General features: G+C 46.9%; 5 protein-coding genes and 1 non-coding gene across 12 annotated transcripts; 5 read left to right on the top strand and 1 right to left on the bottom strand.

Annotated features, from left to right (window-relative positions):
* Window positions 1-52,852: 52,852 nt before the first annotated feature.
* LOC135873718 (1,5-anhydro-D-fructose reductase-like) lies at window positions 52,853-64,205 on the top strand. Its single transcript, XM_065398355.1, has 9 exons — window positions 52,853-53,044; window positions 54,970-55,086; window positions 56,365-56,442; window positions 57,871-57,987; window positions 59,061-59,176; window positions 61,063-61,150; window positions 61,351-61,434; window positions 62,169-62,257; window positions 64,166-64,205. Exons 1-9 carry the CDS (start codon window positions 52,853-52,855, stop codon window positions 64,203-64,205), a joined length of 921 nt encoding a protein of 306 aa, XP_065254427.1.
* A 12,248-nt stretch (window positions 64,206-76,453) lies between these two features.
* Window positions 76,454-81,272, top strand: FAM136A (family with sequence similarity 136 member A). Its single transcript, XM_065398654.1, has 3 exons — window positions 76,454-76,602; window positions 77,177-77,317; window positions 79,065-81,272. Exons 1-3 carry the CDS (start codon window positions 76,516-76,518, stop codon window positions 79,251-79,253), a joined length of 417 nt encoding a protein of 138 aa, XP_065254726.1. The 5' UTR covers window positions 76,454-76,515; the 3' UTR covers window positions 79,254-81,272.
* A 1,275-nt stretch (window positions 81,273-82,547) lies between these two features.
* SNRPG (small nuclear ribonucleoprotein polypeptide G) lies at window positions 82,548-84,647 on the top strand. The gene is made up of 4 exons (XM_065399258.1): window positions 82,548-82,681; window positions 83,273-83,295; window positions 83,944-84,068; window positions 84,452-84,647. Exons 1-4 carry the CDS (start codon window positions 82,650-82,652, stop codon window positions 84,500-84,502), a joined length of 231 nt encoding a protein of 76 aa, XP_065255330.1. The 5' UTR covers window positions 82,548-82,649; the 3' UTR covers window positions 84,503-84,647.
* A 4,883-nt stretch (window positions 84,648-89,530) lies between these two features.
* PCYOX1 (prenylcysteine oxidase 1) lies at window positions 89,531-100,090 on the bottom strand. The gene is made up of 6 exons (XM_065399505.1): window positions 99,967-100,090; window positions 94,553-94,759; window positions 92,364-92,538; window positions 91,179-91,390; window positions 90,593-90,745; window positions 89,531-90,189 (listed from the first exon to the last, which is right to left on the bottom strand). The coding sequence occupies exons 1-6, from the start codon at window positions 100,088-100,090 to the stop codon at window positions 89,531-89,533; spliced, it is 1,530 nt and encodes a 509-aa protein (XP_065255577.1).
* A 3,132-nt stretch (window positions 100,091-103,222) lies between these two features.
* TRNAG-CCC (transfer RNA glycine (anticodon CCC)) lies at window positions 103,223-103,293 on the top strand. The gene has a single exon. It is a non-coding gene; the product is annotated as a tRNA-Gly (tRNA).
* A 513-nt stretch (window positions 103,294-103,806) lies between these two features.
* On the top strand, window positions 103,807-126,722 carry TIA1 (TIA1 cytotoxic granule associated RNA binding protein). Of its 7 annotated transcripts, none has more exons than XM_065397977.1 (13): window positions 103,807-103,832; window positions 113,272-113,368; window positions 113,826-113,924; window positions 114,441-114,495; window positions 114,668-114,700; window positions 115,977-116,064; window positions 120,016-120,091; window positions 121,201-121,309; window positions 122,180-122,275; window positions 122,373-122,457; window positions 123,125-123,248; window positions 123,821-123,963; window positions 125,217-126,722. In XM_065397977.1, the coding sequence occupies exons 1-13, from the start codon at window positions 103,807-103,809 to the stop codon at window positions 125,338-125,340; spliced, it is 1,155 nt and encodes a 384-aa protein (XP_065254049.1). In that variant the 3' UTR covers window positions 125,341-126,722. The 7 variants fall into 7 exon arrangements, with proteins under 7 accessions (XP_065254049.1, XP_065254050.1, XP_065254053.1 ...); XM_065397978.1 differs by having other exon boundaries at window positions 123,125-123,256; window positions 123,817-123,963; XM_065397981.1 differs by lacking the exon at window positions 114,668-114,700 and adding an exon at window positions 113,633-113,649 and having other exon boundaries at window positions 113,272-113,406; window positions 113,830-113,924; window positions 123,842-123,963.
* Window positions 126,723-142,219: the final 15,497 nt, after the last annotated feature.

Genomic DNA, 142,219 nt, shown 5'->3' with positions numbered 1-142,219 from the left:
TTCCAAGACTGCTCAAAGGCCCACTTTGTGTATCATTTCCCCCACTTGTAGAAATGGGAATACTGATTTTGTTATTGTTTTGCCCATCTTGGGGAAAGTGCTTTGAGATCGTCAGGTGAAAAGGACTCTCGGTGGAAGTTTGGCTCTTGCTACAATGGCACTTAATACGTTGCCGACACATTACAAGGGCTTGGGCCTTGCACTGTGATGCACCGTGAGTGGAATTTCAGTATATCTGATCCCACTGTATTCCTCTCCCCATAAAACCTCTACTCCATCATTTACCGCTGCCAGTCACACAAAGTCTTTGTCTAGACGTGTCCTAGGTATGAATAACGGCAATAGCCTTTCCTTGACCTCTTTATTAGTATAAGTGACTATTAACTGTATTAGATTAAAAACACAGGCTACATGAATAAAAAATCCCTTCCATGGAGAGTTTACTTCCAATAACAGTCATGGCACTGGGACTTCCTGGGAACTAACAGAGTAAGCCAGTGGCTCGTTAATCCCCAGGAGGTTATTGCTAATATAATCTGAACATGGAAAAAAAATCATATGGATTTCTTAGTGGGTGAAGCAGCTTGCTAGGTGTATTCAGGGCCTTTCTAAAGAGTTAATGCTCTTTACAGTTCATTGTCCTGTCTGATCAATTGAATCATCTCCCAGTAATCAGTTAAATTAACAATTTCCAGTAGCAGTTATCTTTGGGGGTATTTATTGTTTCCTGTGGAACTCAATAAAAAGGATGCGAACTTTCTGTTAATTAGGTCACTGATTAATTTCATCCTCTGTTTTATTGGATTAAAAGCCTCAGGTACCAAACCATTTCTATTAAAAACGATATGATTTCTACCCTTTATACAGGTTGGTTTTGATAGGTCTAGGCAGTTAGCAGTGGGTAATGCTAAATATAGAAAGTTGCTGTTAGGGGTTTGGAACAGGTCCCATATTAGGAGAGATTAAAGAGGCTAGGACTTTTCAGCTTGGAAAAGAGGAGACTAAGGGGGGCTATGATAGAGGTATATAAAATCATGAGTGGTGTGGAGAAAGTGAATAAGGAAAAGTTATTTACTTGTTCCCATAATATAAGAACTAGGGGCCACCAAATGAAATTAATGGGCAGCAGGTTTAAAACACATAAAAGGAAGTTCTTCTTCACACAGCGCACAGTCAACCTGTGGAACTCCTTGCCTGAGGAGGTTGTGAAGGCTGGGACTATAACAGCGTTTAAAAGAGAACTGGATACATTCATGGAGGTTAAGTCCATTAATGGCTATTAGCCAGGATGGGTAAGGAATGGTGTCCCTAGCCTCTGTTTGTCAGAGGGTGGAGATGGATGGCAGGAGAGAGTTCACTTGAGTGTTACCTGTTAGGTTCACTCCCTCTGGGGCACCTGGCATTGGCCACAGTCGGTAGACAGGATACTGGGCTAGATGGACCTTTGGTCTGATCCAGTATGGCCATTCTTATGTTCTGTTTACCCTAATAACAAGGAAGGCCAGAGCGGTGAGTTAAAAAAAGTTTCTGTGATAACGAAAGTTGCCTACATTGTGTTATTCAAACATTGCTATCAAGATTATAAGCGCTACCATGTGCTAGAGGTGTTCAGATGGATAAGATCAGCTGTTTATTTTAAAGTGATAGGTAAGCATTTGATTTAAATTAGATGGCTCTACACTAATAATAGTACTTAATAACTAATAATGAAGTCTGGGATTTTCAAAGGAGACCAGCAGAGTTAGGCACACATTGAAAGTCAATAGGAATTGGGTACCTAAAGCCGTTAGGCCCCGGGGGGAGCCCTAATCCTTTTAATTTCTAGCAGCACTTGTCAGATCTCAATGCTTTGGTTTTCCAACAGCTTTGTTCTTGTCATTTAACTGCCTGTTGGTAAAGTCTGCAAACATGCGGTCAGTCAGTCGGGTTTTCCCCCATATCTGCTCTGGAAAGTTGTAGAGTTGAAAACCCTTAAAGAGAACATCATGTGTATTCAAATCCCGGACAAATAAAGGAGGGGGGAAATTGCACAAAGGCCCCCTGCAAGCCAGCTCTTCCCAAGAAGGTAATTCGTATGAGAGCCGAAAAACAAAGCTTTGCGGATGTTATAAAACACACAGGCCCAGATGCACAAGAGTAGTTCGGCTCCTGACGTCCAGTGACTTTTTAGGAATACAGCAGAGCCCGCTTATAACTTGATCATAGTGAAATGCTACTTTATAGTGATGTCCCATGGTGCTTCAGGGCATGTCAATGGACTTTGGCCCAGATCCTCAAAGGTACTTTGATGCCTAATTCCCAATGGGGAGTTTGACTTTGAGGCTCTGGTTCTTTCATTCTGCTGTGTTCTCATTTCACTCATATTCCACTCTACTAATTCCCTTCCAATAAAGTCATTGGGCAGATCCTCAGGTAAAGTCAATGGAGCACTGCTGATGTATATCAGCTGATGATCTGGCCCATCATCAGCTAGCTTAGCAGTGAAATGCTACATTTGGAGCGATCTCTCTTCCTGTGAGCTGGCCAGAAGGACCCCTAAGCTCCAGGTTTGTCTATAGTTGCTCCTAGACGTGGTCTATGCTGGGGTCCTGATTCTTTGCTGTTCTCCAGCTTGTGCAGTCACTGACACCAGTGCAAAGCGTTACCAGATCAGACTGGTAATGTTTTCAATCTGCATTGCACAGGGGTGAATGGCTGCACCGGGTATTGGGTGGGGGAGAAGCTGCCTCAGAGAAGTTTAGGGAATTCCTCCCCCACCACTGTAGTGCAGGTGTGGCTCCACTACCTGAACCCAGTCTGCTCATGCTCCCAACTGTGGCTTGCGTTAGTAGAAGATTTCTGTAAAATTCTCAGTGTAGATGCAGCCCTGGGGAGAGGACCAGGTTTTGTTACAGCTGTTCTCCACTGGGAGTGAAAACATGGCTCCCCAGAGATGTCTCTACAGCTGCCTGCACCCCTTGAGATCTCAAGGAGCGATGAAAAGTCCTGCTACTACTCCCAGTATTATGAGGTGGGGCTGCTTTTGTCAGGTAAGGTCTTTCTTGTTACTGTACTATAATCTCTAAGGGTCTCTTTGGGAGCATGGATAAATGCCAGCTCACCATGCAGATGCCTGTGGCTCTCCTTCTGCAAACCCTTAAGCATGTACATAACTTTGCTCTCCAGTAGAGTGTATGAGGGTTATTTACATGATTAAAGTTACCTGTAGGCTTAAGGGTTTGTAGGTTCAAAGTCTAGGGGCCAGATTCTCAAGAGTATTTAGGTGCCTAACCCCCATTGATTCCAATGGGAGTTAGGTGCCTAAATACCTTTGAGGATCTGACCCTAAAGCTTCTAATGTTAGAAGAGCATGTGCTACCTGGAATGGGTACAGTGGGAATGGAGGAAAATAACTGAATTGGCTGGTGATTTATTTTATGGCTGGGATATAAAATTCTAATTATTACTGGCCTGCACTTAAAACAATCATGGGTTAAACCCCTTTCTGCATATCAACAAAACTGTGAGCACTAAACTGGATTTGATTAAATGTTTTAGTGGGGGGCAATCTAGGAACATAGTTGGAGACTTTGGAAGAAGTGGGGGAAATGCCCTCAGCTAACATGCTGCTGGGTGCTGTGCAGTAGCCGCGGTGTAATGACTTGGCAGGCTGATCAACACTGGCAGCTGCGATGATTAACCTGATTAGGCTCAGCTGCATTTTGCTCAGGCCAGGGCTGTCTGCAGGAATCATGTAGTCAAGGAGCTGAGCTTAACTCCTGGGGAAAAGAAGGCTCCAGCTTGGCTGGCGAGTGAGCTGTAACGCGACTAGTCTGCGTTTATAGAAATTAGGCTAGAAAGCCCATATGCAAAGAAGAGCAGTCATCTAATGCAGAGGAGCCTACCAAACGGCTGGTGAAATACAGGTATGCTCATTTATTAGTCTCTTGCTAGAAGGGTGAGATCAGGGATGTTCTGCTTCTGTCTCTCCTCTCCTCAGCCTCCACCCCTCCTACCACTTGCCTGTGAAATATTAGCTAGTGTGACTGTTGCATCAGAAGTAGTACAATCCTGCTGCACACCAGGGGTGGGCATGACTGATGTGGCTCCCATAGACAGACATAGCATTGACACCCCCATCTACCCAAAGCTGACCCTCCCATGTGCTCCATGCAGGTGGACCTATGCTTGGCAGAACCCCACTGAAGTCAACGGGGCTGTGCGTGGCTGCAGGGGGCTGTATGTATGTGCCAGAGCAGGGCTTCAGCTGTGTTCAAGGGGATATTTCCAGGGGCAGGTTCCTTCCAATGCATGCAGCTGGCTCTGGGGTGGAATAGAGTGACTATTCAGTGATGCACAGCAAAATGCTACGCAACAGCTGAGGACAGGAAGTTAAGAATACAAACCATCACCAGTGTAAACTGCATGGGGAAGTCCTAGATTCCAAGGCAGAAGGGACCACTGTGATCAGCTAGTGGGATGTGCTGTATAACACAGGCCAGAGACCTTCCCCCAAACCATTTCTAGAGCAGATCTCTTAGAACAACATCCCATCTTGATTTAAATATTATCAGTGATGGAGAATCCACCATGACCCTTGGTAACTTGTTCAGATGGTTAGTTACCCTCCCTGTTAAAAATTTACGCCTTAGTTCCAGCCTGAATTTGTCTAGCTTCAACTTCCAGCCCTTGGACTGTGTTAGACCTTCCTCTGCTGGACTGAAGAGCCCATTATGAAATATTTGTTCCCAATGCAGGTGCTTATAGACTGTGATCAAGTCACCCCTTAACCTTCTCTTTGTTAAGCTAAATAGATGGAGCTCTTTGAGTCTCTCCTAATGGATGTTTTCCAGGGCCACCCAGAGGATTCCGGGGACCTGGGTCTTTGGCGGCGGGGGTCCCCCACCGCCAAAGACCCAGCATTTCGGCAGCGGGTCCCGGGGCGGAAGGAACCCCCCCGGTGGGTCTTCGGGACACTTCGGCGGCAGGTCCCGGAGCGGAGGGACCCCCCGCCGCCGAATTGCCGCTGAAGACCCGGAGCAGAAGAAGCTCCGGGGGCCTGGGCCCCGTGAGAGTTTTCCGGGGCCCCCGGAGTGAGTGAAGGACCCCGCTCCAGGGGCCCCGAAAAACTCTCGTGGGGGCCCCTGCGGGGCTCGGGGCAAATTGCCCCACTTGCACACACACCCCCCCCCCACTCTGGGCGGCCCTGATGTTTTCTAATCCTTGTTGTGGCTCTTCTCTGAACCCTCTGTAATATATCAAGATCCTTCCTTCTTGAATTGTGGGCACCAGAACTGGACACAGTATTCCAGCAGCGGCCGCACCAGTGTCAAATACAGAGGTGAAATAACGTCTCTGCTCCTACATGAGATTCCCCTGTTTATGCATCCCAGGATCTCATTGGCTCTTGTGGCTGCAATGTCCTGCTGGGAGCTCAAGTTCAGAGTCACCACTTCCCAGGATAGAGTTCCCTGTCCTGTAAGCACGCCTATGTTCTTTGTTCCTAGCTGTATGCGTTTACATTTAGCCATATTCAAACACCCATTGTTTGCTGTGTGCCCAATTTACCAAGCGATCCAGATCTCTCTGAATCAGTGACCTGTCCTCAATTCTAGGTGGGCAGGATGAAAGAGGGATTTGGTGAGGGCAAGAGGGGTTAAGAGCTTGATGCTTTTTATAAAGGGGGCTATGGGATCTTGACCAAACGAGTGGGTCTGGGGTCCTTTGTTGTTGGTCTCTTTCGGTAATGATGCTGAGGATTTACATAACGCTTTTTATCAGTTGATCCAAAAATGCTTTACCAAGGATTTATGTTCTACTGCTGGGGAAACTGAGGCATGGAGCAGTGAAGTTACTTGGCCAAGTGGCAAAGCTGGGAATGGCACCTGGGTCTCCTGAGTCCTAGTTCAGTGCTCTATCCACTAGGTCACACTGCTTCCCTGCTGCTCAGAAGAATGCAATTTCAGTAGCAAACCAAACCACAATGCCATGCTGGAGTACTCATTCACTGTTGACTCACTGGCTAGACAGTTCCTTACTGAGGCTGGGACTTTTGATGAAGCCTGTATCCCATGGGATTTCAGCATGGAATTCCCTTAGGCTCTCTCGCAATTCCCAGCCTGCGACCACAACCCCGCTTCCTGAAACAAACTTCAAATTAAAATGTAAAAGAGAATGTGTGAATGGAGCCAATGTGACTCGGCAAGATTTGTGGATATAAACGGCCACCTAATCTGGTAGGCTCAAGAGTTTAACATGTGGGTGAAATTGTTGGAAAATAAACTAACGGTAGGGTGGGATCCAGTCCCGAAAATGAGATCTTAAAAGGTTTGTAATTATCAGATGTGAAACAATACTAGCTCTTTGCTTTTGTCTCTAGCTAAGGTTTATTAATGTTAGGAAGAGAAATCCTGTCTGTAGATCAGACAGATCTGATGCTTGTATTAATGATTACCAGGATGTTAAATACATTGTGAAATTAACCTTGCAAAGTGGTTGTAAGGAAGTGTAGTAGAAGGCTTAACTGCTACATTAAATCTCTCTATGCAGAAGCAGGATGCTAGGAAATCATTAGCAATGTCCATAAAACAGGATCCTGTCCCTATTCTATTCTAGTGCTACTTTATTGTCCTTTGAGTCACATCTGGGTGATGCTAAACCAAAGTGAAGGTTCCTGACTCATGAAATAAAACAACTGATTTTTGCTGGGTCGCAAGATTTCTAGATTCTATGGGCTCATTTTCTGACTCCTGGGAATGAGAGGTGGGATAGGTTAGTGTCTTTTTTTCCACATAGTCCTGTAGCACCTAGTCTAGCTACCATAACTTGACTTCAGGTTAAGGAAACCAAAATACAAAGAAGAAATATAAAGCTTCCATGAGAGTGTGTGCGCGTGCGCGCACACACACACACAGTGATTTCAGTTTGCAACATTCTGCATCTGAACTGCTTCACAAAATGGCAGGGAAATTCCTCCTGTGTTTAAAGAGGCAGTAGCCAGAAAACACCCAGGCATCCTTTTTCAGTTACATACCTGCCTGCAGCTCACAGTCCCTCTAATCCATCCATGAGGCTGTTGGACAGCTGTTCTCTACAATGTTTTCTCCAGAGCTTTGTCCAATACAGCTGTAACAGTCCCTAACAATAATGCTTCCTCCACTTCCATTAGCAAAGCTGTTTCATAATCAAACATTCTCTGGCTATTTTGTTTCAAGTATTGAGCCTAAAACCTCCTTTTTTCTTCAAGTTCTCCTTGTCATTTCTAATTCAATCCCTTTAACTCCTTAGGGTATGGCTAAACTGCATTCTAACCCCAGGCTCTGACTCAGGTTTCAGCCAAACCTGCCTTCCATCCACACACACATCAGCTTGATTTGGGTCAGCAAGCACTCGGGACCTAGGTGCCTACAAGGGGGTAGGTCAGAACCCAAGTCCTGCTCTGACTCTGGTCCACGCCCTGTTATTTTTGCAGTGTGGATGCAGCTGAAGCTGAACATCCTAGTCAAGTCTGCCTAGTGCAGTATGGATGCATTAGCACGGCTGTGAGACCCGGGTCCAGCAATTGTAAACCCAGGTTTACAATGCAGTGTGGACACTCAAGCGCAGGCTTGGAAACACCAAGTCCACAAGCCCAGGTGCCACAGACTGGGTTTACATAGCAGTGTAGACCTACCCTTAAAATCAATACCTTTCTGATACTTCTATGTGTATTTAGTACGCTGCAAAAATAATAATCAAAAAGCACTTTCTCTTGAATTGCTTTGAAGAAAAGAAGCTGTTTGCAGTTTTGGAAAATTGACATCTGTTTAATGAGAGGCTCATAGAGCCTTAAGGCCTGAAGGGACATTTGTCTGACCATCTTGTCTGACCTCCTGTGTAACACACAGGCCAACAAATCCCACCTTGTCATTCCTACAGTGGAGAAAATTATTCCTCTCTGCTAACTGCAGTTGTTTCACCCACCGCCTTTCAAAAATGTGTTGAGGATCAGGTTGTTTTGCAGATAAGAGAGGACTTTGATATTTATCTCATTTATGATTTAAAAAAAAATAAAATACAAAAACTGATTCCTTCTGAGCAAGATCGGGGGTGGGGGAGTGTCGGGGGGGGGGGGAAGAGTGGGGGAGGGAGAAATATCACTGAAAGGTAGAAACCATTACAGAGGTGATAAAATAGGGGCATGCAGATAATTACACCATAAATCACCAGATCACCGCAACAGTGAATGGAGATACTGTTCCAGTGTTAAGCAAATGTTCCTTAGGGTTTGAAGCCATAGAAATAGGCTGAATGGGATTATGTTGGTCAGAAGATTGGAAAGTAGGTGACAAGGCAGGATGGTCTTGGGGTTAAGGCATGGGAGTGGGACTTGGAAAATCTAGGTTCACTTCTTGTGTGATCTTGGGCGAGTCATTTAATCTCCGTGCCTCAGTTTCCCCACTTAATGGAAATATTATGCTCATTTCTCCCCATCTGTCTGTCTTGTCTATTTAGACTGTCTTCTTTTTGGGGAAGAAGCAGTCTCTTATTTATGTGATTATACAGCACCTCACACAGTGGGCCCCTGATCACAGTTGGATCCTCCAGATGCTACTGCCATAGAAATAAGTAGATTTGTAGAATATCTGCCTGCAGACTTTAGATTTGTTCAGGTGGGTCCAATCCTTCCAGTGCAACTCCCACAGCAGTCAATGGGAGGCCTGCGTGTGGAGTGCTTGCAACACAAAATGGGAAGAATTAGGCGTGTGTAACCCCTTGATGAATGTGTGCGTTACAGTTCGGCAGAGAGGGGTAACTGAGGGTATGAGTTGTTACAGCCCCAGCTTTGTTCTGTAGCAGCTCTTGCTTTTAGCTCCGGAAGTCCCTAGTTCCGTACCCGGTGTATTGGCCAAGAAGGCAGATGTCACACATGGAATGTGGAATAGAGTCCTTCCCTTGGTATGGTCCGTTGCACCAACTCACCATGAATCCTCAAGTCATCCATTCATGGCCCTTGTATTTCTGCCTTTGTGAGAAACATCTGGCCCAACGGATGTATGTTAACTAAGGGGGTTTTGTGTATACTACCCACGTTACCTTAGTGCAGCCGGATTGGAAAGGGAATTGTGTTGTCTAAAGCTTACTAACTGCTCTAGTATCAATATGGCAAACACATTTACCCGTCAGAATTAATGGCAGATTGCTTGAAGTAAACGCTCGCGCGCTCTCTCGCTCTCTCTCTCTCTCATATTTATAATAATCTAGACTATCAAAAACTTGAAAATAATCCACTGCAAAAAGAAGTGTAAATATTTTTCTGCACAGCGCAAAGATCCTGGTTGCGATACATGAAACAAGTCCTGCCGCAAGCTGCAGATTATTTGCTGCTAATGCAGGGAATTCAGTTTTATAAGCAGCCACCAGTGAGATCATCATCTAGCACTGCAGAAAACAAACAAACAAACAAAAGTGTTAGCAGCAGAATTAGATCACAAATTCAGTTTTGAAGCCCAGCAAATGGTTCCTCTGAGTCTGTGTTAATGGCTAGGAAGAGCAGGCTAACGAGGTTAGTTGAGTATATTCTGTTCCCCGTTTTTAGCTTCCTGCTTTCCATTCTCTGCCATTTCTCAAGTTACACTCAAACAGTGATTAGTTCAGGAAGAGATACCAGAGAGCGAGCTGTTTAATGATTTATGATGCATGCAGCATAGTGGCTGCAAGGAGTGTTTGGACATGAAACCGGGCAGACTTTCTTTCCCTTCCTGTAGTCCAAGGCTTGATGCTTCACTGTGGTACTTCAAATTTCACGCTGGTGGGTCTCCACTGAAATGATTTCCTGCCTCCCGCGGGGGTTGTGAGGGTAAATTCTTTCCTGTACAGCACTGGAGGATCTGTACTATATTCCACAGCTATTTGGATTTGTTTGTAATGTTTCAGCGTTACGGGATCTAGGCTGCATGCTTTAGAAGCAGATACAAACCTATCCAAATGCAGCCTTAGGAAACACATCCGGGCAGACGACGACGGAGCTGAGGAAACCAAATGCCAGGCAGTCTAGAGTTATTCGGCAATTCTGTAGCACTTTCTGAGGTTCTTGGGTGAAAGTGCTCTGCAAATATTAAATCCTCACCATCCGGAGGAGGTAAGTTATTAACCTCCTTCTCTATGGACAGGCGATGGTAGTGCAAGGAGTAGGATTCAGGAATCCTATCTCCTAGTACTGTGTTCTAACCACTAGATTGTACTAAGGGCCTGACTCAGTGCAAGTCTTTCCATTGACTTCAAATGGGGCTGGATTGGACCCTAAATGACTAAACACAGGTCTACTGTCTCTTATCACAAACCTCAGTCTAGTGCAGGGGAGGGCAAACTTTTTGGCCTGAGGGCCGCATCGGGTTTCATAAATTGTATGGAGGGCAAGTTAGGGGAGGGGGTAGTGGCCCGCCCCCCACCTCCTATCTGCCCCACCCCCCTGGGACTCCTGCCCCATCCAACCCCCCCGTTCCCTGATGGCCCCTCTGGGACCCCTGCCCCATCCACACACACCCGCTCCCTGTCCCCTGACTGCCCCCGGACCCCCACCACCCCATCCAACCCCTCCTCTCATTCCTGACAGCCCCCCTGTGACCCCTGCCCCATCCAACCACCCCTTCTCCCTGTCCCCTGACTGCCCCCGGGACCCCTGGCCCTGACTGCCCCCTGCCGCCCCATCCAAGCCCCCCTCCTTTCTGACTGCCCCCCCGGGTCCCCTGCCCCCATTCAACCCTGTTTTCCCCCCCCGACCCCTATCCACACCCCCACCCCCTTGTTGCCCGCCCAAAAGGGCTCGAGAGGACAACAGTGGTTCGTTGCCCGGTGTGCTTGGCACCAATAAAGACACCGAGGGGAGAAAGCAAGCCAAGTTTATTTCAGAGCTCTGAAATGGCACTAGGAGACCAGCATGTCTCAAATCCAGTGCAACAAATACAAACAAATTTTACCTTTTATACTCCAAACTGTTTGCATACATCTCTTTGTCTGGCTGTTCCCCCTTACCCCTCCCTTCCAGACAACTGTTACAATAAGCTCTACATAAGCTTGTGAGAAAACTTTTCCCAGTCTCTGCAACCTTGGGTTAGACGCCTGCAAACTACCTAGCCCTCCCTTCCCTCGCTCCTTATCTCTATTATTTCTGTTAGTGTGAGTAAAACTGCAGCCATCTGCTAAAAAGCTGACCTTACATTTCTGCTTCAGCCTGCTTCAGAGCATGTAAGCAGTTAGCACAGAAGTAGGTGAGAGTTCACAAGATGGAGTTTGGGGGTTCAGGTAGGCCCAGAGCAAAAGAGTTTCATCGGCACTTTTGGCCTTCCACTCTCCCGAGTTACCTGGTAGCTATGCCTAGTGGACCCCAACAATCCCTCCTTTGAGAACACTCAACAAACCTTTGTCAGAGTTTTCTCATACTCTAAAGACAAAATGCGATTAAGCTCCATGCAATCAGGATTATCAATGAGAGGGTATAAGGGAACTTCTGGGGTATGGGAGGTACAAATCTTACATATGAGCACTTTACAGCAAGCGAGCAAAAGAAAAAGAACAAAACATATCACCACACCTGTGAGCAAGATGCAAACAATGCTTCCCCCTATATCCCCTAGTTCCCCTAAACCAGGTATCCAACCCCAAAGGGAATCCAAAATAGTGGGTTCTCTTTCCTGGGCCTTCCACTGGTTAAAGGCCCGTTCAGCTGACAAGATGTGCTGTGAGAGACCCTAAACCTGAACCCATATTGTAATTACCACAACCTAAATGCCCAGAAGATAATAAGAATTGTTGACACTAAACAAGTCAAAAAAATAACAAGACCAAATACATAGGCCAGGTCGGCCTTCTGTGAGAAAATAAAACCAATGCTCAGGGCTCTCGCGGGGAGTATGCTGTGGCTGTTCAGAGAGATCACAAAGCATTCCCAGTGACCCTTACTGTCTTTTGAATAACAGCTTAAGTCCCAAATCGTCGCTAGCAGTCTTCTCCGCAGGCTGGACAGTCCACTGTTTAGGAGTGGGCACTGCTTTCAGTCGAGAGTGATGAATCCAGTTCTTGTGTCCTTCAACCTTTGCCACTGTGTGGGTGACAAGCAGGACGGTGTGGGGTCCCTTCCACTTCTCTTGGAGAGGCTCGTCCTTCCAGGTCCGCACGAGAACGGAGTCACCCGGCTGCAAGGAGTGGACCGGAGTATCCAGCAGAAAAGGCTGTGAATCTTTGGTGTACCTGTGAAGAGAAGAAAGAGCAGCAGACAGAGGGCACATGTACTGAGACAAGAAACCACACCCCACTTCCCACTCCCCTGCCAGAACTGGGGTACCATTCATAGGCCATGCTCTTCCAAACATAATCTCGAAGGGACTAAGCCCTAACCTACCCTTAGGGAGAGCACGAATGCGGAGTAACACAAGGGGCAAAGCATCAGGCCACCTAAGAGAGGCCTCCTGACAGACCTTTGAGAGGTGTCGCTTGAGTGTCTGATTTGTGCGCTCCACTACTCCACTGGCTTGGGGTCGCCAGGGTGTGTGGAGTTTCCAGGGGATTTGCAGAGCACTTGATATCTTTTGAACAATTTGAGATGTGAAGTGTGTTCCATTGTCAGATTCCATCCACTGGGGAAGGCCGAAGCGAGGAATGATTTCCTTGACAAACTTAAGAGCCACTGTTTTGGCAGTGTTGTTGCGACATGGGAAGGCTTCAGGCCATCCGCTGAATCGATCCACTAAGATGAGAAGGTACCTGTACCCTTGGATCCTGGGAAACTCAGTAAAGTCTATTTGCCACACCAATCCTGGGCCTGGGGTAGGTTCCAGGGTGGCTGGTGGCACTGCTACTCCTGGTCGAGGGTTATTCTTTTGGCAGATTAAACATTCAGCTTGTACCTGTGATGCTAGGGGTTTAAGTCCAGAGGTTAGAAAATATTTATTCATAAGCTGGGTAAGAGCCTCTCTGCCTGCATGTGTGGTTTGATGCAGTTTTTGCAACACAGGTCGAATCAGGCCCTTGGGAAGGAAGATTTTTCCCTCTGTGGAATAAAGCCATCCCTCCTTTTCCTGGAGACTGAGACTGTCAGCCAGGTTTCTGTCCTCTTGGGAGTAATGAGGGGCTGCAAGCTCACCTACTGATGGGATAAGGGCATGCATTTGGGCATTCTCCTCAGTTGGTGATTTCAGGGTAGCAGCTCACTTGGCTTCCCTGTCTGCTCTGGCATTGCCCTTGGTTACATCTTGATCTTCCCTTTTGATGAGCTTTGCAATGTACCACTGCTACTGCTGAGGGGAGTTGTACTGCTTCTAACAGCCGGAGAATTTGAGACCCATACTTGACCGGAGAGCCTTGGGCTGTTAGCATTCCCCTTTGCTTCCACAAACCAGCGTGAGCATGCAATACCCCAAAAGCATACTTTGAATCAGTAAAGATATTAACCCGTTTGTCTTTTGCCAGCTCGAGTGCACGAGTCACGGCCACTAGTTCAGCAAGCTGGGCAGATGTTCCCGCCGGTAAACTCTCAGCTTCCATGGTATCATGAAGAGACACAACCGCATAACCAGCCCTCCTTTGCCCATCCACAACAGTATTACTTCCATCTGCATACCATTCCAAGTCAGCATTTGGGAGCGGCTGATCTTTTAGATCTGGGCGGCTAGAATACTGAACATCTATGATTTCTAAACAGTCATGTTCCTGCTTTTCTGTCTCTGGTAGCAGGGTAGCTGGATTAAGGGAGGGACAGATCTGCAGGGTGACTTCAGGATTCTCTAACAGCTTCGCCTGGTACCGAGCAACCCGAACCTGTGTGAGCCAAAGACCACCCTTAGTGTCCAGCAAGGCTCGGACCATATCGGGAACATACACTTGCACACTTCCTCCCAGTGTCAGTTTTTCAGCTTCCCCAAGCACTAGAGCAGTAGCTGCGACCGCCCTCAAACAGGCTGGCCATCCCTTTGAAACTTGATCCAGTTGTTTAGAGAAATATGCCACGGGACATTTCCAGGCACCTAATAACTGAAATGCCCTGTCCGCTTCTGGGGACCCGTGAAAGGGGTCATGATCCGCTCCCTTAACACATTCATACAGAGGTTTAGCCCACAGTCCAAACTCTGGAATCCATATTCTGCAAAAACCTGCCATGCCCCGGAATGCCCTAAGCCGTTTACGGTTGCTGGGGATGGGAACTTGGCAGATAGCCTCCTTTCTTTCGTTTGAGAGCTGTCTCTCTCCCTGCCTGATGTGAAATCCCAGATATTGAACCTCTGAAAGAGCAATTTGGGCTTTGCTTTGAGATACCCTGTATCCTCGCAGTCCAATAAAGTTTAGGAGACTCACAGTAGCTCTGAGACAAGGGATTAGACCCCCAACAGCAATCAACAAATCATCTACATATTGCAGAAGGAGGGCTTTGTCTGAATTATCCCACTCCTCCAAGTCTCTGGCCAAAGCCTGTCCGAACAGAGTGGGGGAATTTTTAAATCCTTGAGCCAATACTGTCCAGCAAAGCTGCTTTTTAACCCTTCTGTTGTCCTCATTATGCCTGGCAGTATTTTGCTGATCTCACAGTTGCTTGGGCACATTCAGGCCCCCCTTTCTCTTGGTTGTCAGCCAAGTCTTGGCTGTGAACAATGTCCTTGGATGAGCCAGCTAGCTGTATTTTCCTGTTAACTCATTCCGTGCTTTTTCCTCTTCCCCTTTCTCAGCTTCTTCTAACTTACAAAGGAACCTTCCACTCTTCACTAATACACCTTTTCTCTAATCATTAACACATACACATTGCCATCATACATCTTTCCAGTAACATAACTTCTGTACAAAGCTTTGAAGCAACAAACCAGGACGAGCACACTCACTTCTGAGGATTCCCCTCTGTACAACCTCTGGTGTCCAATAGCTTTCCTTTTTAAACCTTAAATGCCTTCTCTGTGCCTTCTCCTTAGCCTTAGCTGTAACCTGATTCCGCTCCACTTCAGACAACAGGGTTCTCATAAGTATATTCCAGTCATCCCAGTCAGGCTTATGGCTAGCCAGACACCCTTCAAAGATAGAAATGAACTTGCTTGGATTCATTGAGAATTCTCCTGCCTCTGCCTTAAAAGCAGCTAGATGGACTGGATTAAAAGGTACATGCGAATATACAGACACTATCTGGGCTGGCCGTTCTTGTGTTCCTGGACGGGCTACCACACTCTCAGTAATCAACGGATACAATCCCACGGGGGGGGGGGGGGGTACTCTCTGAAGCCTGTGGGGGTGGAGGAGCCGAAGGGGACACCGATTCTGGCATTATAACAGTGGGAGGGTTCTGGGGTTTAGCAGCAAATACTACCGAGTCTGTCTGAGTCAAATAGCACTTGAGCAAACTATCAGTCCTATTTCTTAACACCATAAACGTATACGCATAGAGATGTTCATTCCATTTACCTGTTCTCTGACAAAACAAAAACAACTGAAGGATCGTGTTGTAATTAAGTGATCCTTCCGGTGGCCACCTTTCTTGGCACTCCAGCTGGTACTGAGGCCAATCAACTGTACAGAACCTTTTCAATTTACTTTTATCCAACTGGTCTGATCCAAACACTTTCCAGTTCACCAGAATGCATTCTAAGGGTGTACACTGTACCCTGCCGGCTGTACTCTGTCCCTGCCCCATACTCTAGGGAGACTCTGGGCGTCCCCAGGTCACAACAGGCAGACTCTGGGCGTCCCCAGGTCAAGACAGATAAAGTCCCCACTGGACTGTTCCTACCTTATCCAAGGGTCCGGTTCTGCACCGTCGCCCTATCCACGGGACCGGTTCCCCACCGTCGCCCGCAACTGCTTCTCCACTGTCTGTGTGCGTTGCACCGTTGTGCCCTCCGGGGTCGAGCAAATCACGTCTCTGCCGAGGCCCCCGATGAAGTCACCGGTGAGCTCTGGGCATCGTCGTAATCCGTCGGCCACCAGGAGGGATCCGGGCAAGGCTAAATTTCAGCCTCGAGCCCACCCAGGGACGCCAAAACTGTTGCCCGCCCAAAAGGGCTCGAGGGGACAACAGTGGTTCGTCGCCCGGTGTGCTTGGCACCAATAAAGACACCGAGGGGAGAAAGCAAGCCAAGTTTATTTCAGAGCTCTGAAATGGCACTAGGAGACCAGCATGTCTCAAATCCAGTGCAACAAATACAAACAAATTTTACCTTTTATACTCCAAACTGTTTGCATACATCTCTTTGTCTGGCTGTTCCCCCTTACCCCTCCCTTCCAGACAACTGTTACAATAAGCTCTACATAAGCTTGTGAGAAAACTTTTCCCAGTCTCTGCGACCTTGGGTTAGACGCCTGCAAACTACCTAGCCCTCCCTTCCCTCGCTCCTTATCTCTATTATTTCTGTTAGTGTGAGTAAAACTGCAGCCATCTGCTAAAAAGCTGACCTTACATTTCTGCTTCAGCCTGCTTCAGAGCATGTAAGCAGTTAGCACAGAAGTAGGTGAGAGTTCACAAGATGGAGTTTGGGGGTTCAGGTAGGCCCAGAGCAAAAGAGTTTCATCGGCACTTTTGGCCTTCCACTCTCCCGAGTTACCTGGTAGCTATGCCTAGTGGACCCCAATACCCTGACCACCACCCTGAACTCCCCTGCCCTCTATCCACCCCCTTTCCCCCCCCCCCCCCGCTCCCTGCCCCCTTACCGTGCTGCCTGGAGCACCGGTGACTGGTGGCACTGGAGCCGGGCCACACAGCACAGAGCACCGGGTCAGGCCCGGCACTGCAGCTGTGCTGCCTCAGGAACTCACAGCCCTGCTGCCCAGAGCATTGCGCCAGTGGCAGGGTGAGCTGAGGCTGTGGGGGAGGAGGGAACAGCAGGGGAGGGGCCGGGGGTGAGTCTCCCGGGCCAGGAGCTCCGGGGCCCGGCAGGACGGTCCCGCGGGCCGTAGTTTGCCCACCCCTGGACTAGTGCCATCTTGGGTAACTTTGTCTTTATTATTGTAATCTAGGCTACAGATAACTTTATCCATGCTGAAGAAACTGCTCCCCTATCGTTTGCAGATGCCCTTCTTCCACACTATCGGTCTAACTGTCTTCCTTTCACTTACACCGCTGTGGATCAGAAGTAACTCCAGTGACTTCAATCCCCACACCCTCTTCCGTATTCAAGTGGATGTAGGATTCTTCACTTCTTTTCCTAAACTGCTGTGTCCTGTTAAAACCGTTGCCAAGGTGCATCTCAGAGGTGGCTGCTGTCCAGTGGTGGACAAAGCAAATCCTATATTGTGCCTTTGTAGAGTGCTTTGACATGAAAGGCACCATACAACTGTAATTAAGTAGCTTTATGCTGGTAGTTCAAACATGAGCATCGTGCCTTCCATTAGAATGAAGACAGCCAGGCTCCAATCTTGTTGCTGGACAAGTCTGAGCCATAATGACTGATATTTCATTAGCAGAAGTTCTCTAGAGAGAGGCTTTTCAGGAGCTATAGTTACTCTGTATATTAATGGAGACCGGACTTGCAAAGGGGCTATCTACATTGCAGACTGAGCTTTTAGGAAATCCACAACAGCCCAATTTAACTTGATCTAAAGCAGCCGTCACCATGGAGAATGGATAGACTGGGATCATACCTAGGGATTCAAATTTGAATGATAATGAGCCTATTTCAGCTCACTCAATAAAAAGGAGGAAGAAGAACAAAGGGGAAGAGAGAAATGAATTTAGCTGTCAAGGCCTGAACATGCTTGCTGCAGATTAAGTTCTTTTTGATTTTCCTTCTAGTTCTGGTTGCGTCTTAGAGATGGATCTGCCACCAGAGAGACTGGATGCTGCTGAAGGAGAGTAGATATTGAGAGAATAGCTGGCACTATGACATGTTTATCCTTGGTGTAGGGTGGGAGGTGGTGGTAGCTGAGATTTGCGACAGTGGACCAAGAATTATTTTTTCTTGGAGCCATCTGAATGCTGTTCTGGTTCTCAAATCATCACTGTGGTAAGGGAAGGCTTTTAGGAATGTTTCTCATCGCTGTATAGTTTTGGCCAAATATATTATTTATGTCTTTTTCTGGTAGCACCTGACAGTCCTACACCAAGGCCCTGTACAAATACAAAACCAAGTTTGAGACTTCTTTATGGAGTTAAAAAACTTCTTGATGCAGATTCTTGGCCATAAATGTAACACACTGGCCAAGTGTGGCTTTCTCTCCCTCTAGTGTCTGGACTAACTAAAGAGTAGAGCTGGTTGGAAAACGGTATGCGTAGTTCTCTGAAAAACTTCAAGAGAAACGCATTGTTTCTTCTGAAAACTTTAATGGAATTTTTATTTAAATTTGGTTTTCAGGAACCAGTTTTTTTTGTTTTTTGTTTTTTTTTTAATGGAAAAACGTCAACCATCTTGAAGCAAGAGGTTAGAGTCTGCTACTGCCTCTGAACAAATGGCACTAGTCTTTTAGCTCAAACAGTAGAGGCTCTGGCCTTTACATCCAGAGCTCCAGGGTTTAATCTCCAAAGGTGGCCTACCCAGGGCATTGTTACATGAAGAGGTGTGTGGGTTTGTCTTTTTTTTTTTTATTTTTTTTTTTTTTTCAAATATTGCATAAATGATCTCTCTCATTTGAATCCAATCTCGTGTCCTATTCATGTCGAGTGGGACACTCTGCGATTGGGACAAGAGGAGTAACTCTGGCCTAACACATGATACCCCCCTCAAAGCAGCATTTAGGGAATATAACACTATTGATGACCTTTTTTTGCATAACTGAGCAGACTGTTGCTAGCAGATGGATTTTTTTAAGAGATTGGGCCCTGATTCTTGGCTGTGTCAATCTGCTTTTGGTCCGTTGGCTTCAAAGGAGGTACTCCGCTTTACACCAGCGAAGGAAACTTCTTTGAAGTCAATGGACCAAGAGCAGATTGACCACAGCCAAGGACTGGGCCCTTTCTGTGGTCAGACATCCAGTCTTGGAATTGGATCACTGCAAGAATTATCACTGCAGTGGATATAGTGTGTCCCAAAGTGGCTACTACAGGAACGAACGGGCCCACACTGTGTTGATTATTTACCCCTTTTCATGCTACCCCGCTGATCCGTTGAACAGCTTCTCTGCAGGAATGCCGTTTGAGACTCTGATGCAAAAGAAAAAGGGGCTTTGAACAGCCTGATAGATGGCTTCCACGGGCTAGGAATAGGTTATGCCACTCCTGACCTTGCGAGCCATTGTGCGCCGCCCCCCCTCCCCCCCGTGTTCATTGAAGCTGTTGATGACATGGCCAGAAATCCGATTATTCACCCACTAAATCAAACAGCCAGTCTTGGAGAACCAGTATTTCCAATCAGAACGTGTCAGAGCGGTGCACCCTGGGGACCGACTGCCAGGGAGCGATAGCAAATAGCAAGGACACTGCTAGGCCTCGCACTTTAGACTGCTCAAAAGTGACTTTTCAAAGGAAAGCCTCTTCTTTTCTTGTGCAAACAGGATTAAGTTAAAGGGAGATGGTTTTAGCACAAGTAACCTAAATAGCAGCCCACTGGGGAAGGCAGCTTGGCTTAATGGACTGGGCACTAGAGTGGGACTTGGGCACCTCAATTCTATTCCTGGCTCTGCCACTTACTCGCTATGTGACCTTGGGCAAGTTACGTCTCTCTCTGCCTCAGTTTCCCCATCTGTAGAAAGGATGGGGATGATATTTTTGTAATGAGATCAAGGCATGAAATGGGTTTATATTATTAGAGATCACTGTATCTTAATGTCCCTGAACTTTTGGTGGTGGTATCAGTCCAGATCCAAACTCTGTGGCTTGTACCAGTCTCAATGGGTATATCTACACTGTATTGAAAACCAGGGTCTGAGAGACCTGGGCTTGTGGACTCAGTGTTTCCAAGCCTGTGTTTGAAGGCCCAAACTGCATTGGGTTTATAGTTGCTGGCTCTAGGTCTCTCAGCTGTGCTAATGCATCCATACTGCACTACGCAGAACTTCTGACTTGGGTTTGTGGCTTGAGCTGCATCCACACTGCAAAATTAAAGCATTTGGACCAGAGTTTCAGTGGGACTTAAGCCCTGACCCACCCCGAGCAGGGTCCTAGGACCCCAGCCTTTAGTGCATGCTGACCAGAGTCAGACAGGTTTGACCTAAAACCCACTTCTATCGACACACAAATCAAAGTCGGAGCCTTTGTTAGTGTGTAGTGTAGACAGACCCTATGCTCTTCTCACTCAATAGTTCATGGTTATCATAGAATATCAGGGTTGGAAGGGACTTCAGGAGGTCATCTAGTCCAACCCCCTGCTCAACAGGGCCGGCTCTGGCTTTTTTGCCGCCCCAGGCAAAAAAGCCTCCGGCCGCCCCCCCCCCCCCCCCCGCGGGGGGGGGGGGGGGGGGGGCGGCGAGCCCCGGCGGGGCCTCCGCTCTCCCCCCGGCGGCCGGGCGGGGCCTCCGCTCTCCCCCCGGCGGCCGGGGGCAGGGCGCCGGGGGGGGGGGGGAGGGCGGCGAGCCCCGGCGGGGCCTCCGCTCTCCCCCCGGTGGCCGGGCGCAGGGCGCCGGGGGGGGGGGAGGGCGGCGAGCCCCGGCGGGGCCTCCGCTCTCCCCCCGGCGGCCGGGCGGGGCCTCCGCTCTCCCCCCGGCGGCCGGGGGCAGGGCGCCGGGGGGCGAGGGCGGCGAGCCCCGGCGGGGCCTCCGCTCTCCCCCCGGCGGCCGGGGGCAGGGCGCCGGGGGGGGGGGAGGGCGGCGAGCCCCGGCGGCCGGGGGCAGGGCGCCGAGCCCCGGCGGCCGGGGGCAGGGCGCCGGGGGGGGGGGAGGGCGGCGAGCCCCGGTGGGGCCTCCGCTCTCCCCCCGGCGGCCGGGGGCAGGGCGCCGGGGGGGGGGGGGGAGGGCGGCGAGCCCCGGCGGCCGGGGGCAGGGCGCCGGGGGGGGGGGGGGAGGGCGGCGAGCCCCGGCGGCCGGGGGCAGGGCGCCGGGGGGCTCGGCTCTCCCCCCTCCCCCCCCCCCGGCGGCCAGAGCGCCGGCCGCCGGGGCTCGCCGCCCTCCCCCCCCCCCCCCCCCGGCGCCCTGCCCCCGGCCCCCGGGGGGAGAGCGGAGGCCCCGCCGGGGCCGGCAGCCGGGGGGAGGGCGCGGGGGGGAGGGCGGCCAGAGCGCCGGGGGGAGGGCGGCGAGCCCGGCTGTGGCCCCGCTCTCCCCGGCGGCCCGAGCGCCGCGCCGCCCCCCTCCAGGTGCCGCCCCCCTCCAGGTGCCGCCCCAAGCACCAGCTTGGTTGCCTGGTGCCTGGAGCCGGCCCTGCTGCTCAAAGCAGGACCAATCCCCAACTAAATCATCCCAGCCAGGGCTTTGTCAAGCCTGACCTTAAAAACCTCTAAGGAAGGAGATTCCACCACCTTCCTAGGTAACCCATTTCAGTGCTTCACCACCCTCCTAGTGAAAAAGTTTTTCCTAATATCCAACCTAAACCTTCCCCACTGCAACTTGAGACCATTGCTCCTTATTCTGTCATCTGCCACCACTGAGACCAGCCAAGCTCCATTCTCTTTGGAACAACCCTTCAGGTAGTTGAAAGCAGCTATCAAATCCCCCCTCATTCTTCTCTTCTGCAGACTAAACAATCCCAGTTCCCTCAGCCTCTCCTCATAAGTCACGTGCTCCAGCACCCTAATCGTTTTTGTTGCCCTCCGCTGTACTCTTTCCAATTTTTCCACATCCTTCTTGTAGTGTGGAGCCCAAAACTGGACACACTACTCCAGATGAGGCCTCACCAATGTCGAATAGAGGGAAATGATCACGTCCCTCGATCTGCTGGCAATGCCCCTACTTATACAGCCCAAAATGCCGTTAGCCTTCTTGGCTACAAGGGCACACTGTTGACTGACTTACTAACTAAAGTGGTATATGTTCTTGGAAGTCCCAAACAAATTCTTTTGATACCCGGTCTTGTGTGTCACTTGCTTCCTAGTCTGTCTTTATGCCTTCTCTTTCTTTTCTATTCCCTTTGGTAACTTTTCAGTAGCAAGTATACAGGAGTGAGAGACACTGAGTGCTCTGTTTATGGTTAAATTTTTATTTCATCTGAAAATGATGAGCTAGAGCATTCAGCCCCAAGTCATGCAAAGTAAGGTATAAAAGCTACCAGCTTCCAGTTTACACGCACACAACCAAGCCAAGGCACCGCAGTTTGAAGCCAATCAGTATATTTAACCGAAATAAGGCATTATTTCTAATTGTGTTGTGTCATAACTATAAAGGGAAGGGTAACAGCCCTCCTGTGTACAGTACTATAAAATCCCTCCTGGCCAGAGACTCCAAAATCCTTTTACCTATAAAGGGTTAAGAAGCTCAGGTAACCTGGCTGACACCTCACCCAAAGGACCAATAAGGGGACAAGATACTTTCAAATCTTGGTGGGGGGAAGGCTTTTGTTTGTGCTCTTTGTTTTGGGGGTTGTTCGCTCTTGGGACTGAGAGGGACCAGACATCAATCCAGGCTCTCCAAATCTTTCTGAACAAGTCTCTCATATTTCAAACTTGTAAGTAAACAGCCAGGCAAGGCGTGTTAGTTTTTATCTTTGTTTTCTCAACTTGTAAATGTACCTTTTTGCTAGAGTGTTTATCTCTGTTTGCTGTAACTTTGAACCTAAGGCTAGAGGGGATTCCTCTGGGCTCTTTAAGTTTGATTACCCTGTAAATTTAGTTTCCATCCTGATTTTACAGAGATGATTTTTACCTTTTTCTTTAATTAAAAGCCTTCTTTTAAAGAACCTGATTGATTTTTCCTTGTTTTTAGATCCAAGGGGGTTGGATCTTGATCCACCAGGAGTTGGTGGGAGAAAGGAGGGGGGATGGTTAATTTCTCCTTGTTTTAAGATCCAAGGGGTTTGGATCTGTATTCACCAGGGAATTGGTGAAGAGTCTCTCAAGGCTACCCAGGGAAGGGAATTAGCACTTTGGGAGTGGTGGCAGCGGACCAGATCTAAGCTGGTAGTTAAGCTTAGAAGTTTCATGCAGGCCCCCACATTTGTACCCTAAAGTTCAGAGTGGGGAAGCAGCCTTGACATGTTGTGATTATTTTTATTATTTCAGGAAGAAACAGATAATGAGAAGTACGAAAAGGTAAATGTGTTACAACTTTTTTTGTGTTTCCAAATACTGCATGGTTTGCCAATAGAATTATGCAATTTTACAACTTGTCAAAGCTGCAAGAACAGATAATAGTACAGAGACACATTAGGGGGCGTAAGGGGAGGAGGGTAAAAGTAATAAAATACCTACATGAACAGGAAGCGGGGGAGAAAGGGGAAAAGAGGAGGGTTAGGGGGAATGTTGAGATGGCTCAAATAATTCCAGATCTCCATTTTTATCCAAATGTATCTAGAAATAGGGTCCAAATTTCTTCAGAGTAATAGAATTGCTCTCTGGAGATAAGCTGATCTTTCTCTGGCTGATAAGTCGGACAAGTGTGAATACCATTGCTCTGTTCTGGGCATAAGCGTCCTCTTCCATTTTTGTAAAATCACGTGCCCTCAAGAACTGTGGTGGAATTAAACCCAGCTCAGCAGTTCTTAAAAAAAAAAAAAAAAAAACAACCCTAGGATATAACTTTTGGCAGAGGTTTGGCTGCTGGAGCTGAGTGCTATTTTCACTTTTCTGTCCCCCTCTTTCCGCAGCTGCCTGATTGTTGCACAATCCTATAACACATGTGTCAGGGTTTCTTTTTCTTTGTTACAGTGCCAAGGTCTTTATCTTGTCCCATTTTAAGGGACTACTTCTTATTATGCTCTGTGGTTCTCTAGCACTTCAGAGCCAAGGAACTCAAAACACTTTTTGTAATATTGTCTAAATAGCAGAAATACCAAGACTGCAATGTCACAAGGGGAGTGCGTTCTAGTGATGGAAGCAGGGGACTGGGAATCAGAACTCCTGACTGTTCCATTGTTCTATCAATGGCTTGGTTGCTGCTTAAGGAAACCGATTTGATGCATGCAGCAAATGTTGCTGGAACATGCCTTTCATTTCAAGGGCACACGGAGGCTTTCTTGCTGCAGAATAATATATATTGACAAGGTTGCGGTCCCTCCTGCTTAATTTGATTTCCATTTCTAAAGTGCTTTAACTGTGATGGATGGCAGTGCTGAAGAATGAAATAACATGGTACTGACCCTTTGCAAATGGGAAAGCAAGCCTCAAGGTCATTGCATCTGAAGCTCTCGGAGATCCTCAGTCCCCCTTCGTGCACTGAACCTGCTGTGTGTATGTAACGCCGACAGACCCTGGGTGTCGGCGGGCGGGATCGAACCTGGGACCTCTGGAGCTTAGTGCATTGGCCTCTACTGCATAAGCTAAAAGCCAATTGGCTGTTAGCAAAGGCTGTAGAACAGACTCATTTTATCTCTCTCTTTAAATGGTCTCAGTGCCACTAGATAGGACAGAACACCACACCGAGGAGGTGTGTGGGTTACATGTAGAGAACTGCAATGGAATATTAACCAAGGAAGATCGCTGGGCGTGAGAGCAAATTGGAAATGAGTTTAGTATGCGGTAGGGCTGCAAAGAAAAGTCAATGCACTGTTCTGCTGTCAGGACCTGATCCAAAGCCCACTGACTTCAATGAAAGTCTTTCAGATGACCTCAGTCGGCTTTCACTCTGGTTCTAAAATGCAGAGGCGGCACAAATGGATGCAGGGATGCAATAGCCTCGCTCGCACTGCTGGGAAACTGCATCTTGTTCTGGGAACCTTGTTACTAGGAAGATACTGGTAAGTTGGAGAGAATTCAGAGAAGGCCAACAACCATCTTGATAAGCTGATTTATGAGGCGCTATGAACGGGTCAGGTTGTTTTTGTCTAAGTCAGAATCGGGCTGATTTGCATAAATGGGTCTGGGTTTGGATCATCTCCTGGAATACACAATTATTTCAGTGCAGCCATCTTGAAATGGAGATAAATCTACGTGGGTGTGCACATCACTTAAACAAAGAATAGTTTCCTGACCAAACACTGGGCCAAATTCCTCCCTGGTGTAACTGAATTGGTTACAATTTTGAAACCCTTTATATTAGTTAGAACGGTCTCAAGCTGACAGATTTGGATCCAGTCATGGAACACACCAGCTTGGGGGTGTTTGGACCTAGATCCTGTGACAGGATTAAAGGGCCTTATTTTCAGCCTACTGGTTTTATGACCTTGTAACTCGTTTAACTTGTACGGAGTGCATCAGCATGTAACCAGTGTAGCAGAGTGGCTAGTCGGGACCATGCTTCATGGATCTGAGCCTGAATAAAGGCAGGCGTGCAGTGAAGTAAGCTCTCTGGGGAAAGTCCATCTCCTACTTTGTGACTGTATAATGTTATTCTCTTGGCTGGTCCCTAGACGTTACCATAATAAACATGTGCAAACAACTGCCCGCCTTATTTGGATGCACAATTAACATGTTTGCATGTAAGGCTGGCTGAAATAATTTCAACAGAAGAACTTTCCGGCCTGCGCCCAGCAAGCCCGAATCAGCAGACACGGGCAAGCCATAGGTGTTTAGACATACCCTTTATTCCACAGGCCCAAGCACAATCGGTATCAGGGCCATTAGGTGTTACATGGATGCAAGCAATATGCAGATGCTTGAGCACGCTGGTTAGGAGGTCTTGTAAAGATAATGCCCTTCATCAGCTAATCACACACCTACCCATGATAGGTTTTTGGGAGGAATAGCTCAGTGGTTTGAGCACTGGCCTGCTAAACCCAGGTTGTGAGTTTAATCCTTGAGGGGGCCATTTAGGGATCTGGGGCAAAAATCTGTCAGGGACGGTACTTGGTCCTGTTGTGAAGGCAGCAGACTGGACTCCATGACCTTTCAAGGTCCCTTCCAGTTCTATGAGATAGGTATATCTCCATATTCTATATAAGTGCCTTTTTAAAAAAAAAATTGTTTTTTGGAGCATTCTCTAGAATTGCAAATTCATCTCAGACAAACGATTCCTGAGTCACTTAATATCTCTGGAAATCTTTGGGAACCACAGGGTTTCAAATCAGCAGTCGCCAGTGCCCCCAGTAACACAAACGAGTGTTCTGCTAATGAATTTCAGCTCAGAGTGCAATTATTAGTCTCATTATCGAGCCCTCACACAGCTTGACTGAAGAATTTTATCTTTATAATTTATTTCTGCCGGTTGCTCCAAAGCACAGTCCTGTCAGCTGAAAATAAACAATTTAACCTTTTCTCTGAATGCGCCTTGGGCCAGAATGGAGGGGAAAGGATGCTAATGACTTGCATTTCTTAGCGGCACCTCTCAGCCTAAAGGCTAACCAGAAGCACGTCACAAAACAGGAAAGAATTGCTTTGCCCCCTCTGAAGTGTCCCCACTTTTCAAGGGGGAGCGTGGTTGAAGAGCGCATACAGAAGCATTCCTACTGATTAGGACAGGAAAGGAAGAATGTTATTGAAACTGCAGAGGGAATTGAGAGGAATAAAGTCTTGTGGTTAAGGCACTGGACAGGCACTTAGGACACCTAGGTTCAAATACTGGCTCTTTGTGTATGACCTGGGGAGTGTCTCTGTGTGCTGAAATTTCCCATCTTCAAAATGTGGATAATAATTCTTAAAAGATCATAAGCTCTTGAGGCAGGGACTATATCCTTCTGTGTGTGGGCAGAACCTAGCATGCTGGGGCCCTGATGGTCTCTAAGCACTGCCATCATGTACATGGTCAGCAGAATCGTTACATAGGTGCTGATTCAGGAACATACTTTAATGCATGCAAAAAGCTGTGAAGTGCTTTAAGTGCCTTCCTGAATCAGGGCCTGGAAGGTCTTTTTGTTCTATAATGTATATATTCTGTGAAAGAGCCTTTGTAGTAGTCTAAGGCCTGGTCTACACTAACCCCCAACTTCGAACTAAGGTACGCAACTTCAGCTACGTGAATAACGTAGCTTAAGTCGACATACCTTAGTTCGAACTTACCGCGGTTCAGACGCGGTCCACACGCGGCAGGCAGGCTCCCCGTCGACTCCGCGGTACTCCTCTCGCCGAGCTGGAGTACCGCAGTCGACGGCGAGCGCTTCCGGGATCGATATATCGCGTCCAGACCAGACGCGATAAATCGAACCCGGAACTTCGATTCCCAGCCGCCGAACTAGCGGCTGGGTGTAGACATACCCTAAGAATACTGCTATGCAACCTAGGTATTGAGACCGGCTGTATACAGGGCCGGTGCTACCATTAAGGCGAACTAGGAGGTTGCCTCGGGTGCCAAGATTTGGGGGTGCCAAAAAGTGGTGACCCCAATTTTTTTTACAGCGTTCCTCCCCGAGTGTGCAGTCGCTGCTCCGCTTCTCCCGCCTCCCAGGCTTGCAGCGCCAATCAGCTGTTTGGCGCCGCAAGCCTGGGAGGAGAATTAGAGTGGGGGCGGCGTGCTCGGGGAGGAGGCAGAGCAGAGGTGAGCTGGGGTGGGGAGCTGCCACACGGCTCCCCGGGTGGGGGAGAGCTGCCATGGGGGGGGGGCCTCAGGTCATGGCCTCAGGGGGGGCTGCCTCAGGGCTGGGGGGGCGCAAGGTGGAAGTTTCGCCTAGGACGCGAAACTTCATTGCACCGGCCCTGGCTGTATAACTTGTATAAGCATTCCACTATCCCAATATATGTCTCTATCTATTCAGTTGGAACAAGCTAGAGAGCAATGGTCCCAGGTATGAATATTCAGGCACACGCTTGAAAGACAATGGGGGAAGCGATTAGCTTCGAGGACCCTACTTCTTGTTTGCCAATGCTGAGAGTTACCGGATCAAAGGGTTATAAGCAGTTTGCCACAGCACCCCCACGAACATGATACAGTTCTGCGGTGATCTGGAAGCCTACTTTCGCCGCCTCCGACTCAAAGAATACTTTCAAGATAACACTGAACAGCGTACTGATACACAGATACCCTCCCACCAACAACACAGGAAGAAGAACTCCACATGGACTCCTCCTGAGGGTCGAAATGACAGTCTGGACCTATACATAGAATGCTTCCGCCGACGTGCACAGGCAGAAATTGTGGAAAAACAACATCGCTTGCCTCATAACCTAAGTCGTGCAGAACGCAATACCATCCACAGCCTCAGAAACCACCCTGACATTATCATCAAAGAGGCTGATAAAGGAGGTGCTGTTGTCGTCATGAACAGGTCTGACTACCAGAAGGAGGCTGCCAGACAACTCTCCAATACCAAATTCTACAGGCCACTTTCCTCAGATCCCACTGAGGAATACACTAAGAAACTGCACCATCTACTCAGGACACTCCCTACACTAACACAGGAACAAATCAACATACCCTTAGAGCCCCGACCGGGGTTATTCTATCTACTACCTAAGATCCACAAACCTGGAAATCCTGGACGCCCCATCATCTTGGGCATTGGCACTCTCACTGAAGGACTGTCTGGATATGTGGACTCCCTACTCAGACCCTACGCCACCAGCACTCCCAGCTATCTCCGTGACACCACAGATTTCCTGAGAAAACTACAATGCATTGGTGACCTCCCAGAAAACACCATCCTAGCCACCATGGATGTAGAGGCTCTCTACACAAACATCCCACACACAGATGGAATACAAGCTGTCAGGAACAGTATCCCTGATGATGACACAGCACAACTTATTGCTGAGCTCTGTGACTTCATCCTCACGCACAATTATTTCAAATTTGGTGACAATATATACCTCCAAACCAGTGGCACCGCTATGGGCACCCGCATGGCCCCACAATATGCCAACGTTTTTATGGCTGACCTGGAACAACGCTTCCTCGGCTCTCGTCCACTCATGCCCCTTCTCTACCTACGCTATATTGATGACATCTTCATCATCTGGACCCATGGGAAGGAGACCCTGGAAGAATTCCACCATGATTTCAACAGCTTCCACCCCACCATCAACCTCAGCCTGGACCAATCTACACGGGAGGTCCACTTCCTAGACATCACCGTACAAATAAGCGATGGCCACATTAACACCACCCTATACCGAAAACCCACCGACCGCTACACCTACCTTCATGCCTCCAGCTTCCACCCCGGTCACACCACACGATCCATCGTCTACAGCCAAGCACTGAGGTACAATCGCATCTGCTCCAACCCCTCAGACAGAGACCAACACCTACAAGATCTTCACCAAGCATTCTCAAAACTACGATACCCACACAAGGAAATAGAGAAACAAATCAACAGAGCCAGACATGTACCCAGAAGCCTCCTGCTACAAGACAGGCCCCAAAAAGAAACCAACAGAACTCCACTGGCCATCACCTACAGTCCTCAGCTTAAACCTCTCCAACGCATCATCAGTGATCTACAACCCATCCTGGACAATGATCCCTCACTTTCACAGACCTTGGGAGGCAGGCCAGTCCTCGCCCACAGACAACCCGCCAACCTTAAGCATATTCTCACCAGCAACCACGCACCGCACCATAACAACTCTAACTCAGGAACCGACCCATGCCACAAACCTCGATGCCAACTCTGCCCACATATCTACACCAGCAACACCATCACAGGACCTAACCAGATCAGCTACAACATCACCGGCTCATTCACCTGCACGTCCACCAATGTTATATATGCCATCATATGCCAGCAATGCCCCTCGGCTATGTACATTGGCCAAACTGGACAGTCACTACGCAAGAGGATAAATGGACACAAGTCAGATATCAGGAATGGCAATATACAAAAACCTGTAGGAGAACACTTCAACCTCCCTGGACACCAGGGCCGGCTCTAACTTTTTTGCCGCCCCAGGCAAAAAAGAAGAGCGCCGCCCCGCTGTAACACCCTCCCCCCCCCCCAGCGCCACACCACCCAAACCCCCAGAGCACCGGGCGCAGAACCACCACCCCCCAAGCGTCACGCCGGGCCACCAACCCCCCCCCCCCCCCCCCGCGCCTCGCCAGCTCCGCCCAAACACCTGCCCCCCCCCGAGCGCCGCGCCGGGCCGCCCAAACCCACCAAGCGTCACGCCAGGCCGGCCTACCCCCCCCCCCCGAGCGCCGCGCCTCGCTGGGCCGGCCAAACCCCCGGGCCGGCCAAACCGAGTGCCGGGCCGCCCAAACCCCCGGAGCGCTGCGCCGGCCAAACCCCCACCCCCCCCGAGCGCCACGCCGGGCCGCCTAACCCCCCTGAGCGCCAGGCTGGCCAAACCCCGGGCCGGGCCGGCCAAGCCCCCCAGAGCGCCGGGCTGCCCAAACCCCCGGAGTGCGGGGCCGGCCAAATCCCTGCCCCCCGAGCGCGGGGCCAGCCAAACCCCCATGCCCCCCCAGCGCCGCGCCGCCCAAACCCCCGGAGCGCCGGGCTGGGCCATGCCGCCAAATCCCGTCCCCCCCCCCCCCAGCGCCGCGCCGCCAAAACACCCCCCGCGCTGCCTGGCTGAAAAAAAAGAAAAGAAAAAACCCTCGAGCGCCGCCCCGCCAAACAAAACAAAACAAAACAAAAAAAACCACCGCGAGCGCCCCCCGCCACCCCAACATTGGCCGCCCCTTCTCAGGTGCCGCCCCAAGCATGTGCTTGGTCGGCTGGTGCCTGAAGCCGGCCCTGCTGGCCACAGAATAGCAGATGTAAAGATAGCCATCTTACAGCAAAAAAACTTCACGACCAGACTCCAAAGAGAAACTGCTGAGCTCCAGTTCATTTGCAAATTTGACGCCATCAGATCAGGATTAAACAAAGACTGTGAATGGCTATCCAACTACAGAAGCAGTTTCTCCTCCCTTGGTGTTCACACCTCAACTGCTAGCAGAGCACCTCCCCCTCCCTGATTGAACTAACCTCGTTATCTCCATACTGATTTATACCTGCCTCTGGAGATTTCCATTACTTGCATCTGAAGAAGTGAGGTTCTTACCCACGAAAGCTTATGCTCCCAATACTTCTGTTAGTCTTAAAGGTGCCACAGGACCCTCTGTTGCCTTTAAGCAGTTTAAAAGTTACCCTTCGCAGGAATCGAGGGGTCAATTGCCAGGGCCTGGCCAGAGAGTTGTCAGTTATCTTTGGCATTGACAAGTTGATGCAGAGAGAGGCTCAGCAAGGAGTTGATGGGGCGTCAGACTTACCAGGGATCCCATGTGCAAGATGGTTAGACATCTGGAAAACTACACACACACTGTCTGTTTATTGTGCTAAGATCTGTTTTGTCCTAAATAAAGGATACTTGGTTTAGCGAGAGCTGTCTGGTCACTGGTTACCCCTGTCATTGCTGTGGGAAAAGAAATGCAGGGTCTGGGCATAAATCAGGTCTGATTTAGGAAACCACAGTTGGTACACTGGTGTCTGCAACCAGAATCCCTTCACGTGACCTTCCCCCAAAGAAGTAACAGTTAGAGGGCACCCTCCACCCTTCAGGCCTCAGAGACCGGGAAGGGTCAGCGGTCTAGTAAACCCAGTACCTGTGACAATTTCCCATTACCCCCAACCCTGTATGTGGTGGGAGAGCCCCTATTGAAAGGGATAATGTAATAGAGAATAAGAACTTCTCTCAAGGGTTTTTAACCATCCTATATGATTTAATCGAGAGAGATCTCTGCTATAGATTTCTACAGGACGGTTCAAAATCCTATAGAGAGAATCCTGTTCTCTCTAAAAGTCTTTAGGATTTTAGAGTTACTTCTGTAGAATCCTATTTTTTTTTCATCCCTATTAAGTTCTATGGGGCTTTAAATAGGGAAGTGGCTCAGCCCTCCAGCAGAGGTGAGAAGTGCATAGTCCAATTTGGGAGGCTGAAGGGGTAGAAAAGTATCCATAATCCTGGGGCCATCAGTCTGGGCCCTGGTGTTAATTAGAGCAGCCTGAGGGCTGCTCTACCTTAGCCTGCTTACACCGAGGTTGAATGTTGCTCAATAGACTGCCATTTTATTTCAGTCGATCAAGAATCAGTCCTGGGGTATCAGTGACTGTCACCACTGAACAGCAAATGTTGCATTCTACCCAGTAAGTACTGCAGCACTTGGCCTCATCTCCCCCGGGCCCTCGCTTCAGCTGCTGCTAAATATAGACTCCTGCACTGCAGACTGTCTGTCTGGTCTGGTTTGAAAATAATTTTGTTTGAAGTCAAATTCACTTACTAAACTGACAGTGCTGTTGGCAAGAGCACTGTCGTGACTAACCCGCTGCTGGAATCCCTTTAATCTCCCTCGCTGTTGCTCGCCTGGGTCTTATTTAGTAAAGTAGTAAGTGGTCTTCAGTGCCTTCCTGAGTTCTTCATGACTGCTCTAGCGGCAGAGTTCAATTCTCACCCAGAGGCTTTCTGCCTAGGCACTAATTGGTTCATCACTTGTGGTTCTGCAGCAGAAAACAGCCAAAAGATTTGGCAGGTTAAGAATATTCTGGTGATACCTAGCAGGTTGGGCACTGTGGCACCGGGAGATGAGGTGAGATGCAGTATCCCACACAGCAGATCTGGGAGCTGACCCCAAATCCCAGACCCATCCTTCCTCTCTGTAGTTCAAAGGGAGAACACCTGCTATCAGATTTTTGTCCTTTGATTATTATTATTTTTTTTTTTTAAGTGTTGGGGAGGGGAAGCTGGATTTGCCCCCAAACCAGCGAACCATGATTGGATCACCTTATTTCATTGTGTGTAGAGATGTGGCTTAGATCAGCGTTAGTAACACCCGAGTATATTTGGGATGGGACAGAATCTAAGATACCTCTGAACTCTAGGGAAAGTTCATACCCAAACCTGGATTTCAAATCCTCAAATTTGGAGGCAATTGGATCTGGAGTTTTGGATCAGGACTCTGCTCTAATGTCTTCTCTTTGGCTTACGCCGATGAAAAGGACTTGGAACCTAGTTCTCCTCTCTTACCTTCGTATAAACAGGGAGAGACGCCCCTGAAGTTACTGGGCCTAGTTTTTTCTCTTCATGCCCATCAGTGAGAATCGAGAGTAACTTCAGTGGAGTTAATGGGCCTGATTCATATCTCACTTATGTTGGGAGTCTCAAAAATTGGGAGTGGTTCCACTGAAGCCAATGGAGTTTTATTGGTGTAAATCAGGGGTTCTCAAACTTCATTGCATTGTGACCCCCTTCTGACGACAAAGTTACTACATGACCCCAGGAGGTGGGGACACAGCCCGAGCCCTGCTGCCCCGGGTGGAGGGGGAACTCGGGTGTTAGCTTTAGCCCTGGATCTCAGCAAGTCTAATGCTGGCCTAAGCGACCCCATTAAAATGGGGTCCCAACCCACTTTGGAGTCCTGATCCACAGTTTGAGAACCGCTGGTTTAAATAAAAGAATTATGCGCTAGATCTTTCATTAGGATGTGGAACTCTTTGCCAGAGGATGTTGTGAAGTCCAAGACTATAACAGGATTAAAAAAAGAGCTAGATAAATTCATGGAGGATGGGTCCATCAATGGCTATTAGCCAGGATGGGCAGGGATGGTGTCCCTAGTCTCTGTTTGCCAGAAGCTGGGAATGAGCGACAGGGCATGGATCACTTGATGATGACCTGTTCTGTTCATTCCCTCTGGGGCACCTGGCATTAGGGTCACCACCAGATGTCCTGATTTTATAGGGACAGTCCCAATATTTGGGGATTTTCTTATATAGGCTCCTATCACCCCCCCAGCCCCCCCACACACACCCCCTCTGTCCCGATTTTTCACACTTGCTGTCTGGTCACCATACCTAGCATTGGCCACTGTGGGTAGACAGGATGCTGGGCTAGATGGACCTTTGGTCTGACTCAGTATGGCCGTTCTTATGTCAACTGCTCCAAATTCCTAGTCTGGCCTAAGGCTTTCTTGCCATTCCTTCTCTTTATAGCCCCAAGCCTAATATATCTACCTGTGGTCACAAAATCCCTTGCATGGAGGAACATTTGGCTTTAGTTCTTTTGGAGTGAGTTGGTAGGTCTTGCACATGCAGCTTCTTGGTCTGAGGTGGAACACCAGACCATTACCTGACTGTACACACAAACATAGCTCAAAACATGATTTTAGCTGAATAAATTCAATTTGACAAGTGATTAATCTAGAACGGGGGTCTAATTACTTATGGGATTTAAAAAGCAAACAAATGGAAACATCTGAGGCATTTAATGCCTCCAATCAGGGGCTGAGCACGCAGGGTAATTAGCTTTCAGCAGGAGTTCCACCACGGCATTCTAATCTGACTTCCATTGCAGGCTTAAATATGCATCTATACTAATTGCTACACCAGAGGAGTAAATAATAGCTTGCTTTTTTTCTTTTTTCTTTTCAGTTTTGTGTGTCAGGCTGGAAATTACAGCTGGCTGGGAAATAGTGGGTTGCTTTTTTGGGGGGGGGGGGAGGAGGGTTGGTTGGCCCCGCCCCCATCAAAAATCCTTCCTGCCAAAATTTCTGACTTGACCAAAAAGCTACTTTCCATCACAAACGTTTCAACCAACTCTGCCATGAATGCAGCGCTGGGAGAGGAGTCGAGTTGGCTGGCGTTTTCCATCGAACAATTCCCAATGTGTTGAAATGAAAACTCGTTGTAGGCACATACCAGAGTTCTTGAAACTGCCATGGGAAAATGGTTTCTCAGGTCCAGGATGGAATTTTGAGAGCCATCCACCCCAGAACAGCCGTGGGGTGAGGGCACACACCTGGGAATATGGGTCCTCCAGGTTCTGCTCTGCCCGATTCAGACCATGGACTTGAGCTTGTGTTTCCTGCAGCCGCAGGGAGTGCGCTGACGATTGGGACACAGAATCTGTGTGTGTGTGTGTCTCTCTCTCTCTCTCTCTCTCTCTCTCTCTCTCTCTCCCCCCTTTTGGCCCAGTGAATATATAAATATTTATACAGTGCGGAACAGCTCCAACAGGCGAGACTAAGACAGATGCTATTGTCTGGTGGCTAACGCACCCACCAGAGTTATGTGGAAGAATGGAAGGGCAGGGATATAAACCTCACTTGTCCCTAACCATTAAGCATGGCAGCGCCCACGTCTCCATTTTCAGACGTGCCTCAGGCACGCTGACCGTGAATGTGGGCCTGCTGCGACTTTGGAGCTAGCCGCCCGAGTCACTTTTGAAAATGAGACCTAGGAACCTAAGTCGGCTGGGTGTTGCAATGCAGAGTGGCACAAGGGCTAAAAGCCTTTAATAAGCTGGGCCTTAGCGACGTGCCCAAGGACGCCCAGGAGGTGTAGCAGAGCAGGGAATTGAATCCCAGTCTCCAAGTCCCAGACTGATGTCCTTTCTCTAAGAGGCCAGCCGTGTTCTATTCCTGACTCTGCCACTGACTTGCTGTGTAACCTTGGGAAAGTCACTTCACTTTTTTAACTTTCCTGTGGGTCAGTCTTATCGCTACTGAATCATATACTTTAAGGTCAGAAGGGACCATTATGATTGTCTAGTCCGACCTCCTGCACAACGCAGGCCACAGAATCTCACCGACCCACTCCTGCATCAAACCCCTAACCTATGTCTGAGCCATTGAAGTCCTCAAAGCATGGTTTAAAGACTTCAAGCTGCAGAGAATCTTCCAGCAAGTGACCCGTGCCCCATATTGTAGAGGAAGGTGGAAAAACCTCCAGGGCCTCAGGCAGGGCCAGTGCAACCACTAGGCAAACTAGGCGGCTACCTATGGTGCCAAGATTTGAGGGCGCCAAAAAGCGGTGCCCAAAATGTCTGGGATGCTCACCCGGTGCCAGCTAAACGTGTAACCCGCTTTCCGCCCCTGTGCAAGGGGGCACTGCAGCTTTGATCAGCTCCGGCCGCCGGGGGCGCTGCGCTGCTCCCTGCTGCTCTGGCTCGGCCACAGGGCCCCCGCCCCCACTCCCCTGAGCTCTGCAGCAGGGCTGGGGCTGCACTCAGAGACCCAGCCCCAGCCGCGCCACCGGTGAGTGCTGCGGGTGGTTCCCCCCTGCCCCCCCAGCCAGCCCTGCCCCCCCTCCCGCCTGGGGCCCCCCGCTCCCACCCCCCACCCCCACGGAGGCCTGGAGCACACCCCCCCCTGCGGGGGGGCTGCGTAGGGCCCCAGAATACCTAGGGACGGCCCTTGTACCCGCCACCCTGCCTGCGCCAGCCCCTGCTGCACCCCCTGCCCTGCCTCCAGCCAGCCCCACACCCCCTACCCACAGCCAGCCCCACACCTCATCTCCAGCCAGCCCCTGCTGCACCTCCCTGCACTGCCTGCAGCCAGCCCCGCACTCCCTGCCCGCAGCCAGCCCCATGCCCCTTCTCCAGCCAACCCCTGCCGCACCCCTCTGCCTGAAGCCACCCAGCCTCACACCCCGTCTCCAGCCAACCCCTGCCGCACCCCCCTGCCCAAATCCAGCTAGCCCCTACCACACCCCCTGCCCAAAGCTAGCTAACTCCACATCCCCTGTCTCTAGCCAGCCCCGTGCCCTGCCTGCAGCCAGCCCCACACCCCCTTGTCTCCAGCCAACCCCTGCTGCACCCCCCTGCCCGAAGCCAGCCAGCCCCACACCCCCTGTCTCCAGCCAACCCCTGCCACACACCCCTGCCTGAAGCCAGCCAGCCCCACACCCCCTGTTTCCAGCCAACCCCTGCCGCACCCCCGTGCCAGAAGCGAGCCAGCCCCACACCCTGTCAGGTTATTCACTTATTTTCATTAAATATGTAGACCAGGGGTCGGCAACCTACAGCATGTGTGCCAAATATGGCACGCAAGCCGATTTTGAGTGGCACGCTGCTGCCTGCCCGGTGAGAGGAGGAGGAGGGGCAGGAAAGCACCACGCTGGGGGAAGAAGCGGGGGAGGGGAAAGCTTGGCTGCGCAGGACCAAGCTTCTGCCTCCTGCGCCCGCAGGGGAGAGCGGGGGGGGGGGCTGCTCCCCAGATTCTTCCCCTAGCGTGGTGCTTTCCTGCCCCTCCTCCTCTCCTTCCCTGCGCCGATCAGCTGATGGCCCTTGCGAGGGGGAGGGGGACGAGTGGCAGCGTGCTTCCTGCTCCATAGAGGAGGCAGAGAAGAGGTAGGGTCAGGGCCTTGGGGAAGGGGGTGGAACAGGGCATATCCCTTCCAGCCCCCTGCCATGAGCCACTCAGGGCAGGGAGCTGGGAGCACCCCCACGAGCTGAGCACCCCAGCCCTCTGCCCTGACCCCCCCCACACACACACCCAGCCTTCTTCCCTGCACCTCCACACACACCCCAGCCCTCTGCCCTGACCCCTGAACTCCCCCCCACACCCAGCCTTCTGCCCTGCACCCCCACATGCCCCCAGTCCTCTGCCTGACCCCTGAACCCCCACACACACCCAGCCTTCTGCCCTGCACCCCCCAGCCCTCTGCCCTGACCCCTGAACCCTCCCACACACCTAGCCTTCTGCCCTGACCCCTGAACCACCCCCACACACACAGCCTTGTGCCCTGCATCCCCCACACCTCCCCAGCCCTCTGCCCTGAACCGCCCCCCCAGGTCTGGGGTCCCGGCTGCTGGCCCCTTGCCAGCCGGCATCCCGGCTGCAGGCCCCGCTCAGCCCGCTGCCGGCCTAGGTGAACAGAACCCCAGGCTGGCAGCGGGCTGAGCAGGCTGGCGGCATAAGATCAGCATTTTAATTGAAGCTTCTTAAACATTTTGAAAACCTTGTTTACTTTACATACAACAATAGTCTATATATTATAGACTTAGAGAGAGAAACGTTCAAATATATTACCGGCATGCGAAACCTTAAATTAAAGTGAATAAATGAAGACTCGGCACACCACTTCTGAAAGGTTGCCTACCCCTGATGTAGACTAAATAATGAAATTAATAAATTTTCAAGCCAAACGTGTATTAATTCTAGTGAACAATGTCACATTATGCAGTATTCATTTTTTAAAGTTTATAATAAGCGATGCTCCAAGGGGAGGGGTGGGGATGGGGGGCGCAAGGTGGAAGTTTTGCCTAGGGCGCAAAATATCCTTGCACTGGCCCTGGCCTCAGCCAATCTCCAGTAGGGAGGCAGAGGCTGATTTGCCCCTCACTTTGGCCCTGTGCATGTCAGGAATAATTCCACTGGTGTTATGCTGGCTTAAAAGTGATCTGAGAGAAGACTTGGGCCCAGAAAGTAAGAGGGCAGCTACCAGTGTTGAGGGCTGCCTAACTCACATTGACCAGGCTGCATTAATAAATAACTTGTTTCTAAAATTTTCATGAGCCAAAAATAAATGTGAAAAAAATGACTCAGACCTATTGAAACATTCTGTTTAACTTTGGAAGTGTTTGTTTTTGACTGGTTACGGTATTTTTTAAACACCTTTTACTCCAAATGAATTAGATTTCTAAACAAAAAAGTCATTTTGAACCAAAAAGCAACAAACTTTTCATTTCAAAAATGTCAAAAGGGGACGGCTGGACCATTTCAAAATGGGAATCTCATGGAAACTGACCTTGTCTTGCAAGACGTTTTGATTTTTGATGACTCGGTATTCTTCGACCAAAAGGCATCTTCTCAGAAAATTCCCCGACTGTCTCTAGTTTCAGAACCTTCAGCTGTAGGCATGTCCAAAGGATCCAGGTGACTCTTCCCTTCCCCTCCTGCCAGCCGTTGGCGTTGCTTCTTGTCAGGTAACCTCCCTGGTTGGATGCTTCTGGAGGAGGTTTATATTTTGCAGGACATAATTTTGTTTACTTAGCTGCTCCTATAAAGATTTTCATTCCAGGACTCTTAAGGCTGCAAAATATCCTTAAGCTTTCCCATTGGCTGCTAAGATAGCCAATGACTATGAAGGGTGTCGTCATTTTATCCCCTGACCCGTGAGGATGTCTAGGCTGCGTTAGCCAATGTATAAAAACTCCAGTGCCTGAAACGGTGCCTCCGTGTGTGAGACTGGAGCACTGAAATTGAAATATTGAAAGCGTCATGATGAGTTCAAAGGCGGTAACTGCCCTCGGGGGAAGCATGCCTTTACTTGGCCTAGGGACCTGGCTGGTAAGCTCCATAGCAGCAATTCTCTGGTCTCATTTTCTTTCCAGACTAAGAAAACATCAGTAGCGTCCTGGCTCCCAGGGAACTAGGCGCCCACCCAAAGTTAATCTCATCGGACCGTTCTGCACTTGGGGCAGAGTGGAGTTTCTGGTGAGGTGTATCTGACGCTGTGGTGAGCAGCTGAAAGCCAAAGGGAGAAAAGCGCTGTGGAAATACATCCTTGGCAAGCTTTCTGAGCAGATAAGAACAGCCTGGGCCCCACAGGTGGCTGGATTAGACAGGGTGATGGTTGGTTTTTTGTGGTTTTTCCTCCAATTATGCTCTTCTAATTGTTCTTTTAATTCCTGAGGCTGATCACTTGAGTGCGCATAGAGCGAGGGTGGAAATCTGTATGAAAGCAACGGGAAGCTTAAAAATCGAAACCCCTAAAGGCCGGTTCCTATTTACACTAAAGCCATGTCACAGGGTGGCCGGCCCCTTTAAACGAGGCAGGACCAGCACACCTGTGTTAGAACAAGGGCTCCCAATTAAGAGGGTGGGGCAGCAACTGGGACTACATAAAAGAGCCAGACTGTCCCTAAGGAAGGGGGAGAGGGAACTATGGGGCAGAAAGGTCCTGCAGGGACAAAGCCTTGGGAGGTGGTGTTCAATGAAAAGGGCAAGGAAGTATCCAGCAATAGGCCCTGACACGGACTGAGAGAGTCAATGGGAGAATTCTCCTGGGAGCTGTAGCCCAGGGTGCGCTGAGGAACTGTTTGTGTGTGTTTGGCTTAGGTGCGGAGAACAACACTTTGTCTGGCAAGAGACTCTGGGTGGGGCTGGCGATTCCCAAGCTTGGTGAGGAAGGCAGTGTCTTACAGGCCACTTTGTGTAACTCTGGCCATGTCAAGGGGCTGGGAATTCAGTGCCAATATTCACTGCCACTGCCAGGCTGCCTTACCCCGCCAGCGTGATGCAAAATGGCCTCCGTGTAGGTCAGACTCAGCCCGACAAAAGCGAAGGAAAACAGTTGACAGTTCTCGTTCCAAGATTAATCCGCCTACACGGCATGTATGTACAGTCAGGGAGGGAACGGCCTGAGCTGGCCATCTTTACTTGGGCAATTCTCCTCCACGTTAATGGATGTGCTGCCAAAGTCTGGATCTAACGTCGCGTGCTTTAATATTAAAACTGGCCAGGAAGTTCTCTTCTCCCCCCCCCCCCCCCAAAAAAAATGCTGTTAATGTCCCTTAAATATATTCTGGGGTTGCACTAGAAAAATTTATATTTTTATATATAATTATTTTTTTTTTTTACAAAAACCTAGATTTTCTGTGAAAACTGATTTTTATTCTGATTATTATTTTGGTCAGAAAAAATGTGATGGCAGATCCCTGGGCGGTTCTCTCTAACATACAAGATGCAGTGCACACACGGGTGGGCAAGTCAATATTGCAGGGAGAATTTGTTGTGGGGGCGGGGGAGAGTCTGCGAACCGCTCCCATTAAAACAGGTTTGTGCCTTTAAGAGGCAATTACGGCCATCTAGCTCTGCTCAGAGGAGGTCTAATTGACGTGGTGCTTAAAAGGCTGGTGAATCCGCTCTAGTAGGGGGCCCGATTTTCCTAAGAGCCCCGTTCTCCTTTAAGCGCATAGATGGAGAGAGGAAACAGGAGCTGCTGTTTGCTGAGCTCGCCTTAAAGTCTGACCCTGGGCTCCCACTGGAGCCAGCTGGTGAACGTGTGCCAGGTGGGTCCATCTTTCTGCTCAGTCTACACAGCATAGAAAGCGGTTACACCTGCAGCTAGCGAATCTGGCTCTTCAGCTCTGGCTGTAGCAGTTGATGCTTTTCAGCTCACTCCATTCCCAGTACATTGGCCAAATCAGCAGCTGTTGCACACCCAGCACTCTTGGAAAATAACCCTCGTGCAGACCAGATCTTGGGCAAATCACTTAAACTTTCTCCTTCCTGTTTGGGGTGGGGAACGCATTTTTATGATGTTCGTACAGTGCCTAGCACTGATCTTGGTTAGGGACTCGAAGTGCTACCGCAATACGAATCATTATACTTGCCCACTAACTATTAAATAACAGCAAACAGCTGTATATCAAATGGCTGTAAAGCTGCTGGAGATCTCTGGCCAAACAGGGTTCTTACGGTACAAAATATTATATCTAACAAGGGAACCCAGAGTCCTCTTTCCCCTGCTGTTCGTGTTAGAACACTGGGTGTTCAGTTGGTGCCTGGCTTGTCTGGCACCACGTTGGGTAGCAAGCAGTGGGCGGTGTGTGACCGTCTCTTTGTCAGACAGGCAAGATATGGCCATCTGCTTAACTGGAGATTTTCAGGGTGCATTGGATTTTTTTAAAAAGAAGTTAATTACATGAAAATAATTCAAGTTTCACATGGTCTCCTGTAGCTCAATCCATTTAAGTTTCCCGACCACGGTGCCCGTGAGAGCTCGCACCGCAAACCCAGCATTGCTCTAAGACACAGTCGTCTTCCAACAAGCTATATGGACTTCTCATTGAAATCTCTTGAGTAGCACCTACCGAAAGAACCCTGTTATCAGAAGTCAGAAGGGGAAGGAGAAAATGGTGCTGCTGAAACAACACCCCTTCTCCCAAAATAGCTGGAGGCTTCTGCTGAAATGGACAGCACGAAATAAGGAGCAAATTGGCATTTTAGTTTGTCAGTAGGCTTCAGAGTTAACCCACAATTGAGCTGAATGGGGCATCCACACCTCTTGAAACTACTGCTTTAGAAATATTGCTACCTGAAGGCTCAAGAAGTCAGCACTGCGGAGGATCAGGTTGGGAAAAGTTTCTTCAGCTAAGTATCAGAGGGGTAGCCATGTTAGTCTGGATCTGTAAAAGGCAACAAAGAGTCCTGTGGCACCTTATAGACTAACAGATGTATTGGAGCATAAGCTTTCGTGGGTGAATACCCACTTCGTCAGACGCATGTAATGGAAATTTCCAGAGGCAGGTATAAATATGCAGGTGTAAGCAGAGTCCGGATGAGCTCTACCCTGACATCTGGTGGTGAATTATGGCGAGTGTGGAAAAGAACCTCAGGCTGATCTTGTTTGCATAGGCACACCCACACGCCTAGCATAAGCCCACAGCAACCGAAAGTGGTTACTTTTGGCTGGTGTGGGATCCCCAGTTTCTCTGTTATTGGGGCAGGAAGAATAAAGTGTTGTTACCCTGATTATGTGAATCAAGGCCAGTGGAACTGTTGTATGACAGAGGGACTCACCATTAACAAAGTAGCACTCGCTAGACAAGGGGCATGGGTTCCAAAACCCAGTGAATTGAGAGAGGCTGGGGGCAGGTATTTATAGCTGGTGGTGTGGGCCACTTTTGTGAGTCTGAAACACCAACTGCACCACCCCCTCTCTCTACTGTTGAATGGCAGAGCTAACTGATTTTATTAGGAGTCTAGTTACAGGCTGCTGAGCTGAATTCACTTTGGGCCAATGGTGCACCAGCAGTGGGGCTCCCCTACTACAAGCTCATCTCTGTAAAATCAGTATGGAAAATAACTTTACAGGGTAATCAAACTTAAAGAGCTCAGAGGACTCCCCTCTAGTCTCAGGTTCAAAGTACAGCAAACAAAGATAAACACTCTAGTAAAAGATACATTTACAAGTTGAGAAAACAAAGTAAAACTAAGATGCCTTGCCTGGCTATTTACTTACAAGTTTGAAATAGGAGAGACTTGTTTAGAAAGATGTGGAGAACCTGGATTGATGTCTGGTCCCTCTCAGTCCCAAGAGCGAACAACAACCAAAACAAAGAGCACAAACAAAAGCCTTCCCCCCCCCCCTCCAACCAAGATTTGAAAGTATCTTGTCCCCTTATTGGTCCTTTGGGTCAGGTGTCAGCCAGGTTACCCGAGCTTCTTAACCCTTTACAGGTAAAAGGATTTTGGAGTCTCTGGCCAGGAGGGATTTTATAGTACTGTACACAGGAAAGCTGTTACCCTTCCCTTTATAGTTATGACAGGGGACCCCTATGTACTGAACCCGGCCCTTGCTGCTGTCAATTTGGCCTGGCAGAAGGGTTACACAGGCAAGAATCAGTCTGGAGATAACGAGGTTAGTTCAATCAGGGAGGGTGAGGCCCTCTTCTAGCAGTTGAGGTGTGAACACCAAGGGAGGAGAAACTGCTTTTGTAGTTGGCTAGCCAGTCACAGTCTTTGTTTAATCCTGAGCTGATGGTGTCAAAATTGCAAATGAACTGAATCTCAGGATTAAACAAAGACTGTGACTGGCTAGCCAACTACAAAAGCAGTTTCTCCTCACCTAGTTGGCCATGGAAGTCACACAGGGTCAAAATCAAATTCCAAGCATGAAACGATTAATTTAGATGCTATAGATGACCCATTGACTTCATTATATAGAAAGCTTCCTATGCGTCCTTAACATCAGGTCTGGCTCCAGGCACCAGCAGAGGAAGCACCTGCCTGGGGCAGCACATGCTAAGGGGCGGGTTTTTTTTTGTTTGGTTTTTTTTTTTGCTTGGGGCGGCAAAAGTGGTAGAGCTGGCCCTGCTTAACATACTCTAGGGTTACCATATTTCCACAATCAAAAAAGAGGACACTTGGGGGGAGCCCCGCTCAAGCTCCGCCCCCGCCCTGCCCCATCCACTCCCTCCCACTTCCCACCCCCTGACTGCCCCCCTCAGAACTCCCAACCCCCCCCCTCTCCTTGTCCCCTGACTGCCCCCTCCTGGGACCCCTGCCACTAACTGCCCCCTAGAACCCCACCCCCTATCTAAGCCTCCCTGCTTCTTGTCCCCTGACTGCCCCCTCCTGAGAACCCCCCCCACCCTAACTTCCCCCGTAGGACCCTACCTGTCCCCTGACTGCCCCGACCCTTATCCACACCCCCCACCCCATATTCACACCCCCGCCCCCAGACAGACCCCCCCGGGATTCCCACACCCTATCCAACCGCTCCCCGCCCCTGAGAGGACCCCCAGAACTCCCGACCCATCCAACCCCCTCTGTTCCCTGCCTGCCTCGACCCCTCTCCACACCCCCGCCCCATATCCACACCCCCTCACCCAGACAGACCCCCGGGACTCCCACACCCTATCCAACCGCTCCCCGCCCCCTGACAGGACCCCCAGAACTCCCGACCCATCCAACCCCCTCTGCTCCCTGCCTGCCTCGACCCCTCTCCACACCCCTGCCCCCCTGACAGCCCCCCAGAACCCCCGACCCATCTAACCCCCCCGCTCCCTGTCCCTGACTGTCCCAACCCCTCTCCACACCCCTGCCCCCAACAGCCCTCCCCCCAAACTCCCGACCCATCCAACCCACCCCCGCTCCCTGTCCCCTGACTGCCCCCCTTCTCCAACTCCCCGGCCCCCTTACCATGACGCTCGGCTTAGAGCAGGTGTCTGGCTCTGCCCCGCCCGAGCGGCGTGCTGAGGCTGTGGAGGAGGGGGGAAGCGGGGGAGGGGCTCTGGCCACCGCTGCCAGCCCCGCCGCCGCGTTGCCTCACAGGCGCACAGCCCCGCCCCCCAGCGCTGCCGGGCGGCGTGCTAAGGCTGCAGGGGATAGGGGGAGCCGGAAAGGGGCTTTGGCTGCCGAGGCCCCAATGCGAGCGGCGCTCGGCTGCCCTGTCAGTCGCTTTTCGCTCTTTAAATAGCCGACCGGGGGGAATCCCGGACATTTTTAGATTTTTAGAAATCCCCCCCGGACGGCTATTTAAAGATCGAAAAGTCGGACATGTCCGGGGAAATCCGGACGTATGGTAGCCCTAACATAGTCCCACACAAAGACATCTAATCTGTCAGTGGTACAAAATGTGCCCTGTTAGAATTAACTCCATATTTGAGTTGCTTAATGTGCAGCACTGAAATCGCCTGCGGCTTGTTCCACTGAGTGCGGGGACAGTAGTCACAACATTACACCCATGAAGATCAGCTCAAGGAAGGCGGGTCTGCCCCATGATACAAAACAAAACCCCCACACCGCTAATCAAAATAGTTATACTGACACAAAATTTGTGTGTAGACCAGGTCTAAGTCTCAGACAGAATGTTTGTACTCCCCAGTTGTGGTAGTAACCCTATTGCATACTCGAACCAAGAGACTAGAGTGAAACAATATTTCCTGAGTAAAACCTGTTTTTTAACGGTCTCTCTTTCACTTTTTAAACCTCTGACAGGATTGTCTCAGCATTTAGTTACAGACTACAAAGAAGTCATAGGACTTCTGGAAGAAGGAATAGCCAACAGGTATTTTTTTTAATCAACCTTTTTTCTGTATCTCCTGTTTTTCCCAGTTTTGATAGCACAACTACTGATTTTTCTGACAATGTTATATGTTTGCCATTTAACTTTAAACAGAAATGAAGAATGATCTATGCGATGACATCAGGTTTCAAAATTACTCTCTGAAAAAACATTATATATCATCACGTAGCTCTTAAATGGTTGTTACAAGGGCTCATTAAAAGATTATTTGCATAGATATTACTACAAACTGATTGTATCCTGACTTACACATAGTATACGTATAATATTACTTTGATATAGGATCAAAAGTGAACCACAGCATTGGCTTACTAAACCCAGGGTTGTGAGTTCAATCCTTGAGGGGGCCACTTAGGGATCTGGGGCAAAAATCTGTCTGGGGATTGGTCCTGCTTTGAGCAGGGGGTTGGACTAGATGACCTCCTGAGGTCCCTTCCAACCTTGATATTCTATGATTCTATGATTGCTGGGTCTGTGTCCAGCCCCTGCCGGGACTGGGCGGCTGGTACAAGGAAAAGCAACAAAGCTAATGAGTAAATGCCACTGTCCCCGCCTCACTTAGATTTGCTCCCCTCCCCTTCCCGTAGTTAGCTGCATCTTGGTGAGTTTACTTCCCGGCTTTGGCTAACTTCCATCTTGTGTCTCCTCGTCAGTCATTCGGGATCATCCAAGTTAGCCCAGCCAGTTGGATCTGAGTAGTGGCTCTCTGGAGGCACAGAGTGTTTGGATTACCAGTGGCTGCCCCAGACTAAGGGGTATTGGGTGCTCCCCCTTCTTTACTGAAATTTTGAGAAACATTGAGAGTGGCAAATTCCTTCTCTGGGGCTTCTGTTCAGCCACGTGCTCCCCCCAAGAGCCAATGCATGAGCAGCTCCTTCGAGAGATCGGTGATGGGTAACGCTCCTCTAGGGCGCAAGCTGGCAAGATGCCTGAGCGCTCCGGCACAGGGCTGGTTTCACAAAAGGACTTGGGTGCCTGAGTGTCTCTTTAGGTGCCAAAGACCAACAGCTCGGCACCACAGGCCTTCACAAAATCACGGCTCAGCTGCCACCTAACCCTGTAGGTGCCTACGTTTCCGCCAGTGGCATTTGCAAAGCCAGCTAAATCCTGATGCCATCAGAGGGCTAACAAGCTGCTCGGAGCCCGCGCTCATGCCTAAACCCCAGTGGGATTCTCCAGCTAGGAGTTCCTCAGCCGATCTCACCTGCAGGGCCTGATCCGGTAGATCTGCTCCAAGCATGCCAGACCCACACACAAGCCAGTCAGGCCGCGGTGTGTGTCGATCAGTATCCAGTAACCCAGTGGCCGGGGCACTCACCGGGGGTGTAGGAGACCCAGGTTTCAAGCCCTGCTCTGCCCGATCTGGAGCAAGGGCTTCAACCTGACTTTCCCACCTACCCCGTGAGTGCCCTGTGGTGTGGATGAGTGTGTGCGGAGTAGGGGGGAGCTTTTCTCTCTGTTTTTTCCTGAGAAAGGGCTCAGCTGGTTTAGGCATTTAACTCCCAGAGAGGGTTCACAGCTGAGGATCCAGCGTGGAGAGAGACCCCGCCCTCTGGCCTGTCACTCAAGTGCCTGAGACCCAGACCAATGGGAGTTAGGCACCCGGCTCCCTTTGTGGATCTGGGCCCTGTCCTTTTCCTCTGCATTTCACTCTGAGCGTCCGTAGGCTGCTCCCTGTTCAGCATGTTCGCTTCTGAGAACCCTTGTGTAAGGTGCCCAACTTTCACCATGCGATGCGTGAGGAGCCCTGGCACCTAGCAATTAGCTACTGCAAAGCTCAGCATTGCAATGGCCTAGGCCTACTGTGAATCTAGCCCCAAGTGCTCTCGACTCCATTGAAGTCGGTGAGGCTTGCAGGTAGGGTGACCAGATGTCCCGATTTTATAGAGACAATCCCGATTTTTGGGTCTTTTTCTTATATAGGCTCCTATTACTCCCCCACCCCCATCCTGATTTTTCACACTTGCTGTCTGGTCACCCTACTTGCGGGTGCTCCACACAAGCTGGGATCAACAATTCAGGGCCTGAGCCTGCAGCGTGCTCATCCCTCGCAGTGAGTTGAGGGTGCAGAGTACGTTCCAAGGGGCACGTGGCCCCTTTCTGGATGAGGCCTCTAGACCAAATCTAAACCAAGGTGGCTTGAATCGAAAGCAACTGATTTGTCAGGCAAGGGGCTCTGGTTTGAACGGAGCTGAAGCTTAGCACAGAGACAGGTCGAAAGCAGAACCACTGATCCAGACCATGCCCCACTGGGCTCCTGGAACTCCGAGCCGACATGAACACATCAGCCTTTGGTTCAATGTTATCTTAGCCCGTTTCCTCCTGTCCTCTCCCTTTGTGCATTTAAAATCAAAGCTGCCAAAACAAGAGAGAACACAAACCCAGAAGCCCAAGGGCCTAATGACCAAGGGGCGTTAGAGACTGGCACTAGCTGAATTTCAGTGCTATTGCTGGAGTTCAAATAGAGTTTAAACCCTGCATGGCATCTTTTCAGACAGCAGACTCATGTCCTCTCTGACAACATAGGCTCTCACACAGCCCAGCGGCTAGAGCTGTCCCGTCCCCGCAGATATGCTAGAGGTTTGATGAGGCAACCGCCGTTGTATTACCAGGCAGGGAAGGCAGCAGCGTTCTGGGCTGCAGTTGGGTATTTCTTGGCCTTTTTCAAGGGGTGGTTCAGAATCTGGGCAATGCAAGCTTATTTATTTATAACCCGTTACTAATTCCTTGGGCTACGGACACTCCCATTCTCAGTCACGTCTTTGCTAGACTTTTTCAGCTCAGGGTCACTGACTCGCTGGAGGTACAGAACACATTTGTAAATACTAGTCAGGATGTTCCCCTCACACTTGATCCGGGTGGCACGTGGTTGTAGTTTACCGTCAGCTGCAGGGCCGGCTCTAGGATTTTTGCCGCCCAAAGCAAAAACAATTTTGGCCGCCCCTCCCCCGCCCCCCCCGTTTTTTTAATTACCCCACCCCCGGCCCCGCCTCAACTCCGCCCCTTCCCTGCCTCCTCCTCCCAGGCTTGAGAGCCTGGGAGGGAGGGGGAGACCCCGAGCGGCCGTGGCGCGCGAAACAGCTGATTCGCGCGCCGCTGCTCCCCCTCCCTCCCAGGCTTGAGAGCCTGGGAGGGAGGGCGAGTAGCGGTGCGCGAGCGGCAGCAGCAGCGGAGGTGAGCTAGGGCGGCCGAGGCACATTTTTAGGGGCGGCATTCTGGCGCCAGCCATGCCGCCCCTAAAAATGTGCCGCCCCAAGCACCAGCTTGTTTTGCTGGTGCCTAGAGCCGGCCCTGGTCAGCTGATCCCTCGAGAGAGCTCTCTTGAAGCAAAATCCTACTGGAGACAAGGCAGTGGTAGCTTTTATCTCCATGTAGCTAGTTGGGGTCAACCCTCTTCCCCACCCTTCATCCATCAGGAGTTTACTTTAAGGGGTACATTGGGGTAAAAAAATAAAGCCCTGTGCCTTGTCTCTACTTGGAATTTACATCGAAGTAGCAATCTCTGCATAAATGCACCTCTTCTTGCAGTGAAGACATAGCGCCAAGTAAGCCACAAACATGCAGAGCCTTGATTAGATGTGTGGGGAGTGTCCATACTAGACACTAGACTAGACTACAAACATAAGTACCATTGCCCCCTTGGTCACAGCCGTGAGGCAATTTTCAGTCTCTTTCAGTTAGGAAAAGAAACTGACGATAGGTATTTGGTTGGTTGGATCCTGTTTTGTTTACAAAGAAGGCACACACACAGTTTGCTTGTTTTCCCTGAACACAATAGAAACAAACAGCAAGCAGTTTCCTGGCTTTCAGTTTCCAAGCCTACCTCTCCAGCAGTTACAGGCCACAAGGAGCTCTCTCTCTGCTCCCCCCACACAATTGCTTCTCTCGCTGACACATGCATGCACGCACGCACGCTTGGGCCTAGCCTCTGTGTTTGCAATCAGGGAAGCCCACATGGCTCAGCTTCTGATCTTGCCATTGACTTGGGTGGTGGCTTCTACTGTTGCCATGTATCTCATGACATAAAGGGGCTTAATTGCTCCTTCTATTGAGCCTGGAAGAAAGGTGCTTAGCACATGCTTTGGCTTTAACAGGGGCTGTGATTGTCTATAGATCAAAGATCATTAACATCCTCCACATAAGAGTATTTTGAGTTCCCTGGCAGTCAATTTACAGGAGGCAGATACTCATTCGAGGACCACATTCTAGACCCACTGAAGTCTAATGTTTAAACTCCCATTGACTTCAGTGGCCCTAAGAAAGAGAATGGGAGTTGCAGAATAAATGCATAACACCTATGTAAAGTCCTGGCTTGCCAGTGCTGAGAAGCGCTGTCCTCTGTTTGTTCTCATTTGGTTCAATCAATGCAGTAAATGCTGATTTTTTTAACAGCTAAGTACAAGGGGGAGATAGCCAAGGTGTTCCTACAACTCTGGCAATCCTGACAGCCAAAGTGGCTCATATGGGGTGTGGGTGGGCAGGGTGCAATTTAGAGCAAGCCTCAGTGCAACTGTAACCTGCACAGGGGGCAAAGAAGCCTGAGTATAAGGGAAGCACTAAATCTGTCGTGTGATGAGTGGAACTTGAGAAAGAGGGTCAGGTTTCCGGAGGGATCTGGTTCAGGGAGGCACCAGGGGCTTAGCAGTGCATGCTGGGGCCAGGCTGCAGGGGCACAAACACTGGAGCTTCGGCATGTAACACTGGCCTCTTAGGCATATTTGATTAAAGTCTTGTGTTTTGCATCTGTGCCTGCCTTCCTCCTCCCTTATTGTTAATGACACCCCCGGCCCTGGTCAGACCTTACTTGCAAACTGTGAACAGATATGAGCTAGAATCACTGCAAGCCAATAAACCTGGCAGCTCCTGGTGCCATTTCGGTCACTTTTCAGAGCACTTGAGCATTTTTGACGTTGAACATCAGTATTTCTTTCCGCAAGCTGGTGGATCTTCTGCTCTTCCCTGAGGCATGAGGCTGAATAAGTCTCTTAACTTGAATCCTGACTGGTCCAAGTGCAGATGCTCTTTGTGTCTAATTCTTCCCTGAATTGTGTCAAGTGTTTGATGAGATCCTTCAGCAGTGAGTCCTACAGGCTAATCACGTACAGGACTTGCCTATACTACAAAATTGTGCCAACCTGAACTATCCTGGTACAATTTTGAAGTAATACAATTCCCCTATAAAGATCAGGGCAGCTTATTCTTTTTCTGTGTGGTTTTAACCACACTAAGGTAAAAGGCAAAGCCACATCTTTGTCCGGAATGACTATTTTGGAACAAAATTGCACCAAGCAAAATAGTTTGACTGGTCTCACATTCAAGTGTTGATGAGGTCTTAATGGGTGGCCCTTCTGCAGCAATAGTGTTAGCCTGTACCAAAAAGAGGAGCCAGGAAATATGGGGTGGAGGGTTGGATGCGAGGGAGAAAATAAGAGAGAAGGGACTGTAGGGGCTGGGGGGGGGGAACCAATTCCACAGGGCCCTACTGCTTTTGTTCTGAAACTTTTTCGCCAGAGTAGACCTGTTGGCAAATACTTGGATGTTACGTTCTATGAAAAAGCTAAAGTCAGCCAACCAACCAATCGACCAAATGTTTTCACTGACGTTTTTTGGATGATTTTTTTATTTTGTTTTAAATCCTGCTGTTTTGTTGCTCAGTTTTTTCTTGCAAACATCTCCATTTCATCCCAAAGGCATTTAAAACAAAACACAACAAACTTCAAACAGCTGACCCAAAGTTCACTGACGTCAATGGGAGTTGTTCCATTAGGATCAATCCATGAAACTATGTTGGCTACTGAAGTGTCGAAAGCGGCCAGCAAAACCGTTCCTTTTGGTAGCCCGCTGGCCTCCTGGGGCCACAGGATAGATGTAGCTGCTCCCCAGCTCTGGTCCTTACTTTCACAAAGGATCCTGGGTCCCCGAGGTGGTTTTCATGTCTCCGTGCCAGGGCAGAGCTCCGTTTGTGGTGGAGGAAAGCGGTGTCCCATCGAGGCCGATCGGGATCCGTTTGCTTTGTTGTGCAATTAAATAATCATTGTCGGTTTAATCCTTTAATAAACTTCCCTGGGACACAGAACGCTCGTGGGGTGCCTTGGGGCTCTCTCAGCCTTGTCTCAGGCATCTGCTGCCAGCTGTGCTCAGGAGACCCAAGAAAGAGCTGGGAGAGGTAATTGTCTACCTTAATCTCCTTTCAAAGAGGTCTTTGATGGGAATTGAATTCTGATGAAAGACTGCTGGGTTGGCAGCCTTGGAGATGGGATGTTCTCTGTCAGCCCCATGGGAGAGATACAGGGCGGGCGTCATCTGCGCCAGCGCACCATGCCACCCATGGCGCAAGCCCTGATCTTGTTGAATCGGTATTTTGGGATGAGAGGGGGGCGAATTTCCAACCAGGGCCTGAGATCTAAAGCTCAGTGTTGGCACATGAGAGTGCGGGACACGGGAGAGGACAGCTAGAGAGAAGAGCAGGATATTGGGAGAACAGAGGTGCATGCAAAGTCTTGAAAGCAAGAGGATCTGGAAGTAGAGATGCACAGCAGGACGCCGGCGACCGGGTGGGAGCTGGGAGAGGAGGGGTGGCTTGACTGAGGACTTTAACAATGGTTTGGCTAGATGGGAGAGGGAGGCAGGGAGCCCACCCAACTACGGGCTCTTTCATGTACTGATCATCCGATAGCGAGAGCAGATTAAACACTGATCACTTTCAAGAACAAGAGAGCCCTGGCGCTACAAGGGGTGGTGCAGCTGTGTTCAATCCACCCCAGGGATCCTGCCTCTTGACATAACTCCTGCTGGGTCTACACTTCTCCCCACCTGCTTTCTCTTTGTTCCAAGGCAGGAACAACCGTGCATAAGTGCCGGTTAATCGGGTTGGGTCGGACGCCGCGTTTGCTCTTTGTCTCTATGTTCTTTGCAGGCAGGGCCATGCCGGCCTCCACTCTTGGGTAAACGCTTTAATTAAAGCAGGCTTGGTACAGAAAGAGCTCTCAGCGGCTCTGTTCCCCACCCAGCCAGGGCGCGGCTTGGTGTCAGCAGGATGCCACGGCCCAGAGCAGATGAACATGTTTACAAGGTTGAGTTAATGCTCAGGCAGACGTTAACAGCCCGGGAAGTTAGTGGAAAGAGACCCATTGAATTCAACGGACGTAGGATCAGACTCTTTGTTAGAGCGAGAACGTGGTAATTCCCGAAGACTTTGCTGGAGCTGGTAGCAAAGAGAGAGGCAAAGACTCTTAGCCTATTAGAGGTGTGTGGATGTTTATTGCAAACCCATGAAGGGCAAGAGCACATCGAAACTAATATTTGAAGTGCCTATGGGCCTATGGATGTTGGTAGTTTTGGCGCATGAGCCCCCAGGGATCGGTGCAGCAAAGGACGACCTTGTTATCCCTGTCTATGCATGTACCCAAAGCCTTTTTAGTCTCCCAGGCAACAAAATATTCCATGAGGCTTGGCTCTGCAAAGTTGCAGCTGAAGCTCTCTTGCCCGGGGTGCCGTGGGACCCTTTTAACAACTGAATGTGGGCAGGAGTGCCACTATGCACTGTAGCTGAAAGGTGGCATCGTGGGCACCACAGCACCCCCTAGTGCCATGCTGGGGCCTTGGTTGAACACCGACTTGGAAAGACGAGCACCACGTGTGGAGTTTGCAGCACCTAGCTGTTCCCTGAGGGTACCTCCTACCCAAGTGTGGACAAGGCCTGGCCCTGGGTTTGGCTTGACAGATCCCAAGCTATTGAGCTGGTGTAAATCAGTGTAGCTCATTAGCCCCAGAAGTGTGGTTCTGGGGAAGATTAGATAGCAAGCGGTGATGCGTCTATTGCTTTCTTTGCAGTCTCCCCCAGGGGCCATTCAGGAAGCCGTGGAGGTAGCTTTAGATGCTGGATATCAGCACTTCAACTGTGCTTATTTTGACCAGAGCAAGGCCGAGATCGGAGAAGCCTTTAAAAGGAAGATGAGGGAAGGGAGGCTGAAGAGAGATGAACTTTGTGTCGTGAGCAAGGTGAGCCCCGTTTTCCTTCCAAACAGAAGCCCAGGATTGCCAATTCTTTCTAAGTTACCCCAAGACTTGGGATACTGGGTGGTTGTTTTTTTTTCTCATGGCCTCTGCGCCTGGACTCATGATACGGTGAAAATTTCAGCCTCCGCTAAATAAAAAATGATTTCCTAACCCTCTTGGTTATTCACAGAAGCTGCAAAATGAGATCCACGAAAGACCAGAAGGCAAATAGGACCCTATGGCTTTTTAAGCCAATCTCATGGATTTTGGGGGACCTGACTCATGAAGGCTTGATGTTGGCTGTACTGTATGCCTTGTGGATTGAAATGAAATTATCAAAGAGCTGCCACTCCCAGTGCAGAACAACAACTTTATTAAACTTTCTAACTTACTAGAGATGATCAAAAATGGACAATGGGACTGGTTTCCATTGGAAAATGCAATTTTGTCGAAAGCTAAACCATTTTGCAGAAACATCTCAATTTTGGTGAAACTGCGATGGAAAAATGTCAAAACACATTGTTTCGACTGTCTCATTTCATTTAACTTCCACTTGCATATTTTTGTGTTGTTCCAGACTGTATTATGTTGACCTTAGCAAAATGAAAAGTTTCAATGTTTCCAAATAGAAACTTTTCAGAATTTTCACCCTACTAGAAATTTCAGTTCGTTGGAATTTTCCACAGGATTCAAATTCCGTTTTTTGCCCAGTAGTGTTCCGTGTTCTTATATGCCATTCGATAGTTAATAGAATTAGTGCTATCTACATATATACAAACATCTCACTTTTGTGGAGCACACCCATAGCTACTATAGAATCACAGAAATGTCAGGCTGGAAGGGACCCTAAGAAGTCATCAAGTCCAGTCCCTTGCACTGAATCAGGACCAGGTAAACCTTGACTATCCCTGACAGGTTTTGTCCAACCTGGTCTTAAAAACCTCCAGCAAGGGGATTCCACGATTTCCCTTGGAAACCTGTTCCAGGGCTTAACTACCCTTAGAGTTAGAAAGATTTTCCTAATATCTAACCTGAATCACCTTTGCTGATGGTTTAACCCATTACTCCAATGAACATGGAGAACAACTGATCACATTTTTTTATAACCGCCCTTCACATATTTCAAGACTGGTATCAGGTCCCCCCTCAGTCGTCTTTTCTCAAGACTAAGCTATAGTTATGATATTATCTCAGACTCTGTTTATGATGCAAGTAACAAAGGCCCAAGGTAGGTTCCTACAACAATAAGCAGCAATGGAATGCTAAATAGAAGAGATTCCCAAACTGGGTGTATCTGAGAGTTGATTGGTCATATGGTGCTGGCTCCTCCTCCTAGTTTCTTGCTGAGAAGAGCAGACCAATAGGAGCAGGGACATGGAATGAAGAGCAACATTTGACTTGTTGCCCTAAGGCCCGGTGGGAACACACAATCTGTATAGAGTAAAATGCTGGGGAAAGGGATGTCGGTTTTGCTCTTGGAGAGGAAGGATGGTGCTGGGGTGAAGCCACTGGACTGGGATTCAGGAGATCTGGCTTCGGTTCCTGGCTCTGTCACACCCTCCCTCTCTCTGTGCCTCGGTTCCCCATCGATACAGCTCATTATACTCCCGTTCTCCTACTCTTTGTCTGACTATGCCCCCATATCACAGAGGCAGCCTGGTCCAGTAGAACAGATGGTGGATTGGGAGTCTAGAAACCTGGGCTCTATCCCTAGCTTTACCACTCACCCGCTGTGTGACCTGGAGTAATTCACTTCCCCTCCACGTTTCTCCTCCCACCCTGGGTCTGTCTCTTCTATTTAGCCTGAGCTCTGCAGAGCAGGGACTGCCTCTCTCTACATGTGCGTATAGCGCCCAGCATAAGGGGCCCTCATTTTGGTTAGGTGCTCCTGGAATACAACTAATAATGCAACTATCTTCTCTGGGCAGCTGTGGAACAGCTTCCACGCCCCACAGGATGTGAAGCCAGCTTTCCTGAAAAGCCTGACGATGCTGAAGCTGGATTACCTGGATCTCTATCTCATGCACTCTCCAATGGGCTTTCCGGTAAGGTGGATTCTCTCTGAGCTGATAGCCTTTATTTCCCTTTCTTCCCCCTAGCCACACAGCAGTTTACATGGCGACGAGTCAGTGCAGGACAGAACTGGATTTCCGTTTGTAATTGTCAAGGGGCAAAACAAGGAAGGCTGGGTTGTCCCTCCGTGGCAGGTCGACAGCCCCTGTGTGTGTTGTCTGGTTTCCTTTTGCACTTCTAGGAAGCATGGTCGAGTGGCTAAAATGCGAAGCTGGGACTCAGGATTACTAGGTTCAACTCCCAGTTTAATCACAGACTTACGACGCGACCTTGGGCAAATCACTTGATAGACCCTGGGCCTCAGTTCTTCCTGTGTCATATGGAACTAACATTACTGTCCTGCCTCACAAGGGCGTGAGGTGCTCAGATATTATGGTGATAAGATAAAGGTTCTGTTGCACCTTCCATCCAAGTAGCTACAAGGGCTTTAGAAAATTGGACTAACGGGGCCACATTGCCTGACTTCCATGGATGGGTGGCATAAGCCGACAGAGAACTTAGCTCATGTAGGCCCAAGGTGCCCATGGGAGACAGATAAAGGATAGCTTCCCTGGCAGCTGGAACGCTGCCACCTCTGGGGTGGCACACAGCAACTATTTAACAGCAAAATAATCTAGGCTGGGAAATGAAGAAAATGAGGATCCAGTTGAACTGTAGGGGAAATCGAGGGTAATCGGGTGTTGGGCAGGGTGTTACTGGAGATGGGTCTTCTGGATGGGACATGGAAGAGTCATCCTGACCAGGCATGATCAATGAGGATCTCTTGGCGATTTTGGTAAGAGGAGGGGGACTTGTGAGTACACCAGCGTTAAACTCCATTGGGGTAATTACGCTTACTGCTGAATTGGATCTGCACTGACTCAGCAACACCAGAGCAGGGGAGTCTCCTATCCAAGTCGTGACCCAGCCTCGTTGTCCTTTGAGCTCAGGAGCCTGGACTGCCTCTCCGTGACTGGAATAGCGGGAGCGGGGTCAAGCAAACAGGCCGGGATATTCACTCTCTAGAAAAGCCCCATGCAGACCTCGCTGACGCTGCATCATCCAGCACCCCTGCCTTTCTTTAGCACTTCCTCCTATTGCAGTAACTCTGACAGAGGTGGTGGGCGTTCCCCGGGGATGGATGGGCCAGCTGGGGTGTCTGATGCCTTGCCACTCGTTCAAGTCAGCTCGGGCCAGGACTCTCAGCAGTTCTAGAGATGCACATAGGATGCTTCCCCCTAGAAAGTGGCTCTTGGTCTGTTCCCCTGCAGAATATCAACGGGGTGCTCATGCCTCAGAAAGACAGCTTGCTTCTGCAGTCGGATGTGGACTACGTGGACACCTGGAGGGTAAGAGGCAGCAAATCAGGCCAAGTGCAATGATGTTCATTGGGGGTCACGAGCAGGAACAGAACCTGGGACCTTCTGCACCTCAGCCCAAGCTGCTACTGCGTGAGCTAAAGGCGCAGTAGCAATGGGATATGGCACCTGAGCTACATGGGAAGTATTTAGGATGGAGGGGGTCTCTCTAGGGTTCCTTGAAGGGGTCCCTTACCAGGGGAAGCCCTGATTCCCACCTCCTGCATGCTTTGGTGACGTGCACTATTGATGGATACCATAAGCGCACAGGGCCTGATCCAAAGCCCTTTGTAGCCAGTGGAAAGACTCTCATTGGCTTCAACGGGCTCTCCCATAGCGCACAGTGAGCGGCGAGGAAAGAGCAGCGTAGGCTGCCCATCCCCCTCCAGTCGTAACGATCTCCATGGCTGGCTCGTGTTCCTCACATATATTTCCCATCAGCAACCTCTGCTGTCTGGCTGCGAGAGACAGAGAGACAGGCTGAACGCGCCCGCCGCCGTAGCAATTGGTAATTACCAGCGAGGTTAAGAGCCACGAGCCAGGGCAGGGTTTTTGTCTGGCTGGAGATAATGGAATGGCCTCATTTAAAATGTACAAAGGCTCCGAGAAGGAGCTAATTCGTCACGGGAGGAGACAGGCGGTGCTCGCATGCCGACGGAAATATTTTTAAACCTGTTCCGAAGGGGAACTAGAGCTACGATTCCAGTCAGCTCCCTTTCACCTCTGTCGTTCTGGGTGTGTGCAGAAGGCCGAATTTGGGCACATCACTGCAGCTTCAGTGGCTAAGCTGTCCTGTGCGGGTGCCCGAGGCGGAGGCTGCGTTTCAAGGCGCTTCGTTCTCGGCCCAGCCTAAGTATGTGGAGAGATGGAGATCCGCCACTTGAATCCGATTGATCACAGTCGTCCCAGAAGCTGCCTGCCTGCCCTGGGTGGGCGTGGAGGACAGAATGGTGGGAAGGATGATCGGGACCCTCTTCTGCCAACGTAAGCACCAGGGCAAGATCTTCTGTGGCACATGAGAGCACCGGTCACTGGGCCTGGTCCATGCACCTGGGCCCACCTCCTCAAAGGTATACAGGCACCAGTGCCTCACTCCCTTGGAGGATCTGGGCCGACGTCCCTAAGGAGGTGGTGGGCTTTGACCCAGGTGCTGAGCACTCACAGCTCTGGGTGGAGCCAGTGGCAGCTGCAAGTCTTCCTGCACCCCGGCAAAGCCAACCAGTGCATTGTCACTCGCCCGTTATTCCAGCAGCCCTCTGGGTTTCCCCAGCTGTGCGGGCCCAGCCCATGACCTGCTGCATAGAATCATAGAAGATCAGGGTTGGAAGGGACCTCAGGAGGTCATCTAGTCCAATCCCCTGCTCAAAGCAGGACCAATCCCCAACTAAATCATCCAGCCCCTCTTTGTTTTCTTGGCAGGCGATGGAGAAGCTGGTGGACGAAGGCCTGGTGAAATCGATGGGGGTTTCCAACTTCAACGTCTCCCAGCTGGAGAAGCTGCTGTCCGTGTGCAGGATCAAACCTGCCGCCAACCAGGTAAAGGCTTGTGATTGGGCAGTGTCTGAGTTACACCTGTAACGGTGTCGTTTGCCGTGGTGGTCTAGGTTGGTCCCTGGATATGAGAGAGAGAAGGCGGGTGAGTCTCCTTCAGCTCTGTGCGGCTCGAAAGCTTGTCTCTCTCACCTGCTCTGCCTGTAGCAATGGTGTCTCCGCTCCGGGGAGTGCTTATGCTAGCTTTGCATCGGGCTGCTTATAGTTGCAAATAGTAATTGGGAAGCTGCCGCTGTGGCGTCCTCTGTACTGTGCTAAGCAGACTTTGGGTGCTTAATGCAGCATTCGAATGCCTGGGTTCGCAGCTTGGGCAGAGCCAGAGAGGTTGTGCTCACTCTTTGAGGGCTTGGCCCCAAAAGGGCTTCTTTGTATCCCAGAAGCACAGAGCCCAGCCAAGCTTGGGACCCCACTGTGCTCAGTGCGAGACAGTCCGTGCACTGAAAAGCCAGCGGTCCAAATAGACCAGACAGGCGAAGGGGGAAGTTACTTGCTCAAGGTTAGTGGCACAACTGGGAATAAAGCCCAAGTCTTGTGGCTCCGAATCCCCCATAACTAGGCCAAGCTGCTTCTTAACGTGGGGGGCGTGGCGTGGTGTGGAGAAGGCTGAGAACCACCGGCCTAATCAATTAGGTTCTGCCTTCCTGCGGCCGGTCATGTGTCCTTTCTCCAAGCCAGCCGCTGTCACTGGCCAATAGCTAACGCTGCAGAAGAGGCCCTGGGGAATGCTGTGAAGGGGGATTGATCGGGCCTGATCTGGCAGAAAGCTGCAGCCTGAGCCTTGCTTCCCCTCTCTTAGGCCAGGGTGTGGAGGAAGGAGGCTGCATCTGATGCTCGGTCCAGCATTGGGCAGTGAAGAGAAGACTTGCCCAGGGCAGGAGGGAGGCTCATCTGACCCTGGGGCTATGGGGGCTCCTAATATTCAGCAAACCAGGCCCCAGCTTTGGGCTTTCCAATGAAAGCTGCACCCGTCCCTCCTTCCCGGCACTTCAGAGCCCACTCATGAGCATCTTGAGGCAATGGGACGTGGGCATGAGATACAATAACTGTTTCTCCACCAGGTAGAGCTGCACCCCTACCTGACCCAGCCCGAGCTGGTGGAGTACTGCAAGTCTAAGGGGATTGTCCTCATCGCATACAGTCCCTTCGGCTGCCCTGCCCTGCCCTGCCATGGTAAGTCACCCCTAACGTGCGCCCTCGGAGGGTAGATCGAAAGCAGTGGGCTATGCTGGAGGGTGAATACACACAGGACCCAGGCGGTGCTGTTGTCAGTCCTGTCTGCTTGTTAACATTCAGAGATCAGCGTTTCCCCCCGCTAGGGAGCCGGATTCCAGTCTGGCTCGGGTATCCCTGGGGGAACCACCGCCTGCATTCCAGCAGGAGCAATTGCCTTGTGAGCGTGGGCACCGGAAGGAAGCCAGGGTGGCTCTGGGATCCCGGGGTGAGGTTTGCATGGCCGTTAGAGGAACACGGTACACGTGTGATCTGGAGTCACGGACTCCAATGATGTTGGTTTCTCAGAGCGGAACCGTGCTCCAAAAGTGACCTGTAAAGGGAGAATGTCCAGTGAGCTAATCAGAGAAGAGGGGGAGGTAGAAGGGGTGGGGGCTTGCTGCTCCACAGGCCATGCTGGTGACTGGCTAAGCAGCAGTTCTGCAGAAAAGGACCTAGGGGTTACAGTGGACGAGAAGCTGGATATGAGTCAGCAGTGTGCTCTTGTTGCCAAGAAGGCTAGCGGCATTTTGGGCTGTATAAGTAGGGGCATTGCCAGCAGATCGAGGGACATGATCATTCCCCTCTATTCGACATTGGTGAGGCCTCATCTGGAGTACTGTGTCCAGTTTTGGGCCCCACACTACAAGAAGGATGTGGAAAAATTGGAAAGAATCCAGCAGAGGGCAACAAAAATGATTAGGGGGCTGGAGCACATGACGTACAAGGAGCGTCTGAGGGGACTGGGATTGTTTAGTGTGCAGAAGAGAAAAATGGGGGCGGGGGAGGTTAAAGCTGCTTTCAACTACCTGAAGGGGGTTCCAAAGAGGATGGAGCTCGGCTGTTCTCAGTGGTGGCAGATGACAGAACAAGGAGCAATGGTCTCAAATTGCAGTGGGGGAAGTCTAGGTTGGATATTAGGAAACACTATTTCACTAGGAGGGTGGTGAAGCACTGGAATGGGTTCCCTAGGGAGGTGGTGAAATCTCCATCCTTAGAGGTTTTTAAGGTCAGGCTTGACAAAGCCCTGGCTGGGATGATTTAGTTGGGGGATTGGTCCTGCTTTGAGCAGGGGGTTGGACTAGATGACCTCCTGAGGTCCCTTCCAACCCTGATATTCTATGATTCCATGACTCAGAAAACACCTTCTGGGGACAGTAGATGCCCACAGCACACAGCTGTAGCACAAAGGGGCAGTTCTGCCCTGAACTGGCATCGCAGGGCTTTGTGTTGACTGTCTGGCAAATGGAGTGAGTGTGAGCTGGAGGCCTGAGAGGTGTTTCTGTAGCCTGGGCTGGCTCTGAGATACAAGCTGGGTCCTCTTCCTTCGTGGCTGGTCACCCTGGCCCACCCAGCCAAGGTCTGGCTGAGATCTTCGCTAGGCTAACTGGGCCGGATTCTGCTCTCACTCCAGTTTGATTTCACTGACTTGGGTGGAGTTGCTTGGCCCAAGAGCATTTACTGGATTCTTTTATCTTTATCAAGAGACTGGCCAACGTAACAGGGGTCCCACTGCGTGATGAGTTCTGGGGAACAGCTCTGCCGCATTGTGACAAAGCAGGGGAGAGGCTGAGTGAGCTGGGCCAGGGAGGGGTCCTGGCTGTTGTTAGCAGCTGTTGTTTGCACAGCAGCACCAAGGGGCGTTTGTCGACCCTGTCGCTGGCTCAGGGGGAGTGACAGAATCCCTCAGTGCCTTCCCTTCCCTGTTTCTCCAGCCAGCAGCAGGAGGCTTTGCTGCCTCCCAGTGGTGCTGTGAAGGCGACTCCCCACCAGCCTTCTGTTTGCAAAGTGCTGCCTGTTCTCCGAGAGCAGCAGCCCTTGTTCAGGACTCTCCATATCCTCTTCCCTTAGCCCTTCGGGGGAGAACAGCCCTGTGCCCCTCCTGGAGAATCCCACGGTGAAGGAAATCGCTCAGAAGCATGGCAAAACCAGCGCTCAGGTGAGGGGGGGACAGCACTGGCCCTAGTGGTGTTTCTCTATATAGATGTGCAACATCCTATCTAAGCTACACAGAGGGGGGGGGGGTTGTGGGTGCAGTGTGGAAAAACAGGTCTCTCTGTCTCTTCATGCTGACTGTGCTCCTCCTGGCCATCGCACCAGCCACGTATCCTGGCTCACCAGCTCCTGCCCTCTCCGCAGGTTCTCATCCGCTTCCACATTCAGAGGGGCATCGCCACCATCCCGAAAAGCATCACCCCGGCCCGCATCCTGGAGAACACAGAGGTAACGGGGATGGCTAGCGAGCCGGGAGCCCTCTTCCGCTCCTGGCAAATGGCTGAGGGGTTACTGTCACCAGAGCAGGGTGAGACACTTCACCCAAGCGACGGCTGGGGACTTGTACCAAAGCCGAGCTGTAGCCAGCAGGATTTGAACGGCTAGTTCAAGGGTCCCTTAAGTATTGCTAGCCTGAGGGTTAGCCCCTCTGTTCGGGGATACGCTCGTAGGCCCTCCGCTTGGAGACCTAAGTGGGTTTGCCCCTCGTAGAACACACAACACAGAGCAAGGTCTGGCTGTTAAACAGCCTGCGTTGGCTGTGAGAATAGCTTGTGGCCCAGAAATCTGGGGGTGGGATTTTTGTCCTTTCACTGAGGAGTTGAGTGGGTGGCCATGCCCATCTGGTAGAGCTGTGCTGAACAAATGCTCAGGGCCGGGCACCCAACAGAAGATCTGCCCTTAGCCTCAGAGAGAGAGAGAGAGAGACACGCAAAGGCTGGGGGTGAATTTCAGCACAGCAGCTTGAGACGCAGTAACCTCCCATATGCGTGCTGGGGAAGTCCCACGCCCACACCCTGCCATTCCCCGTATCCAGCCTCCTGGTCCCACTCAGACTCCAAGGGGCTGCATTTCCCAGCCTTACAGAATATCCGCCCGCGTCTTCCATGCTTTGCTGTGGACTTGTGTCTCCCGGCAGACTTGGGAGCCTGGGCTTGGAGTCAAAAGCTGTTTGTTCTGTGTAGGTATATGACTTTCACCTGACACACACCGAAATCCAGACGCTGGAAGGACTAGACTGCAACACGCGATTTATTAAATGGAACCTGCTGGGGTGAGTGATTGAAACAGGCTCATCTAACTAAAAAAACTTAGCCCCGTGCAACTGTGCTGAAGCCTTCAGAGCCCAGCTAACAATATTACACAGGGAAGCTTGCAGGCTAGGAAGCAGTGGGTGCTTTCAGTCATGTGGCACTGGATGGGGATGCAGGAGACCTGGGTTCTATTTCTAGCTTTTCCTCTGGCCTGCTGAGTGACCTGGGGCCAGTCACTTCCCATCCTTTGCCTCAGTTTCCCTAAATGCAAAATAGGGATAATGATCCTCTGCTTTTCCTCCACAGGGCTCAAGGTAGATAGGCGGTAGATATTCAGTAGCATCTACTCTTTAAGGATCTCAAAGCACCTTCCCAACGTTAATTAACCCACAGTGAAGTAGGTAAGGGACCAAACCCAGCAGGGATTGTCCCCGTTAGCTTCAGGTGGGGTTGTTCCCAAGCCAGCGTGGGTCTCCCCTATTATAAAGGGAGCTGTTTCCTCTCGGGTGCGAACCCATTCAGAGGCAAGGGATACATCACAAAGGTTTGAGCAGCACATTGAAGCTCCAGTGTAATACGTGCGGAGTATTGCTATTGTTTATTTAAGCACTGACCGTAGGCTTGGCCCCTGTGCAATACACACAATCAAATCTTCCCTCGTGGCAGGGCTCGCAAATAAGGCCCCGATCCTGAAATCTGAGAGGCCAGCGTGGGACCCGAAGAGATTTCATCTGGGTGGAGGGCAGGGGTCAGTAGATGCATAACCCAAGCTAGGAGAATGTGGATTTGATGCTCTCTAGTGGCTGGTACACCGAGATGTTTCAAGCCGCTATAGAGCTGGTTAAAATATAAAGCTGTGTCTTTCTTTCTGAAAATATGAACAAAATGACCCCCACCCTGAAAACCTTGCTACAGAACGTCTGTCTTTTGACTATAGGAACATTGGAAACATTTCCCCTTCCCTGTTTCCACTGAAAAGAGGGAATGGACCCCAAAAAGAAAACTTCTGGTTTTCAATAGCTGAAAATTTTCAATCAAATTACATTTTCATTTTGATCAAAAAGCCATTTTTTAATTGGGGAGGCAGCATTTTTGGTGAAAAATGCTGACCAGCTAAGGCGTGGGTTCTCAATCTTTCCCCTACTGGGTCCCCTCTACCATCTAATCAAATCTAGCTCCTTATATAACACTTTTCAACAGTAGATCTGAGAGGTCCAGATTCATGAAGGTGCTTAGGCGTCCCAACGTCTTAAACCACCCCCCACCTCCCCCGGGGCCCTGCCAACAAGTGGAATTCTCAGCCCAGCTTTGTGAATCTAGTCCAAAGTGACTTGCTTCAGAGTCATCCAAACAAAACCCACATCTCCCGTGTCCCAGTCCGCTCGGCCATGCTGCAGGAAGGGCAGGGATTTCACAACCAAACTCTGTTGGCGGCCCATGAAGTTGAGCCCCTTTTCGTCGTTAGAGGTTGATATTGCACTGGGGAAGTTAATGGGAGTTTTTCTATTGACTTAATTGGGAGCAGGATCAAGGCCCTTAAGTCTTTGAATGCAACAGGGGCTAAAAAGCAGGATTGGCTCATCCTTTTAGTTGGAGAGATTCTGGGTTTAAACACCTCTGCTGGTGCAAGGTATCACCAGCAGATCCAGTTGCAGGATGGGCGCCTGACGGAACAGAATGCACCGGCAAATCCAGAGAGGGATGGCCTTAGTTTATTTGTGGTTCTTTTAATTAAACTCATGGGTTAATGCATTTTAAATTAAAGGTTTGAATTCCAGTAAAATTCCCTACTTTGGCTATTCCTATCACATATATATAAGAGGTGGCTGGCTACCTGCACTGTTTGCTTCTTGAAAAAGCTTCTATATGGAAGATTCTGAATGGTTGTGATAATTATTTACTTAGGATGTATTTGTCTTTTATTCCAGGATGGAGACACACAAACACTTCCCATTCAGTGACAAGTAACTATCGCGGCCTAAAGAACTGGCAAGTCAGTCCTGGAAGATCCGGTTCCCAGTAAATCAACTGCATGTATTGGCAAGCTTTTGAAATGATCCATATGAGCCTCTCAAAATCCTTCTGAAAATGTCCTAGGCAAGGTAAACTAAAATCTACTTGCCTACCTGTACATTGGGGCTAAAACTAATTACGTTTTATTTGCCCATTTTAAATGACTTGAGAATGGAGGAGAAGAATTTTACAAGAGTGATTTTAAATATTTGCTCAGCAAAGGGTAAGGGAGGATCTTGATAAGCTATCTGTTCTCTGGAGACAGTTTCTAGATGTGGGGGTAAAGGATTAGACCGGGGGTCAGCAACCTTTCAGAAGTGGTGTACTGAGTCTTCATTTATTCACTCTAATTTAAGGTTTGGTGTGCCGGTAATACATTTTAACGTTTTTAGAAGGTCTCTTTCTATAAGTCTAGATAATGTTTTCACCCCTCAGCTCATAGAGAGCTGAGAATAATATATAACTAAACTATTGTTGTATGTAAAGTAAATAAGGTTTTTAACATTTTTAAGAAGCTTCATTTAAAATTTAAATTAAAATGCAGAGCCCCCTGGACTGGTGGCCAGTACCTGGGCAGTGTGAGTGCCCCTGAAAATCAGCTTGGCATGCGTGCCATAGGTTGCCTACCCCTAGATTAGACCCTTCTGTAAGGTTCCCCTGATTTTCTTTCAGTAACACAATAAAAACCAGCTGCCCAATGACAGCATTTAGCATTCCCGGGTTCATGTGTTGATTTTTCAGGGGACTTTCACCACGCACTGAACATACTGAGGTTTTGTTAAACAGCAGACTGTACCAACGCGCCTTTAACTTGATGCAACATGGGATTTGCAGTCTCCTGTTCAAAACCTTCAGCAATGTAAATGCTTCAGCTATATTCTGCACCACTGTGTTATAAATCAGTTAGTTTACTGTGGGGGGAAGAGTCATACCAACCGGAATATTCCTATCAACTGGAGTCACAGACTTTTTTACTGTGGGCAGAATTCACTCCTGTACTGAAGACCAACCCGATCACTTCAGTCCCACTTAGGTTGTGCCTGTTCTGGACCCTTACTCCTGATTTAAATGGGATTTAAGTGAGGTATAGCCCTTGTGCTGGATAGCCCTGGATGCATAGGTGAATGTCTCTTGGAGACAAGAGTCACAGTTTTCACTGCATGTTGCTTACCTTTTGGGGAGCACCCTTTCCCTTCAAGTGCTCAGCAAGCAGGCTAGTTCACTGTATGCATGTGCATAAAAGTCAGCATGTCCTGATGGACTGCTCAGTACAGCAAGCTGACCTTGACAGATCACTGGGAGCAACAGTTTTGCAGTGGACTTCAGTGAATGTATGGTCAGGCCCAGTATTAACTTGGAGAGACTTAAACCATTTAATGTACATTAGATTTATGTGTAGTTGGGTTTTTTGCCTTCCTCTGCAGCATGGGGCATGGGCCAGTTGCTGGAGGATTCTCTGCACCTTGGAGTCTTTAAACCACAATTTGAGGACTTCAATAGCTCAGACATAGGTCAGGGGTTTGATACAGGAGTGAGTGGGTGAGATTCTGTGGCCTGCGTTGTGCAGGAGGTCAGACTATGATCATAATGGTCCCTTCTGACCTTAAAGTCTATGATTCTATGATTTGTATTTTTAAGATACACAAATTCACATACCTCAGGTGTTATGATACACTAGCCCCTGCTTAGTGTTGTCCGTTCCGTTTATTTGCCAGATGATGACCATTATGTGTGTTGAACGGACATAGCGTAAATTTGGACGTATATTCTAGGAGTGCAAAGCTCTGTGTATGTGGTTAGAATGAAAACAAAACAGAAAGATGTCAGATGAAACTTTCCTATGGACCTAGTTGAAATAACTTGCATATAATTAGTTATCACGGCTGTTTCACATTGAATTGGAAAGGGAAGGATTCATTTAGATAGCTAATAGAGTACTTAGCAATATGTAATACTTTGTACAGGGCTTTGAAGATGCGATGTCTTTAGCTGAAATCTCACATTTAAACTTCCTCTCCAGCCTCTTCAGTTTGTTACTGCACATTGTTCTCACCGGGCAGTTTATTTTAAATTGAGAAGTTATTTGTTCCTTAATTATAACAGATGTGCAAAAACATCTCTCTAAGTTGCCCTTCAGCCCTGTCTGTTAGTGCCCTCTTGTGGGGTAAAGGTAATTCACTCCCTGTCTGGTTTAAAGTTGAAAAGTTACCCCAACCCTGCTCCTCAAGGACACCCTTTGCAAGATGGGGGGTCCTAGTTACTTGATCCTGAAGGCTGTAGTTTTCCTCCACCTCTTAAGTCAGAGGCCAGGAGCACAGCCTTTCCCACGGTGCCCTAATGCTAAATGTCCTGTGGGAAGCCCAGCTCCAACCAGGGCTAAGTACGCAACTGAAGCTTATTTCCCTTCTTCCTTGCATAGATCAGACAGAGCCGGCTTCTTTAGAAGCCAGGAACAGCTTTGTTGGACTTAACTGGGTCCAGAACAAGGCCTAGAGCTTGAGGAGTTGCTTTGAAGGGGTCTGATTTGTGACAAATGCAGGAATTGGCCTTGTTTACATGGCAAGGAGGACAGAGTTTGGGCAAATACAAAAAGGCAACTCCCCCTTCTCAAGCACCCAGCATTTACCTTTTAGCCTACAGCCAGATTTAAAAAGGAGTCTTATTAATGAGTTAGGGTAACCCATCAGCTAGAAAAATGTCATTGCGGTCACACATTAGGCACAGAGCTGGTGGTCATCACTAGGGTGGATGGAGATGCTGGAAGTGGTGCAGTTTTCCCCATCACATAATGTTTAAAGGTTATCTGGCATCCAACCTGGAAAAATCACAAAAAGGGCCATAATTGGAAGCAACATTGGCTAATTTTGACCAAAATTGGCAGAAAGCTTCTAAATATAATTGATAATGCAACTATATACCTAAAATAGTAGTGTTTGGGACCTGTTTAGCCCCAAGTCACAGATTTTATGCATTTCCCTGTACTTTTTTGCCTTCAGTTAAACAAAAGTCTGTAGCCACATGACAGTAGGAGCCTCTTTGTACCACGTATTACATCAACATATTGGCCATTATTTGTCATTATGATTTGAGACGTCGGCTGTCTGCTATTTTATAAATGTTGGCTACTGCTCAACGATTCCTGCACCAGCAACTCGTGTTAATACAGTGTACACCATGATGAAATATTTTCAGGCTATGGTCCAGTCTCTGGGCCAAGACTGGACCTGTGTCATCTATGATGAAGCAATCTCCTGCAAAGCATGGTTGATGAAATGGAGGAATCAAAATGAATTGGACAATGACCACCTCGAGACGGGAGGCAAGCATCGTGCAGTGAATTTCATGTGTGATAGAGGCAATGTGATGCAAGACAGTGGGTTTGAAGACATCCTTGTGGAAGGTAGCCTCTGTAGTGCTCCAGTCATCAGCCATGCTCTAAGAGGGAGCCATCTAACCATGGCATTAAAGTCCACAAACGTATAAATGTGTCGATAAATCGGTTGAAATGGATGGCACTTGGTGATTCCATGGACAATGATGTTGTCCCAGAAGATGAAAAGAGACATCTTGGAGAAAGCGCAAACATGCACGGAAGCATTTGAAGATGTGGAGAAAGCACAGGACGAAAACAGAGTGGAAGCACAGAATGCTCTGGCAGGCTTTATGAACCAAGCCCGATCACTCCACCGGCTCATGGACACTTACCTTACAGTACCGGTCTGGGGTTCCCACCCTGCTGAAGCTGTTATACTAATTCAATCTTATTGGGCTGACAAAAACCTGTCTCTCCCTGTATAATGCAGGAGATAGGCTGCTCACCTAGGTAGCAGCCCTGGTGGGTTCAAATCTGCCCTCTACTTCTCATGGAGGACTGTGAACCAGGGCTCCAGCCGCCCAGGTGTATGCCATGGTGTCTGGTGTATAGGGATGGGGAGCTCCCTTGCTTTTGCCTGTGGAAACTGTTCCACATGAATTAACTATTGTTTGAGTGGCAGCAAAACCAATACTCCAGCTATAGGCCAGTGGTTAGGCTAGGTGCTTCAGTTCTACGAGCTGCAGATTCAACTCAACCCCTCCCCCGTGTTAAGTAGGGCTTGGGGCAGGTGTTGAATGCAGCTATGGTGGGTGTGCCCTGAACTTTGGGCTCTTGCCTGTGGAAGCTGTTCCACTTTAATTAAATGTTAGTTGGGCCAGCAACTACCTGCAGTCCAGTAGCTAGGGTGTGGGAGAGGTGGGTTCAAATATGCCCTGGTGTTTGTATACCCTCATCTTTTTGTTAGACTGATGGGGGGAGTAGGTGACCTCCCTCTTGCCTGTTGAAGCTGTTTCACATTAATTAAATGTGATTTGGGCCAACACAAACCCCACTCTCTAGTGCAGTGGTTAGGATACTCACCTGAGTTGCAGGAGATCCTGGTTCAAATCCCCCAGCTGCCTGTTCAGCAGGGGTTTGCACAGGGATTTCCTGCCTCCTTGGTGACGGTCCTTTGAGATGGGCCATCCTTGTCTGAACCCCCCTCTCTTTCTCAGGAGGCCATTGTCTTCTTGGGACAGGGAGGGGATTTGGACAGGGATTGCCCCCCCTGTGACTCTCCCCAGGAGGTGGGAGCCCCCAGTTCACACCCCTCAAAAGAGCAGGGGAGTGCTCTGGGGTCTGCCATAGCCTGGGTGTGTATCCTCATCATGGTGGACAAAGAGCGAGTGGGGGGTTTTGCAGCCAGCTGCAATTAATCTTTAATTAAAAGGAACAAGAGGCCCTGTAAAATGGCCCTTGTCCAGGGCTATTATCTCATCAGCTAGAGACCCTCTGAGCAGGCAGAGTGGGGATTTGAACAAGGGTCTCCCACCTGCTAGTTGAGCACCCTAATCCCCACACCATAGGGGGCTTCAGTAGGGTCTGTTGGCCCAGTTAATATGTAGTGAAAGTGGAACAGATTCAACAAAGGATTAAGGTAGTTCTCCCATCAGATTGCCTCCTAGCCCAGCACCGAGGTCATTCATTTGTAGGGTGACCAGACAGCAAATGTGAAAAATCGGGATGGGGGTAGGGGGTAATAGGAGCCTATATAAGAGAAAAATCCAAAAATCGGGACTGTCCCTATAAAATCGGGACATCTGGTCACCCTATTCATTTGAGTGGGAAGAGATGAGGTTTCAAATCAAGCAGAAGGGGGAAGTGAACCTAAACCTCCTACAGCCATTGAGTACTTCCTGTTTGATTTTGATCCTGTCACTCTTGGTCTTGAGTGTTTTGCACACACCCGAGCTGTTGTTGAACAGGAAACACGTGACCAGGGCTTGGAGGAGGGGCCTGATCCAAAGCTGTGGAAAGACTCAGCCATCAACAGCTTTGGGATTAGGGCCTAAAACTGACAGGAGAAGAAAAAGCAGCGGCCGTGCAGTGTATTGCTTGGTGCGGCTGCTGCTCTCTGAAGCAAGTCTTACGAACCCTTCTGTAGCAGAGTTCACCCGCCCATCACAGGCATGATTGGCTACAGGGCCGGCTCCAGCTTTTTTGCCGCCCCAAGCGGTGAAGAGGGGAAGGAAAAAAAAAAAAAGATAAAGCCGCGATCAGCGGCATTTCGGTGGCAGCTCTACCGCGCTGCTTCATTCTGCGGTGGCAATTCAACGGCCAGTCCTGCCCTCCAAGAGGGATTGAGGGACCCACCGCCGAATTGCCGCCGAAGACCCGGACGTGCCACCCCTTCCCATTGGCCGCCCCAAGCACCTGCTTCCTGCGCTGGTGCCTGGAGCCAGCCCTGATTTTAGTGACAACCATACAACACAATCTCATAACTTCATATGCACTAATGATATACATATTTAGAACAGTGGCTTTCAACACATCATAACCTTTCCGATGATTCACAGACTCATAGACTTTAAGGTCAGAAGGGACCATTATGGTCATCTAGTCTGACCTCCCGCATGATGCAGGCCACAAAAGCTGACCCCCCCCACTTTCCCTTAACTCAGCTGTTGAAGTCTCCAGATCGTGATTTAAAGATTCAATAACTTACATGGCATGCTTTATATGAAATATCAGCATTGTATACAAATGATGAATATGTGGGTTACAAGGCGCTCTCCCGAGGTATAGAGTCTCACAGTCTCAACTGCACTCTGCAGCACCATCTATTATATTAGTCCTGGACCCTGTCATATGGACAGATCAATAGTTTTGCTGAATTAATGTCAGTTCTGGTAGTGATACCCTCTGATACCCTTTGCTCAGAAACGCCAAGAAACAGGGTGAGAGCACTGAACTCATTCCACAGATTTGAGCCCAGTTTTCTAACACCAAACAATGGATTTTTTCCCCCATTTGGTGTATCACTCGTTAGTCAGCACACAAATACCATGGTGATGGATATGGTATAAGAATTTAGATTAAATCCAGCTCTTATTTTTGGCTGTCAAACTGGGACAGATGCCACATTTTGAAGAGGAGACAACAACCTTATAACCGTACAAAATCATAAATGTTCTGAGCTTTAGCATATTTTGGATTCCTTAGTGGTTCTATAAATGCAAGATATTTTTATAATATTATTCTATTGCAGTATGCAATTAACACAAGAAATTGGCAATGTATAAACTTTGTTTTGTATCAAGTAAATTGCAATGAAGAAGACAAACCAAAAAGCATAACAAAGGCATACAAGCACAAAACAGATAGATAGATAGTCTTCCTCTGGGGCGGCTCTATGTATTTTGCCGCCCCAAGCACAGCAGTCAGGCGGCTTTCGGCAGCATGCTTGCGGGAGGTCCGCTAGTAATGCGGATTCGGCGGCATGCCTGCGGGAGGTCCACCGGTCCCGCGGCTTTGGCGTACCCGCTGCCGAATTGCCGCCGAAGCCGCGGGACCGGCGGACCTCCCGCAGGCACGCCGCCGAAGGCTCCCTGACTGCCGCCCCCACAGCAACCGGCAGGCCGCCCCCACCGGCTTGCCGCCCCAGGCATGTGCTTGGTGCGCTGGTGCCTGGAGCCGCCCCTGATTGGCTAACAGCATTGTAAGTCCAGAGACAGAACGGACAAAGAGACCTTATTACGGGGGTTTATCTCCTTTTAAAACTGCCTTCCTCCTGCAAAAGAGGTTGAAATAAAAAAGCAGCACCGTTTTCCAGTATGCTTTATTTAAAAAAAAAATTTTAACGTATGGCATAAAATCAGACTATGCCATGATGGTTCATGTAGTAATACAAGGATCTAACTCCCTTCGTAATATACTGTGAGCTGTAGATAAGTCTGTTTTCCAGGGGGAAGCGATAGAAAGGAACTACAACCCAAAGGTTTGAATGCGTCCTGGTGACTGGGAATGCAGAGGTGTGTTCTGAATACAGGACAGTTTGAGTGAAGACTACATGTGAAGCAGCATCAAAGTATGCTATTTATAGAGCAGGTGAGGTTTCTTTCTTCTAGTGTAGGTCCGGTGGCTATTTAGAAATCAGAAAACATCAGCTTTACAGAGCAGTTCACTATGGAACCCCGTACAAGTTCAATGCTAATAGTGCCCCGGGCCGAGAGACCACGGAGCAGGGCAGTGCAAACTTAGTGGGGAGAGGGGCTGGGTGTTAGGTCAAGGAAAGGTGATGGTGGTTAGAGGCGTCAGCTCCAGGGTCTGTTCTAGTGAAGGGCGTTGCTCCTGGTATTCAGTGGTATGTCCATTCCTGTGATGGCCATATTCAAACTTAATCCTCAACTCACCAATCTTGGACTGGGGTAAAATATCCAGGATCCACTCAATAGTGAAAGGGGTCGGTTCCTTCTGATCAGGTGCTGTGTTGCCTGGGGGAAAAGAAGCAAGAGGAGGTAGCATTTCAGCCGTAGCATGCTAACAGTGTATTAGCCGGAGGTAATAAAATGACCTCACAGACAGGGCTGGTTAAAGCTAGGCTGAAAATTAAGGCTGAGTATCTGTAGGCATAGCCAGTCATTTAGATGTCCAAGTACCCAATCTGTGGGCACATCCAGGTTGCCCAAGTGGCATTAATTGTGCCATAATAATGAAGATTGCTTTAAAAAATGAACCCCACAAACACGAGCTCAAACCAGAATTCCTGGCCACTTCTGCCACAGAATTAAATCATGTCACCTGAGACTCAATGCCCTGCCCCTTCATTAGAATAACGCTTGCTTGCTTCCAGCTGTTGTCTTGTCTGTTAGATTGTAAGATTTTGGGTGGGCCCCGTTTCAGGACATGATTATACAGCACCAAACACAGTGGGGCCTCTAGGTACTACCATGATGTAAAACCATCCCCATTTTGCAACAAAAGGGTTTTCTCAGAGGTCTTTAACAAGATGATGACACGAGTGGTGGAGCTGACAGTATTTGGCACTTGATTTCATCCAACACATTTACAAAGGAGGACAAAGCATCACTAGCCCCGTCTAGCTCTGGGGACACAGAGAGGTGAGGCCACTCGCTCAGATTGAGGCAGGGTGAAGTTTATCAGCACGAGGCCTGGACACTAGTGGAAATAAGTGGTGCCTAGATCTTGTTCCGACCCTCTGTAACGATGTGAATTTCACCCACAGAGTCAGTGGTAGAGCTGAGCAATTGCCCCGTTCTGTTCACTCCCTCTGAAACATCTGACCCCGGCCACTGGGCTAGATGGACAACTGGTCTGACCCAGTATGGCCAGAACTAAGGACTCCTCTCACATAAATGAACCCGTCTGTTTTCCCCCCCACCCCCGTATGCTCAGACCACTGGATGACAGTTCTCTCTTTTCTCAAACAAGAGTGGTAGGATCCGGTCAGGAGGTAACAGCTGCTTAGGTTGATTTCACTCTTCTTCCCTCTGTTATAAACTTACCTACTTTGAGGAAGGTTTTGAGTTCCAAGGGCCGGAGAATCGGCTGCTTCTCCAGGTGCCCGTACGTCTCCGCGATGCTCTCCACTTCAACCTACGGGCACTTAAACAGCTCATAGGTCCCATCCCGGTTCTGGATGAAGCTGCGTGTGATTTCCAAGGGCATCTTGCAACAGAAGCCAGGCACAGATGATCAGCATAGAGCTTTAGTGGCCATCAACCACCACCAAGCTGTATTTGGAACTGTGCCTTAGCCTGCAGACTCTCAGGAACAAGGCAGAGCGGGGGCGTACAACCTCAGCTTCACACGCGCTTGCCCACCACCTCTACAGACCCAGAAAGCGGACGGGGGGGGGGGGGGGGAGCCCATCTGAGCTTACAGTCCCTGCCCAGAGCTCCAGAAGAAAGAAGAGAGAAACCCACCCCCCCACCCCCAATCCATCACCAAAGCCCTTGCTTCTAAGCTGTAGGAGGTATTCCTGCCTGACCCCAGCTGTGGTGATCAGTTAGTCCCTCTAGCTGAGACTGGACTATGCTCGCCTGATCCCTGCTCAAACGTTCCCACCGAAGGAATTCTGCCAAATAATGCTTTCCGCTGATTGCAGACTTTCCAGCTCAGAATCACTCTGTTGTGAAGCAGTCGAGGGCCCCAATTCTGCAAACTCTATGGGCTTGTCTGCACTATAAAGGCTTTGCCAATATAACTAAACCAGCAGCGCCCCCTAGTGGAGATGCAGTTCTTTTCCAGGTATACTTAAGCCACCTCCCTCCCTGAATGACACAAGCTATACCAGCAAAAAGACACTTGCTGGTATAAGCTGAGTCTACATAGGGGGGTTTCAGGCTGCTACATGACAAAGCCATGCTGATAAAACTTGGTTGCATAGATCTGACTTTACCCAGGTGAGTAGCCCCGTTGAACTCAATGCATGTGTTTGCGGGAGCAGTGTCTAGCTCTGCCCTGTCTCCTCTCCAGCCTGCTGACCTAACCAGCTGGGCTCCCTGCTTGGTCTTTAGCGAGGAACCGGGAGCACAAACAGGCCTTACCTCAGGAGTGTCAAATATTTGCTTGACCTGCAGGATGTTGGTAATGTGCCAGGTGTATTTGGAGAAGGTACCCAAGGGCAGGGCATCTTTCTGGACAAAAGCTGTGAACAGGAAGACCATATTACAGATGTAGGGCCATCGCTGTTCTATATCCGATGGCAAACTAATCTAGTAACAAGAGGGATTTAAGCCCTTTGCTTATGAGTGAATCGTCCCACTGGCCTAAGGATTTTTAGTATGAATGCAGAGAATAGTCCCTGGAATATATTGAGTATTAATTACACTAACACCTGTTGCTACAGCAGACTGTTACGGTCTGTCACATCAATAATCCACAGTCTTAAGAATCTTAAATACACATTGACGTAGCAGCCCAGAGTGGACATGGAGCCATCCCAATCTGCGGACTGACTTCACCAATAGGCACTGACCAAGTGGACTGGATTGGAAAGCCACCAGCGGCCTTAAGTCTGAAAGAACTGTAACCATGTAACCGTAACCATTCCACTGGCCTGGGTCACAGCCAGGGCCGGTGCAAGGATATTTTGCGCCCTAGGCGAAACTTCCAGCTTGTGCCCCCCCCCCACACACACACACACATTGGTTCATTGAGGGGCAAATCCCAACAAGCCTTTATAGACCCCAGGGGCCAGCCGTGCCCAGGGACTGCTCCCCAGACCAGGTTCCCTCCTCCCCACCCCCTGAACTCCCCTGGAGGGTGCACAGCCCCCCGACGAGCCCTCCCCTCCCCTCCCCACTCCACCCCGGCAGCCCCCGCCCCGAGTCCACTCACTGGGTTTGCTGGGCTTGGGCTGCTGCAGCAGCTCGGCAGGGAGGAGCCGCCTTCCAGAGGCACCAGAGAGCCAGAGCGTCGGCTTGCGGCGGCGGCGAGCCCCAGCCATGGAGGAGCCGGCGCGGTGCAGGGGGGCAGCAGCCCTGCAAAGGTGGCAGCGCGGCTAGCGGGGAGCAGCCGCACCCCTTGCCCCTCCTGCCTGGCGCCCCCCCCCCCGGGGCTCCTGCAGGCTGCAGCGGATGCATACGGGCACCAGCTCCCCATGTGCCCCCTGGCTGCCCCCTCGCCGTGCTCAGGCTCTGCGGCTCCCAGGAGTGTGAGCCACCGCCGCCGCTGCCCCTCCCGGAGCAGGCTCAGGGCCCCGTGCCCCAGCGGCTCACATGCCCGGGAGCCGTAGAGCCCAAGTGTGGCGAGGGGGGACACAGGAGCGCACGGGAGCTGTGGGGGTACATGCATCTGCTGCAGCCTGCAGGAGCCCCCCGGGGGGGGGGGCACCAAGCCGCAGCCTGGGCAGGAGGGGCGGGGGGCGTGTCTGCTCCCTGCTAGTAGTGCTGCCGTCTTTGCAGGGCTGCTGCCCCCCTGTACCACGCCGGCTCCTCCATGGCTGGGGCTCGCCGCCCCCCGCAAGCCGACGCTCTGGCTCTCCGGTGCCTCCAGAAGGCAGCTCCTCCCTGCTGAGCCAGGGCACCGCTTTTTTAGGGTTACCATATTTCAACAATCAAAAAGAGCGTGGGGGAGAGCCCCACCCGAGCCCCGCCCCATCCACTCCCTCCCACTTCCCGCCCCACTCAGAACCTCCAACCCCTCTCCCCCCCCGCTCCTTGTCCCCGACTGCCCCCTCCTGGGACTCCTGCCCCTAACTGCCCCCCCAGGATCCCACCCCCTACCTAAGCCTCCCTGCTCCTTGTCCCCTGACTGCCCCCTCCTGAGACCCCCCCACCCTAACTGCCCCCCTACCTGTCCCCTGGCTGCCCCAACCCTTATGCACACCCCTGCCCCCAGACAGACCCCCAGGACTCCCACCTCATCCAACCCTCCCCCTGCTCCTTGTCCCCTGACTGCTCTGATCCCTCTCCCTCCCCCCACCCCGACAGCCCCCCCAGAACTCCCGACCCATCCAACCCTCTCCCTGTCCCCTGCCTCTACACTATAATTGGCTGGCTTGTGCACCGCTGCTCTCTACTGGATGGGATCAGATGGGATCAAATCTTCCTGCCATCTCTGTCCTTTCCTTCTCTCTATCCCCAGACACTCCTCATCTGTCTGTCCACCCCCTCGATCTATCTATCTACCCATCCTCCCCATCTATCTATCTATCTATCTATCTATCCTCATACACCCCCTCTATCTATCTATCCACGTGGCTGAGCACGAGTGTGACACGAGACGTGCTGGTGATGTATAGCCAGTGGGTGAGCGAGTCTCTCAGCGGAGGCAGACGGGGGGATCCCAGGCTTGCAATGCCCTCAGCCGGGCACCAGAGGCCGCTGTTCCCCCCAGCCAGGGACCCTCCGCCCCCTCGGAAGCGCCGGGCTGCGCTGACCCGGAAGTGAACGCAGGGGGCGGCCGGTGTCCTCTGGCCCATGTGGGCGCTGCTGGGCGGGCGGTATGGCCGAGGCTCAGCAGAGCAGGATGCAGGAGGCCATCGACAACATGGTGCAGGGGCTGGAGCGGGAGAACATCCGGAAGATGCAGGTAACGGGGAGGGGAGGAGCTGGGGTCCCTACTGGTCCCTCTCCGGCCCCCCTTCTCTGTTGCCCGCCCCAGCACCTCCCCCATTTACTGCCCCCCACATCTACCTGCTCCTCTCTCCCCAACAGCCCCCATTAGCACCCTGCTCTCTGACCCATTGCCATGCCTGCCCTGGGGGGCTGGCCCCCTCTGGTAATGGGGGGAGGAAACCAGTGAGCCTGCCCCCCCCCCCGTGTGTGTGTGTGTATGTAGAGGGACCCTGGGGGAAGGGGTCAGTGAACTGTGCCCCCTGGCCTGCTGAAGTGTGTGAGCAGGGATCTGGGCCCCTCACCGGATTGGGGTAGGTGGGTGGGTGGGTCAGTGCTATGCTCAAGGAGAGTTGGGTGTCAAAGCCAGACAAGTCTGGTTGGGAGGTCTGCACTATATGCCCAGGGCCCCCACTGGATAGGGTATGTGTATTGGGAGTGAGGGGTTCAGATGCGCGTTGCTACAGGCAATAGCTTTGGAAAAGCCCAGCCTCTGGTGCCACGGAGCCCGCAGCCCGATCCCAGCCAGCGTTCTTTCCCGCTCTTTGCAGGGTAACATGTTTCGGTGCAGCGCCGACTGCTGCGAGAATGACACGGCCTCCATGCAGCAGGTGCACCATTGCATCGAGCGCTGCCACGCGCCCCTGGCCCAGGCCCAGGCCTTCGTCACCAAAGAGCTGGAGAGGTTTCAGGTGCGGAGAAGGTGACCGATGGACCCCGGAGCGGGTTAGCACTGACGTGCCATAGGGAAATAGCATCAACAGTGGCGGTCTACTGGGCCCCAACTCCCCATGGAATCTTCTCCCGGTTTAGTCTCAAGCCGTGTGCAGAGGTTTGCCGTGGATGTGGACGGGTTTGGGATGTGGGGCGAGTCAGTGCTGTGCCAAACCACGTTGCAAAAGTAACCTGGACAAAAGGGGACGCACCCAAGCAGAGAGTTGGTAACATGAACGGCGCATCTCATTTTGGAGAAGAGAAAGCTGTGAGGGAGGGGGGTATTGGATCCTCAAGGTTCTGCTCTGTGTTAAATCCAGGCTCATTATGCAGCACAAGGCTTGAAAGCTCAGGTCATCAGGAAGGAGAACCTCCTGCAAAGAGAACGTGTCTCGTTAGGATAGATTTTTTTTTTCAGTGCTCCAGTTCTAGTGCTGGTGAAAGGTGCTAGTCTGAAAGCAGGGAGGCTGGAGCAGGCGGGAGTCCTTGGAGCACCTATGGAGTGGGCAGAGGGAAAGCTTTGATCTATCTGAGGTATTTTGATGGCCCCCGTTACCATTGTATCTCAGAGCCTCCCAGTCTGTTCACACATTCCCTTCACAACACCCTGGGAGGTAGGGCAGTGCTGGTCTCAGTTTACAGATTGGGAACTGAGGCACACAGAGTCCTTCGCCCAAGATCACACAGGACGTCTGTGGCCAAGCAGGGACTTATACTCAGGTCTCCCATGTTTTAACGACAGGACCGTCCTTTCTCTCTTTGCCACACTACTGAATTTGACTCCGTCCTGCTTCAGAAGGATGGCATTTTGGGGTCATAGAACAATGTGATCTGCAAGGGCCTCTCTCCTGAGAATCTCAGTAGGGGTCCCAGCAGTGGTACAGCTAGGGTGACCAGACAGCAAATGTGAAAAATCGGGACAGGGGGTGGGGGGTAATAGGAGCCTATATAAGAAAAAGACCCCAAAATCAGGACTGTCCCTATAAAATCGGGACAACTGGTCACCCTAGGTACAGCTTTTTTTATGCAGGGGAGATGCCTACTAGGAACTGGGCTGAGACCCACCAAGCATATTTCCCATAGAGCATCATGCAGCCATTGCAACATCTCTAAGCTGCTACCGACCTGAGTTTGGTTAATACTGATGACCTAGAGGTGAAATGCCCTGTGTCAAATGCACATCATTCAGTCCTTGGTCTCCATGTAAACTGCTAGCCACGTGGAACAGTGAGAGTAATTAACCACTGGAACAACTTACCAAGGGTTTTGATGGATCACTGACGATTTTAAATCAGGATTGGATGTTTTGCAGAAAGGTCTGCTCTAGGAATTATTTTGGGGCATTCTCTGGCCTGTGTAGTACAGGAGATCAGACTAGATGATCACAATGGTCCCTTCTGGCCTTGAATCAATGAGCTAGGCTGAGACACCCTGCCCGACTTATTGCATGTAGACCACCGCATAGCCTCTGATAGTTGTTGGATAACCTAAGTAAAATGAGTTTGGAGGTCTCATTGCAAATGGTGATAAACTTCCAGCCCGCAGCAAGCTTCATTCTTCTGCCATCCATCCCCTCCATTAGAAATAATTTTGTTCTGTGTCCAAAGGCATGACCTCCACTTCTTAGATGGCAGGCTAAGAGCTCATTTGTCCAGCCACTCCACCACCCAATGCATTTTGCTCTTAGCTGCATGAACTCTAACTGTCCGGAATTCTCGTTTGCAGGACCGTTTGGCTCGCTGCACGATGCACTGTAATGACAAAGCCAAAGATTCCCTGGATTCAGGGAGCAAGGAGCAGCAGGTGAAACAACAGCTGGAGAGCTGCGTGACGAAGTGCGTGGACGATCACGTGCATCTCATCCCCAGCATGACCAAGAAAATGAAGGAGACTCTGACAGCCATTGCACAATAAAGCTGTGTCTGTTTGGGGGGAGAGAGGGAGACGTGTAGTTCCTATTAAAAGAGAGACGTGCACACGGAGATTCGTGTTGGAAATTGAGGAAGGAAATGGATGACAAGGGTGATTTTGTATTTTCCAAGTATTGCAGTGGTCCATTCAAGAGCTGGTTTGGTTTAAGGGCTTGGTGGTCTGGGGCTGATTTGAGGAGTGTCACCAGTTGTGGAGAGGACAGACTAGTGACTTTGCCCCAGTCCTCAAAGGATTAATGGTTAGTGTATATACAGATCATGCTAATAATAGCAGTGTCCTCCACTGACCTTGACGTCCCTCGTGAATGTAGAGCTGCTGGAAGGCACCAGTTTAACAGGCCTGGAGCCTGAAGGGCCTATATCCCTAAGAAGGTATAACAGCAATGCAAGCTTCCCCAGTGCTGCCTAACCAATATGCCTCAATAGTGCCCTGCAGGAGTTAAGGGCCAGGTTCTCAGCAGATGTAAATCAGTGTAGCTCCGTTAGTGTCAGTGGAGCTGTGCCAGTGTAAACCCACTGAGGATCTGGCTCCAAAAGTCCAGTCTCCGTGTCCTTTTCATGGTGGTGATGTGAGGGGCTAGGAGGATTTGAAGTGAAACTATCACTGGGTTGGGTTTGAATTGATGCCCTAGAGTTCAAATGTCCAGTGTCCCTGCCTCACTTGTTCTCCAGGCTGTTGTGAACAGGGGGACAGGAATTTCTCCTCAGCTGCTCTCATATCTGCAGAACTTATTGTCTAGCACTGACAGGTTCCCCTTGTCCCTCTAGTGCAGGTGCCTTTTGCTGTTGGAAGGAACAGTTGAAAAGGGAGTGTATGCAATGTATTAGATAATCAGTCTGTTTCTCTTACAATGTTTCTTCCACCAGGAGACACGAAGTAGTCAGGGAGAATATTTTTGCATTGGTAGGTCAAGTCTGTGCAGTTAAAACATCTTTGGCCTCTACTGCCACTCACACTGGTATAAATCAGGAGTAATTCCACTGGAATAAATGGAGATATGCCTGTGTGTAAACCCAGTGTGACTGAGTGGAGAATCAGCCCCTTGACTTCCTCTGATCTCATCAGGCCACCAACCCTGCAGTGTCTAATTCTACTAAGAGAGCAAGGTCATTCAGCGCCGATGAGTCACGAGAAGTAGCATGGTGTGTTGGAAAGGAATGGCCAATGCCACTTAATGATCCACTCCTGCTGGTTTTACACCAGTATGACTATTGGCTTTAGTGGCGTTACTCCTGATTTATAGTGGGGTAAGGAATAGCAGCGTTGGGCCTGAAGTCTATCATTAAGAGTTATACCAGGTACATTGTTCCATGCAGTGTGGCATAAATAACTGTCCTCACCTGAGCCTCTGCAAAACAACCACTGAAGGTTTTATTAGGTGGATTCTCTCCTCCTTTTTGACCTGATATTCCTAATTAAACACAAGGAGAGCCTGTCTCTGTTCTCCCTCATCCTGGTATAAAGCAGGAGTTTCTCTGCTAAAGTAATGGATTTACAGCAGCGTAAATGCACAATCAGATTCTGCAGCATGTTGCAGTGCAGGCTTGAGGTCGATTTCAGACCTTGTTCTTCCCTGGAGCAGCAGGGACAGGGAGCAATGCAGAGGAGGTTGGCTTGAATGCTGGGGCAAGGTTAATGCGCTCCATTAGTCATGGAGCAGTATTACTGGCTGCCTCAGATGTGGAACTACTCAGCTACAGGAGGAGGCAGTTCTGAAATCTGTGGTCCTCAAGGTAAATGAGCACAATACAGAGATGATCACCACCAAACTAAAAAGGGGAAATGACATCCAGTAAACAGCAGCACCACCACCTTGTCCTGTCCTTGTGGCTGGAGACACTGTAGCAAGTATCTTAGGATGGTTCTATTTATTGTGAGCTGAATGACCTGTCTGTACCTTCTCAGGAACAGCTATAATGAACACAACCATTTTGTTCTGTCCTTTTAAAAATTGATTTATTTTCTAAAAGTTTGATTCAAAAATAAATTTTAGATGACAACTCCTCTGTATTTTTACTTACGCCAAGGCTCGTCATGGCTTCATTGTGAGAAGTGCTAGATTTTGATTTTATATGTTCTAGTGTGTTTTCCTCTCTTGAACTCTTCATTTTGTATTATAGCTGTAGCCAGTGGGTTTCACTGCTAACATTTAAAACAGCTCTAGTTCCAACTCGCTGCTTGGGAACCAAAGGGCAACCTTATTAGTAATCATGTTTAGTGCCTAGGGGGAGCAATGCAAAATGGAGCTCCATCGTGCTGGGGCAGGGGTAGGCAACCTATGGCACGCATGCCAAAGGCGGCACGCGAGCTGATTTTCAGTGGCACTGACACTGCCCGTGTCCTGGCTGCCGGTCCGGGGGACTCTGCATTTTAATTTAATTTTAAAGGAAGCTTCTTAAACATTTTAAAAACCTTATTTACTTTACATACAACAATAGTTTAGTTATATATTATAGACTTATAGAAAGAGACCTTCTAAAAACGTTAACGTGTATTACTGGCACACGAAACCTTAAATTAGAGTGAATAAATGAAGACTCGGCACACCACTTCTGAAAGGTTGCTGACCCCTGTGCTAGGGGCTTTGCAAACAGAATAGTGGAGAGTCCCTTCCCCAACGAGCTTACAATCGAAATAGACAAGACAGGGAAAGTGGGGGGAAAGGGGTGGCAGCAAAGGCTTCTCCTGCATTGAAATTTCTGATTGGTTTCCAGTCACCTCTAAATCGGAGCAAGATCCACATTTTGGACGTGTTTGAAACCCGAATTGGCATTTGGATTTTGTAACGTTTTAAATTAGACGATCCAAACCTCCTGCGTTTGGGCTGCTCTGGCTCCAATGTAAGCTGCTGTAGGTGAGCAGCTAAATACTACAAGCAGGGTCGTATTGCCGTGGGGAGCCGCGCATCAATATTTTTGGTGCTTCAGTGTTTATGGTGCAATGGCAAGACCGCTGCTGACGGCTCCGTGTGGTGAATTGGCTTTGTCATCATCTGCTGTCAAGGTGCCTTCTGCAACTATGTTGCTCCCGAGCTGCCACTAAGTAGATAAAGCCTCTATTCTGAGGAATACGGGGGAAGTGAGTCACGTGCCCTCGCTGTGGCGCTGCCGGGAGGGAGGGGAGGAAGCGGCACGGCCCGCATTGGCTGTTGGGTCAGTGAGGTCACCCGCAGAATGTAACGGCGATCACGCTGGTTGGTTTAAGTGATTTTTAAGTCATACGCATGCGTTCCCGGCGTTACTGTTGATTGGCTGAAAGGGGTTAAGTACGCGGCCTTGGCGTAATCCCTGATTGGTTGCTGAGCCGCGGACGCGGTGACGCCAGAACTGGATCCGCGCGGAGGAGCGTCAGGCGGTTGTGGTGGACTGAGGCAGCACCATGAGTAAAGCGCACCCGCCCGAGCTGAAGAAGTGAGTGCGGCCGGGGGAAAGCGGGGATCGCCGCCCCGGGGCGGGGGGGATGTGGAGCCAGCGGGGGTAGCCCCCGGGCCATAATTTCAGTAGGACCCACCTTTATTACCTACTCCCCCAGCGTCCCGGCATGCACTGCGCTGACCAGCGGGGCCTCTCTCTCTGCGCGGGGTGGGAAATAACCCCTTCCCCCCGTGCTGGGCACGTGGTGCCACCTCGGGTAGGGCCCTGGGGCAGCCCCGCCCCATCCACCTTGGCAAGGGGCACATGCGTAGGGACCAGCCCCCCCCCCGCTCAATTCTGGGTAACATTAGCCTGGGTGCCCCAGAGGCGTCCCCCCACCCCAATACATGTAGAGCTGCAACTGGCTGTTTGCCCTTGGTCAGGCTGGCTGCAGTGCAGTGGTAACATGCCCAGCGAACACCGCACTGAGCTCATACATTGCCCATGGCTTGACACCTGCGTACAAACCAATGGGATGCCAGGGAGAGGGCCTATGGGCCAGGCTGTTCGTGTTTTACATTAACTCGTACCATCTTTCTGCCCCATTAATGTGTGTCTCTCTCTCCCTCCTCCCCCTTATGCTTTCAGATTCATGGACAAGAAGCTATCACGTGAGTTATTTATGTGCCTAGATTTATTCTAAGCATCACTGTCATTTTAAAGTTCCCATTGTAGTAGGAAGAGAGCCTGAGACATAAGCCCTTGTATTAGAGGCCTGGTATGAGGCAAGACCTGCTCACAGAATCCGGCAAGAACAGGGCTGATATTGCAGAAGTACACATTCCTAAGACGTGCTAGTCAGTGTACTCGCGCAAACACATCCTGATATCAAGGATGGTACAAAAACATTCCCCACGGATAACAGGAACACATCAGAACAGTGGTCACTAGCACACTAAATGCCTAACCACTACGAAGCCTTAATGTAACTTTACTCCTGCATTTTGAGGGATATTATACGTGATAATATCAGACCACGGTCTGCTAATATCGACCACCATCCAGACTTCCTTGTTATTATACTGCATTTTTGCATATGAAGCCTGTGGTATGGGGAATACTAGTTCTAGTAAGCAATGGGCCGTTCACATGCAGTATGACTAAATAGTGTTTCAAACTGTCATAGCATTAAAAGATGGTTCTAAAGCTCCGGTCTCAAAGGTAACACTTTGTAACCAAGAAAGCTAAGTACTACAGCTGCATGCCGGTAACTTTTTTTTTAATTATTATTATTATTATTTATCAAATATTTCTTCTAGTGAAGTTAAATGGTGGCCGGCATGTCCAAGGGATATTGCGAGGGTTTGACCCCTTCATGAATCTAGTGATAGACGAGTGTGTGGAGATGGCACAAGGTGGACAACAGAACACTATAGGGATGGTGGTAAGTATAGAGTTTTCACCCCTATTGGATGGTATGGGTTGAAACATTTTTAGAGGGGGGTCTTTATTTCAGACTCTCTCTTTCCCCAGTCCCCACCCGTCGTGGTGATGAGCACTATTTTCTGAACCAGGTGAATTCTAGGAAACTAGCTAGTCCACACCATATCTGTCACTGAATAATCTCTGGGCGGTTTATGGGTCAAAGTTAATTGCTGTTCGTTTTTCTAGAAGAGCTAATCTGGAGAAATATACATGCTGTAGACAGCTTCCTAGCTGGGTTTTTTTGGTAGTATTAAATACTCCTGATCTTTGTCCCATCTCTAGTTCTGCTAAACCACATTCGTTGTTATAGAATTCTAATCTTTTTATATTCCTTATTTTTAGGTAATAAGAGGAAACAGCATCATCATGTTAGAAGCCTTGGAACGAGTATAGATTAAGCAGTGAACTCCTGCCTAGAGCTGTGATAAACCTCCCCTTAACGCCAGCTGTATTGCTAACTAATGAGGATTCTTCAGGAACTGTACATTCCTCATGTAAACTTATTTTTGTTAAATAAATTTTGTAATGGTTAACATAACTTGAGTAAATTAATTTAACTTCTTCTTAAAACTGGTGCCAGTTGCCTGCCGAAGTATCTTGTGCATATTCCAGGAAGTCTTGGCTCTTGAGTGCAACAGAAGTAAGTAAGAGACTTGTGTTGATTTATATTTCTGTGGTAGTACAATAGGTGAGCTATACTTTTTTTATTTGACCATTTTATTAATACACAAGCTTTTAGGTCAGCATGACTAGAGACTTTTTATCTTTCCTCTCCATTATTTCAAGTGAAAAATATCTAGGAACAGGTCTCCAGTCTTCACAGCAGAAAAGAGCCAGAATCTGGACTGTGAATCTTTTCCTACGTTGTTACTAGTAGCACTGTGAATTTCAATCTGCCTCTTTCCCATCTATTTTGGCCTATTTTTAAATGGCTTTAGGGCAGAAAGGTACTGAATTACTAATTTTTTTCCTTATCCGGGGGCTGGGGAAGGATGGCCTAAAGGATTTAGGCTATCCTGGTCCGGTCACAAGTCCAGCTGGTGGAGTTCGGAGGGGATGTGAAAAAGCCCAGAGACTCTCCGCCTTTCCAGTAAAGCCTCCGGGTTCACCTTCAGTGATTACTACATGAGCTGGGTGCGTCTGGCTCCTGGGAAATCAAAAACAGTAAACATGGTTTGGCTTGTGTAGTGGTAATACTACTACTCCATTGTGATGTTTCTGGTGTTCAAACCATTCCAGCTGGTTCTGATAGTCAAACAGCAGTGTATTTACCATAGTGAACAACTCTAGCACAGTATAATAGATGAACTCCTGCACAGTGAGCTGTTTCCTCCTTATGTGAACTAACATTTATAGCTAGTCGAGTTACAGCAGCAGGTAATTTGGCCTCTGGACATGTGATTCATAGTTCAATTTTGCTACTGTGGTGCAAAACATCTCAAACAATGAAATCCTTTAATATGCTAGGGTTTGGCTGACGCATTTGCCCCACCTTTTGCTTTACAAATAGGTGCACCTATTTAATTATGCAAAAATCAAAACTTGTTCCATTATAGCTGAATCACTTGCACAGACATATGGTCTACTGCTACTGGAAACGGACTTAAAAATGCTGAAGAAAGAATATGCCAGTCCTAAGGATCTTCAAAAGATTAAACTATCAATAACTAGCATGAACATAAATATTCTGGTATGAAGGTTCTGTGGCTTTACACTTTTCTCCACAGTAGATTAGCAGGCACAGACATGACTCATGGAAACAACCTAATCTTCCCAGGATATGCATCTACTGTTTAAAGGATGATCAAGCCCCTGATGCAGCTTGCTTCTCAATATCATCCTCTACTCTGGTAGTTTGTCTCAGAGGAAATGTTTATATTTAATTACCTTTAAACATAGAAAATTCAGTTGGAAGGCTTTACTTATGCTGCTAATAACACTGCAGCTTAGTAATATTGAGTTTTAAAAGCACAGATTACGGAATGAAATGCAAGTGCTAAATGGGGCATAAACAGGGGAAGGTAGTCTTATGAGAAGTCAATGGGCCTGGGCCTAATCACATCCATAAGCGTTTGCAAGCTCAAGAGCCCAGTCAGTTTCAGGTTATTACTGTTGCAAAGATTGAAAGCTATTGGGACTAGTTAATGGTTGAAGAACAGGTGTTAGTGAAAAAAATCTAAGGACAAATGAAGTATTTCCATAAAGCTTTAATTTTACAAACTAACATAGCCCCGAATTAAAAACATTATCAATTTTTTTTTAAACAAAATTCCCTTTTGATAAGCACCTTTAAAAGATTCCTTTAAAAAGAGAGGGGGGTGGAGGGCTTCTGTTTCCTTGCTGATGTCTATTCAGCAAGACATTGCCTGGGGATAGGTGAAATACTATTAAATCACAAAGTAAAACTGAAAACAAAATATTTTATTTAGTCACCTTAGCTTTTATAGCTAATAAAGTTTCAATCAAATGTGATTTCCCCCCCCTCCCCCCCCAAATTAACAGTCCTTCATTAGGTACCTTGAATTTCTGTTGAAATTAGACAGCAGGTAGAGCTACAAGTAAAAAAACCATAAAAATGTATGCTGAGTATTGAGTATCACTCTTTAAACTACTTGTAGGACTTCAGCTCACTAATTGGTTAAAGCAGCCTGATTTTTAAAAAAAACTGACCACTGACAACCACGTATTTCTGCAAACATTTCATAACCTCTCTGGAGCTCTGGTATTTAAAGCAAATAAGATTTAGTTAAGACGTGTTAGATTTACTGTGCTTGATCAGTCTGTGTAAGCTGTAAAACTATCAAGAATTAAAACATTTAAATTAGCCTCATGTAGTGGGGCGTCTGCCCCACCCTCATGTTAGAGGGGGCTGCAGCAGGCCAGTGGGCCTGCGCAGGCGAACAGCCAATCAGAAAAGGACTTATTGGCAGCCAATCAGGGCCAGGTTCAGCCCTATAAAAAGGCTGCTCAGGGAGCGAGCAGTCAGTCTGTCCCAGGCCTTCTAGAGGGGAAGGGCCTGGCCCATGCAAGGGGCCGAAGGGGAAGTGGCCCAGGGACGTGGACAGATGGAGGGCGAGAAGGAGGGCAGGATGGCTGCCACTAGAGAGTCCCTGGGTTGGGACCTAGAGTAGTGGGCGGGCCTGGGTCCCCCCCGATCCTCCTTGCCTTACGCCTGGCCGACGGGAGTGGCCGTCTTGGGCTGCCCCAACCCTCTGCCAAGAGGGGTGTGACTTTGGGGGTGCAGTTGCCCACATTGGCCGGGGTGCAGAGGGACAGCTGATTGACACCCCCCCCGGAATGGGGCGAGGAGGGACTAAGGGGCACTGCTGGAGGGCAGTGGCTCAAAGAGGATGCCGCGAGTTGGGAGCAACGCGGGTCCACACGCCAATTGAGGGCGAGACAACGGACGGGACACCACCAGGAGAGGGCGCTCCACTGGACTGAGCTAATTCCTGAGGGTGACCAGCAAGAGGCGCTGGGTGGTGAGTCCCAACACTGCTACACCTCACTTGTAAAAATATGGCCTCAGTGCCCTATGTCTTACAAGCAACAGAATTTACACAAGGTGTGCAATCAAAAGAAACAAGGACCCCCCCCCCCAATTTACAAAGTAAAATCCCAAAATTATTTGGATCTCCCTTTTTACTGCATAGCTGGCATGTCTTTGTGATTTTATTGACTGCTGACTTTCATAACATTTCTGGTGTCTCTCAACCACTGTGACTAGTTAGGATTCTGTTGCATTAATGTGTTTATCATCATGTGTAGCATTCACACCATCTCCCATGCTCCTACTGTAGCCCTCTATAAAAAAATTTATTTCTTTCTCCTGTTAAATACCCCCTGTATTCACTCACCTGAAAAGCATGCTTTAAAATAAAGTACAGTATTGTTAATACATGCCATGTCAGACAAGTACTCTGTACGGAGATTGTCAAAAAAAAGGTAAGATTCCAATGTATGAATAACCAAACTTTAAAAAATACAAATGCAGTTCCTTGTGATCCCATGACTTATGGCCTTTTTCAAAGCTGTATATTAACTTCAGCTGGGAAGAAGCCACATTCACTGTTATCCAAATTATATTCAGGTTCTCTACCGTAGAACCTAACACTAGAACATAAGAACAGCCATATTGGGTCAGACCAAAGGTCCATCCAGCCCAGTATCCTGTCTACCGATAGTGGCCAATGCTAGGTGCCCCAGAGGGAGTGAACCTAAGAGGCAATAATCAAGTGATCTCTCTCCTGCCGTCCATCTCCACCCTCTGACAAACAGAGGCTAGGGACACCATTCCTTACCCATCCTGGCTAATAGCCATTAATGGACTTAACCTCCATGAATGTATCTAGTTCTCTTTTAAACCCTGTTATAGTCCTAGCCTTCACAACCTCCTCAGGCAAGGAGTTCCACAGGTTGGCTGTGTGAAGAAGAACTTCCTTTTATTTGTTTTACAGATTTGGCTCCTAAGATTACAATAAAGCTAGAAGGAGAATGGGGGGAAAAAATCAATATTACAGAACATGCACCCAGACTGCTCCACACTTTAAAACTAAATACAGAAAACCCCTTTAAAACCAATTAAAAATTATTTTACTTAAAAGAAGCAAAGTCAAATCTAGTAAAAGGGCTCTCAAAACCTTTTCAGATGGTAGAGCATTGCCTCTTTCTACTCACATAAGACCCCTGTGGCAACAAAAGCAATTGCTTAAAATGGAAAGCTGATACTATATTAGGAAACCATGGAATTAATTTGTACTGGGCTTAAAGGTTAGCAGTTGGAAATGAAGTGAGCCAATAACATGGGACCAGACAGCCTCTTACAGGCTAGTTTCAGAATTTGATTTTGTCAATTTTTAAAATAAAATTACTTTAATATATTACACCTGGCTCCACATCCCTCTGCCTTTTTCCTATATTTAAGAGTTTCCGTCACACCACAGGAGACACTAAGGCCTTTTCCTGCAAATACTTAACCACATGCTTACCTGTCAACAAGATCGGGGCCTAAGTGATTGTACATAAACAGGTCCTGATCCAGGAATGTATTCCTATTCAGGACTGCACTTAAGCACATGCTTAACTTTAAATACTTGCTTAAGTGCTTATCTTGAATAGGGATGGGCTTTAGCACATGCTTAAGTGCTTTCCTGAGCTGGGGTCAGAATACATAGGGGAAGGAGCAATTTAAAAATCCTACACCTCTCTGGAATGTTTCCACCTTCACTATTGTGATAGGTAACACTTGTGATAACTGTATCAGGTTAGAGGGGAAAATATTGCCATATATTCATTTTTAACAGTAAGGTGGGCCAGAAAGATGTAGCATTTGATCAATACCATGATCAATTTCCTCTGGCCCTCACTGGGCAATCTAGACTCATCAGCCACAGGGATTTGCCGCTCATACCTGGGTAAAACTCACAGTTCTGTTTTGAGTTTCTCATTTAAGTCCTCCTGGTCGATCATGTCCACGTTTCCATACCAGCGATGGTAAGACAGGAGGGCTGCATTTTTGGCGGCAACTGCGCTCATTTCCATGGCACTTGCCGCCCATTCTATGCCATTAAGGTAGTATATTCTATCATGCAGGATTATAGGCGGGCATTTCTTTGGGAGACTGTAGTGTGGGTAAGCCAGCCACTTCTTCTCTTTCACAGAGTCGTAGGATGAGAAAAGCAAATTCATCTGCTCCTTGGTGAGAGGTTCTTTCGAGAACACTTTCCAAACGGCAGGTCCCAAGGGTTGCTTCACTTCCTCGTGTGTGTTTTGGACAGGAGACACAACACCTATGCTGTCGATAAATAGGTTGGGATTTTCTGTTGTGAAAATGCCCGCTAAATGAAAGCGGGATGGGTCCTTGTAGCCGAAGAAGGATGCATTTATGCGCCCGTGAACAAAAGTTGCCACCATCTGATGGTAACGGTCTGAGAACTGTGCAAGAGGCGGGTTAAAGTTCCGGAAGGTGATGTTGGACATTTTACGATTCAGTGGTGTAGCAATAAGAACTATATCGTACATGTCTGTAGCTGACCCTGATGCAGAGTTGTAGTTCACTTCATACAGCTTAACCGTACCTCCTGGGGAAAAAAAATAATATTTAAGAAAATGCAGAATCCTCCTGGCAACAGGACATGAGTGTATTTTTTTGGGTTAATGCTTTTGTAAACTAGATTTTTTTGGGGGTGGGGGGGAGGTGGGGAGAGAGTGGGGGGAATTTTCCCTTATTGGACTAAACTTTTGCGTCACATGTTGCACACCGGATCCTTTATTGACGTAATTTAGAACAGGTCTTTCAGACTAGTGATTTTTGGGTGCCCAATTTGACTCATAAGGGGCCTAAAAAATCAGACGGGCCTTATATATATGTAGTGACCTGAATACCAGGGCTCTTGAGATGGGCATCCAAATGTTTCAGCATATGCCGATCTTTAGTTTTAAAGCCTTTTCCTCTTAAGTCCAAAGAAAGCGAGTGCACCTCACCTGTGCGTTTGGGCCGCGTTCTCTCCTCTATAGAGATAACTGTGCCAGAGATAAGTTGTGCTTTGGAAGCATAAAGAAGGCCAGTGCAGACAAGTTTGTTGCCACCTTTTACTGACCAAAGTCCAGAGTCAGCACCTGCCAAAGACACCGCGCCTGCCAGGGAAGAGAATGAAATTCCAAACACACTGTTCTAACATCCCATTCACTGAATTAAGCAGGGGAGACTGATCTTCACTCAGGGCTGGAATAGTAAAATGGAGCTAAGAAAACTATAGGTCGCTAGGAAAGTGACACACAAAACTTGCTAAAAATAATGGAACCAAACAGCTACTGAACAATTTGCTTTCCTATCAGAATATCACAGTGAGCGAAGATACTGTTGAGCAACAGAAGTAATCCCCCTTTCCTTAAGGTTGAATGCATCGCCTTCAAAGCCTACCCATGTCTAGGGAGCAAGAATCCTAAAAATGAAGCCAGAGTTTTCACTATAGCACAACAGAGGCAACAACACCCAGCCCTTTAATGACAGCTTCATCTGCCAGCAGAAACAGAACTATGTAAGTATGGAAGACAATTAAACACGCACCTACAAACCCATTAATGTTGGCACCTTGGCCGTAATTGACTCTCATGATTGGAGTAACCACCTCATAGATAAACTTCTGGGAGAAGCCAGCCTTCTGCATAGTCTCATCAATGGTCCGATTCAGCATCTGGATAAAGTCATTCCCTCCGAGTGCATGAAGCAAGCCCTCCGTGCTGCTGAAGGAGTAGTCATGAGACTGATAACGGTAGATTCTTTATCCAAAAGGAGAGAGACATATAAATCAATTAATAAAAGACTAATCTGGACTATACAGATTAGCACAGAACAATTGATTTGCAGTCACTGACTTACTGTAAATGAAAAACATTTACAGAAATAGCAAAATTTCTGAATGCAGTTCCAGTTTTTTTGTTTTTCTCTGTAAAGACCAGTATGCGGAAGGGTCTGACCATTTTAGATTCTGTCTTCTGTCCCACTGCTCCCTCCTGACAACTGAGATCAGCTGTAGTGTTCGTGCTGATAGTCCTTGGAGGGGCATTCTTGGGAACTGGAGACAAGGGATTCTCAATGGGACCATCAGAATCTCTTAACCTTCAGAAACAAGGGACAAGGCTCATCTTGCCAGCCAAACCATAGCCTAACATCTAAAACAAAGCCCTTTTGGGTCTTTTCATAAGTTTCCTGACTTCTTTCCAAGTGGGTGGGTACTTTTTGCTCACTGCAGGCAGTTATAAATTTACGCCTGTTTCTGTGTTTTATGCACCCAAATGCCAGTGTGATGGACACACTACGTTAGGGCAAATTGTACTGATGACTCCTTTCACTCAAAGTTATATTGTCTGGTTTACATTGTACAATGTACAAGTGGTGATTGCTGTGTTTGTGCTTACTACTACAAAGTAGCACTGTTTAAACGGTAATCCTGTTTTAATTAGAACAGTTTACAAAGTAAAAGGGCAGGCAACAAAAACTACTTTTAGAGATCACCCCACTGCCATGAGGAATGAATCCTGGGTTGCCCTAGCCATATTGCGACATACACTCATAGGAAAAAAGACCCAAGAAGCTCACAGAAGAGAAACAGAAAGAGGGTCAAGAAAAAGAAAACTCAACCGCCACTTCTTTATTAAATGTTTCCACAGCATTCATCATCATAGATAGTACCTACCAGTTTTTAATCACTCCAGCAGGAGAATTAATTTAGTTCAGGCTTTACATCATTACCTCATAAACTTGTCCAAGACGTCTTCCACCCACATGTTCATTCGCAGAGGATTGAATCCATAATGCCACAGAAGTTTCAGAATATTGATAATGTACCAGCTACTCTCCTCAAATACAAATTCATCTCCATTGTAAATGCCCAGAAGGCCATGTCGGTTCTCAGGAACAGAAAGTCCTGCAAAGGAAAGAAATATCTGCCATAAACTAACAGGGCCTGCTGGCATAATTTAAAAAGGATCAGGTCTATCTATTGCACTGTACTGCTTCAGGAAGCATAAAAGATGCATCATTATAAGCAGTGACAAGTGCGATAATTTAGACTTATCAGTTCACACTGTCTCTAGATTTTTATTATTTCCTTTTACAAATCTTAGCAGCAAAGCTGGCTCTGAAAAATGTGAGTGGCGCCCCAAGAGTGCAGGAGTTTGAAATGACTTCCTCTAAGATTATACCAGGATTATTTCAACTCAAGTAAATAACGTAATGAGCAGGATAGTGTGTATGTTCAGTATTGTCCTTGAGTGGAGAGAATCAAAGCTATTCAAACAGGCCCTGAGGTGCTAACAGAGATTCCCTTTCAGCTCAAGCACTATGAACCTGGGCTTTGAATCAAGAAGCTCTGAGTTCTAGTCTCTGTCTAGCTTTAAAATTCAGAGTGGCTGTGGTATACAGTATAGCAATAACCAGGAAGTTCATGGATTTGTTACAATATATCTTAGATATTTTGCTGTGGTCATCCCATTTAGTCAAGAGCACCTAAACACTTAGAAGGAACAGAGGGATCTTGCAAAAAGCCTAGAAACAAAAATCAAGCGGCCCAACCCTCTAAAATAAAATCATGAGTAATACACATGATTTGTTTGTTTATAACAGTCACCAAACTGACTCTAATAAGTTTTGTTAGTTGGGCAGATGTAACGAATACACCCCTGGGTTCACATTATACACACTATTGTAATAATCTTTGTACAAGATATGCCTTGTGAGGTATCATTTGAAAACTCTTTACTTGCGGATCAGTAATGTCATGGTAAAATGTGTGTAACAACTTAGAATCATAGGACTGGAAGGGACCTCGAGAGGTTATCTAGTCCTGTCCCCTGAACTTCCTGCAGAAAGTTATATATTTCCCCTGTATGATGTTAAAAATACATGTTTAGACTCACGTAGCACCAAACTGGTCAAAGGGACCTGTCTTGAACAAAGGAGTGTATGCTTGTCTTAATTTGCATTTAAGCAGTAAACAGAGACCTCCAGAAGAAGGGGAGAAACAAGAAAATAAAGAAAGCTCACATAAGTGAAAAAGACCAGCAGAGACCATCCTTCCACACACTTTGTCTCCTGGTTCTCAGCTGAAAATGTTTTTCAAGAGGGGGCTGAAACTATAAAAAGCAAACACACTTTTGCCCACCTCATTCTCTGCACCCGAGAAGAGAAAGGAAACAGCCTTTGGACTCTGTGGGAGGAGTCCTGACCCAAAGAGTTTGGTCAATAAAACTCTTTGAAGCATATGGCAAGAAACTTTACTTGAATCCAAAGCGTTTGTTAAATTAGGCACTAGAAAGCATTTTATCTTAATTTTTCTTGTAACCTTTGTAACTTTTATGCCTCATTACTTGTACTCAAAATCTCTCTCTTGGTAGTTAATAATCTTGTTTTATTGTTTTTTCCAGTGTGTTTAAGTTAAAGTGTCCAGGTAACTCTAAGATAATAGGCTAGTGTATACTATTCCCTTAAAGGATTAACAGACTTAGTATATTTGGACTGTCCAGGAGAGAACGGGACAGTACAAGACATACATTTCTGAGGGGAAATCCAGGACTGGGAGTGTGTTGGGATCACCCTGCAGTATAACCAAGGCTGGTGAGAGCCAGCGTGTGACTGGCAGGCTGCAATTACACAAACACATCTGGGAGTGACCTGCATGCTGGAAGGCTGTTTGTGAGTAGTCCGGGTTGGAGGCTACATCAGCAAGACATTGCAAGGCACTCCAGGTTAGAAGGCAGGGGTGACACAGCCCTCCACTGGTCTGGATTGCACCCCAGTATGTCACAGCAGCCTGATGGATTGTCCTTTCATGTATACCAATGTAAAGCCATTGACTTAAATTGATGTTCCTCCTTATTTGCATTGGTGTGAGTGGAGAAATGAGCCCAGTGACTTCTGCTCCTTAGGAAAAAGACACATACCTAGCTCCTTGACGAAATGCTTCATATGTAGGTTAAGAGGATGGATGATGGACCCTCCTGCTTCATAGTCTTTTCCTTCCACGTTTATAGTAGCCAAACGGCCCCCCACCATCCCTCTCTCAAACACGTCAATCCGTACGTCTTTCCCAAACTTCTGGCGTAGAAAATAGGCTGCTGAGGTGCCCCCAATACCAGCTCCGATAACAGCTGAAAATACATTTTAAAAGGAAGTTATTTTCCCCACTTTAGTTAATTTCCACAGACACGTCCCAAGTCTCTGAATTCAGGCAGCCCTCCTGCTAGTGTCAATTGTGGCTCTCTTCCTCCAGTGCTGTCTCTATTGTTGGGACTATAGAGATGGAGTTTTCATTTTGAGGGTAGAATTTTCAAAAGCGCCTACGTGACTTGGGCTCTTAAATCTCTTTTGTGCTTTTGAAAATCCCACCCTAAATTATTGAAAGCCACAACCCTTCAGCTGAACATTAATTTGAGAGAAGCAGGAAACCACTCCAAAGGCCTGGTCTACGCTAGAGAATTAGTCAACTTAACTATGTCACTCAGGGGTGGGAAAAATCCACATCCGTGAGTCGCGCAGTTACACCAACCTACCCCCAATGTAGCAAATTCTTCCATCGACCTAGCTACCGCCTCTCCCGGGACGTGGATTGCTTCTACTGATGGGAGATCCCCTCCCATTGGCAGAAGTAGTGTCTGCACTGAAGTGCTACAGTGGCGCAGCTGTGCCCCTATAGCATTTCAAGACAAGCCCAAAGATTATGAGTTGCTCACATCCACATGGTAACATGTATCCTGTATGTAACGTAACTGGTGTGTCACGTAGCTGGTTCAGCATTCCAGGAATGTTGGCAAATTTTGCTGCAGGGCAGGACTTGCAGCAACAATTAGTAATTCATATTTATCATTTATGGTAGCAAGATGAGGGACTTGCAAGCACTTGATGGACATGGGCAAGTTGCTTAGGCCCAGATCCACAAAGGTATTTAGGCTCCTAACTTCCTGGACCTTAGGCTCTCAGTGTTTCTCAAGGTATCCCCATACTACAGAGACTATATCTGTGTAGCTATGTCAGCATAGCTATGCCAATATAGCCCCCCCCAGAGTAGATGCAGGCTCCACTAAGAGAAAGGGTTTTCCTGTCAGTATAAGGCCACCCCCTCCCTGAATGAAGTTAGCTCTGTCGACAGAAGTCCCCTTCTGTTGACAGAGCTCCAGCTACACTGGAGTTATGTCAGCATAACTACATTGGTCAGGGGTGTGGTTTTTTCACACCCCTGGCGGAAGTATCGCTTTCCACTGTAGACCAGGCCTCAGTTCCCCATCCGTACAACAGGACAGTGCTGTTCTCCCCATCTCACCGGGGCATGATGAGGATAAATACAGTACAGATTGAGGCACTCAGATGGCAGTAATGGGGACCAGATAAATTAAATACCTTAGATAAACGTGTATAAGCCTACCTAAATCCCAGCATAGACAGTGCTAGGTAGAGACTACCATCTCTTCGGGATGTGGATTGTGTAGCCTCATTTGCAAATGAATGACAGAAAAAGAAAAAAAAAAAACACTCAGGCCTGGTCTACACTAGGCTTTTATATCAGTGTAACAACGTCTCTCAGGGGTGTGAAAAATCTACACCCCTTAGAAATGTAGCTATACCAACCTAATCCCAGTGTAGACAGCGTTACGTCGCTGAAAGAATTCTACCTCTCGGGGAGGTGGATTACCTGTGCTGACAGGAGAACCCCTCCCAGCAGCATAGGTAGTGTCGCAGTGCAGGTGCAGCCGTGTAGTTGCGCTGCTGTAGCATTTTAAATGTAGACAAGCCCACAGATTATTCAGGAGACAACACATCGATACGTTGTAGGAGGTATTAGTATAAGGTGGATAGAAAAGTGGCTAGATCATCGGGCTCAATGGGTAGTGATCAATGGCTCTGTGTCTAGTTGGCAGCTGGTATCAAGCGGAGTGCCCCAAGGGTCGGTCCTGGGGCCGGTTTTGTTCAATATCTTCATTAATGATCTGGAGGATGGCGTGGATTGCAACCTCAGCAAGTTTGCAGATGACACTAAACTGGGAGGAGTGGTATGCTGGAGGGTAGAGAGAGGATACAGAGGGACCTAGACAAATTAGAGGATTGGGCCAAAAGAAATCTGATGAGGTTCAACAAGGACAAGTGCAGAGTCCTGCACTTAGGACGGAAGAATCCCATGCACTGCTACAGACTAGGGACCGAGTGGCTAGGCAGCAGTTCTGCAGAAAAGGACCTAGGTGTTACAGTGGACGAGAAGCTGGCTATGAGTCAACAGTGTGCCCTTGTTGCCAAGATAGCAAACGGCATTTTGGGCTGTATAAGTAGGAGCATTGCCAGCTGATCGAGGGACGTGATCATTCCCCTCTATTCGGCATTGGTGAAGCCTCATCTGGAGTACTGTGTCCAGTTTTGGTCCCCACACTACAAGAACGCTGTGGAAAAATTGGAAAGAGTCCAGCAGAGGGCAACAAAAATTATTAAGGGCTGGAGCACATGATTTATGAGGAGAGGCTGAGGGAACTAGGATTATTTAGTCTGCAGAAAAGAAGAACGAGGGGGGATTTGAGAGCTGCTTTCAACTACCTGAAAGGCGGTTCCAAAGAGGATGGATCCAAAATAGAGGTGGGCAAACTACAGCCCACGGGACCCTCCTGTCCAGCCCCTGAGCTCCTGGCCCGGGAGGCTCGCCCCCTGCTGTTCCCCCTCGCCCTCCATCTCAGCTCACTACGCCGCCGGCACAATGCTCTGGGTGGCGGGGCTCTTGCAGAGCCGCGGCCTGACCCGGTGCTCTGTGCTGCGTGGTGGCGTGGCTGGCTCCAGCCGGGCGGCGCGTCTGCCTGTAGCCAGCCTGTAAGGGGACAGGGAGCAGGGGGGGTTCGATAGAGGGCAGAGGAGTTCGGGGTGGTGGTCAGGGGGCGGGCTGCGGATAGGGGGTGGGGCGGTCAGAGGGCAGGGAACAGGGGGGTTGAATGTGGGCAGGGGTCCCTGGGGAGCAGTCAGGAAGGAGGGGGGGTTGGATGGGGCGGCAGGAGGCAGTCAGGGTGAATGGGAGCAGAGGCCCCGGGGGGGGCAGTCAGGAATGAGAGGAGGGGTTGGATGGGGCAGCAGGGGGCAGTCAGGGGACTGGCGGATGGGGCAGGGGTCCCGGGGGGGGGGGGGCGTCAGGGAACAGGGTGGGTTGGTGGGTTGGATGTGGGCTGTCAGGGGGCGAGAAGCAGCGGGGGGGGGGGGGGGAGATACTGGACAGCCTCCCCTAACCGGCCCTCCATACAATTTCAGAAACCCGATGTGGCCCTCAGGCCAAAAAGTTTGCCCGCCCCTAATCTACTCTTTGTTTTGTCATCTGGTACCACTAAGAACAGTCTAATGGTCTCAAGTTGCAGTGGGGGAGATTTAGGTTGGATATTAGGAAAAACTTTTTCACTAGGAGGGTGGTGAAGCACTGGAATGGGTTACCTAGGGAGGTGGTGGAATCTCCTTCCTTAGATGGTTTTAAGGTCAGGCTTGATAAAGCCCTGGCTGGGATGATTTAGTTGGGGATTGGTCTTGCTTTGAGCAGAGGGTTGGACTAGATGACCTCCTGAGGTCCCTTCCAACCCTCATATTCTATGATTCTATGAATACATACTCAGCTGTTCTCAGGTCACTCTCTAAGGGCTGGTCTACACTAGAAAGTTAGGTCAGTTGAGCTACATCACTCAGCGATCTGAAAAATTCTCATCCTGAGAGATGTAATTAAACCTACCTAAATCCCAGCATAGACAGTGCTAGGTAGAGACTACCACCTCTTGGGGATGTTGATTAACTACAGTGATGGGAGAACCCTTCCCGTCACTGTAGTGAGTGTCTACAAAGAAGCACTGCAGCTGTGCCACTGTAATGTTTTAAGTGTAGACAGTGTCTGCAACAGGCAATACCACCAATACTGGTTTATTCAACTCAATCAGCTAGGCTCCATAATTACATCCTGGGCCTGCACTGTCTTGCTCCTTCGGCAGTTGTCATCTGCACCACCATAAAAACATGCAAAGTGAGTGTAAAATGCTACCACACCAGAAGGGTAGTACGTTCCACCACCTTGCACTGGGGCAAATGACTGCACAAGGTGCAAGGCACCAGAGACACAAGACTCGTTTCTTCAAAGTTTGTGTGTTTGGTGGGAAACTATTGAGAACATAGACTCCAAAGGGCAAAGAAACTAATAAACAACTATGAATCCAGGAAGTATTTTAAAGCTCAGTAACAGAGTCTCACAAACTTTAAAACTAGACATCCAGTCAATATCAGAGGTTTCACTTAGGTTTTTGTTACAGACAGACCTACGCCAAACACGGAAATTCAAGGGTCTATGAACACTGGAGAGTTTCCTGAACTTTGTGGCTACTTATAGGATTTTAGTGAGCTGAAACAAAACCATGGCTCCAAACTATCCCAAACATCAGGCACGTCTCCAATAATAATTAATCTATATTTTTAAACATCTTACAATTATTAGAAATGGAAATGGTCTGTTTTGCTTAACTGTTGGGTTTGCTTTAAAAAAATATGTTCTGAGGGGGATCAAGTAAGGCACAAGCATCTGGCACTGCTATTTCCATATGCAGGTTGCAGACCATAAAGGGGAGTTGTGAGCAGGAGGGAGAGAACAAGATTAAGGGCCATTATCTGCTTCTTATAGAGTGCCACTGCCAGAGCGGCCCAGGGGGCAGACGGACCCTAGATAAAGCATTAAGTGAGGAGTGACTAAACCGACACACTGCTCTGCTCTTCCCAGTTACCGCACTGGTTCCCATCCTGAGCCAGTTGCTCCAGGTCCATCTCCTGCCCTCTTACCCCAGATGTCCCAGTCACCCCCTTCCCCTCTCCCTGGCAGCTTGTCCCCAGACTCCTTATCCTTGCCCCCCTCCGCCCAGTAACTGTGCCCCAGACCCATCTCTCCACCCCTCTCACCAGCAACTGTGCCACAGAACCAGCAGTCTCCCAAACCTAGGGATTGACCTGCCCCTCCCCCCAGCCTCCCCTCACCCCCACCCCAGAGCCCCTGCCCCCACACCCTCCATCCTCCCTGAACCCCCCACCTCAGAACCCCTCTCCCCAGCAACTGAGCCCCAGCCTCCCAGATCCCCTGTATCCCTCTCCCCTGCAGCTGGGCCCCAGCCTCCCTGAACACCCCCCCCCCCACCCCAGAGCCCCGCCCCCTGCCCCTCCCCAGCAGCTGGGCACCAGCCTCCCTGAACCCCCCACCCCAGAGCCCCTGTACCCCTCTCCCCTGCAGCTGGGCCCCAGCCTTCCTGAACCCCCCCGAACCCTCCACCCCTCTTCCCCGCAGCTGGGCCCCAAGCCTCTCTCCGCCCCCCAGTACCTATCTTGCCGGGCGGGTAGCGCAGCTCGCTGGCCCCCGGCGCCCCCCGCCAGAGGGAGGCGAGGAGCAGGAGCAGGGGCGCAGGCAGCCGGGCCCGCATGCTCGCTCCGGGCAGGAATCCCATCAGGTGCTCGGGAGGCGGCGCCCAGCTGGCGGGGGCTGGGCTAGGGGAGATGCCCGGTGTGGGGGAGGATTTCCTATGGGCGGAGGCGAGAGAGCCGGGAAGACAGCGGGACCTAGGGAAGGGATGAGTAGAGGGCAGGGGGAAGCCCCTAAACGTCCCATGAGTGGGCATCCCAGGGAGCCCCCAGCCTGAGCCTGACTACAGTGTGTTTGCCCCACTTGGATGGGTAACAACCTGTTCAGAGTGTACCTAGCGCACACCCATCACCGCAGTGTCTGGCCCTTGTGCCTGGTGAGGACTTGAATTCCAGCCCTTGGCTGGTAGGGAACTAAAGTTTGGGGTTTTTTTTTTTCTCATCTGATGGGTGACATAGGTGGGTGTCTGGCTTTTCCCAGTGAGCAGGTGTCCCTGTCCCCAAAATAACTCACTAGCATTGATCCTAACTCATCCTTTTTGGCAGCCTCAACAGAGGAGCTCAGGATTGAATAAATTGGGGAGACTGGACTAGCCTCTCGGGGGAAGTCCCTCCAGGTCAGGACTGAGGTGCATTAGCAGCGTAGTGTGGTCCCAGGGTGTACCTCAGGGGTTCTCAAACTGGTGGTCAGGACCCCTCAGGGGGTCACGAGCTGTTCGCCTCCACCCCAAACACCGCTTTGTATCCAGCGTTTCTAATGGTGTTCAATATATAAAAAAGTGTTTTTAATTTATAAGGAGGGGATTGCACTCAGAGACTTGCTATGTGAAAGGGGTCACCAGCACTGTTCCCTCTAAGCTGTGCACGTGTGCGCGCACACACAAATCCTAAACACCACGCACATGGCGAAACAGCGCGTGCACAAAAATTTGCACAGAAGCACAAAAATTTGCACAGAAGAAATTTTTTGCACACATGGCCTGTCAAAAATTTGCACAGAAGAAATTTTTTGTGCACACGGACTGTCAAAAATTAGAGGGAACATTGGTCACCAGTACAAAAGTTTGAGAACTACTGGGGTACCTCAACTCATCATATGCACATGCTGTTGTTTTCCCTTTGGGGGGGTTGCCCCTAGTGCTAGGTGGCTGGCAATTACTTGATTTTTAAGAAAAAATAAAACCAACGTTTTTGTTGAACAGAGAAAAACACTTACATAGGCTTTGAAAAGATTTTTTTTTTAAAGGTAAAATCTTGTTTTTCACAATCACAAACAGATTTGTGTTCTCAGTGATAATCTGTTTGAGCCAGAGAACACTAATTCCAGGATAGTGAAGACACTTTTTGTTGTTAATCGAGGAATGAGTCAGGAGTGCTTTGTTATCCTCACTATTATGTCCGTTATGCTAACTTCTTCTGAAAAGAAGAGCTTGTCAGAGCCAGATAGACCTGGCTGCAGCTGTTTGCAAAAATTATTTTACTTTTTTTACTTTCAAGGTTCCAGTCCTGCAATTGAATCTACACAAGTGCCTCTTTACACTGGCACAGAGTTCCACTTAAGTCAATAGAGCACACTGCACAGGTTCAGGAGTCCATTGGTATGGAATAGTTTGCAGAATCAGGTCTATAGGGTGAAAATCACGCAGGACAGAGAGAGGGTTACTGCATTTAGGAGTCATGGTGAGGTGGTGCAGGAAAGACATAGTAGAGCAAGCACGTAGGGGTTTCTGCATCCCCTTCATGCTACATATGGGAGTTTTGTTCCAGCTTCAAATATTCCAGGAGGTAAATACCTCCAACATATATGTACCTTCAGGCACCCTCTCCAAATAAGCATCAGGGCCAGATTCACATCTGGAGTATTCCCACAATTTACACAAACTGAAGATCTGGCCCCAGGGGTTGATGTAGCAGAGGAAAGATAGGGGAGAGAATGCAGGATTCATGATTATGTGGCTATTGTGCTATAAACATCCTGATAGTTTTCCACACAGAACCTAATTGGGTTGAGTGCCAAGCTCTGAAGAACTGTTGTCTTAACTAAATGTGGTGGGTTTTTTTTTTATATATTTGCATTTATATATGAATATATTTATGTATATTTGTATCTTGCATAGTTGGTATATATGGTGCGTGTTTTTAAATTGTGTGAAGCACCTAGATGCCATGACAGTAGGGTCCACAAGTTAACAGCCTTGTGGATCTGGGCCTACAACTCCTGTAGAAAGAACAGGATGAAATAAAATAAATATATTAAAAATATCTGCCTAAATGTTATACATTATTAAATATAATGTTTGAAAATTTCCAGTGTCTATGCACATATAATCTTCATATTTTCATACCTATATAGGCCCCAATCCTGCAAAGATGTACACACTTGTTTAACATTATATGCAGTAAATAACGCTAAGCATATGTGTGTATCTTTCCAGGATTAGGGCTCTGTGTGTGTGTGTTATATATGCCTCTATGTTAACAGATATCAGATATATTTCTACATACATAGGAAAATAATACTTTATTAATATATTGATAAATAGGAATATATCATACAATGCATTTGTAGATATACTTCTACATTTTCATTAGATCTTACATGTGCCTTTGAATATATAATGAAATATGATGTGCATTTACATTTTAATATGTAATATTCTACCATTTGCATGTTTATTTCTGTACATAAATATCTGCAATGGATGTTTTTGTAATTATAATTCTATACATGTGAATATTGTATGGAATTCAGTATAATCTGTTTGCTTGCAAATATACAGTTGCATACATGTGAATATGCAATGCCAGTTATGCATTTGTACACACATGCACAGCTTTAACGTTTGTGCCTTTTATGCACAATTCTACACAATGCATATATATAATTCTGCATTTGCATATGGGAACATTTGCTACGTAAATAGCTGATCTAATGCATGTTCATACTGTATAGAATTATAATTATGGGCAATGCACGTGTATGTTATACCTAATACTGTATGATGAATTTGCATATAGGCACTGTTTATTAGTGTTTGTAAGGCATGTGAACACACGTGTGCAAGTACAGGCACAGACAAGGTGCCTGTATTACATACACACATAGATCTATGTGGATACCATCAGTAGGTACCACAGAATTAGATTGTGTGCATAATTTCACATCTCTTCTGTTTTGTAAAGCTCATGAGTGCTGCGGCCAGGCAAGTTTTTCATCCGCGCCGCTGGTGTAGTGGTATCATGCAAGATTCCCATTCTTGCGACCCGGGTTCGATTCCCGGGCGGCGCACGACATTTTTTTTACACCCTCTCTTCCCCCCCATAGCTTAACTATAGCAGCAGAGGAGCCAGCCATAGCAGCGCACCGCCGCGAATGGGGGAAGGGGGTTGCGGTAACATTTAGGAGACTGCAAAGAAAGGAACCACCACCGGACGGTAGTGCGCATGCGCTGAGGGAAGGCGGAGAGAAAAGAAACCGGCGGAAGGAGAGGGCTAACGTATAATGCAGCGCGCATGGGGTAGCTGATGCCGGAGCCGGCGGAGGGGCCTCAGAGGTTAGTAATGCGCCTGCGCTTGTTGCCGGTCGGCGGGCTACCCCCTGCGCATGCGCTGTTGCTTCCCCCCTCTCTGAGCCGGCCGCGCCGGGCCCCTTCCCCCGCCGCCGCCATTTTGAGAGGAGCATCGGGGCTTATTGTCCGCCTTGTGGGCTTCGCGGGGCCGGCGGCGCTCGGGCTCCCCAGGCGCTGACTGGGCCGCGGCCGGCGCGGCAGGAGACCCCGGTGGGAGGGGCAGCGGTAGAGCCATGGAGGACGAAATGCCCAAGACCCTGTGAGTGGGGAGGGGGCGATCACGCCTATTGTTCGGCACCGCGGGGAGGGGCCCCCTCCTCACGCCTGGCCGGGCGGGAACTGGGCAGGGGCTTCCCCTCGGGGTGAGGGGGAGGCTGGGACTGCTTCACCCCCATCCCCACCCGTCACTGGCGAGGGGAACTCCGTCTCCGCCTCCTCAGGCTGCTCTGGGGGGGGGGTCTGCTTCCTGGGGGGGAGGGGCTGTGAGGGGAGGGGAGCTGCTGGGGGGCTGCTTCCAATGGGGGGGCTGTGAGGGGAGGGGAGCTGCTGGGGGGGGCTGCTTCTTCGGGGGGGGACTGGGAGAGGCGGGGGCTGCTGGGTGTTTTTTCCCCAGGATAAAGGGGTCCCTAATTCCCCACTTCCTCAGAGGGAGCTGGGGGCGGGGGGTGAGGAATTGACTCAAACTGCACAGTGCCCTTTCTCCATTAATTATCTGTCTTTTTCCCCCCTTCCTGTTTTTAAGGCTTTGTTCTTTCCCTATTCAGGGTTTTTCTGTCATCTTTATTTTTCTCTCTTTTTTTCCTCTGTTCTTTCTTTCTCATTCTCTATCTGAAAGGTGCTTTTTTTTTGTAGATTGAGTGTATGTACCTTTTCATGAGCATATGACTTAATTTGTGTCTGCTTGTATCTGTGTTGTATTAACCCAATTTGCAAATGCGAAGCCTGATCTCTTAAATGGATTTAAAATAATCCTGACTTCTAATTGAGGGAAAACCCCAAAACAATAATCAAATGCCTGTATAGTTAAAAAACAACAACCCAACTTTGCGGTAGGTTCCATTTCATGAAGACTGATAAAGCTGTTTAGGAAATGCACAAGAGGGGTAAATCTGTATAGATTCAGAGGTATTTGCTATAATAGGGCAATGTACTGTTAAAATAAACTGAGATGGGAGAGGGTTGTAAATTATGAGGAATTTTCCTTGTAATGTGGGTGTAGTTAACACACTGCTTTTTCAAAGCAATCAACAATTTACAGAACTGGCTCCATTTGAAATACATGGGAGAGCTGAAGGTATAACTCTTGTCTACATTTCTTCCCCCTTCCTCTTCCTGACAGATTTTTTTTTTTTATCTGGAGTGATTTCTAATGCTTTGACTTCATGATTTCACTGATCTCTAGCTTTGCTGTTCTATTAACTTGTTCTCCCGTTTAGGCTGCTGCCACCATCTATTAGGTCTTACTTTTAGGAGTATTGCTGTGTAGGTAGGGGTCGTGAGGGGGAATCAAAAGGAGGGGGCGAAACATTCCAAAAGTGAGGTTAAAGTTCCTGCATTTGCCCTTGAATGATGCTTTGCACATGTCCCATAGGCATGATAAATGTCTTGGCTGACTTGCTGCATAGGAAAACAGGACTTTTGTGACCTGTGCCACCTTTTCTAGTTCGATTCCCTAAGTGATAAAGTAAACACTATTAAAAAATACTAAGGTCCCATTGTCTTTTTATCCAATTTATCCATTTGAACTGCTTGAAACATGTGACCTATCTGTTTTCAGAACATTCTCACCCCCATACTCATGTTTTATTGTTGTACTCCTTATTTTTCCCTAACTGATTTTCTCATATGGAGTCTTGATTAATGATCTTACCAGTTACTCTGAGCATACTGCTTCTGTTTTAAAGAATGAATTATCTGCACTCAATACATGCAGCTTATTGCAAAAGCCTGAATGCGTTTCTGACCTGCAAAAAAAAGCTATTGAGCAATATTCTGAGAATTGTATTTTCTTGAGTCAGTTTCGGGGGAATTACAGTTAACTCATCTGGAATATTGTGCCATTAATTTAAATTTCAATCTGTAATATTCACACGCTCAAGGTTTTGACTATAAGGCCACTTTCCAACATATGAGTCTGGAGTTTAGTTGGAATAGCTGATAGTAAAACTGTACACAAAAATCCTAATACTAAAACCTCCATCCATAGAAGGATTAAATTAGTGTTCAGTCACACTGTCTTGCTACAGTTGGATAGGACACTAATGTCCTTGGGTGTTTGCCAGCTTCTAAACTTTATCTTTCTGGTTTTCTTAGAATAGTTGTTTTTAGTAGCTCTTTCTGGAGGACATAGGTTGTTTTTAAAACAGCCTTTTCTTTATAAAGATATTTGTGTAATTCTAATGCTTTGATATGAGGTTGTTAAAGCCTTGATATTTTGAAGCTCAGCTGAGCTGGATTGATAGCTATATTGTTTAAGTAACTCAATCACTGAGTAGCCTATTTATGTTTACATAGTAAGCTTTGTAACCACTGCTTTTGTTTAAATAAATGTTTGAGCATACAAGTTTTAAGGTCATTTGTAGAACTTCACAGAAACAGTTTGCTCATGTAGCTATCTGATTCTTTAATATTGTTCTTATATTCAAAAAGATCAGTTTCAATTCACGTCTGCTTGTTTAGCAACACACTTTTCAAGAAGATACATACTGAGGAAATAAGTACCAGTTAATTAATGAAGCGTATAGTTAGGAGGGTATGAAAATCCATAGTATTCCCATATCTGGAGAGACTTCCCCTCCTCTGATGGAACTGTTAGCCAGTCCAGCTCAGAAGAATCATTGATGTTAGTGCCTGCTCCTGCAATTGTTGCATGTACATGCTTATTTCTGACTTCAGTTGAGTTACACTTAGGAGTGCAGGACTGGACCCTTAATGTACTTAATCTGTCATTGCCTCGCCACAGTAGCTCTCCTGTAGCTTTGTCTCCTTGTGAAAAAAGCCTGTAGAAATGATAGTGGAGTGTAGAAATATCTATGGGTAATGACTGTTAATATTTAGATTAACACAATGAAGAGTTATAGTGTAGCAAGTGAGCCTAATCTACACTCCAGTATACATGTGCAATGCCAATAAAGCAGGGGTTCTCAGTCAGGGTGAAGCGGTGTCACAACCACTATGTCGTTCTCATTTTGCTAAATGGGAGACGGGTCTTGGGTGGATGGCATTGGTGAGAACCACTGCAGGAAAGCAGAGTGTCCTTTCCATACCAGAGATGCTGCTTTCAGTTTGCAGGCACACAGCACAGTTAAGACTCATTTTAAATTTCACTAGTTATTCAGTACTTAATTTGATGCCCCCAAAATTATGAATTCTCTAGTGCATTTGTGAAGGTTATTCAGTGTAAATGCAATATAGCAACTTATTTCGCCAGCAGTCACTCCACATAAGGTATTGTTAATTTATTTCTATAAAGCCATCACACCCCCCCAGTAATACCTCACATACTTTAGAATACTACCGTTTTATGTCTTGTTGTGAATTTGACATGCATATAAATGTAACACTGGAAGTAAGTTAATTTTTTTTTAAACTTGGCACTCCTGGCAACTGCTGAAGTAGGATGTTAGTTAATTTATTGTCACCAAGCAATACTGTCTATCTTCAGAGCTACATTTTTTATGATTACACCTTTGCTGTTGCCCCAAATCTTAAACTAAATCACCCTGTTAACATGTTAGAGAATTCATTTAGCATATTTGACTTCCGTAATAAATATGGAAAAAACATCAGTCCACTTTTAGGAACATTGGTACCTGTCAACTTTAGAATAGCGTAGTTTTTCTCTCTTGGTCTGTTGAAACAGTAGCTATGGAAAACCACCTTTTCTACTATGTTTTATATTGATTAGCTTGGCATAGTGCAAGTTTTTTTAAAAATAGTATTTGGGAATTCTTTTTTTCAAATGCATATGAAATATTTCTCTGACAAATCTGTTTTTAGATTTACTACGCATGCATAATTTTAAAGCATAGTTTCCCAATTAATATGATAGCAGCTGGTCCATTTATGAACACTACATTTATGAACTCTTTCACACTTTTGCTTCTTGTTAACTCTTTGAGCAGAGCTTTTAATATTTTAGGAATGTTTGATACCAGCCCAAAACTTTGCATGCCTTTCTTTAGCCAGTAAGTGCAAAAAATCTGCAAAGTTATTAGCCGTTGAGCATAGGTAGCAAAGGTACACAACTATAGGAGTTAAGCTATAATGAAAAATAAGGGAAGTGGAAATACTCTTGATATTTGATATCTTTAACCAATTTTTCTACTTCACATTTCTGAGAATACTTGCATGTTTTACAGCTTCCATTTTGGCTTTCTCCATTAACCATCACTACCATTTATCAAGTTGTGTGCCTTTTCTGATGTGTTATACCTCTTGCATGCCCATTAAGACATTCTGTATACGTATACAGAAATTCTAGACATCTATGCACAAAGAACTGAGTTTTGATATTTGACATCACTGACACTAAAATGTCAGGAAACTTGTTGCACCATTCATATTGCAGATATTGATACTGCAGGAACATATTTTATATCAGCTTCAGCTGATATAAAGTTTTATATGGCTGCCAAGAGATTATCCAACTAAATCCGACATCCTAGAAACCTCTTAAGTTGCTATGTAATTCTGCAGGTGAAAATGTGACATTATTCACTTAGTGATCAATTTGTAGATATTCAGTTTCTAGGAAACATTCTGACTTTTATGCTGTTAATAAAGCTAACCTTGAAAGCAATGCAAGGCTATAAGTGCTCAAGTAACTGAATTATTTAATGTACAGTAATACTTAAAGTCCAACTCTAAATAAGTCACTAGCTATTATCAGTGCAGGACTACATTTGATGTGGGATGGGGGTGTTACTCAGCCTATTACTGAACATCTAGACTCTTCTACAAAAACTTTTATTTCAATTACTCCACCTAATGTCACTTTAAACATTATAATAGCTGCCCTATTTATAAGAGAAATCTTTATCACTCAGATGCAGAGAAATCCTTGCTTTAGTCAAAACATCCACACACACATTAAAATCTGATCCTGATTAAATTTTCAATGTGTGTAGCTTTTTAAGGGCTGGTCTACACCGGGGGGGAGATCGATCCAAGATACGCAACTTCAGCTACACGAATAGCGTAGCTGAAGTCGAACTATCTTGGATCGAATTACCTGTGGTCCACACGGCGCGGGATCGATGGCCGCGGCTCCCCCGTCGACTGCGCTACCGCCGCTCGCTCTGGTGGAGTTCCGGAGTCGACGGTGAGCGCGTTCGGGGATCGATTGCTACCCGCCGACACGGCGGGTAGTGAAGACATACCCTAAAATACAGTCCCTGGCTCAGACTTGAGGTTGCCATTTTTCTTAATGTATTACTTTTTTATTCATGCTTGCAGATGGCCAAAATACATTCAATTCCAGTAGAAGTTAATCAAAGGCATGGTAGCTGAGTGGACGAAGTGTCTGCCTTCTACTTCTCATATACCAAGTTCCTATTCTGTTGTGGTTTATAAATTATTTAAGCCCTTTTATCTAGAAAAATGTAAAAAAAACCAACCTACCTTAAGTAGCTCTACTATTGGATTCCTAACGAAGAAATTAAAGCTATTCACTATCTGATTACTTTAGCCAAAGTACAAATCCATCTTGAACTTGCTATAAGTTTAGGAAGTTTAATAGGAGGCTATCACTTTGTTCTTAACTTACATTTTATCATCAAATCATTAATAGAACACAACCTGCATCTTGTGCTCAGATACAATGCTGGTGGTCATTGGTATAAGAACCCAGATTGAGCAGGAAATTTGCCGCCTGTATTGCCTGTGTTTTATTTAGTGTATTTTGTGCCTGGCACCATTTTCTGACACTAAGGTTTGCCACGTTAACTTGTAGTTTGTGGGAAGGTGCTGTCCTAGGAATTTTTTTAACTCTTTGGAGTAGAGCTTAAATGTAATCTGTATCTTCTGTACACTTTCCAGAATCTGAAATTTTCTGTTGACCTCCCTTGTGGCCTGATTGCCTTCTTCTATTGCTGAGGTTGCAAAAATGCCATAAAGGCACCATTCTAAAGAAACTTGGTACTGACACAGTTGAATATTATAAAGAATGTTTTAGACTGGCCCTGTTAAACACAGAACTAAGATGGATTCCCAGGCTTTTTAGTGTTAATATGTTGGCACTAGCTGCTGTGAAGCAAATTTTATGGAAATCATGACTCCTGTCAAAAAGGAGTTAACAAATCTTACCATTTTTGGTTGTTTTGCATAATCATCTTGATTATGATGTCAAATGGAATTGTTTAAGACACAAGGAAGACTGAAGTAAATGAACAATTAGCATACAAAATTTCCTTCTTAAACACATTAAAACATGTACAAAAATTAACACTGATAATAGGTTTAGTCGGCTTGTTTAACTAGCATGTGCTGTAGACTGCCCATCTCCCATCTTTTGTTCAAACGTAAACCAAAGTCAGGTTCTAAAACACAATACTCTATCTATTCCCTCTGTCTAGAAAAGCAAATACTTTGTGTTTCATGCAGTTTGTATCAGGTGCTTGTGGATCAGAATGATGGATCTTATGCTCTGTGTTGAACTACACTGCGGTGATTAGGCCTCAGCTGCACTGTAGTGTCCAGTTCTGGGCGCCACATTTCAGGAAAGATATGGACAAATTGGAGAGAGTCCAGAGAAGAGCAACAAAAATGATTAAAGGTCTAGAAAACATGACCTATGAGGGAAGATTGAAAAAATTGGGTTTGTTTAGTCTGGAGAGCGAAGACTGAGGGGGAATATAACAGTTTTTAAGTACATAAGAGGTTGTTACAAGGAGGAGGGAGAAAAGTTGTTCTCTTTAGCCTCTGAGGATAGGACAAGAAGCAAAATGGGCTTAAATTGCAGCAAGGGTGGTTTAGGTTGGGCATTAGGAATAACTTCCCTACTGTCAAGGTAGTTAAGCACAATGAATTGGCTGGGAAGGTTGTGGAATCTCCATCACTGGAGAATGTTAAGAGCAGGTTAGACAAACACCTGTCAGGGATGGTCTAGATCAGTGCTTCTCAAAGCTGGTCCGCCGCTTGTTCAGGGAAAGCCCCTGGCAGTCCGGGCCGGTTTGTTTACCTGCCGCGTCCGCAGGTTCGGCCGATCGTGGCTCCCACTGGCCGCGGTTCACCGATCCAGGCCAATGGGGGCTGCGGGAAGTGGCGCGGGCCGAGGGATGTGCTAGCTGCGGCTTCCCACAGCCCCCATTGGCCTGGAGTGGCGAACCGTGGCCGGTGGGAGTCACGATCGGCCGAACCTGCGGACGCGGCTGGTAAACAAACCAGCCCGGCCCGCCAGGGGCTTTCTCTGAACAAGTGGTGGACCGGCTTTGAGAAGCACTGGTCTAGATCAGTGTTTCTCAAATGTGGCCACTATGGCTGCCTGCGGCCACAGGCTCCTGGGCAGTAATTGGGGGGGATGGGGAGAAGCAGCGGCCCCTCCCCTGGGGCCACTGGCAGAGGTTGGGTCCTGCCCCCCTCTGGAGCAAGAAACGCTGGAGGAGCAGGCAGCCGGTGGAGCTCAGGCTTCTGGCTTCAGCTCTGGGGTGGCAGGCGGCAGGCTCCAGCCATGGGGCGGTGGGCTTGGTCCCCGGCCGCAGGGCTTTGGCCCAGACCCACTGGACCCCACTGCCTCCTGCAGCCCCCAGCCATCGCCCTGGCCCCTGCTGCCTCACTACCCACCTCACCATCGAGGGCTTAATTTGTCCCCCAGCTTGCTGGGGCTTTGTAAATGTGCTGTGAAAAATATTTGTATGTTAATATCATTTTTCACTGCCTCCTAACCAACTAGCAAGTCTGCTACTGTGAAAAAAGATATTAACAAACATACAAATATCACTTTTCATAGCAGTAGACTTACTAGCTAGCAAGTCTTAAGAAAAAGGAACAAAAAGGCAAAAGAAACAACAACAAAAGACGAGCATACAAAGCACCTTATTTTTGTTCTAGAATAGAGACAACTGTACATTATTTGTATTATTGAGTTTAAAAATAAAAACAAACAAAACCCTTTACATAAATAAATTACAATGATTTGGACATTCATATGTGCATATTTATTTGTTGTTCCTAAAGTTAGTTGAGTATTTTAGGAAAAATTGTCAAAGCGACCACCAGCAAGAGTTGGTGGCCGCACTCTGAGGCCACCAAAAAAATTGTTGTGAGAACCCCTGGTCTAGATAATACTTAGTTCTGCCTTGGGTGCACGGGAGTGGACTAGGAGACCTCTCGAGGTCCCTTCCTTCCTATGTTTTTCTGATTCTGTATCAAGTATTTAATAGGGTAACTTGTTAAACTGTTACATTAGTAACCATTTTTGGTTCTGCTAATGGAATTTGAGTATGTAGTAAAAGGAGGTTCATTTCAAATATATTAAATAAAATCATTTTAATCATTTTTAAATTCTGATTTGTCTTCCATTATTATCCAGATAGAAATTTGTGGCCTTTAGAAGTAGAACCATCATAGAGCAGTAAGATTCAGTACTAGGTACTTGAGGTTTGCACAGGGATTTAACCCAGCTCCTCTTAAAAGTAATCTACTGTTCATTTCCTAATAAACATATCACAAACTTAAGTTCCTTTTTGAATTGGGGCCTTAGTCTTTGGTTTGGTTTACACTTAAGAGTTAGGTTGACATAGCTAGGTCGTTTGGGTTTGGTTCTCAATAGCTATGCCTACCTCTCTCCCCAATGCCCCTTGTGTAGATGCAGCTATGTTGACAGAAGAATGCTTCTGTAGACTTAGCTAAGTTCCTTCAGGGAGGAGGTAGTCTTACACAGATGGGAAAAATCCCTGCCATCAGTGTAGGCTGCCTGCGTGCTGTGGGGTTCTTTCCATAGTATGGATACAGCTTTTTGTCTCTTTCTTACCTCTAAATGGGAATAATACTCCATTTCTCCAACCCTTTGTCTTATTTATTTATAGTGTTGGCTCTATAGGGCAGGGACTTCTGTATTTTTGCTATATGTCTGTACAATACCTGGCATAATGGGGTCTCAGTTGAGGACTAGATACTACCATAATACAGATATGTATGGAGATGGCTGTGGCTCTCATCCACACCAGAGCTGAAGCACATTGGTGAGGCAGCCCATATTAAAGCTCTAGTCCTGCAAGGAGCTCCTCGTTTGGAGAGTCCTGTGCTCACATGGAGTTCCACTGAGGTCAGCGAAGATGTTCCCAGGCACAAGTCTATGCATATGGACTTGCAACATCTGGGCCTGACTGTTCGTTAATCAGCAGATGACTTCTGTCTCCAAAGCTATCAGTCCAACATTTCTTGCAAGCATTAGGTTTGAATGGGAACATGTAATCTATGCTATTTAGGTTTTTATACTGTACTCATCACTGTAGTATCTGAACACCTTAATAGTGGAGTATCTCCATAATCTGAAGTTAGAATGTAGTTTGCATGTACATATATTAAAACTGAAAAGCTTTCAGAACAACTGTTGAATTTGCTAACTCGTAGTAAAATATTTTGCTAAATTAAGGGATTGTGCTTGGCTCAGCAAGAAGTTCCTGCTTTCGTTTTTAATAATGCTGAATGGAGTAAATAAAAATTTAGATATTTACATGTTCCTTTTAATCTTACAGATATGTAGGGAACCTGTCAAGAGATGTGACTGAGGCACTAATCCTCCAGCTGTTCAGCCAGATTGGACCATGCAAAAACTGCAAAATGATCATGGATGTAAGGGCCTTTTACTTGGATAACTTTTCCCACTCCTTGTAGCATGTCAGTTTAAAGAAATCTCTATACATTTAACTTTTCATGAGTACAATGAAGAAATTTAAAGAAGGATGCTGAAGAGCTTAACTTGTTGATGCAAACTTCAGTGATGGGTATGATATTGTAAAAGGAATAGAGCATATGATGTAATTGGACTCAAATGTTAGTTGCTAGTTTTTTGTTATATCAAAAGGGCGGGGGGAGGCACAAAACATGCTAACCAAGATGCCTACCACAGCATAGTTTTAAAATATTTTTCTAATATGTTGCTAATATTGTGATTGGCTTAAAGCTGTTACAGCAAGCTTTCTCTAAATTGCTAAGACTTTCAGACATAGATATAACTGGGCACCAACTACAATTTGGTTTAAAATTTGAGGGGGTGATAATGTTTAATAACATGTGCTTTTTTTAACAGACAGCTGGAAATGATCCATACTGTTTTGTGGAGTTTTATGAGCATCGTCACGCAGCTGCAGCATTAGCTGCTATGAATGGACGGAAGATAATGGGTAAGGTAAGCTGTCATGTCTAAAGCGTGAGTTGCGGTGGAAATAACAATATATACAATGATATGGATGAAACATCTTTAAAATAAACAAACCCCCAAGCAGAACTGAGCCACAAAAGGTAAACACTTTCTCCTGTTTTTTTATCTTGTAAAGTGAAGAACTTTTAACTTCATTTGAGCTTTACGATTGTGGTGGTAAAAACTGGATAATGACAGTTCATAGGAGGGTTGGGTACAGATGTAGGACAGGGAAGAAGTCAAAATGGTTGTAATAAATATTTTAATTCCATTGATCTTGAAGGTGAGGGAGACTAGCAGAGCAATAAAGCAAGATTAGTTATCTTCATTGTAAAATGGCTTAATGTAGCTGGAAATAGAACATTTTACCAAGAAACTTCAGCCACTTAGACTAATGTCTTTAACTACAAACTTGTGTACCTTCTCCCCCTGCAGTATAGAAATTAATAGCTAACAAAATCAGAATATGGTTCCAATATTTACTTTAGCAAATGTTATTTGTAGGAGGTCAAAGTGAACTGGGCAACAACCCCCAGCAGCCAGAAGAAAGATACCAGCAGTAAGTGCCCTTTATGCTTTTGAGTAATTTTTTTATTTGCACAAATAGTTTTTAAACGTAAGCAATAAGCATCATACAAATGTTTGCAGTAACGTTTTGATCATTATCCTAAGATGATATTAAATGTGTTTGTGTTAATAAACTTAAGAACAAATCTAATCTTTGTCATCAGGTAGTACCGTTGTCAGCACACTGCGTTCACAAGGTAATTGTATCTTCTTAAACATAAAATGAAATCTCTCAAGGGTATTCACTAACCAGCTGAAGCTATTTTGGGGGTTTTTGTTCTGTTTTGTTCTTACGTTTGTAGCAAGATTTCCCTCTCCTTTCCCCATTGCATCAGAATGTGGTCTGTTGTCCACTCTTTTTCATTCTGGTGCTGCTTCTTGTAGTCCTTTGACCCCATTAGTCATGACTGCTATTCTAGAATTTCACCCACTATGAGAGCAAGAAAATCAGCTGCCTTCAAGGCTGTTATCTGTGCTGCTCCATACAAACTAATTTGGAGTACTTAAATTGCTTCTGAAATTCCCCTTTCATGGCAACCCAGTGTGTTGCTTCTGTACTTGGCCAGCCTTAAACTGCTTTTAAGAATTTGCGGTTTAACCAAACTAGTATTGTAGTGGATTTGTAAGTTTCACGCCTGCTCTAATATAAGTTAGTCTGTATAGTGTTAACTATTAAAATGTGCTTTATGAAAAATTGTTTAATCAAAGTGGAAAAAATCCTGAGATGTGGGATTTTTATTTCTCTCTAGTGCTCTTTTTAATGTCTGTGACATAAAGTGAAGGATTACTCTTTTCATCTGTTGCCTTCAGTCTTAGTTCACTTGCACATGGATTCAGTTGTATTGAATACACATGGATTCACATGATGTAATGGCTGGGCAACCAAAACTGTTTGACTTTTGAGAAAACTGTCAAATTCTTTAACATCAAACTATTGCAATGCAAGGTATTTCTTTGTTCTTCACAAAATATGGTTACACCAAACATTTTGTAGCTAGGTTCAATATCCATCCTACTTTTAAAGCAAATTTTATTCTACATTGCTCACAAAACCACTAGATGCTTTAGTTGGTAAAGTTTTGGATAGTTAATGAACTATCTGTAAATGTGTTTAATTTTAACATTACTATTGTAACATTAAGATTTTAAAGTAAGCTTTGGCTTTTAAGTAAACAATTGCAATCTCTGGTAAAATAGTGACTGGTTATGAACATAACTACAAAAACAAAATTTAAGTTAAATACTGTACATCACAGCATTATCCTTAAAATTATTGCTTTTGTTATACTGTCACCAAGTGACGGTTATATTTGAAGCAGTGACAAATGTTACCTTTGATAGGTAAAGGATTTTAGTTTCCCATGTAGCTCTCAGATATATGGAAGTTAATGCAATATAAAGTTGCTATACTGCTTGTGTTTCCAGGAACATTCTTCACACTTGTAAATTATTTTCTCTCTTTTTCCCAATAAGACCATTTCCATGTCTTTGTTGGAGACCTCAGTCCAGAAATTACAACTGAAGATATAAAAGCAGCTTTTGCACCGTTTGGAAGAATATCGTAAGTGATTTCTTAGGGCAAATAAATTAAACGTTACCTTTTACTGGAGGCAAGCTTACAGTAAGTAAAAGTCCAGTCAAGGTGCAGAAGTGACTGCAACGCACACTTTTTGTGTTCATAAAGAGACTTCAGAGTTCTAGTACTTGAGTAATAAGTAGGGATACATAATAAAATTACCCACCAGCAGTCAGTTTTCTTTTTTTAGAAAAATTCACTGTATATGTAGCTTTGTTTTTATACTGTAGAAATCCTCGTGTAACTTGGAGGATGTCATACTGGGTAGTTTCTCTGACATGGGTCTTGTATTTCATTTGCCACTAAATGTAATCATACATGTAATCATTCTTAAAAAAATAGTTTAATATGGATCAAATTCCATGTGCATATTCAGATCCAGTCAGATTTTGGCTTTTTGATGATAGTCTAGGTATTTAATACAAAAGTTCTGTTAAATAAAATAATTTGTACTTCTAGTTTAATAATCAGTTTGGTTGTTTAACGCTTGCCTTGTGGTTACATCTAAAGGCCACAACCAGTTTGGGCCTCATTGTACTAGTCACTATACAAACAGTAAATAAGAGTCCCTGGCCCAAAGAGCTGAGTCTGAAAGACAAGATTTAACAGGTGGATAGGGAGAAACAAGTGAGGTGGGGAGATGGGTTAACAAGTAGAACAGTATGTGTAAAGACTTAGCTGATCAGTGGTAGTGATCACAGCTCTCTACCTGCCTACTCATTACTATTTGCTGTATTAACATACAGCTGTAATGCTTATAGTTTGAAAAGCATATAAAAATACATGCTTTGTAGCAGGGCTAAGAGCGGCTTGTTTGTTCCTTCCTCCAATTTAAACTGTTCATTTACCTTTAACTAACTACTTGTACTTGGATTGCTGCTCCTTGATGGTGAGGTACCAAGATAAGTGCTTTGAAGTGTTGTGTAGTGATGCTTTTATTTGAAACAAGTTTTTCTTATGAACTCCAATGTATTGGACTTAAATCCTAATTTCGTTTCTTATGATAGGGTTTTCAAACTTGATCTGCAGGAGATTCTCATTTTAGAAAACACTAATTTATATTTTAGATTTTTTTTAAATTTTAATCACTGTCTCTCTCTGTAGAGGTAGTAGGTATACTTACTTGCGGAGGAGGTTCAGTGCTTCACATAGCTGAACATCTACTCTCCTGAATGACACATGGCTTCTAAAGTAGGTCTTATCTGTCCTCATCCAGAAGGATTAGTCTGGGAAGGAGGAAGTCGTACACTGAAATGTAGGAGGGATAGTTTTAGGCAGATCCTCTTTCAGAGCTGCAATCATCTTTCCACCCCAAAATACTGGTCTAGCAGTCAACTGCACAAGGCTTTTTTGAGAGCTGGCTTAGTGCTGGTCTAAACTGAAAAGTTACGTACGTTGGCATAACTACATCTCTCAAGGCTGTGAAAAATCCATACCTCTGAAAGATGTAGTTAAGCCAACCTAACCCTCAATGTAGACAGCATAGGGTACTGCCTCATGAAGAGGTGGATTATCTGCAGCGACAAGAAAACCCCTCTTGTCACTGGTTAGTGTCTACACTGAAGTACTGCAGCAGTGCCAGCATAGCTGTGCCACACTAGTGTTTTAAGTGTAGGCATTGCCTTACTTTGCAGTTTATATACTGATACTCAGAGTGTAAAGAGGGTGGTTAGTTCCAAACATGGGCTATTTAAACTTGCTGCCTTCATTTTTTTTTTTTTCCCAGTTCCTCTGAGGGGCTTTTGTGTATAAAATAACGCTTAAAACTGTGTACCGCATGTCTGAAAAACAGGATTACTAGGATCCTATATATCATTCCCTTTGTTCCAAAAGAGATTCTCGTAGTGGTGATTCTCTCTGCAGTGAGAGAGCTGATTATCCAGACTTTGCAGGGCCTAAAGGTGTGTTTTTTTTTTTTTTTTTTTTTTTTTTTTTAAGTCAGGTTTCAAATAACTTGTGTGAGCGACCCTCTTATCCTTTCTCTTTGGGGTATTCAGTACAGAATCGTAGGGCTAACTATCTGAAAAACCTTTTAGGTCACCTTGGCTCAAGCTGACTTTTTTTGGGGGGGGGGGGAGGAGGATTTAAGATCCCTCTTTGTTGTAAACTGTTGTCCTAAAGAAGTAAGGGTAAATAGTAATAGAGTGGACCTTGATTTCACACAGTTACTCAATTAAATGTGTGAAGAATACTCCATATTTATAAAACGAAATTAAAAAAAATATTTTTTTATATATTTAACTCTTCTTAGTCATTGACTAATTCCTGGAAATGTGATTGAGATTTTTTTTCTGATTTTCTGTGAAATAATCAAAGTTGAACCAATGCATGCATGATTAGCACGTAAGAATTTTTGGTAGCTTTATACAACTTAATCTTTAATATAAATACATCTTTATTGTCGTCTCCCTTTGTTTGGTGTATGCATGTTTTCACTTGTTCAAGTCTTATTTTCAAAGTTTTCAGTTGAGGGTAAGTATAGCTTAGTTTTTATTTCCTTTTTAGGCTGTGCAGAGCAAACTGATCTAAGATTACATAAATGACTGTTCTCAGGCAATTTGTAACATATTATTCAAATTTTCTTAACACAGAAAATTGCAAGCAGTTTAACACTTGCTTTTTCATGAAGGGTTTAAGGTACATTTCATTCTGTAGTGTGTGAAAGTGGTCTTAATTTGAGCCTTTCAGTGATCTACATATTCTCTATAGCCGTATGTGTAGAAGAACTAGGTTTTAATACAGAATGCAATTATTTTAAAAGGTTTTAAAACTGGCATCATAAAACTCTCATTATGATTTTTCTGCCAGTCTTGGAATGCTGAATATTGTGCATCTAGTTGATCTAAACCATATTTTACAAAGCCTTTACATTACACTGCATGACTTGCTGACTGGTTTTATTTATCTTGTTTTTTCAAAAGTGCCTGTATTTTTATGGGGTTGGGGAGGGCAGGATAGTGGTGTGTGTGTGTACTTCTTGATATTTGGCTAACTGTACACGAATTGCCTGAGAAACACCATTTAATAAAATCAGACTTTCCACAAATGGGGGTTAGCTATTGTAGCTGGGTCTCTCCTTTTTTTTACTCAATCTCAAATAATAGGCCTCTGGTTATTTTGCAGAGTGTCTCTGAAGAATGGACAGAATTGCCATGGCTAACTACAAGCTACAGTTCACAGTGGACAAACGTTGTAGTTTTCTTATTTACTTTTATAAATTTTGCCTTTTATATCTTGTAGTTTCCAATCAATCCTGTATGATTGCTGTTTGCGAATGCAGTTTTAAATTCTTTATAATAGTATATAGTTTAAAACGTAAATGTCTTTAGTGTTTTATTTCCTTCGATAATGCAACCATTTCTGAAAATGTCAATTTTTCAAAATTTACAGCTGCCCACAGTCCAAAAAGGGGGTAACGAATTGACCTGAGAAACTTAAAGAATTCAGTTAACAGGCGACGTATGCCTTTTAATTCCTATTTTTTTCATTTTTCTATTTCATATTTTTAATGAGTAGGTAGAATGTGTTGGCAATTAGCAAGCTATAAATTGCACGGTTAAAGAGAGCCATTCAGCTAATGTTAGTCAGCTGTGTGGCTTAAATGAGTCATTTGAATAGCTGCTTTGACCATGCTTAGTGTCTTAACAATATGTTAAAGCATTTTGAACTGGGAACCATCTATTGTAAGATATGTGTTTATTAGAGAAACTATTGATTTGCATGTTTACAAAATTAAGTTTAATTTTGCTACTACATGACAAAACACTAGTAATGTTTTTGTTTAGAAAAGGAGGAATTTGTTTTGAATATGTTGCTGGTGCATTAAACAGTTCACTTTAATAAAGGTGAAACATGAAAATGAGGTCTGTGTGTGACTCACTTTCATTTTATTATGTTTTTTTATATGCTAAATTGGCCATTGCTTCTGCTTTTTAGAGATGCACGAGTGGTTAAAGATATGGCAACAGGGAAATCTAAAGGATATGGCTTTGTTTCCTTCTTCAATAAATGGGTAAGTAATGGCATTATAGATAGTATGAGTTCTAAAATCTTGGTAGTTGCTGTTCTCTTTAAAGCTGTGTAAAACATGTACATTTTTGGTCCTTTTTATATCTGGTACTGTATCAGTTTCCCCTTCTGTAAATAGGTAAGTAGTATTATTTCCATCTATCATGTGATATTATAAGGCTTCATTCATGTTTGGAAAGTACTTAGCACTTTCTAAGCATCATCCCTATGTAAGTGCAAAGTATTTATGTACAGAGATGAAAACTAGAATACTCACTCAGACTGATATTTGTATCTGAAAATTTTACTTTTTTCTTACATTAAATACAAATTACTTTGGACTGAGTTATTTGGCTCTGGCAGAATGGCAGTGTTTTAGTGCTTAAAGGTCTGGTGCACTACTCTCTAAAGCAACTTGTATTTGGAAATACTTTTATAGGATTTGCATTACATCATTAGTCAGTTTTTATAGAGCCTTATTAGTGGTCTGGGGTGGAAGGTATTCAACATAAAGGGAGAAAATGGAGCTAACCAGTTTAGTATTAAACTTAGAATAATCAAACATTGCTACTTACAGCTTCTTTATGGGCAGGGTACTAATAACTTATGGCTCCAAATCTCTCTCTCTCTCTCTCTCTCTCACTCAGAAATAATACACTTTGGAGGGAAGAAAGAGTAGGGCAAGCCGTTATGTGGTCTCAGTATATTTTGAAAATGGGAGATTGGGGGAGTTTAAAAAAACAACACCACATACTTTTCGTGGTGTTAGGCCAGACCAGTTTGAAATATTGGGTCGGAGAGATTTATTCTAAATGCAGATGAGGGAGCGCTAGAGACTCAGCTGAAGGAATGTTCCTACAGCCTTTCAACTTAGTGGAGCAACTGCACAAACATGCTCTACAAGAGTGCATAACTTTTCTTGGGATACATTCAGTTTGGCCTAAAATAACTGCCTTAATCCTGTATTTTAAACATCTTTTTGAAGAACAGATTTTATTTCAATATTTGTTAGAAGCGGGCAATATCTGAGTCTGACAGACCTACGATGATTCGCTTTTAGTATGGTGTTGCTCAAAAAGAATTTGCTGAAAAATGTTTTTCCCCTATGGACAGGATGCAGAAAATGCTATTCAGCAGATGGGTGGACAGTGGCTTGGTGGAAGACAAATCAGAACTAACTGGGCAACACGAAAACCTCCAGCTCCAAAGAGTACATATGAATGTAGGTTTTTAGTTTCTGTCCACCTTGCCCCCACCCAAATAAGGAAGAAATGAAACCTCTTATTAGTTCTAAGTATTAGCGCTTCTATCATGAAAAAATTCAGTGCCCTGTAGAATTCAGAAGTAAAGATTTTGCTTGAAGAAATATGATATGTTAAATTATAACTTTACAAAAATTTCCTTAAATACTAATATTAAAATTTAAAAACCTTTCAGTTACTTTTCAGCACTTATTCAGTCTTGCATTTCAGTCAGCTTGGACAATGAAAGTAGTGTTTTTGATTTAACTTGTTTTCATGCACTGCCAGTGTTTCAGTTTTTGTGGTGAAAATACTGGGTGGGGGAGGAGTATATTTAGACTTAAACTGATGGAAGAAAATATTTCCATTAAGTGTATTTAAAAGTAGATTTATAAACCTGAATTTTGGGCTTAATTTAAATGACATCCCTCTAAACATTATATGCATCAGTAATCCATCCCATTTATCATTTGGGATTTACATGTCTCCTATTTGAGATCATCGTGTATTTTGAATGTAGCTTTCCTTTTGGCATGCACTTTTGTTTCTTTATTTTGTGAAAATGACTCAGTTGGGAAACCTCACTGACTTTTCATGTCCCTTTTAATGCTTGTAGTTCTTTGCTTTACATATCTCTCACTTCCTAAACTACCACTTGGGAGGATGTTATAGCTGTATATTTTGTAAGCTAAGTCTAATGGTAAAATTAAAGATTTACAGGAGAAAATGTATTGGTCTGATTTAGGCATCGCCCAAAAAAGCCCTAGGATCCTTGCTCTTTGTAGACTTCTGAAGACAGGAGGAAAGTAAATAATTTCTTTAAATAAAAAACTTAAACATTTTTTTTACAGCAAACACCAAGCAGCTGTCTTATGATGATGTTGTAAATCAGTCGAGCCCAAGCAACTGTACTGTATATTGTGGTGGTGTTACTTCAGGACTAACAGGTATGGCATCTTCTAAATTTTGGGGTTTCCTCATAAAATGTATCTAAATATCAGAAGTACTTCCTAATTTTGATTGTCTACCTTTTCTACACTGCAGAACAACTAATGCGCCAGACCTTTTCTCCATTTGGGCAGATAATGGAAATTCGAGTCTTCCCAGATAAAGGGTACTCTTTTATACGGTAGGTTACATTTTGCTCACTTTTAAAAATGTTACTTTTACCTTTCCCTTGAAAACACGTTAAGCACTGGTGTCAGAATGTTTCTAGTAGGAAACTAGCCTAGACAGATTTAGACTATCCTTCAGTGTCTACGGTTTAAACTATAGTCTCATCTTGTTTGTGTGGTAATGTTGATCTGAGTTAACAAAGATGTACTACTTTTCTTTTTATAATTTCATAGTTGTAAGTATTGGATATGATTCTTGCAGATTCAGAATCATATTTTTAAATGCACTTTCTTACATTATTTTCACAGACAGCGCTGTAGATAATCAAAAATGCAGCTTAACACAATTTCAGATTTTACCTATCGTGTGCTACTTAACTTTTTGCAGCTCACTCAAGGTGAGACAGTGAAACTAGATAGGTCAGTTTTGCTTTCTGAATCTTCTGTACTACTACAATGCTGCAGTATTTGAGTTCCCTTGCAAAGACTAGTTTCTCCTGCAAACAATTATTTTTCATTGTTTTTTTTTTTCTTTTCTTTCTTTTTGTAATCAAACTTGGAAACTCTTAAAACTTCTCAAAGTGCAGACACACTTTTAGGCTGACAGTCTCCTTTTAAGTGTCTTGTCTGTAGGTGTATGGAAGGTGGGTTTCTATTGATGTTCCTTTTGTATCTTAACAGGTTCAATTCTCATGAAAGTGCTGCACATGCAATTGTTTCTGTCAATGGAACTACTATAGAAGGGCATGTTGTGAAATGCTATTGGGGCAAAGAAACACCAGATATGATCAATCCAATCCAGCAGGTCAGAGAACAAACTTACACTAACTTGTAAGATGGTGATTAGTGTGATCTTATTAATGAGATTCCTAACATATTTCTAGCATGGAAATACATATTAGTTTCAGGGTGGTGGGTTGTGGATTTCATGTGCCATGTGACCTCCCAAATTAATTCTTGCTTCCATGATATCTGCCTTTTAAGATACTTGATCAAAATTAAACTGTTTGGAACTTGTGGAAACCTGCTTTGGACAATGATAAAGAGAGAGTGGGAAGAGCTTTAAGTTTCTGTCTGAATTTCAACTTTGCTCTTTCCTGCAGTGCTCTCTGGAAGAGTTATCTGTAATATTAGACTGCTGTACTCCAGAGAATACTCAGCAAAATATGTGTGTGCAGGAGGTGGGGTGATTTTTCATATATATAGCGTTAGAGGGCGTTGCCCAGCTAAATTTTATAATAACTTTCAAAATGAGGTATTAGAATATAAGCCCTTTTAAGTTCTTGATTAAAGGCTAGCTTGATAGGTAGGAGTTTCTACATCAATAGATAAATATGATTGTTATTAGTGTATTCAATATTTCAACTTTCCTTGCAGAATCAAATTGGATATCCACAGGCTTATGGCCAGTGGGGCCAGTGGTATGGAAATGCACAGCAAATTGGTCAGTACATGCCTAATGGTTGGCAAGTCCCTGCATATGGAATGTACGGACAGGCATGGAATCAGCAGGGATTTAAGTGAGTATGCATGCTAACTGATCTGTGTGCTATAAATAAATTGTGAAGAATGCTGCTTCTTTGGGGGAAATCATCAGTTGAATTTGGGATTCATTGAAGTACAAGGAAGTTGTACCATTGTAAACTGGTGTAAGAAGATCAGGTCCCATATCTATCTGAAAGTACAATAGGAATTTTAGGTTGGCAGAATAATTACCATACTTGAAATATTTTCAGGGTGTAAGGGACTACTACCCTTGCAAAAATGCCAGAACTACCTTTTAGAGTAGGGGATGTATACGGCAGTGTCTTGGTCAAACTAGTACTCTCTTTACTAATGGTCATCTTGAACTTCTTGTAAATATAGGCACATTTTGTTCCTTTGTCCTAGCCAAATTCTAACTCTGGTAATTATACTATGCCTACTTACAATTCCTTTGAATTTTAAATTTAAATCAGTATTTAGTTATTTCAAACAGCTGCTATTACTTCCCAGTTGTGGGTGAAGTGATGATGTCTGTGCATGTGCACTCATGTACCTGAAATTTGATTTCTTACGCAGAATACTTCAGGGTTTAAATGTTGGATCCATTAACCAATAGTTAAACTCAGATCTACTATAGTGACCTAAATCCATTGAACTACCCCTTCTGAGGGGTCTGGTGGCAACAAGCTACTTGAGCTCTACTCTTTCCTCCCCTCTGTTCCCATGTCAGCCCAGATAGAACTACAGATGTTTATAAAACAATCTGGCCCTCTTTAACATTCAGCTACATACAGCAGCAGTGAATTCCTGCATGGATTCTTTGTTTTTTACACTTACTGCCCTTAGTTGTCAACAGTTTTCCTCTTTTGCTTATGCTTATATCTGCACTTTATAAACATTTAAGTAACACCAATCTAACTGACAAGTGTTGTGAGGGATTTTATCTCCACTGAACTTGTCTGTTTTCCCATCTGTAATGGGCCTGCATTTTTTTCAGAATTGCCGAGCATCTACAGTTCCAGTTGACTTCAGTGGTGCTTAGCATGTCTTAAAGTAAGGTCCTAAATGACTTGCCGAAAGTCATAACATCAGTGTCAGAGCTGGGGTTACCTTTAGGAATTTTTCTGTTTACTAGGCAAGTTTCTGTTGGCCAAAACTTGGAAAGTATCTAATTAGCTTTCAGTGTAGTGTGGCAGTTCTTATCCTCTCCAATCTCTTTATGTAAATTCAGTCTTTTGGAACTATACATTTTCTGTAATCACCTCTCTTCCCCCTCCCTCCACAACAGTCAGACACAGTCTTCTGCCGCATGGATGGGTGCAAATTACGGAGTTCCACCACCTCAGGGGCAGAATGGAAGTGTGTTAACTAATCAAACTGGATATCGCATGGCAGGTTTCGAAACTCAGTGAGAGAAAAGGACTCTGGAACCTAACACCAGTGACTTGAGGCAACAAGGAGTGCTGTAAAGCCTTTGTTTACTTAGATTTATCAAGTCAGTGCAAATGTCCGATACAGTGTCTTTATTTAAAGAAATCATTTTAATCATGAAACTATTTGTCATCCACATTGTTTAAAAAAACAAACAAACGAAAAACTAGATGCTGGATGTCTGCCAACTTTTGCCTTCTTTTCCTCCTTTTGATGTGTGTTTCTTAAGATCCTTGTTTGAAACACAACAAATGCAGGGATTACTGCCACTGTTAAATTGGGGCAGAAAATTGCACAAAGTCAAACTTTTTTTTTTCTTCTGAAGTAGTGTGCAGTTTTAGTTTGCATTCCTAATGGTTTAAAATGTATTATAAACAGTTGTACAAAAAAGCCAAAACTGTGTGAATTCTGAAGGTTCTTTACAATCTTCAGCCTGTGCACAAATTAGTTTTAAAAATAGCCTATTGTATAAAGTGTCCATCTCTCCACTTTTGTTTATACCAGGGTTTTCAAATATAAATTATTTTACATCATTTTGTATCTAGACATTTTTCAAACAGTTGTCTTTGCCTTATGTCATGAGGAAAATGTGATGCTCAGCATAAAATTATGTGCACAACTCTCAGATGGATCTAACTGAAGTCACATTGTGTTCTACGTGAGAAGGTGCCTAGAGAAATCTCTGTTGGATTTGTTCTATAGGATTTTTATCTTCAGTGATAAACTTGGATGTGTACTAGGGAATATAAAATCCTGTTACAAATACCACAATGTGACAAATTCCTAAGAACCAGCTTTTTTCTGTCAATCTACATTTACACATATCCATTATCATGTAAAATATTTTAGCAAACTAATATTTTGCACAAAAGTTAGAAAACTTTGTATGTTTCCTTATTTAAAGGTAGGATGCAGAGTCCTTTCACGTGATTTATGCGTAACATTTTTAAGGGTTTTTTTTGGTGTCTTGCATGTGAATATCAAATATACACTTTGGTAGTCTTTGAATACAAAGTCATCCGCTCTTTTTTTAAAGAAACTGTAAAAGACACAAAGTTGTATGTAGAAAACAAATCAGTCTTGCTGTTTACTGATAGTAAATTTTACTCAAATAGAGTAAGTTGACTTGATTTTAACATGTACAATTAGAGCTGTGAAAACTGTAGCATTGTATGTGTAAGCATCAGGCAGGGGGGGGGTATGTGGAATGCTCCAATTTAGCCTGAAGGACCAGCTGGGCAAAGCATTTTTAAATGTTCAAAGGCCAAAAAACTTTCTATCCTACCTCCTTGACCAGCCTTCAAAGAGCAAAAACTTCTTCATTGTGTAATGTTATTTATTATCCCTATTAAGCTTTGGCTTCTGGAGTTCCCATATTCCTTCCCTCTCTTCCCCCCCCCCCCCCCCCCCCCATCAGTTGCAGTTGGGCAACTGAGTATCAAGGGATTAAACTTTTGCTATATTTGACAGTTGTGACAATGTATTTCAGGGTCTTATATGAAGTAATAACAGAAGATAGTGGGGAGTGGGACAGGAATGAGGTCAGGCTCCCCTTTTCCCCCCAATTAAGGATATAATATTGGACTGCTTAAAATTTTGAACATTTTTATTAGAAAATGGGAGGGGTGGGGAGAGGGGGAAGGCAGGCATAGGGCAAATCTCTTAAGAGATTGTGTTGGCCTATATCTCGTACCCAACGTTCTGTAAAGTGTGGAGGACCTGAGTGTGTGAGACTCTCTGGAGAACTTTTCTATGCAGCTGTTTTTAAAACTTGGCTTTAAAGATAGGTGAATACAAACCAACTTTTTTACTTGGAAATGTTTTCCTCCTTGTAACTCTTGCAAATAGGACTCGCAACAAAAAACAAAAACAAAAAAACAGCTTAAAAGTGAAATGTTTCACAAAGTATATCAGTATCTTTTTAACTTCTATGGATTATTCTAGGTTAGGGCTCTATTCTGACTTTAATTATGCAAACATACATTTTTACTTTCTGCTTGACCAGCTGTGCTGTATCATATTTTGCCCAAAGAACATCCATATCTGTGAGTAGGCTCTGGAGTTTAGCTCAATGCTGTATTTGAATACAGATTTTAAAACCAATATATGCATAATGTGTATTTTTACCTCTTTTATTTTGACTGCATGAACAGCATCTGTCTAAATTTAAAAAAATGTATCGTGATTCCTGTCATTAAAATGTACACATTACTGCTTGGTTTAATTAGAAGCAGAGTGGGGGAGGGCTTCCTGTGCTGATTGCTGAGGACTGAAATACCTCTTGAATTATAGGCTCCAAGAGACAAGGACACACCTTTTTTTAATGAAACAAATTGAGAGGTCACATGCAATATGGAAAATCTGATCTGTAGATGGAGAAGATACCTCTTTATTTCTCTGAGGCCTAGAGTTGTGAAGAGTATTGTCCGAATGAGACACCTCTTGAATTCTCCCAATGCACTGGCTCTTTCCTTGCAATGGCCTTGGTGTAAACAGCTCTATAAAAAGCTTGCTAAATGTACATTATGGAAGTTACGCCGTTCTATTTGTTATCAACCAATGTTTAGAACAAACCTACTAAGTGAAATAACTTGTGACATGCACTCTCACAAGTCTTGCATTGGGAGCCAGAGAGGGCTGTAAGTGATATTTGTATTAGTGTTGTATCCCTTTTGTCCCCACCCACTCCACAAAACACCTAAAGCAATATTGAGGTGACAATCATTTGAACACATTCCTCTGCCCTACCAGTGCTCTCCTTTCTTCCTCACCCTTTTTTTTTTTTTTGTTCTGAATATTTGCACTTCTATCAGGCTTTGGTGTTTACAGAAATGACACAGCTGCCTTGATATGTAAGGTATGCGTTATAGAATCCCAAACACAACAGAAAAGGATAAAATGGCTTATTTCCAAGGTAGCAGCCTGGACTATTTTTGCATTAGCAGCCCACTTCATATTTGTATGAAACATTAAATTTCACTTGAATGAATGTATTTTGATATTTGTGGTTAGGGGAATAAGACTCTTAACTCCACAACTGGTGACTTTTTTTTTTTATTAAAGCTGTTAAGGATGTTAATAAAACTGTGTGAACTTGCATATTCCCAACCTTATCAGTTTTTTTTATTTTGCTTGTCACAGTGGAGGTTCCAGTACTTCAGGGGAAAAGCTGGCACTAAGAGGATGCTTCCTTTATTATAAGCCTTATGTCAGAATGCAGTAGGGATGTATATACTGGCAGTGAGTGGTTTTCCTGTTTCCTCAGAGGGAGATCATACTGGCTCTGAATTTGTTTGTGCTTAAAGGTGTAGCCCGGGTTCTGTGTTGATACATATAATTTTTGTGATTTCATATTTGTGTTCCCTTTGGCCCAGCATGCCTGACCAGTACTCTTGTTACATGACTCACCAATAGCTATATGCAGCATTTTAGTAATTCAGTACATCCTATGGAATGGAATTAAATTCTACTCTTCAAACAAAATATTTGTTTATGCAGTGATATTAGTGTAAAGCATGCTGCCCAATCCTTTAGGAGCGCCATACCAAAGGTGTGGTGAGCTTGATGTCACTTTCACAACTTGTTAGCTTTTAGTTGGATTGTTCCCTCTTGTGAATCAATTAATGGTTTGTGCATGTGTCTAGGGCAGAGGTCATGGATAAACTAATTAAAGTATTTCTAGCACCCCAAGATGTTTTTTTATAGTCAGAAGTCTTCAAATAACCAGTTTGTCACTTACCTTCCTCTCCAAGTAACAAAATCAGCTTATGAGCACTACTTAATAATTTTAATATAGAAAATCTATAATAGAATTTACATTAAAGTAATTAATAGTCTCTGCTTCTGTAGTCACAAAAGATGCAATCCCCTTACCAATGTAAGTGGCATTGGCTGACCATGCTTAGAGCTTGGGCATGCTAGAGGCTAACTGTTGTCAAATACTAGGAGGCTGATCTGGCATTCCTTTTGCAGGCATAATGCCCATTGACAATAAGAATGTGGCCTGTGTTTCACTGTCACCAGACTAGAGTAGACTAGTAAAATAGCTCATCAGCACCGCTGGCTAACAGGGATATATCAGTGGCACACTATTTTAATATTTGGCAATTGGGGGAATTAGACGTAGGAATTTTTTCAACCTGAAACTTTTCTAACACCCTAAGAACTTAGAGGCTCTTGCTCATGCCCGGGTCCTTTGTAAATCTCAGGGCCATGTTCTGTTACCGACTTAATATAACTTAACTCTCATTCCAGTCCTACACTTGCAGTAGTTTTGCCGCTCCCTGTAGGGTAAGTATGTAGCTGGATAATTGTTGCTTCATTTATCCACAGGAATTTTTGTGAATGACTTCTTATAACAATATATCTGAGGACCAGACGAAGACAGTGATGCATTGGAGACTTATACAGGAAAAACCCACGTTCCCACACTGCACCATGGTGTTACTGCTTTAGAAAGAGTCACACTCTTGCCACCTCTCATGACTGTACAAGGAGTCTTGCTTTGTTTTTCTTGAAACCATAGCTCTTGGAATCCTCAGCTTTCATGGGGGGGGGGGGGGGGGGGGGGGGAGAGAAATTCTAGCCCTCAGTGTTAGAAAAAAGCTTGACCAAGCTGTACCAGTAAGCTTCAAAGTTAGACGTCAAATGAAAGAACACCTTTTATTTTTAAAATTAGTTTTAAGCTAATCTCATGATTTTTAGGGGTACCTGACATGATTTGTGGATAGTTGGGGTTGGCAATACTTGTGAATACCTAGGCCCACATTCACAAAGTTATTTAGGCTCTTTCCAGTGAAATCAATGGAAGTTAGGAGCCTAAATGCTTCTGAAGATCTGGCCTTGTCCAATGTGAATGTATAATTCACTAACACATAAGTGACAGTGTGCTTTTAATGAGGTTTTTCTTTCACTAAACTCAGGTGCAATCCTGGGCTCATTGGGGAAAGTTACACCCCTGTAAAGTGTGATTTTTAAAGCCCCATGCCACTATAAGTGCCCCTATGACTACCCTTATTCTGGTATAAAAGCATGTGGGGGTGGTCTTTAGTTCATCTGACCTTGAAAGGCGATTAAGCTAAATTGCAAAAAGCCACTTATTCTGGAACAACTGTTCATGCATGTTTTATAGCGGTAGATCTAGGTGGTTTAATTATGTTGGTACAGTATCATAAATGGTACAAATTTTCTTGTTTAGACAAGCCCGAATTCACATCTACACCTTTGCACACCCCCTGTGACATAATTACTAATTCACACTCAGCTACACTCCCACCCATTAACTCACTGACAAAGTTACATCTATACTTAAACAGCTACAGTGGTAATGCTCTTAAGGGTGTCAGTATAGATCAGGGGTCGGCAGCCTTTCAGAAGTGGTGGGCCGAGTCTTCATTTATTCACTCTGAATAAGGGTTTTGCATGCCAGTAATACATTTTAACGTTTTTAGGTCTCTTTCTATAAGTCTATAATATATAACTAAACTATTGTATGTAAAGTAAGTAAGGTTTTTAAAATGTTTAAGATGCTTCATTTAAAATTAAAATACAGAGCCCCCTGGATCGGTGGCCAAGACCCCAGGCAGTGTGCGTGCCACTGAAAATCAGCTTGCGTGCTGCCTTTGGCACACGTGCCACAGGTTGCCTCCCCCTGGTATAGATGCTGTCGGGAGGGGTTCTCCTGTTAGTACAAGTAATCCACCTCCCCCAAAGCAGGAAAGGAATTCTTCCCTTGACCTAGCACTGTCTAAGCTGGTGGCATACCTATGCGTCTCGGGGGTGTGGATTTCACCCCTGAGAGACATAACTATGCCAGTGAACTTCATATCATGGACCAGCTATCATTCGCATTAAGTGTGGCCATGCTGCATCAGTCCATTGAGCCTAGTATCCTGTCTTCCGACTGTGGCCAGATGCTTCAGGGCCAATGAACAGGACAATTTCGAGTGACCTATCCCTTGTCCAGTCCCAGCCTCTGCTAGGTTTAGGGCAGGGGTTCTCAAACTGTGGGTTGTGAGGTTATGGGGGCGGGGCGGGGGGAGTCACGAGCTGTCAGCCTCCACCCTAAACCCTGTGTTAGCTCCAGCATTTATAATAGTGGTAACTATATTAAAAGGTGTTTTTAATTTATAAGGGGTGGGGGTTGGCATTCAGAGGCTTGCTATGCGAAAGGGGTCACCAGTACAAAAGTTTGAGAACTGCTGGTTTAGGGATACTCGAGTTAGGTCCCTGATCATACTGGCTCATTCATCCACTCATTTGCTAATTACACTCGCACCCATTAACTCACTGGCTTGCTAATTCACGCTCATTCATTAATTAGATTAATTACACTCCCACGCATTACTGAGCTGGAGCCAGAGCGGGCTCACTCGCCCCAGCGCGTTAGTCAATTACAAGCGAGCTACCCCGCCAACAGCTGCCAGGCGGAACTACACTTCCCGTCATGCTCAGCCTGCCCACCACGTGACGGACGATCGACCAATGGGGACTGCCGTTACAGCCGAGGCCCGCTGGCCGTTTGTAAGGAGCCATGGCGGAGGCCGCTCGCTGACTCCCCTCGCAGGCGCCCCGGTTGGGACCCGAGGCCCGGGGAGGCCGCCCAGGTAAGGGCGACGCGAGGCCGAGGTCTCGCTCAGAAGAGGCCTGGCTGTGGCCCCCCCGGAACAGGAAATGACATCAGGGAGGCCGAAGAGGATACTGGGAAATAATGGGGGGGGATGATGGGGGGGCCTCAGGCCCCTTTCTCCGGGCCCTGGTATGGGAGAGTTGATGACATCAGCATGTGTCGTCGATGCTGTCGCAAGCACCCTCCTTACATCACTGCAGCACGTGCACCAATGTGACATCAGCAACACTGTCACACAACTGGGGTAACCATGGTGCTGCGGCGCATGCACCCATGTGATGTCTTCGATGTCGCTGTGATATATCGGTTTATGGTGATGTGGTGCATGCGCCTGTGTGATGTTATTGATGTCGCTGTGACATAGAGGTATAACCATGGTGATGCGGCGCATGCACCTGTGTGATATCATCGATGTCGCTGTGATATATCGGTGTAACCATGGTGCTGCGGCCCATGCGCCTATGTGATGTCATTGATGGCCCTCTGATATATCGGTGTAACCATGGTGCTGCAGCACATGCACCTGTGTGATGTCATCAGTGCCATGGTGACACAGAAGTGTAACCGTGGTGCTGTGATACCGCTTGTGTGATGTCATCAGTGTCGCTATGACACTGGTGTAGCCATGGTGCTGTGACGCACGTACCCTTGTGGCACTGTGCTGTGTCATCTCTGCAGTCACTGTGACACCGCAATGTAAAGATGCTGCAGTGCATGTGGCTACGTTTGGTAGACCAAGTGATGCCATGAAGTCACTGTGGTATGACATCAGTGTCACATCACAGTGTTTGGCCTCTTGATGTGATGATGTAGAGGTGCACATGACCAGGTTGTGGGTCCTTTATTATCTTCATGGCATCATTGTATTGTGATGTCATATCATTTGGCATAGTGATGTGATGATGCCTTGAAGACACAGAATTTGCATCTTTATGGTAACTTCACAACAGCTCTGTGCATTGTTGCTACATTGTAAACATCAAAACACTTGGGAAATCACAAACCTTTGTATCATGATGTGGCATCACCATGAAATGCCACTATCAGGTCAACCTGTGCTGTAATGTGATATCCTCCAACCATCGGAGGCTGTGACTACCCAAGGGTTTTGGGGGTGGGAGGGTTGGTAAAACTTGCTCATTTTTGTTAAAAGTGATGCAGACCCGTGATAGTTTTAGTACAGATAGACAAATCGCCTGTGGTCACTTTAAGCATTGTGGTGTCCAACCCTGATCTGAGCACCTGCCAAATGATAGGGTTTTAAAAACACTGGGAGCCTTGTCTACTTTAGTGTCTTTACTGTAAACACCAGCACTCCCAGAGTTAGCAACAGTGGGTTTGTTTGTTTGTTGTTGTTGCCAGAAATGCCTAGGGTAGCCATTGAGTTACCATGATGTTATGCTACAGCATTCTACACAACAACTTCTTTAATATTTGGTGATGTGATGGTGCAGAGGTTGTTATATAACAATATTTTTGCCTCACGTTCATGTAATCAATTCATAGTGGCAAAGCGAAAGGAACTTTATCCCAAAGAATGCTGGATCAGGATATCGTGTGCTCTGACTCATCTGATGTACCAACTACCCTTCTGTATTAGAGGCTGGATGCAAACTGCTTCATGATTATGCTAAATAGGGACAGCCCTTGGGCTCCTGGCATATTGACAGTGCAGCAAAATTTGGACTCACTTAATTTAGGAAGATCTAAAAACTGTAAATGATTTGGATCAATCTGTTCAGTCTAGCTTGTAAATTATCTTTTTATTTAATTCAAGGCATGTGTGATTAAGGAAGGAAAGACACCTAGCAAACAACTGCATTCAGACACACTGCTTACATAGTACTTCTATGCTCTTCATCTGCATCTTTTAAATATAAATCAAGGAACAAAGACCAAATAATCCCTCAAAAGAATCTTTCAAACTATATGACATTTTCTTCTCCCGTATTTTCTGAGCTCTTCTTATCTCTGTGTATCAGCTACATGCTGTTTTTTTTTTATATATAAATAACAAAACAGAGATTCCTCTGAATTTGTAACATTATAGGATTACTTTACCAGAGCCAAGTTTGTACATGTTTGGTAGCTGTTCTTCAAAATTCCATAATTTCTCATTCAGTCCTTGGTGAATCTGTCATATTGCCAGCCTTATTCCATTAAAATCCTTCCTCACCCCTCATCTTTTTGAATGCCTACAAGTGAGTCGACAATATTACCATACAAATAAAAACAAACGTCCAACTTATTTCTTCATTTGGTTCCCAGTGTCGACTCTGTCTTGCTTAGATTGGAAGCTCATTGGCGCAGGAAATGGCTTTATTTTTGTGTCTCATCTTTTGTCATAGAATATCATAGAATCATAGGAGGTATCTAGTCCAACCCCCTGCTCAAAGCAGGACCAATCCCCAACTAAATCATCCACATGCACATTGCTGGCACTGAACGGACAAATAATAACACTTATGACAAGGTCCACATCCTGTGAAATAAATTGACATCATCCTTTGCTCCATCATAAGATAGCTCTGAGCACAAATAGGTGAATAGGTCTCAGTGTTTGTGTAGTTGGCGAGGACTCAGTTCAATTTCCCACCTACAAAACATTGTAAGAAAACTGAAATCTGCCAAAGTTCATTGGGCTATTGCTAATGGTCTCAGTAAGGACTTGTTCTCTGACCTAGTCATTTTGGCTATATTTAGACTTGGAACAATGAGATTTTTTGGGGGTAATTATCGGTAAATGTCGATTTCACTGTACACTGAAGTCAATGCAAAAATATTTTCATTAATGATCAAAATGTACAGATAGGCAAAGTAAGAAAAGAACTATTTGAGAACTTACTAGAGTTTGACTTAAGGGTATTTACTTTGTGTATTTTGACATGTGATGTTGACAATTTGTGTTTAACAGTTATAAAACTTTAACTTTTAATCTCAACAGTTACTGTCATTAAATCATTTTGGTCCTCCCCTCTCCCCCACATAATTTCCTGCAACTGTGAAAATTTAAATAGATAAAAATTAAAAAAGCTTACAACAAACCATTGATATTACCAGTCAAAATTATAAATAAAATCTGATTCTGCCTAGCCTAGTTTATTTCATTTTGTATAGTAAAAGCCATTAGATCACTTGGTCCTCTCATTTTTTTGCCAAAGTCCTAGCCTTATACATTCTACTCCTGGATGTCCAGTGTGTTCCAAAGGTCACTTTCTGCTGCATTAATTGTAGATCCAGGTTTCACCCTCCGTGCAGCTCTGCTCTGTTGTGCCCTCACAGCAACAGCATGACAGTCTGCCACCAACAGATCAAGCGGAACTTCTTTATTATGACACCTAAAATTTAGAGGCTAGACACTGGTCAGAATTCCAGGAAGACTTGAAAGCATCAGATCGCACCTTTTCCCACCCCCCCCAAACACAGAGCCCACATGAGACATTCTTAGCTGAAGATGTGAGTACAACTTATGGTCTATGTTGCTTTTCCTCTGAAGGAAGCGTCCGCAGCATTACTGGGTGACATTGTGGTGGTGTGGGTGGAGGCAGAGATGGATTTATAAGCCTGTTGTATATAACGTTGACTTTTTTGTCTGCACCTCCCAGCATGCTGGGAACTCCAGCTGTAATGCCCACAGATATAGATATAATCAAATGTGGAAAATAGTTGATCACCCCATATCTTCACCTTCAGGGCTCTGCACAACTGTTCCCTCATCTCACTGATTTTTTTAATCCGTTTTCCTGCTCTCATATTCACCTTATCTTTCATGTCATCCCCCTATTCACTCCTACACACGGGACTGACTCGCACTCTCTTAATAACCACTAAGGACGTACCCTTACATTTCTAAGTGCCTTTCCTCCTCCCAATTCAGTTTGCCATTGACTACTTCCTGCAAGCCACATACGGAACTCTCATTGTCAGCCCCATACAGACAGGGGAGGCTACCATCATGGCAGGAGGCCAGCTGTCATACAGAGAACCAGTACACAGCTCACTCTGCAGCAGTGGGGAGTGAGCAGATTTTGGCCATGAGCCTGGAGCAAACCCTTACACTTTGAAAGCTGCTGGGGGATTGTTAATGTCCATGCAGAGGAGAAAGGAGATTTTATATCTATTTAAAGGACACATTAAAAAGACCCCTTATAACAAGCTGTATAGAAGTCAGTGTTTCTGCCTTAGAAGAGCTGAGACAACTCTGCCCGCATTTGACACCTGGGCCCAGATCATCAAAGATATTTAGATACACCTCTACCCCGATATAACGTGACCCGATATAACACGAATTCGGATATAACGTGGTAAAGCAGTGCTCTGGGGGGGGCGGGGCTGTGCACTCCGGTGGATCAAAGCAAGTTCGATATAATGCAGTTTCACCTATAACGCGGTAAGATTTTTTGGCTCCCGAGGACAGCGTTATATTGGGGTAAAGATGTACCTACCTGCATTACAATCCCATTTAGATGCCTATATACTTTTGAGGGGCCCTGGTGCTTAGAGTACTATCCAGATTGCTAGCAAAGGGTCAAGACCCTTGCAGCCTTAACTCTGAGTTGTCTCGTGGGGCCTGATTTGCCTCTAACACAGTTTTACACTGGTGTAATTCCATTGACATCAATGGAGTTATTCCTGATTTACACCCAGAGGGGGGAGGCTCTGTGGCCTGGTTTACACTACGAGTTTAGGTCGACTTTAGCAGCGTTAAATCGAATTAAGCCTGGACACGTTCACACGACGAAGCCCTTTCTTTCGACTTAAAGGGCCCTTTAAACCGGTTTCTTTACTCCACCTCCGACGAGGGGATTAGCGATAAAATCGGCCTTAGCGGGTCGGAATTGGGGTAGTGTGGACGGAATTCGACGTTATTGGCCTCCGGGAGCTATCCCACAGTGCTTCATTGTGACCGCTCTGGACAGCACTCTCAACTCAGATGCAGTGACCAGGTAGACAGGAAAAGGCCCGCGAACGTTTGAATTTCATTTCCTGTTTGCTCAGCATGGAGAGCACAGGTGACCACGCAGAGCTCATCAGCACAGGTAACCGTGATGGAGTCCCAGGATCGCAAAAGAGCTCCAGCATAGACAGAACAGGAGGTACGGGATCTGCTCGCCATATGGGGAGATGAATCAGTGCTAGCTGAACTCCGAAGCAGTAAACGAAATGGCAAAATATTAGAAAAGGTCTCCAAGGCCATCAAGGACAGAGGCCATAACAGGGATGCACAGCAGTGCCGCGTGAAAATTAAGGAGCTACGGCAAGCCTACCACAAAGCCAGAGAAGCAAACGGAAGGTCCGGGGCAGAGCCGCAAACATGCCGCTTCTACGCGGAGCTGCATGCCATGCTAGGGGGTGCCGCCACCACTACCCCAACCGTGTGCTATGACTCCCTCACTGGAGAAACACACAGGGAAGCGGGTTCGGGGTACGAGGAAGATGAGGATGGAGATAATGTAGATAGCTCACAGCAGCAAGGAAGCGGAGAAACCGGTTTCCCCAACAGCCAGGATATGTTTATCACCCTGGACCTGGAACCAGTAACCCCCGAACTCGAACCAGTAACCCCTGAACTCACCCAAGGCGTGCTCCCAGACCCTGAGGGCACACAGGGGACCTCTGGTGAGTGTACCATTGTAAATATTACACATGGTTTAAAAGCAAGCGTGTTTAATGCTTAATGATTAATTTGCCCTGGCAATCGCGGCCAGTACAGCTACTGGAAAAGTCTGTTAACGTGTATGGGGATGGAGCGGAAATCCTCCAGGGACATCTCCAGAAAACTCTCCTTCATGTACTCCCAAAGCCTTTGCAAAAGGTTTCTGGGGAGGGCTGCCTTATCCCATCCGCCATGGTAGGACACTTTACCACGCCAGGCCAGTAGTACGTAGTCTGGAATCATTGCATAACAAAGCATGGCAGCGTATGGTCCCGGTGTTTGCTGGCATGCAGACAACATCCATTCCTTATCACTCTTTGTTATCCTCAGGAGAGTGATATCATTCACGGTCACCTGGTTGAAATGGGGCGATTTTATTAAGGGGACATTCAGAGGTGCCCCTTCCTGCTCTGCTGAACAGAAATATTCCCCGCTGTTAGCCACGCGGTGGGGGGGAGGGGTGAAGTGATCATCCCAGAGAATTGGGTGTGGGGGGGGGGGGAGGGGAGTTAGTTGGGTTTGTGCTGCATGTTAACCCGGAAACCGCAGCCCCTCCTTTTACATTGCAAACCCATTTTAAATGGCCAACCCAACGGGTGCTTGGTATGGGAAATGAGAGCGCTACATGTTAAGAAGGTTAAAAAAGCCAAAAGACTGTGTCTTACCATGGCTGCCTGCAAGCCGAAATCTGTTGCCTGGCACTGCATGAGTGATCTCTCACACCAAACCGGCAGGCCCTCAATATAAGAGGAAAAATGCGACCTTGTAACGAAAGCACATGTGCTGTGTAATGTGAACAGCAAAATTTAACGTGAAAGAGTGTACCCATTGTTCTCTAAAATGTGTCTTTTTTAACCACCTCTCCCTTCTCCTCCACCAGCTGCAAATGTTTCTCCTTCACAGAGGCTAGTGAAGATTAGAAGGAGAAAACGGAGGACGCGGGACGATATGTTCACGGAGCTCCAGATGTCCTCCCACGCTGACAGAGCACAGCAGAATGCGTGGAGGCAGTCAATGTCAGACTACAGAAAAGCACAATATGAACGAGAGGAGAGCTGGCGGGCTGAATCGCGGGATGAACAGAGCAAGTGGCGGGCTGAAGATGATAGGTGGCGTCAGCTTGCAGACAGAAGGCAAGAGTCGATGCTCCGGCTGCTGGAGCATCAAACTGATATGCTCCAGCATATGGTTGAGCTGCAGGAAAGGCAGCAGGAGCAGAGACCGCCGCTACAGCCCCTGTGTAACCAACAGCCCTCCTCCCCAAGTTCCATAGCCTCCTCACCCAGACGCCCAAGAACACGGTGGGGGGGCCTCCGGCCACCCAGTCACTCCACCCCAGATGATTGCCCGAGCATCAGAAGGCTGGCCTTCAATAAGAGTTAAAGTTTTAAACTGCAGTGTGTCCTTTTCCTTCCCTCCTCCCCCACCCATCCCGGGCTACCTTGGCAATTATCCCCCTAGTTGTGTGATGAATTAATAAAGAATGCATGAATGTGAAGTAACAATGACTTTATTGCCTCTGCAAGCGGTGCTCGAAGGGGGGAGGGGAGGGTGGGGTGGTTGGTTTACAGGGAAGTAGACTGAACCGGGTGGGGGGGGGGCGGAGGGTTCATCAAGGAGAAACAAACAGAAGTTTCACACCGTAGCCTGGCCAGTCACAAAACTCGTTTTCAAAGCTTCTCTGATGCGCACCACGCCCTGCTGTGCTCCTCTAACCGCCCCGGTGTCTGGCTGCGCGTAATCAGCGGCCAGGCGATTTGCCTCAACCTCCCACCCCGCCATAAATGTCTCCCCCTTACTCTCACAGATATTGTGGAGCGCACAGCAAGCAGCAATAACAATGGGGATATTCTTTTCGCTGAGGTCTGAGCGAGTCAGTAAGCTGCGCCAGCGCGCTTTTAAACATCCAAATGCACATTCCACCACCATTCGGCACTTGCTCAGCCTGTAGTTGAACAGGTCCTGACTCCTGTCCAGGCTGCCTGTGTACGGCTTCATGAGCCATGGCATTAAGGGGTAGGCTGGGTCCCCAAGGATCACGATAGGCATTTCAACATCCCCAACGGTTACTTTCTGGTCCGGGAAGAAAGTCCCTTCCTTCAGCTTTCAAAACAGAGCAGAGTGCCTGAAGACGCGAGCATCATGTACCTTTCCCGGCCATCCCACGTTGATGTTGGTGAAACGTCCCTTGTGATCCACCAGGGCTTGCAGCAGCATTGAAAAGTACCCCTTGCGGTTTATGTACTCGGTGGCTTGGTGCTCCGGTGACAAGATAGGGATATGGGTTCCGTCTATGGCCCCACCACAGTTTGGGAATCCCATTGCAGCAAAGCCATCCATTATGGCCTGCACGTTTCCCAGAGTCACTACCCTTGATATCACCAGGTCTTTCATTGCCCTGGCAACTTGGATCACAGCAGCCTCCACAGTAGATTTGCCCACTCCAAATTGATTCCCGACTGACCGGTAGCTGTCTGGCGTTGCAAGCTTCCACAGGGCTATCGCCACTTGCTTCTCAACTGTGAGGGCTGCTCTCATCCTGGTATTCTGGCGCTTCAGGGCAGGGGAAAGCAAGTCACAAAGTTCCATGAAAGTGCCCTTACGCATGCGAAAGTTTCGCAGCCACTGGGAATCGTCCCACACCTGCAGCACGATGCGGTCCCACTAGTCTGTGCTTGTTTCCCGGGCCCAGAATCGGCGTTCCACGGCATGAACCTGCCCCAGTAACACCATGATTTGCACATTGCTGGGGCCTGTGCCTTGTGAGAGGTCTATGTCCATGTCAATTTCCTCATCACTCTCGTCGTCGCGCTGCAATCGCCTCTTCGGCTGGTCCTGGTTTTGCTTTGGCATGTCCTGGCTCTGCATATACTCCAGGACAATGCGCGTGGTGTTCATAGTGCTCATAATTGCTGCGGTGATCTGAGCGGGCTCCATGATCCCAGTGCTAGCTATGGCGTCTGGTCTGAAAAAAGGCGTGAAACTAGTATCTGACGGACCAGGGGAAGGAGGGAGGGAGGGAGGGGCGAGTGACGACATGGCGTACAGGTACAGGGAATTAAAATCAACAAAGGTGGCTGTGCATCAGGGAGAAACACAAACAACTGTCACACAGAATGGCCCCCCCCAAAGATTGAACTCAAAAGCCTGGGTTTAGCAGGCCGTTGATTTCACGGGGGGAGGGGGAAGCAAATGAATACAGAACAAATCTATTTTTTACATCTTAAGCTGGCAGACAACGGTGCAGCATGACTGATAGCCCTCGGCATCTCCTGGGTGCTTGGCAGAAAATACTGGGCGCTTGGCAGAAAATAGCATACTACGACTGATAGCCATCATTGTCAAGACAGTTCGATAGGACTGAGCATGTCTGCCCAGGTGCCCATGATTGACAGCCACTGCAGTACGATGACGACGGATACCAGTCGTAATATACCATCTTCTACCAAAAGGCAAGGGGCTGCTGCTGTGTTGCAATGCAGCCCCATGTCTGCCAGCCCCACGTCTGCCAGCACCCAGATTGCCCTCGGCCTCTTCTGGGTGCTTAGCAGAAAATATTGGGCGCTTGGCAGAAAATAGCATACTACGACTGATAGCCATCATCGTCAAGACAGTTCAATAGGACTGAGCATGTCTGCCCAGGTGCCTCTGATCGAACCGCAATATGACGACGATGGATACCAGTCGTAATATACCATCTACTGCCAAAAGGCAAAAGGCTGGTGCAATGCAGCCCTACGGCTGCCAGCCCCACGGCTACCAGTCATGCTGCACCGTCTACCGCCAAAAGGCAGTTAGCTGCTGCTGCTGTGTAGCAATGCAGTACCACATCTGCCGGCACCCAGATGACATATGGTGACGGTGAGCTGAGCTGAGCGGGCTCCATGCTTGCCGTGGTATGTTGTCTGCACAGGTAACCCAGGTAAAAAGGCGCAAATCTATTGTCTGCCATTGCTCTGACGGAGGGGGAGGGGCCTGACGACATGTACCCAGAACCCCCCGCGACACTGTTTTGCATCATTCAGGCATTGGGATCTCAACCCATAATTCCAATGGGCGGCGGAGACTGCGGGAACTGTGGGATAGCTACCCATAGTGCAATGCTCCGGAAGTCGACGCTAGCCTCGGTACTGTGGACGCGGTCCGCTGACTAGAGCACTTAGAGCATTTTATGTGGGGACACACACAATCGGCTGTATACAACCAATTTCTATAAAACCGGCTTCTATAAATTCGACCTAATTTCGTAGTGTAGACATACCCTGTGTCTTTAGCAGACCTACTTCTGAGTTAGGGCTGAAAGATGAGATCCCTATGTAGTAAGAATATCATAGCAATGCCATTCTGATCAGAGTTTTAAGTTCAGACCTTGTCTACACACAAAAGTTATACTGCTTTCATTATATGGGTATAGGTAATACAGTACTGCCCTCCTCATGTGGATGCATTTATACCAGTATAAAAGTGCTTATACTGGTATAGCTTTTTCCCATATGGGACAGAGGGAACAGGAGTAAGCTATACTGGTATAAGGCACCTTTATGTTGATGTAACACCGGGTATAATTGGTAAAACT

Source organism: Emys orbicularis, chromosome 2 (genome assembly GCF_028017835.1).
Source record: "Emys orbicularis isolate rEmyOrb1 chromosome 2, rEmyOrb1.hap1, whole genome shotgun sequence".
NCBI lineage: Eukaryota > Metazoa > Chordata > Testudines > Emydidae > Emys > Emys orbicularis.
The sequence above is the reverse complement of the archived record's forward strand: the minus strand, read 5'-3'. Positions and strand labels throughout refer to the sequence as shown.

Bases quoted from the DNA above. Each gene is read 5' to 3' on its own strand.
- TIA1 (XM_065397978.1), top strand. From the start codon at position 103,807: ATGGAGGACGAAATGCCCAAGACCCT. The intron at 114,701-115,976 runs GTAATTGTATCT...TTTCCCAATAAG, and splicing joins CAGCACACTGCGTTCACAAG to ACCATTTCCATGTCTTTGTT. The intron at 120,092-121,200 runs GTAAGTAATGGC...CCCTATGGACAG, and splicing joins TTTCCTTCTTCAATAAATGG to GATGCAGAAAATGCTATTCA.
- SNRPG (XM_065399258.1), top strand. From the start codon at position 82,650: ATGAGTAAAGCGCACCCGCCCGAGCTGAAGAA. The intron at 83,296-83,943 runs GTGAGTTATTTA...TATTTCTTCTAG, and splicing joins CATGGACAAGAAGCTATCAC to TGAAGTTAAATGGTGGCCGG. The intron at 84,069-84,451 runs GTAAGTATAGAG...CCTTATTTTTAG, and splicing joins AGAACACTATAGGGATGGTG to GTAATAAGAGGAAACAGCAT.
- FAM136A (XM_065398654.1), top strand. From the start codon at position 76,516: ATGGCCGAGGCTCAGCAGAGCAGGATGCAGGAGGCCATCGACAACATG. The intron at 76,603-77,176 runs GTAACGGGGAGG...CGCTCTTTGCAG, and splicing joins AGAACATCCGGAAGATGCAG to GGTAACATGTTTCGGTGCAG. The intron at 77,318-79,064 runs GTGCGGAGAAGG...TCTCGTTTGCAG, and splicing joins AAGAGCTGGAGAGGTTTCAG to GACCGTTTGGCTCGCTGCAC.
- PCYOX1 (XM_065399505.1), bottom strand. From the start codon at position 100,090: ATGGGATTCCTGCCCGGAGCGAGCATGCGGGCCCGGCTGCCTGCGCCC. The intron at 94,760-99,966 runs GTACTGGGGGGC...ATGTATTTTCAG, and splicing joins CTACCCGCCCGGCAAGATAG to CTGTTATCGGAGCTGGTATT. The intron at 90,190-90,592 runs GTGAGGTGCACT...TTTTTTCCCCAG, and splicing joins AACGCGGCCCAAACGCACAG to GAGGTACGGTTAAGCTGTAT.
- LOC135873718 (XM_065398355.1), top strand. From the start codon at position 52,853: ATGCGTCTATTGCTTTCTTTGCAGTCTCCCCCAGGGGCCATTCAGGAA. The intron at 55,087-56,364 runs GTAAGGTGGATT...GTTCCCCTGCAG, and splicing joins ACTCTCCAATGGGCTTTCCG to AATATCAACGGGGTGCTCAT. The intron at 61,151-61,350 runs GTGAGGGGGGGA...CCCTCTCCGCAG, and splicing joins ATGGCAAAACCAGCGCTCAG to GTTCTCATCCGCTTCCACAT.